General features: G+C 42.1%; 1 protein-coding gene across 8 annotated transcripts; it reads right to left on the bottom strand.

Moving 5' to 3' along the window:
- Positions 1 to 21,954: 21,954 nt before the first annotated feature.
- TRIM9 (tripartite motif containing 9) lies at positions 21,955 to 117,775 on the bottom strand. Of its 8 annotated transcripts, none has more exons than XM_084886870.1 (14): positions 116,818 to 117,775; positions 66,333 to 66,428; positions 64,272 to 64,394; positions 58,309 to 58,419; positions 57,326 to 57,479; positions 51,853 to 51,897; positions 48,684 to 48,841; positions 46,966 to 47,104; positions 34,845 to 35,033; positions 32,347 to 32,388; positions 31,909 to 31,932; positions 30,799 to 31,102; positions 28,285 to 28,447; positions 21,955 to 23,984 (listed from the first exon to the last, which is right to left on the bottom strand). In XM_084886870.1, exons 1-14 carry the CDS (start codon positions 117,637 to 117,639, stop codon positions 23,922 to 23,924), a joined length of 2,433 nt encoding a protein of 810 aa, XP_084742996.1. In that variant the 5' UTR covers positions 117,640 to 117,775; the 3' UTR covers positions 21,955 to 23,921. The 8 variants fall into 8 exon arrangements, with proteins under 8 accessions (XP_084742996.1, XP_084742998.1, XP_084742997.1 ...); XM_084886872.1 differs by having other exon boundaries at positions 30,853 to 31,102; XM_084886871.1 differs by lacking the exon at positions 51,853 to 51,897.
- Positions 117,776 to 129,167: the final 11,392 nt, after the last annotated feature.

Genomic DNA, 129,167 nt, shown 5'->3' with positions numbered 1-129,167 from the left:
CCTTGGGCAGGGTCCAGGTTGGGGTCTCAGGTTTGGGCAGGACTTGTCCCAGTCTCCTTCCTTGTCCCGACCAGCGGGAGATCAACGTGGGGGCGAGGAGGCACCTAGAAGGGAATGATAGAGGACAGGAGACGCGAAGAAATGGAGGCAAGACAAAGTTCTGATCAAGCCTCGAACTTTATTTTTTGAAATGGCTGTATATATACAGCAGAAACAAAGGGGGGCAGGGTTGCCTACGCAGAGGGGTCTTTGGCAGAGTATAATTGGTTTAGGCACTGAGTGACAAGGTGGTAAGGTATCTGGCAACACAGGATTGGCTAACTGCCAGGGCGGCGTAACATTCCAAGGTGTAACATTCCAAGGCTGGGCTAGCTATGGGGGAGGATTAGGAAGGGGAAGTTGCAAAGATGCTAAGCTGCAGGTTAATTTTAGCTTCTGGCCAAACCCTCAGGGCACCGCATAACTTCTGCTAGAAGGAACTTAATTCTATTTCCTTAAGACGGAGTTGCTTGTCTCAACTCTGATGGCTCCCAACACTTCCTTGCTGCATTTGAAGCATGGGCCTGGAGGAGGCTTAGCCCCTGACTTTCCCTTGGTTAGAGGACCAGCACTTCATTTGGGATTTGTGAGAGCGGCTGCTAGGAGCTAGAAGGCCTCCTACGGGTCCTCTTGCCTTTGTTTTTGGATTTGGGTCTCCTCATCTCTATTATTAAAGGCATTAAAGGCCAGGCTAACGAGGTCTTTTTGAGGGGTGTGTGGACCTGTGTCTATTTTTTTGAAGTGTGTGGTGTATGTTGGAAGCTGATTGGGATATAAAATGGGTGTTCAGAAGAAAGGTTCCCTTTGGGGAGGAGGGGTTCCACGGTGGTAAATTTTTGTAAGGCCTTCATGAGGCGGGAGAAGAAGAGAACTGGGTTTTCATCAGGGCTTTGAGTGACTTTATTAACTTTGTCACAATTGACTGCCTTATGGGAAGTCTTTTTTTTTTTTTTTTTTTTTAAATCTGGCAATGAGACAGCTGATCATATGGCTAGGGAGCCAACACCCTGGAGAATTAAACTGATAATCCCATCTCAGGTCTATTTGGGGGACTGAGTCAGTGCCAACCGAGTTGGCTGCTGTGTCCTGTTTATGAAGGACATCGGCATGGTCCTGAGCTGCTAGCCAGATGAGCTGGGGTGAGAGAAGAGAATAAGATGACATAGATGTCATACGAGGTCAGGACATAGGTCTCGATCAGGTACTCAAATTCCTTGGCAAAGTGGTTGGGTCGATGGAAAAAGAACCTAGTCTCTTTTCAATCTGGGAAAGGGTGGACATGGAGAATGGAATATGGATTCAGACTATGCCCTCAGTTCCTGATATCTCCCTCAGGGGTAGCATGGGCATGGGAATAGAACAGCTGCTGAGGAAAGCTGTCTTTGGGTGGCCGGAGAACAAGTGCTAGATGGGAAGTCATGTTCTTGGGATTTGGGTTCTCAGGAGTCGGGGGAGAATGTGGTCATTGGTTAGGAGGGTCTGGGTTTGGGGATCTATTGCAGGTAAGGAAAGGGGTGCATAAGGAAGTGGAGGTTGGTGTTCTGCTGGGTTCAAAAGTAGATTCAGAATTAGAAGTGTTAGGGGTATGATGTTTGTGTGAAGGAAGGATCTGATAGGTAGCGCAGGATTGACATAGAGAAGGTTGGGATCAAAGGGTGAGAAAGGCCTGGACTTATGGAATCTCTGACCATTTTCCATTGCAGGGATAGCAATTATCTAAATCACGCAATGTGTTAAAGTCAAAAGTGCCAGAGGCTCCTTATACTATCTCCAACTTTCTGGATTCTCTTCTCTTCTTGCTTCTCCCGAGGAGTGTTCTTTGCCTCTTTGTATTCTAAATCTTTGACTTGATTCTTTTTTTTTTTTTTTTAATATATTTTATTGATTTTTTTACAGAGAGGAAGGGAGAGAGATAGAGAGTTAGAAACGTCAATGAGAGAGAAACATCGACCAGCTGCCTCTTGCACACCCCCTACAGGGGATGTGCCCGAAACCCAGATACATGCCCTTGACCGGAATCGAACCCGGGACCTTTCAGTCCGCAGACCGACGCTCTATCCACTGAGCCAAACCGGTTTCGGCATTATTCTTTGCGTTCCTCTAGTTATGTTTAATAACATCCTGGGCAAGGGGGAAGTTATTGGTCTTAGCAAATGGAATGTGGTCTAAGCGAAAGGGAATGTTGGTTGCTAAATTATCTAAAGGCCAGTTTCCAAGGGGAGGCGGTAGCGATCTGATTATTGGATCAGACCTAACACTGGGGTTTGCCAAAAAGTGGAGTATAAGTGTAACTGAAGTTTGGGAAACCCAGAGCTTATGGTCTCCCGGGTCTAGTGGAAATCTGACACCAGCTTGTTCTGTACGCGTCTAGGATACCCCACAGGGCAAGTCTGGGCTGCCCACTGTTGGAAAAGAACCTTTGGAAAGTGTGTTCGTCTGGATCCTCAGAGAAGCAGAGGAGAAGACAGGATTAAACATGCCAGGATTCTATTAGAGCAAATGTCTGTGGGAGAGGAAATGGGGAAGTTAGCCTGGGAGGGTGTTGGAAGGGGATGTAAGTCTGACCCCCAGGAAAGGGGAGAGGGAGGGAGGAGTGTGAGGGAGCATCTCAGACTGCAGTGCCATCCCAGGGAGACCCAGAAAGGCCGCTGGGCAGTTATGGAACCAGTCAGTGGCAGAGGCGTCCCCAGGCTCTCTTAGTCACGGATGGGAGCAGCCCCTGGGAGGCGTGGCTTCTGCACAAACACAGTGAGGATATCTGAGGCCCCTACATGTGCTCCCTGCCTTTGAAGGTCTGTGAGCCCATTCTACTGACCGTCACAGAAAGATATTACAATAGATTGACAAACATGGGTTAGCAGCCCCTATGTTTCAGAGTAGACCTAATTGTGTTGACATACCACTTTCAGGTTCATCAAAGCTGCAACGAGCACTTTCCGAGGGCTCTGGCTTGGGTCTTAAGATGCACTCCCTCAGTTAGTCTTCTCACCTCTCTGAGGCAAGCTCTGTTTTTCTCCCCATTTTACAGATGAAGAAACCAAGGCTTAGACACATTAAGTAGCTTGCTCAAGATCACTTCAAAAGGAAATGGCTGAAGAGGTTTTTCAAATCTTTGCGTATTGTTTTCCCTCCTCTGAAACAGGATTTGGGATCTGTTAAGTAAGTAAACCTGAATTCTGCCGGCACCTCTAATGACCTACTTACCTTCTCCAGTTGGTTTTGTTTTGTACTGTTCTCTGGCCTTTTGACCTACTTTTAATTTGTCCTGAAATTCAGGGAAATTTCCGAGGTCCAAAGTGGCCCCACAAACAGGTCCTTTGCATTCCAGAGATGGACAGTGTACAAGATGAGCTGAGCTTTCCGCTCAGTGAAGGGATTTCAGAACATCCCACACAGTGTATTTAATGTATGAGTCTGTCAACCAGGGTTACTACCTAGGTGCTGCTGTTATATTTAGTGAGATGACTGAGAGCGTGCATTCATTCTACAATTGAATACCCTGAGAATCTGTGGGCAGCACAGCTAACCACATTGCCATCTCTATAATTGGCTGTGGCTGTGACCATTCACTTGTTAGCTGAATACATTTGGTTTCTCTTGAAGCAAGCAGGTGTTCCTGGCAACCTCAGGAACTGTCACATTTAATTTGCTCAATAACACAGTGGTTTGACTTGTTAGGTGTGGCCCAGGGGGAGCTCCTGAGAAGCCAGAGATGTTTAACAACCCTTGCCCCTCAAATCACTTACAATTCTAACACGCCTGTTGTGGAATACGCTGAGACCAGAGAATCACTTAGTGCCTCAATCCCGATGTCTGCAGAGTAAGGCTAATGCTCTCTGTCCTATTCTCTCCACAAGACAGCCCAGCTCATAAAATAAGGATGACTGGAGAAGTGCTGGGGAATGTCGGCAGCGTTATTTAGATGTCAAATTTTGGGTTGGGGTTATATTTAGAAACATTTTGAGGAGTCAATGTTTGACTTTTCTCTTGGTGGTTTACCTTTGCTCGATCTACCTTGAGGAGCCACTCTAGCGCTTGAGCTTTGAATCTCCGAGGAAGGACGTAAGCCTTCCGGGCTTGCCTGCTGGCCTAGGTTCACATTTGGGAGAACCCTAAGGGTGGGGGCCAAGGGTCTGAGAACATGACACAGTGGATGCAGAGGGAGTAGAGAGGTCAGTGTTCTTGGCAGGAGGAGCCTGGATCCTGCTTCCCAGAGAGACAGCAGAAACCCCTGGAAGCTGGAGCGTCTGAGAGCAGCCTGGGGCTTTGCTCTGCTTTTGGAGGCGTTCCAAGAAGCAGCAGGACCTCAAGGAAGACGCAGCTGGTTGGAGGCTCTCAGCAGTTGGGGCTTAGACATATTCAGACTTCCCACCCTAAGTGAGGGGCAGCCCTGGGCTGAAGAGTGAGTGCCCAAGGCTGACTCAGAGAATACCCCAGGGGGGAGATGTCCAGGCCTGGGCTCCCCACCCCCTCCCTCACCTCTTGTGCCTTGGTCCCCAATGGAATGGACCAATGGACTGAGATCACATTTCCCCCCTTCCTGGATAATGAACGTTCACATTAGAAATTGATTAGAAATTTATGTATGTATATAATAAAGGTGCACTTCTTGCACACCCAAGTCAATATACCATTTGTATTTGCTTCACCTTCTGGTACTCATTTTTAAAAATATGTATTTTATTGATTTTTTTTTACAGAGAGGAAGGAAGAGGGATAGAGAGTTAGAAACATCAATGAGAGAGAAACATTGATCAGCTGCGTCCTGCACACCTCCCACTGGGATGTGCCCACAACCAAGGTACATGCCTTTGACCGGAATCGAACCTAGGACCCCTCAGTCCACAGGCTGATACTCTATCCACTGAGCCAAACCGGTTAGGGCTACCCTCTGGTATTCTTACTCATGCAACAAGACTTTCAATATGGGAATGAACGAGGACATTAATTCTGAGAAACCTTTGCAGAGAGCTATGACCAAATGCTGACAGAAGAAGGGAAGTGCGAGATGTGCTAAGCATGGGGTTTCAGCAGATAATTCCCCTTCCTGGAGAATAAATGTTCAAATTAGAAATTGATTAGAAATTTATGCATGTATATAATAAAGGTGCACTTCTAGCACACCCAAGTCTATATACTGTTTGTATTTGCTTCACTCTCTGGTATTTTTACTCATGCAACAAAACTTGTGTTTCAGAAAAGACTTTAAACTTGTTATGGGAATGAATGAGGACATTGATTCTGGGAAACCTTTGCAAAGAGATATGACCAAATGCTGACAGAGGAAGGGACGTGAGAGATGTGCTAAGCATAAGGTTTCAGCAGATAATCATGATGTGTCATGCACTAGAGACAGCCTCCCTGTCACCTGTCTCTTTGTCATACTAACCCCGCATGGGGCCCGGTTTTGACTTGCCCTTATGTGAGATTGATTGATTAACTTCAGGATTTACCATAGGAAAAGTATATAGCTCCCCTACAAGTATTTTTGGTTTTTAGAATTTTGTTCCCTTAAGAGGTAAACCTAAGGAATCACAAACTCTAGCCTCCCAAATGTCAAGTACTTTAACTCCTCTTAGCTGTTTAATCACCCGTCTTTAAAACTCTAAGCAGTAAAGTGATTAGAAAATGAGAGGTAACATTTTTTTTTTCGTTTAAGATATCGAATTCAGAGAAAAATAGCTTCCTTTTCACTTAGTATTTTTCAAAAGGGAACCTGGGAAACTGGGTGATATATTGAAAACTGGAGAGCAGCTACAGCGTTTTGGACAGGTTCAAGCCTCGGACTAATGAGAGGGCACGGTACTCTCGTGGCAAAGCCATGTGCAAGTCCCAGCTTGGAGGGCAAAACCTTTCCAGCACAATTATAGCCAAAGGCTATAGTTGTAAGCTTGACCTTATGGTTTGGACCTGTGGTCCCAGGTGACTAAGTGAGGTAGGCTTCGGGAGGTGCAGCAAATGCTGCCAAAACAAAGCTTGATAGAGTTCAGGTGCATGTAATTGAGTAGATTTTAAACCAGTGTTTCCCAAACTTCTCTCATGATGAGAATCACCTGGTGGAGTTGTTAAAACACAGATTCCTGAATCCCAACTAAGAAGTGCTAAACTAGAATTTTTGGGAACATATAGGTAAAATTGCATACCTAACTTAGTGCTCTGTATATAAAATCTGTCTTAGAGCACTAGTTAAGTATACAATTTTACCTATATGTTCCCAAAAATTCTAGTTTAGCACTTCTTAGTTGGGATTCAGGAATCTGTGTTTTAACAACTCCACCAGGTGATTCTCATCATGAGAGAAGTTTGGGAAACACTGTTTTAAACCTTTGAAAACATTATAAACGTCTTGACCCCACCTTTACTTTGCCTCTTGGAATCTGGCTATAAAATAAAGACTTGGCTTGCAGGCAGTGGCACTGTCCATCTGAGAACAGTGTCCTACCTAGCCCCAGCTTTATTCTCTTGTCTGTCTTCTTTAATCCTTCAATGCTGGTTCACCCTGGCAGAGCTAAATGCAGCACAGAAAATGCAGCACAGAAAACTGATCTCACTCAGAATGAGAGTGTTTTCTCTCTTCATTTCTTGTTGTCTAGATGTATCATAGTTTATTAAACATAATTTTGCAGAACATTACCTATCTCTATTTTTCAAATTCAATGCTTTTGTTAATGAAAAAAAATATTGAAACCTGTAAAGAATTTTTTAATGAGTTTACTTGAGCCAAAACTGTCGACATATGCCGGAAAGCAGAACCTCAACGCATTGAGATAATGCTCCGAAGAATGACAGGTTACATTTCTCTATTTATACACCGAAATCAAAGGAGGGACATAGGTGGGTTACATGAAATTCATTGGTGATGGAGTAAGGAGGCGGGAGAAAGCAAAGCGGTGGGAAACTCCTGGGATTGGATAAAAAGTAAAATGATGGAGGTGTACTCAGGTGAGTGCAGCAGGAACAATTAACATGATAAAGAAGGAATTTGAGGCATCTGTCCTGATGCCCACCACATTTGGTTGTTCCCCAGGGGCTCCGGAAAAAGGGAAGTTACAAGTTACCCAGACATCTCACAGATATGTTAGAGGCAAAAAGGCAAACAGGCTCAGTAAAAAGATCAAAGTTGATCTTTGTCTGGGAGAATATCTTGATGTCCTTCCTGATCAGGAATCAAACTGATGACCTCTTGGTTCATATAAGTCTATGCTCAACCACTGAGCCATGCCAGCTAAGCTATAAGAACTTTTAAACTAGGTCAAGGCAACCTGCTCACATGAAAATACAAGGCAGAACTAGAGAAAAAACAAAACAAAACAAAAAACCAATTAGCCCAGATCTTAAGTGCTATCTAAGTTCAAGGAAGAAAGGACAATCTTGTATTTGTCTTGAAGCCAATTGACAACAGATGTTTCTCTTTTCTTCCTGGAAGTCTTATTTATTCCTCTACCCTCTTGCAGGATAGTAACTTAGTTATTGAATCATTATACATTTCCAGTTTAAGATGAAAATATGACGTTTTACTTTCTTCATCATTTTTCATGACAAATTGTCTTGAATTTCTGACAAAAAGATTCAGTTCGAGAACGGCAGAGACAGACTTACACAAGCAGGTGGAAGAATTTGCATTTGAACTTGACATCTCAGGCTACTGAGTATTTCTGAAAAGGATGTGATTGCAATTTTAATTACTGCTTTATTTCTTCCTTCGCTCCAGAGGTTTATGCACTAAAACAGTGTGAAAAAATTACCCATATTCTGAAGATAAATAAAAATTGATTATTCTCATCACTCTAGCTAGAGCATAAAGTAGATGGTACTCTCTCCCTTTCAAAATATAAATATAAATGTAAATATATTGAAATCTAAAATAATTTATTCTGATCTAGAACATTGATGCAATCCTAATATATAAAAAATCTGAGTCGTAACGACCAGACCAGTAGCGACCAGAGGCTGACCAACGGGAAGTCAGTGCTACCCACCCCTCAAGCAAGTGGTAAGGGGCTATCAGGCAGGCAGGCAGGCAAGCAGAGGGACTAGGGGTGATCAGGTAGGTAGACGGCCCTTTGCAGGGCTGGCCCTACCCCCCAGCAAAGAAAGAGGGAGGCCCAGGCCAGCTAAGCCATTGCACCCCAGCCTGTCGCCTATAGAGGGAGGCCACAGGTGGCAGGGGAGAGGGGGGCAGAGCTGCACAGGTGGCAAGCAGTGGCAGCGGCGAGGGTGGGGCCGTGTCTGCAGCCCATGGAAGGAAAGCCCCGATAGGCCCTGATCTCAGGCCAGGCCTAGGGACCCTACCCTAGGGGTCCCAGATTGTGAGAGGGTGCAGGCCATGCTGGGGGACCCTCCACTGCCCCAAATGCCCGAATTTTCATGCACCGGGCCTCTAGTCTTAAAAATAAAAAGACATGGACCTTTACGTTCTTATGCCAGATTCGGAACACACAGAAGTTGGGTCGGCTAGTGGCTTGGACTTGCCAGTGAACCATATGAGCTTACAGTAGCAGAGTACTGGACCTCTGCACTGCTCACTGGGGTCTATCCCAGGTTTTCAAGCTGACCGGGGCATGTCTGCAAAGTGGTGAGGCAGGCCTGAGTGAAGTCAGAGTGCCCTGGGCAGTTGGAGTCCCGGGGAAAGAAGTCAGGCCATGCCCATTGCTGGGGCTAAGGTACACATAGGCTTGTCTAGAACTGTGGGTGGCTAGCTAAGGCTGAGGAGCGTCTTGGGTGAGAACTCACCCTAAGAGTAGAAAGAGTCTGTTGATTAGCTTGAGCCAGGAAGCCATGACCTAGAAGTATGAGCTCCATTGGACAAAGGCCAGTCAGTGAAAAAAAAGAATTTTCTTGCTTAGCTTTATAAAAAACGCTCAGATCCCAGAAACACTGTTTTATCTTTTAACACAAACAGGAGAGTTATCCTTGCATTTCACTTCCGCACAGTTTAGGGGAGGGCCTGGGGCAGTTCAGTGGGCTGAGGTGCTGCCAGACGGATTGTGGGCCTGTGGAGACACCTTCTGGAGACTCCCAGAAGTACAGGACTTGGTGTGCAGGGGCGGGAGGGTTGGAAAGGCCCGTAGGAGCAATACCAGTGACATTTGCTGGATTCATGAGATGTCCCCTGATTTAAAAACAAACAAAAAAGTCTCCTAAGAACTAGAAAAGTAGGTATTATGTTCATACTATTAGTCAGATTCTCAGAGATATCGAAATTTACTAAAACAAGCATAACTGTTTCTCTTTTGATGTGCAGGGAGGGGCAAAAGTAGGTTTACAGATGTGAGTATGCGAAACATAGAGTTTACTCTTGTATAACGTATTAATACTGTATTATTTGCCACACGAACACATGTAAACCCACTTTTGTCCCACTCTGTATAAGCTCTTTGAAAACCCCCCGTCTTTGGGTAATATTTTTATAGCAGTAAAACATACTTACAGACAGATATATCTTAAGTCTGTATTGCAATGAATTTTTACAAATGAGGCGCTTGTGTGCAGCCCACCCAGACCGAGCCACAGACATTATGAGCAGTGGGAAGCCTCGCAGGTGCCCCTCCCAGTCACTATCCCATCCCAGAGGCAGTCACCATCCTGGTTTCCAACCCTGCCCCTCCCCTCCGGCTGCATTGACCCTTGTGCAAATGGAATCGGGTGGTGCATCTCCATTTTGCCTGACTTCTTTTACTCAACATTATGTCTGTACGCTTCCTGTCCAACATCATACATTTTCATTGTTGTATTGGATTCCATTATACGAATACAACACGATTTTATTCAGAATACATCCTGGGGCATTTTGCTTTACTCTCCAACCTCCAAATTGCTTGATCTCAAACATAGAGGCACTTTTCGCTTAACACAGGTCCTAGTTCTGTAAGGTAAGGGAGCTTCTCTAAAGACTTGGCAGTGTATGTGTGTGGTGGCAATAGAAGAGAAATAGCTCACAACACAGGAAGTATCTTGAAATCAGATACCAGGCATCACGGTGCCTGAAGACTATTTGGCAAACACTGTCAGAAGGAATTCCTTTCTGGCAGTTTCTTTCTCTGGGTCCTACTCTGATTCCGTGTTCCCGGAGACCACCCTTGTAGAGTGTTTTTACCCACCTTTTTGTTCTCTTGAGACCCTCAGCTGCAATCTCTGGGCTGCCAGGAGGAAAAGGAAGTCCCTCAACAACAATAACAACAACAACAAAACACCAGAGAAACAAACAACAAACAAACCCCTGTGCCCACACACTGTCCACACAAAGAGGCAACACTCGTGTTACTGCAACAGAATAGTCAGCTCCACATCTCTCAGTCAGCCTGCTGGGCTGGGCTTGGCCCTTCCTTTCACAGAATCAGAGGTCCCTTTAAAGGCTTTTAATAAAAGAACAGGAAAAAAAAAAAAAAAAAGGCAGTTTCCCCCAAAGCATTTGTCTATAGTGTCCTCCGTTCAGCAATGGCTGCAGTTTAAAAATCCTTACCTTCTAGCCATCCTGCTCCCAACTCCCACTCTTTTGTTCTGCTTCACGGAGAAAAATAATTCTTGTCTTCAGCAATATCAGCAAAACACCCTTAGCATGGCCGGCCTCCGAAGGTCTTCCCTCCTCAGCCCTCATGTACCAGCACCCCTCTGCCTACAGTGGTGTGTGCCCTGAGAGGCATGGTCCTGAATGGGCACAACAGGAGGGGGTAGGTGCCCTCTTGGCTGCAGCAGGGTATAGCACCCGGGTATTGTTCTGTGCAGACCCTGCATTTCTGAGCTGAGTGCTGATGGGTGGGGTGACCCCAGCTTCTTTTTCTCTCCCTTCAATCGTGCTGCTCTGCCCCAGGGCGTGGAGTCTGGTTACTTCAACAAGTTCCCATAGCCTCTTGGCCATGATTACATTGTGCAGTTCAGCTTTCTTTATGTTGGCATTGGTGGTCTAGATTCTTTTTGGCACTGTCCAATAATGGATAGGCTTTCCCATGCTGTTGAAACTTTTGTATTTTAAGAAGCTTGTATAGATGCTGGCTGGGTTGGCTCAGTGGTTGAGCATCGACCCATGAACCAGGAGGTCAGAGTTCGATTCCTGGTCAGGGCACATGCCCAGGGAGGGCTCCATCCTTACTGGGGACATTCAGGAGGCAGCCAATCGATGATTCTCTCTCATCATTGATGTTTCTATTTCTCTCTCCCCCTTCCCTTCCTCTTTGAAATTAATTAAAAAAAATTTTTTTTTAAAAGAAGCTTATAAGGATATCTTAGTGGGCAGTTGTAAGAAACTGTATTTGAGATTTTTACTCTGATATAGCAAAAAGCTCGGAAATTGAAGACTGGAAAATTTGATTAATGAGGGAAATGGTAAAGAGATTGAGCTGAGTTTGGCTCCTGAGGCATGGGGCATGTTGTAGCTACCGGAAGCTTTCAGTGCCTGGGGTACTGTATCTGGGTGAAAAGTGGTGGACACGGAAAGGAAAGTGAGAGGGCGCCAAAGAGACCCCATGTTTACTTTGGGGTTTCACCTGGGACTCTGTTCTCTGTCCTTGAGGATTCTCAATGGGCAATGAAACTTAGAGAAAAGAGCCTCTTTACCCCAGCTTGGTGATCCTCCAAGAGGGCTAAGGTCAAGGGCCAGGTCTCTATCAGAATTTCTCCAGGTCCTCGACACAATCCTTAAACATTTTATTATTATTATTATTGTGGCAAAAACACTTAACATCAGAGCTACTCTTTTGGAAAAAGTTTAAGTGTGTAATTCAGTATTGTTAACTGTAAGTGCAATGCTGATAGCAGATCTCTAGAACTTATTCATCGTGCTTAGCTGATGCTTTATGCTTATCGATTAGCAATTCCCTAATACCCTGTCCCCAGCTTCTGGCAACCATCATTCCACTCTTTGATTCTATGTGTTTTATCATCCTCATGTTCACTGCAGAATTATTCACAATGGCCAAGCTATGGACACAGCCTAAATACCCATTTGTGGATGAATGGATAAAGAAAACATGGCTATATACAGACAATGGAATATTCTTCAGCTTTCAAAAAGAAATAAATTCTATAATATGCAACAACATGGATGAATCCTGGGGACATTATATTAAATGAAGTAAACCAGTCACATAGGGCAAATATTGCATGATCTCACATGAAATATCTAAAATAGTCAAATACAAGGACACAAACCATCTAAATTTATTCTAGAAAATGGGAGAAGACTTATTTCTCTCTACTTCCAGACCACTACCTGATCCCAATTGACATCTTCTTCATGCCATGCATGCCACTCTAGTGGACAGAGGAGCTGAGAAGCTTGACCAGTACCAGGTGCCAAAGGACGGTTGTTTTGCGTCCATTTACTCAGAACAGCTTATAGGGGACAGAGGGCACGTGGGACAATATTGAAGCAGACATGTCTTCAAAAACCTCATATTCACATAAAGTACTTTTCTAACAAAATTTAAAACTTGCCAATTTTTTAAAGTCTAGTTTTGGAGAACTAACAAAACATGTCATTTTAAAATTGGACTTTTCGTTTGTTGCTCCAAATCCCAAATGGACAACTTTGAATGCAAAGTAGGAAGTGGCACAGCCCTGGGGCTGCGGTGTGGGTGTGGATTAGTGCTGCTTTGCCCTTTGGAGAATAAAGCAGAATAGTTAGGAGTGAAGGATCCAGAACCAAAATGTGGGAATTCAAATCCCAGCTCTGTCACTTACCAGCTATGTGAGCTGAGGCAAATGACATACACCTGATGTTTAAGATGAGGGATGATAGTAATGCCACCTGACAGGGCTGTTGTGTATATTAAATGAGTTAATAAGAGTGAAGTATTTAGAATAGCACAGGACACACTGGGAGCCCTAAAGTAATAGTAGCAATTATTACTTGCCCTAAGAAACACTTGTGTGCCGAAACCAGTTTGGCTCAGTGGATAGAGTGTCAGCCTGTGGACTGAAGGTCCCAGGTTCGATTCCCGTCAAGGGCATGTACCTTGGTTGTGGGCACATCCCCAGTGGAGGGTGTGCAGGAGGCAGCTGATTGATGTTTCTCTCTCATCGATGTTCTAACTCTCTATCCCTCTCTCTTCCTCTCTGTAAAAAAATCAATAGACTATATTCTTAAAAAAAAAAAAAAGAAAGAAAGAAAGAAAAAAAGAAAGAAAGAAAAGAAAGAAACACTGGTGTGAACTTTTAAAATTATTCAAAGCCAAAACCTTTTGTAAATCTCCCCCCTGCCCACATGCACTCTGCAAACATTCTAGTATTTAATTATATGCTGACCACTTTCCATTGCAAAGATCAACAAGAGCTTAATTAACAGGGATCCCAATGAGTGCTGCATCAGGCACTTCGCCTATTTTCTGTCTTACTCCTCACAGTCATCCTCTCCTGTAAGTATTAATTACTTCTGGTTTGTGACAAATTAAGACTGATTAAGATTAGATTAACTTTTCTACACTTGTATCTAATAAGTGGTTGACCTGGGCTGGGACTGACTCGGAAGTCCAGACATTCAGATCAGCAATACCCCAAGGATGATTTTTCTTTCTTCCTTATCAGCTGTGCAGATCTTTCTGCCCTGCCAAAAAATTCCCAGTTCAGTTTTGCGTAGCGTAGAGGCAGTAATCGCTTGTGTTTATTGCTTGGAAAAGATGTATTAGGTAATATTGGCTGTGGCCCCAGTTTCGACTGGGTGGTGGAAGCTCTGTTGTTTTTTGAACCAAATTCATCGTGAGCATTTGATATTCTGAGACATAAAGTCAATACTGAAGAGAATTTCCTCCGCTGTGTATTCTCTGCATAGATTAAATTTGAGCCTCCTTGCTTCCTGCCATTTCTAAAACTTTGCTTTTGTGAAACGAAGAACACACGCCAGCAATGAAAGGCACTCATTCATTCAAAGCATGACAGAGATAGGAGCTGTCACTTGGCTCATGTTGCTGCCAGCACCATGCCCTCTTGCCTGTCAGAGCAGATGCAGTGGTTGGGGTTCTAAGCCATGATGTCCTGTCCTCCCTTCACCAAAAGCAGACACAGGGCACAGGCAAAATCAGACCCCGTATTTCTGGAGTCAAATCTTGAGCAGAGACAAAAAGATGAGAAAGACGGGGAGCTTTTGTGAGGTGGATGGGGGAAGGGTGGTGGCGGATTGGGGTTTGGAGAAGGCTGTTTATCCGTTCCTGCCCCTCAATTCCCGGAGCTGCCCAGGTTCCCATCATTCTGAGCTAGCTTGTACCATCCTAGTGCCTTCCTTCCGTGCCTTTAGGCCAGCCGGAGTCAGGTTTGGGTTTTTGGTATCCAAAGCCTCCTAACGGGAGTACCTGGCCTGCAGAGCCCCGTGTTTTGGCCCTGCCCATCTGCCCACATTATCTGGCCCCCTCTCCTCTCTCGTCCCACCTGTCGGCGGCACTGATTCTCAGTAGATCCTTGGACATAACCAGCTTGTTACTGCTTCCAGGTTTTTACCCCTGGCCCTTCAGCCTGTCACCTCCTCAGAGAGGCAATTGCTGACCACCCCAAAACTTTCTATCTCATTAGCCTGTTTGATTTCCATTATTTATTACTTTTTGAAATTATCTTGAGCTTCCTTTCTTCTTCCTTCCTCTCCCTCCCTCTCTTCCTCTTTATCCTCCCTTTCTCCCTTACCTTCCCCTCTCTTCTTCTCCTCCCTTCTTCCCCTCCCTCCTTCCCCTCTTCCTCCCCTTCCTTCCTTCCTTCCTTCCTTCCTTCCTTCCTTCCTTCCTTCCTTCCTTCCTTCCTTCCTTCCTTTGCATTTCCCTATTAGAATATCAGGTCTAAGAAGGTAGAGACCTTGTCTATTTTGCTCACTGCTCCCCCCAGTAGTTATAACTGTTTAGTACTAATATTTATTGACTGAATGAGTGTGGTGTATATGGTACATCCTATGTGTAGCAATCACAATGTCCTGTAACCAAGTGGTTAAGAGCACAAATCCTAGGGTGAGGCTGAATGAGGTCAAATCCTGGCTCTAACACTTGCCTGCTGTGTGACCTTGGGCAAGTTACCTAGCTCTTCCGTGCTTCAGTTTTCTCATTTCTAGAATGAGATAGAAATGCTAATAATGCTAATAATAAAAATGCATAAGCCACATGAGGATTAAGTGAAATGATTCACTTAAAGCCCTTCATATATTGCATGGAACACAATAAGATTCACCATATGGCTACTAATGTTATCAGAGTATTTCTCAATTGTAAGATGCCTCTGTCAGAGACTATAAAATGCACAACTGGCTTAATATTGGCTCTTTTGAAGACAAGCAGACAAATACTACATTAAATGTACACAACTTTTTAAAAACCTGGTTTGTAATAAAGTACATTCATTCCCACAAATACATGGCATTTGCTTCTTCAGAATGACCAGCACAGTTGAGGTATAAAACGCCTATCAAGTGTGGCCATAGGCAGTTACATGTGATATGATGGTAACACCTGCTCACGATCTGGACCTTGTTAGCAGATTTGTGATGCTGAAGAATAATTTTAACACACATCCTAGAATACTGTGGGTTGTGTGGGGGGTTTTGTTTGTTTGTATTTCCCTTTTGGCTACTTGGTTTGTATCATTGCTTTTAATTGAGTTATAGATATAAGTAAAGGTAGCTGGAAACTTTTGACAGATTTGGACATCTGAATGGTAGTTCATGACATGTCAGTTGGTATCAGCAAATAAAAATCTGTGATCTGTTTTCAGAATTTTGGCAATTATTACTTTCTTCAGTTGTATTATCCAGTGTATGAGTATTAATTTTGCACATATCCAAATTTTAAAAACTCTATCTTGTATTATAGTGGAATCTTTTAAAAGACGTTTTAAGTGACAATCATGTGAATTTAAATTGATCAGCTACCAATGCAAATAACACAGAAGTAGCAGACTGATGAACTGCATCCTATTAATTTCTCAAATGTACAGGCAGTAACCAGCGCCTGACTACATGCCACCCACTCAGTCCTTACGTCTGCATTCTCACCCTTGGCGCAGGTTGAAATCACCGTGGGAACTTAAAGAACCCCGCATTCTCAGGCTGCATCCCAGACCAATGAAACTGGTAGCCTGGGAGCAGTATTTTTTTAAAAATATATTTTATTGATTTATATATTTAAATAAATATGTTTATTTAAATATATTTTTAAAATATATTTTATTGATTTTATTTAAAATATATTTTAAATATATATTTTTAAAAATATATATTTTATTGTACAGAGAGGAAGGGAGAGAGATAGAGTTAGAAACATCGATGAGAGAGTCACCGATCAGCTGCTTCTTGCACACCCCCTACTGGGGACATGCCCGCAACCAAGGTACATGCCCTTGACTAGAATCGAACCCGGGACCCTTCAGTCCCCAAGCCGACACTCTATCCATTGAGCCAAACTGGTTTCGGCTGGGAGCAGTGTTTTTAAAGTTCTCCAGATGATTTCCATATGCAGTGCAGGCCAAGAACCATCACTTTGCTAGTAACGGAGGCATTTCTTCCGACACACGTAAGATGTATCTTCATTGCAGAGCTGTTTAAGTGTGAAATACAAAAATCGAAATGCAAACTAGCCCGGCCGGGTGGCTCAGTTGGTTGAACATCGTCTGTACACTAAAATGATTGCAGATTTGATTCCTGGTCAGGGCATATATACCCAGGTTTCAGGTTCAATCCCAGACCAGGTGTGTATGGGAGGCAACAGATGGATGTTTCTCTTGAAACAATGCTTCTCTCTCTCTTACCCTCCCTCTCTCTCTAATCAATAGAAATACCCTCTTTTATGGTGTTTTTGAAAGTTTCTACTAGGAATGTGCCCAGGGATGAGCAGGTTTCCTTTCGTTACTGCCACACACCTGCAAGAGGACTGAGGATGAAGCCTGAGACTTCTAAAGCGAAGAAGCACCTGTGAAATGCACTGGCCGTCATCCACTGAGTCTGCCCCTGCGGGAGTCCCGTTCTCTCCTGTTTTCTCTGAGGCCCTGCTCTGACATCCCCGCTGCCCCTGGACTGGCCTCAGTGCTTCATCCGGTCCCCCGAGAGTCTCTGTCCATTCCCCAGGCATGGAGAGCAGGTGCTCAATTCTAACACCAAGGGTCCCCTCAACTTGGTGATGGACAACTGGTTTCACACAGTGTATGTATCGTAGGTGGTAACTGCACTACATCTTAATCCTTGGTCTTAGTTGGAATCGTGAAGACCTAGAATTTAATAATGGCATCAAGTTTTGGCTGATCCTTGAGGTTTCTAAGATTGATTTCTTTCTGATAGAAATTCGTAATTTTCTCTGCAGGTCTGTCAGGTCTGAGTGCGTCACTGTGCCTAGATAGTTAAGGTTCGCATATTCTGCAAAGCCTGAGTGGTATTGCCAACCATGAAGCCGGCCTCTTGAGAAGCTGCAATTAACCTTCACTTGCTTGTTATTTTAAACCTGCCCAACCTATACGACGGGAGACTTATTTCTTCATATCTGATAGCCACACAGCCTACCAGGCAATTAGGAAAATATCTGAAGTGGAGTGGTTTTCTCAGAGATCACATGTGGAAGTCATCATTACGAATAGAACCCTGGGGGTCCTCACTCACCTCAGATGACTGGTTCATTGTAAACTCATTAACTATTAGGTTGAAAATATAGCCCAGAAACAGAGGGCAGAGTAGTTCATATTTAATACCTCAGTCTTTCCTTAAAGGAAGCTTGTTAAATGGCAGCCTAACATTAAATCAATACACTCCATAAATCTTTAGTACTAGATGTGGGTTTAGACAGGAAAAAGATGGATCCAGTTAACTGAAGAAGAAAACAGATGGCTATGATGAATAGGCAAAGATAACAAAGAAAGGTTTGCAATGTAAAATGTAAGTTGGAGAGGAGTCCTAGAAAACCGGTAAGCCATTTGCATAAAGTAATTTACAGTGACCTACGCCTCCTTGAGAGAGAGCAGATGAATATTTGCATTCTCTTCTGGTTTGTTACAGTTTTAAAAATTTTATGTTTAACACTTTACCATCTGGAAAATGTTGTGATTAAGGATATAGTTTTGCTTTCCAAATAGTTAACCAATTTTCAAATAATATTTTTCAACATTTTAAAATAATTTTTGTTTCCTCCATTGTAATTCTCTATTCAACATCTACTAAAATTTCTATGTCTGAGTTATCTTGTAGCTGAGTGTAGGAATATTACACCACTTTGATTATTGGGGATTTGAAATAGATTTTAATGTGTCCTACAAGTTAAGTTACTACCTTTTCTCAGAGTTTGCTTGCCTAGATTCTTTCATTAATTTTTTGCAGGAGAATTTAACAAACATTTTGTCAAATTCCAAAAATAGGCATTGTCTCCCAAGAAGATGATGGTAAGAATTATTATTGACACTCAAATGGGATCTTAGTAATAAAAAATGGAGGGACCCTGGTCGGTGTGGTTTAGTGATTGGGGTGGCAGCTGGAGCATGGAGGTGTTTCAGGTTCGATTCCTGGTCAAGGGCACATACCTGGTTGTGGGTTCGATCCCTGGCTCCAGTCAGGGTATGTATGGGAAAAAACCAACCCATGTGACTCTGTCACATCAATGTTTCTCTCTCTCTCTTTCACTCCCTCCTTCCTATCCTTCCTCCCTAAAAAAAAAAATCAATGGAAAAAATATCCTGGAGTGAGGATTAATAAACAAAATGTGATGGTGGGAAGGGATAGAACTGTGGCACTATTAATGAATTGCACACAAATAAAATGCCATAGCACTCACTCATTATGGGCCAGGAACTGTTCAGACTGTTTTACATATATTATTTGATTTAACCCTCAGAAAAGTCTATGATTCTCTCCACTTTAAAGATCTGGAAACTGCATGAGTTTTCATTGCTTATTCCAGAGCACGCAGCTGGTACACCTTTGAGCCAGGGCCAGGGCCAGGGCCAAGGCCAGGGCCAGGAGTCAGTCAATGCTGGAAACTGCTCTCAGCCATTGCACTACTCCTTCCTCTCAGGCTTGTCTGCTATGCAGAGTGCAGAGGTTACAGCAATTAATCCTGTATTAACATGTCTTTATTGTGAAAGCACTCTTACATGCTTTATCTCATGTTATGTCCCTCTCTTGGTGCAGGACATATATAAATTCGTAGTTGAACTTATTGCACTTAGAGAATTTTAGCCATGGTAGAGAGCCCTGGTTTATAGCTTCATGAAGCTTCTCTCTTTAAGATGGTTTCTTTAGCTTTATAGTTTCCTTCATCAAACACATTAAAAATCATGGTCATACATCAAAAGATGGTTTGGTCCTGGCTGGGTGGCTCAGTTGATGGGAGCATTGTCCCATACACCAAAAGTTGGCAGGTGTAATTCCCATTCAGGGCACATGCCTAGGTTGCGGGTTCGATCCCTTGTTGGGGGCACTGCAGGAGGCAACTACCGGTGTTTCTCTCTCACATTGATGTTTTTCTCTCTCTCTTTCCCTCTCCCTTCTTCTCTTTCTAAAATCAACATTTCCTTGGGTGAGGGTTAAAAAAAAAGATGGTTTGTAAGTTGATAAGCAGGTAATTAACATTTTAACATTCAACCATGCTTATTAATGAAATTATTTCCATTGTCTTCATTAATTATTAGAGAATTTAAGAAAAATTGTTGGGAGGAAAAAGGCAAGATTATCAACCACAATATTAACCCTTTTGGGTTTCATGGTATGTTTATTTTTATCTGTGGGAGAAGAAAAAAATATGTGAACAAGATTCATAACCAGAGTATGTGAGCCAAGCATGTCAAACTCAAAGGCCATCACAAGCCAAATAAACAAGACATGGGGCCCGCAAGCCCAAAATTTGACATGCTTGATGTAAGCACTATTTTTAATTGCTTCCTTAATGGTAGCCAGGTTTTCTACTCTCTCCACAACAATGGCCCTCAGAAAAGGGGCAGGTTAAAGCCCCTGCTAGGAAGGTAGAGAGTGTGGGGAAGTGGGAAGGGAAAGAGAAGAAAGGGTCAGGGGTCAGCTGCTAGGTCCTCGACACCCCTCCCCTCTGCTTTGGGCTTTACCTTAGAGCAGTGTTTCCCAAACTTCTCTCATGATGAGAATCACCTGGTGGAGTTGTTAAAACACAGATTCCTGAATCCCAACTAAGAAGTGCTAAACTAGAATTTTGGGGAACATATAGGTAAAACTGTATACTTAACTAGTGCATACTTAACCAGGTGATTCTCATCATGAGAGAAGTTTGTGAAACACTGTCTTAGAGGACAGGCTTGGTAAGATAGGAATGGACTGTTGGCTGTGGTGTGAGGGAGGCTGCAAGGAGAGTCCTGGTCATGTCCACATGGCCCTTCACTCTTTCAAAGTGTACAGTTCAGTGATTTTTACTGTATTCACAAGGTTATGCAGCCATCCCCACTTTCTAATTCTGTGATACCTAACTCTATCCCTGCAGCTTCTCTTAGCTTAGCACAGCTGCGGCAGAGTGGAGGAGATGATAAATGCAAAGGACCAGACTGATGTTTCTATGCATTTATTTGTTTATCTTTTTGTTGTTAATCCTCACCCAAGGATAGTTTTTCCATTGATTTTTAGAGAGTGAAAGGGAAGAAGTAAAACAAAGAGGGAGAGACATCAGAATGAGAGAGACATCGATTGGTTGCCTCCTACACATGCCCTGACCAGGGCCAGGTGTGGAACCTGCAACTCAGGTAGGTGCCTTTGACTGGGAATCGAACCACGTCCCTTCAGTCCAAGGGCCGATGCTCTCACCACTGAGCAACTGGACAGGGCTGTTTCTGGGTATTTAATTAGGCGCTTCCATTGTTCAAAATACCCCACATTCTGCAGGTATCCCAAAAGTTGGCTCTTCAGATAAAGACAAGATGTAGGTAGCCTCAGTAATGTATGTGTGTATGTCAGACCTAAGATTCCATAAACACCAATCTCAGTGGAAGCAGCTGGCACATATATTTGAAGAATATATGCAGGTGTCTTTAGCATATGAATTACAAAGTAATGTGATCTGAGAAGTTCTTTAGCCAAAGTTCCCTTGATTCATAATCAGAAATCCTGATTCAAAAGCAAGCCCTCCTGTCTTATCAATAGGTTGGCTATTGATTAACACACACGTTAGAGGCAGAAAAAACAGGATCTCATTTCCAGAAAATGGGATGATTTCTTGTAAATCACTTAATCGCTCCTCTGAGAAAATAGCAGGAATCAGAAGTTCCATTAACCTTAATACCATGAGAAGAGTAAAATAACCAGCCAAAGTGTTCCATTAGGAAGTGAACAAAAGAGAGGAAAAAACAGAGGAGAGGTGGGGCCAACAGGAGAAGAAGAAAAAAGCATTGGGGGAGGGGCGGGTGATGAGAAAAGAGGGAGGGGCAGAAACCTGGCAGAGCCGCAGCTGCTGCCACCTGCCTGATGCTCCGCTCTGTGAGAGAAGCCTGGATCATATACCTTTAGGTGATGCTTTTCTTCTCACGAAGAACAACCGCAGTGTATTTTAAGAAGCTACTAACAATGCAAAGGAGATCGATAATGTTGTAATGACTTAAAAACAACCATATGGTTTAGCCATCCGAATGCACACAAAAACAACTGTATTATTTAGCCACATAAACATTCAGAAGAATGTTGAAGGAAGGAGGTTTGAAAAAGTCAGCGACACTGTGCTTTGCAGTATGCGTCTGTGGCTTCTTTAGGAGCAGCTTTGTTAAAGCCAGTCACCAGTGGTTGGAGGGAGGCCCCACCCGCATCTAAACTATTAAAGTTTCACACTAAGTTAGGACTGAGGGGCTGAGTGCTCCCGGGAGACAGTGCCAGCGCCCAGGAGAAAAAGGGGATAAATAACAGGTGCTTTGAAGAGCTCTGTGGGACTTTCCAGCTACACGTCCCCGAAGAAGCATTGCTTTGACAAAGGCGAGTTGTCATTCCCAAACAGGCAGGAAAAATAAGAGATTCCAAAGACACATATCATGTTCTCTCATAAAAATCATTTATTGGCACACCAGAAATGTCATTTTTTTCCTAGTACAGCAGCTTCTATTCTTGCAATTCTGTGTAAACTACATGTTACAAGTCACTAGAACTCTAATTAGCAGGATGGATTTCATAAAGGACAAGGGTAACTATGAGTCTACAGCGGCCCAGCCATCGAGTCTCATTGGAGAGTAAATCAAATATCAGACTAGTGTTGCCCTGCAACGGAGGTTTCTGTAGCCGAGGGAAACCAGGACGGACAGACACGGGATAGCACCCATTCAATAAATTAGGTACACGTGACTAGAAAGCTGGAACTGAGAGAACGCATCTAAACCAGGTAAGCACAGAACTAAATCAGTAGCTATTTACATATATTACTTTTTTTGCCAAAACTTTAATTTGCTAGCTTTCCCATCCTACCTCTTCGCTTTTATTTGTTATTCTTGGTGTGTGTGTTGTTGTTGCTGTTTTCATGGTGAATTCCTTGGCTCACTGGAAAATATTTAGACCACTGATCAGAACATCCTTCCAGATCCTACATTTTCTAAAATGCCATATTCAGCTAAAGAATCTGAAGGGGAACTTACATGTCAGTCTCTCTCTCTCTCTAGAAGGAACAAGCGCTATTATTTTGCTAACACTCATAGCAACTGCATACAATTTCATTTTCTTCCAAACATTATTTGAACGACTCCAGGAAGTCAGGTTGAGCGTGGCAGCAGAGAGGATGGATGTTTCTCATCTGTCACAGGCACAGAGAGTACACGGGGGTGAGCGTGTTTATCCTGAGAATGCGCTAAGATGGACTGAGACCGAAGTCCCCCACTGCTGAGGATGGGCCCACCTCCTTCTGGCCACTGTTCCTCCCCGCTGCCCCCCATACATTTTTAAGGCTTAGTATCGTTGCAGCATTAACAAATAAAGAGTGTTGACATTATTTCTACCAAAGAAGGGCTCTATGATGAATAGCAGCAGGTACCCTAATTAAAATAGCACGGTTGAAAAGGCATTGACTTGGTGGGTTTCTGGTGCTATGGCCAAAATACATGGATTTTTAGTATCATGGCAGGGGGTGTAAGAGACCTTGTCAATGAGCCTCTCTCTCCCTGTTTATTTCCTTTCTAGTTATAACAATTTGTTATCATTTTGTTTTTGGGTTGTTCTCCTAGGAGGACAGAGACCACACCTGTGTACTCACCACTGTGTCCCGTGTCCCTAGAATAGTGCTCGGTCCATAGTAGGCTCTCAATCAGAAATGTGTATTAAAGAAATGAACCAAATTGTTAAGTGCCTTGGTCTGCTCATGTCTGGAGACTTTCCAGTTTCATTCAATGACCAGGGGTCTGGCCTGTCCTAATGACCCAGCTATCCTAGCAGTCCTATCCACAGTGTAGCTGATAGTTTTGTGCTTCAATGGATAGGAAAACTTTTCAACGCTACCTTCACTCCGTCCACCTCCCAAAGATCAGCTATGCAGAGCTAACACTGCACGAGAGGTAGCAGGGCAAGAGCATTGTAGGCTCCAAGTTCAGCTCCTTCTTCCCTACCTCTCCCTACCACCTCTGACGGAAAGCTTAAGAAAACAATTTCCTCTTGGCAGGGCCAGTTCCATATGTCACTGATAACATGATCAGCAGGGGAACACGAGGCAACTCACCCACATAGAAATGAAGTTAACTAAAAGCAAAGTCTGAAAGAGGAAATGAAGTGAGACGTGGGTTGTCTGGGTCCTTCGCTGGTTGGAGTTGCTGAATATGGGAGCGAACGCAGGCATTACAGCAATGGAGAGGGTGGAAGGGAAGGGGCGGAGCTGTGGGGTGTAAAGACCATAGAGGACCAGCTTTGCTCTCCTCCTTCTTCCTCTCCTTCCAGCTCTCTGGCATCCCACCAAGCTCCGGCTGAGCTCCTTGCAGTTGCTTCTCAGGTGGAGGTAAGAGCAGGCAGCTGGCGCCTCCAGTCGTCCTTAGGCTATTGATGCTCTGCTGGAGTAGAAGTCAGGGACTGGGAGTCCGGTGTGAAGTGTGACCTGCGGGGAGAGACTGTGAGTCTTGGAGGCATAGCAGGACCCCTGCCTCCCCTTCCCCCTGCACCCTCCTTCCCAGGGCACAGTGGGTGTGCTCCTAACTCAAAAGGGATCTGGTCACTCTTCTTTAATCCAAACTCTAGAGCACGTTGAAGAGAATTGCAGTAGAATTCTTCCTGTGCTAGGAACCTGGTCATCATGGTGGGCTCCCAGATCCTGGAGACACTTGATACTATGGTTCTCATGTTAAGATTCTGGAGAGATTGTGTTCCTTATGACTAAAGACCCAGGCATTGATCTGCAAAGCCTGTTAGCCACATTGTAGTGATCATTGCCAAATTCATGGTTAGAGAACAGATAAGCAGACAACCCTTCCGTTATTACTTGTCCACTAGCTATTCCAATTGGGGATTGCATAGATGATTGTCAGATGTAAGAAAAATGGGCCCTTAATGCAATTTCGCTGACTTCTGTCCAACCTCATACAGCAACGGACAAGGCTAGAATCATTTCACACAGTACTGCCATGGTTCCAGTTCTTATCCTCCTCTTCCCCAGCCCAAGAGCCTTGATCTAAAGATACTCAGAGCAGCTAAAACTGTGGGAACTTTGGATTAGGTTTTCCAAGGCTCACTTCTAGGGTATTTTATGGTTTCCTTTTTTCCAGTGTACAGGCTGAACTTGATAGATTAGATTTCAGCCTCCCAGGAAAACGCAACTAATTGCAGGAAGAGAGAAGGGCAGAGGTCACTGGGCTGGCATCACTTCTATAATACATCCTGATAAACAATGGATTTTTAAAATAGTTCCCAACACTGTGGTTCTGAGTAGAGCAAAAATTACCTGCAATGTTTTGATTCTCAAGTCCTATCCTTTTTTTAAAAAAAAAAAAAATAATATATTTTATTAATTTTTTACAAAGAGGAAGAGAGAGTGATAGAGAATTAGAAACATGGATGAGAGAGAATCATTGATTAGCTGCCTCTTGCACACCCCTACTGGGGATGTGCCCGCAACCAAGGTACATGCCCTTGACCAGAATCAAACCTGGGACCTTTCAGTCTGCAGGCCGATGCTCTTTCCACTGAGCCAAACTGGTTTCAGCTCAAGTCCTATCTTAACCTGTTAACCGAGCGGGACGTATAAATACGTCAAATGTAAACAATATTGGGTACGGGTAGGACATATGAATACGTCCTTGAAATATATGTTGCGCCCTGAAACAGGCGGGACATATATTTCCGAACAACAAAGGTATTAGTCATCCATACATGTCTCGACATGAATTTAAGACACGGAGGGAATCAGTATAATTTCGATATTGAGAGTGGTGGACGTGTTCTGGGTGAGCAGTGACGGGTACGTACTTACACTTACCTACCTATTTTCGTATTATATGTTATTTACTTATATTTTTTATATCCCCAACCTTTATATAATAGAAAAACATATAAAATTGATCCAATCATCAATAATTTGTCAGAAAAGTTTAAAAGTTTTTATGTATGTGAATGAGAAATATGCGTAGATGAATCTCTTTTAATTATGGAAAGGGAATTTATCTTGGAAACAATATATATCTACAAAAACAGCTAGATTTGGAATGAAGTTGTTTATTTTGAGTGAAAGCCAATCTGGATACGTACAAAATATAATTTTATATACAGGCAAGGACACAAATTATGGTTCGAACTACCCACAAGAAAAACAATCAACAAGAATTGTTTTGGAGTTAACACATGACTTACTGAATAAAGGGCATAGAATTTACTTAGATAATTTCTATACGTCAATTCATTTGGCTAAACTCTTGTGTCAAAACAATACAGACATTGTTGGAACAATGAGGATAAACAGAGTCGGAATCCTCAGTGAAATAAAAACAAAAAAATTACAGAAAAATGAACATAGAGTAAGAATCAAAGACAAACTTATGGTTTTAAAATGGAAGGATAAAAAAGATGTATTGATGCTCAGTTCTATTCATAATGACGAAAAGACAATGACTGAAAAGAGAGGAAGAAGGCAAGAAAAACCGAATGCTGTCCTGGATTATATAACAAGAATATGGGCGGCGTAGATTTGGGAGATGGGGTTATGGTGGCCTACATGGCTGCCCGTAATAGGGTAAAAAAATTTTATAAAAATTTTTTTCTATGATTAATTGATATATGCTGCTTCAGTGCATATATTATATACAAAAAAGATAAAGGTCATTTGGATCGATTACACTTTTTGATAGAGTGTGTAGAGAAATTGGTAGATAACAACATAGTGAAAACCCACCCAAAGACATCAACAAGCAGCTCTACATCTAAACCATCACGCTTAGTTGAAAGACATTTTCCAGAACAAATGAAAAGCGATATAGGAAAAACTAAATCCAGGAAATGCCGAGTTTGCTACAAAAAAGGTGTTAGGAAAGAATCTACATACTGGTGTCCGGATTGTAAGGTAGCACTATGTATCAACAATTGTTTTAAAATATATCACATGGAAGTTGAGTTTTGAATTTTTACATCTATATTTCAATTTTTTAAACTCAATATTTCTATTTTATTTGTGTGCTTTTGTTTATTGTTCTGTAATTATTAACATTTTTATATTTTTTATTGTGTATAGAAATAAAAAATATATATTTTTTGTAATCTTTATGATTGTTTGTAAAATTTATAATTTTTTAATTCAATGTTTCCATTTTTTGTTGGTATTCTTTTCTATTTGTTTGTAATTTTGTATTTTCCTTTGTGCTTTATATATAAATAAACAAAAAATATATATTTCATTTATTTTAATTAAGTATAAATAAAAATAATAATAATATAAAATTACGTCCACTGGGCGTGATGTACTGACACGTCCTAGTGAAAGAGTATGTGCCCGTTGTACGTTGTGTAATTAAAAAGGGAACTCCCCGGTTAGCAGGTTAAGGCAGCCATTTGCTGAGTGAGATTCGAGCTGACAATGGGAGTTCCAGCTCAAGAGGGAAATGAAAGCCCAAGTCCTATCTGTGGCTGGCAGGGCCCACCCCTTCCTGATCATTTCTCCCACTGCCCCGAAGCCCAGTGGCCTTTTCTTGCCTGGTGAGGCCCCTCAGGCCTTAGAAACTTTGCTCTGGCTGTTCCCTCTGCCTGGAAAGCACCACATAGCTCCCTCCCTCACCCCCTTCAAGACTCAGCTCACCTGTGAGTGCATCAAGGCCTACCCACACTGACCACCCTGTTTAAGACGGCAACACCCTCCAACCCCAGCACTCTTGATCCCCTTCCCCTACCTCAGTCTTTGTTCCCTCTCACTGACTGCCTTCACACACATTCTATATTGAACATGGTAATTGTGCTAACTTGTTGTCTGTCTCCTTCAACTGAAATGTGAGCTTTTGGAGGGCAAGATTTTTATCTGTTCTTGTTTTTGCTGATGATTAATACTTATAATAGTGCCTCACACAGTAAAGGCACTCAACATATATTTGTTGAATGAATGAATGAGAAGGATATGTTATTTTCCTATCTACACTAATGAAAGAGTAAGATGCAAACTGACCGTACCTTTGTGACACCCACCAGCCAATCAGGAGTAAGTATGCAAATTAACCCAACAAAAATGGCGGGTTAATTTGCATGTGAAGGCGCTGAGCAGCTGGGGTTGGGGCAGGACACAGGCATTCCACCCCGCCCCAGCTGCTCAGGGCCTCTGAGCAGCGTGGGAAGGGGGAAGACAACTCCAGGCCAGAGCAAAGGTGGTGCCAGCAGCCAGGGGAAGAAAGACCCATTCTTACATGAATCTTTGTGCACCAGGCCGCTAGTTCACAATAAATCAGAAATAACTACTTTTTTGTGTGTGTGCAGGGACTGTTTTCCATCCTCATACATCAAGTAAGAGTGCAGAGAAGATGCTCAAAATTTCTGGTAACAGTGCTAATAGCTTGGTCTTACACCCTCTCTTCTCAGGCACTCATGGGACTGCATGAGGCACTTGTTTCCATGCCAGATGGTTCAGGAGTTTCATTTCTACTAAAGATGAAACGAGGGCTCAGAGGGACAATTATTAGTAAACCACGAATAGAATTCCAGCTTCCCACTTGCTGTTAACTAGACTGTGTCCAAGTAGAACGAAGGGGCTTAGGCTGGTTTGGGAGCATGTCAGTTGTAATGTTGACCCCTTTCCCTCCTCCTTTCCTGCCTGTCTGCATCTGGACCTGACACGGTCAGCTTCCCTCTCTCAGGGGTGGACTTGCCAGCCCACGGGCAGCTGGAAGCAGAGCGAGCAGAAGCTGCTTCTGCACCCACAGCGCGAGGCTGACCTGCACGTTCCTGTTCAGGCTGACGGCCGGGAAGAAGAGGCCCTCCATGTTCTCGAAGGCGATGGGCCCTTGCTGCTCGTCGTTGACAAAAAACGTCAAGGTTTTCCTGTTTAGGTCGAGGAGGACTCCGATGGTGGCCCCTTTTCCGATCCCTCCCTCAGTTCTGTGAAAACAACAACAAAAAGCAATTGGATTTCCCTTTCCTGTCACGGTGCTGGGGGCTCCCCGTTTGTATGGGTAAGTGTTCCTTGGCTTGTTTACAGGTATCGCCTCCTCCCTCCCAGGAGCCTTTTCAGACAGCCCCCTCCTCCCTAATCGCTTCTCTATACACGAAATGTTAATATCACAGATACATTGTGCATCTATGTATGTGTGAATGCATATCTGTGCTTTATATATTAAAAGGTAGGGTTTTTTGCTTAACCCCCTCCCCCCAAACCAATTTTCATGCACTTGGGGAAAATATGGCCCCTCCTGAGAACGAATGGGTTCAACAGCGCTGCTCTGCTGTTGCTGAGGGTGACCTCATTCACACAGAGTCACCAGCACCGAGACTCGGCTCCGCAAACAAAGAACTGAAGACCAAGAAAGAGAGTAGCCGTTGGGCCGGCTGAGTTCTGCCCACAGCTGTGTCCTACACGCTGCACAGAGGGTGTGGATTCAATATGATTTAATCAAGAGGGACTTAATTTAAAAATCAAAATAGAGAAGAATTTAAGCCGAACTTAAACATATGCATGAAAAATTGGATTTGGGGGCTTTAGGCTACCCTTGAAATAGAAAAATTCATTCCAGGAAGATGGTAGCTTTGCCTGCTGCATGGGCATTGAGAAGTTGGAGGCTCTCTATGAAGTGACAACATCGAGGAAGGAGGCTCTCCCCTGCAGGAGACGGAGCGATTTTAAAGAATCTGAACTCCAATGTCACTTCACAGTGAATTGTGTCTTATGCTTCAGTGGATGGTTTCACAAACACCGTTCAGCACGGATGAGCAGCTCTGCCACTTCCCCTGGTTGAGGGCTGGCAGTGTTTAATTCCCTCCTCCTCTCCGCAGAGCACAGACATTTAAGAGTGCTGGTCTTTCCCTCTGACACCCAGAAAACGGACTACACACAGCTGTTAGAAGACAGGTTTACAAACTGTGACTTGTATTCACACCTTCAACAATGACAGCACAAGTGCCACGAATGTGCATGCAACCAGGCGTGTTCAGCTTTAAGAATGTGTTTCTCTGCATAGTGTGACAGTGGCCATTATTCACCCTTTCACTTCAAAACGAAGAAGCTAAGAGGGAAAGGTAAGCATGGTACAGGGGTGGTGGATTCCGGGATCCAGTTACCGAGGGTTCCCCCCAAATGTAGGTCACTGAAGAAAACAACTGAGCTCCACCTAATAGGGTTTGACAGCAGGCTGAAATGGGATGCGTGCTCACTTAGGGAGAGATTAATACATACCAGCCAGGGAACAGGAATTGGAGGTCCTTGGAGACCCTGGCTAGAGGCGGGGCAGCAATGAGCATGTAGCAAAGGCTGGAACGGTGTAGGCCACTATCCTACCACTGCCTCGCTCACTTTCCTTTTGATTGGACTGATTTTATTATTATTATTATTATTATTATTATTATTATTATTATTTTAAGAAACACCAATGAGAACGTATCCTGGGGAAATCATTGAGAATAAAGAGGACAGGGTCCAATGAAAGATAATTATCTAAGAAATTCATAAAAAATACATTTGAGGAAGAAGACACAAACCAAATAGAAAGAAGTCTAGGAAAACTGTCACAGTGTAGGTGACAGCTGTCACCGCGTGGGCTACGTTTTGGTGATAGAGGAAAACCTAAGGAGATTGCTATGTTCTCCTTCCCCACCATCCTGGGTGCCCTGAATCTGTACAACTAGAAGAGACTTCTTCACGTACAAAGCTATCCAAATTGGCATCCACAAGATTTAGTTTATTAACTGGCCTCTCTGCTGAGCAGTGGTATTGGGAATAATCATAAGAAGAGAAACAAGAGCTTCGATTTTCAGATGCCTCTGATGTAGGCATGTGTGCACATTCCATTTAATCTTGGGAACATTCCTGCATGGAAAAATATTAATATCCTCATTTGGTGGATTTAAAAATTGAGGTATGGAAAAACAAAATAACTTTTCCAACACGGCTTTTCTGCTAAGTGGAACTAGAGTTTTAGACTCCTGGAATGTTGTCCTGTAATGGGTGTGCCTGGGGATTCTTAGTTTCCAGCCAGGGGTGGGATATTACAATGAAGGGCCTAGGAAAGAGCTCACGTCTCTGCCGTTACGTGATCAAACAAGCAAACACAATACCCACCAGGATGTCCTCTGTTAAGACTAGCAGGACTCCTCCTGTGCTACTTAACAAAGACCGCCTGCCCGACCTCGACCTCCACCTCCTTAACGTTGTCTATGTAACAGGTCTTTGAACTTGGGCTCTCGTTCTCGACCAGAAGCCAACGTGAAGAAGGCTCGGTGTGGGGGCTGCAGGGTACCTGTTGGTGTGCGAGTTGTTGTGCATGAACCAGCTCCGGTTATTGTCCACATACATTGCCCAGGCTTTGTCGTCCTTTCCTAACATCACATCCTTCATCACGTCCATGCGGGCCACGCCGAAGGCAGGGTCGGGGTGGTTGTCGTAGCGATCCACGGTGATCTCCCAGTAGTGGACTCCCTTGGAGAAGCCGGTCTTCCCCAGCACCACCCGGTCATCGTAGCTGCTGCAGGTCACAGTCAGGTTGTCGTTGGAGAAGATGATGTCCGAGTGTGCAGAGCCAGGGTCAAAAGCAAACCAGGCCACTGGGGACAACAGAAAGGAGTGGGGTTAGCGAGACGGACCCAGCAAACCCAATACTATACCAGCCTCCTGGGCGGCTGAGGGGCGCTGTGTCCCATTGTCATGCTGCCATGCAGGAGGGAGGCGCCCAGGGCCAGGAGGGGCTGTGAGTGGGCAGACAGGGGCCACCTCCTGGGAGCTGGTACTCTCTGTGCCCAGAAGCAGACGGAGGACACCCGACCGATTTAGCAGGGGTTACCTGGCTCAGACCGCACTCCCAACCAGGTGATCCGGGAGTGGAATGGAATCGATTTTGGAAGGTGCAAAGTGCCTTCCCCCGGTGACTGGCAGACAGTACACCAGAGACATAAAGTGAGAGGGATGCACTAAGATGCCTGTGTGACCCTGAGACAGGGAGGCTGGGATCTAAGAGTCCTAGATGGAGGAGGGACAAAACACACGGAGACCAGGAACTATTCCTTCGGCAGAACTGCTCAAATGTAGTCATTTTGAAAATGTCCTTGGGGCTAGTAAAAACTCAGAAAAGCTGCGATGCTGTCAGCGACATGAACGGGTTTTCATGAGTGTTTGTGATGTGGGCCTGGGACAGGCTGCATCCTTTATAACTAAACATACATGTGGCAGGTATTTGGGACATGAGGTGCAGACAGAACGATGTCTTTGTCCACCCTGCTACGCCCCGAGTTCTAAATGCCACCGGCCGATCACACACTCTAGAGAGAGGTCACTGCTGACTTACGGAACCTGTGAGCCCCCTCACAGGCACTGTGGTCTTTGCTATTTGTAACAGAGTAAGTTTATTTCATACCTGCCAGCAGCTTTTTAATGTCAACTGTGGTCATTCCAAGTGAAAGGCATGGGAGAGAGAAATAGGAAGCAAAATGGACATAATAAGAAAACAGAGCTCTTTTGATAGGCTAATACTCAAAAAATGGGCTCAATTTTAAACTCTAGGAACACAAGTCAGTCTGACTACCTCTACCGACACTTAGCGCTCTTAAATAGTGCTTGGCATTGATGTATATGTAAGAAAACTGGCCAGAAAAAGTAATCTTTGAGGTGCAAAATTATAATACAGGTATCTTTCCCATTTTTCTAAGTATTTGAGAAGCTATTATAATGGTAGTTGAATGACAATTAGACAATTTTATTGACATAAAAGAAGCTATTGCCATTTATTTTGTGAAGGAAATTGAGCATACCAATCACACAAGAAAAAGATAACAATTACAATAGGTATACTTGCCTAATTGAGAGTAAGGTGCAGATTGTGGCTCAAAATTGCATCCTAAAAAGAGATACTACACATCAAAGCTATGAAGCAACAACCACGTTGATAAAAATTATTTGTTTACACTTAAAAAGCACCTGCTGAATACAGTCACCAGAGGCTTGATTCATGAAAAACCAAAGCCCTTTCATGTTAGTTTATTTGATGAGTCAAAATGGCTTCTCTGCTTTTTTGAAATTAAAAGTACCTCTTTTCCCCCCCATTTCATAAATCCTCCTCTAATTGATTCTAAATTGGACAGCTTAACTTTTCTCTTCTTCAAATCCAATCTTCTCCACTAAAGTTTCCACATTAAGAAGGATTACTGCTCAGAAATGAAAAAAATTCATCCCATTGAAATGGGAGAAAACACTGGATCTTGACAAAACTCCATTCTCCATCACTATTCCATGCACTTCTAACTCGGGTTAGGCCTTTGTTGTAACTGGGCCCAAGTGAAATGATACGCATGTAACCAAACGGGAAGTGTAATCTATGCTAATAAATACATCTGATAATTATTAATAACGACACAAGTGAAATGTAATAAAAATGGCCTCATCTTCTCCTCAGATTGTTTCATCTAAGGAAGAGGAGGGGGATTTGGTGGACGGTGGGGATGTGAGTGATCTCAGAATAGTTTAGAATCACCTGTGGAACTTTTCCAACTACCCCTTTTCCTTAGGATTCAGTACCCTTCCCTGCCCCATGACGAGTTGCATTGGGTGAGGAAGCAGTCTTGTATTAATGTGTTCAAAGATGTGAGAACTATGATTTCAAGTGGTGCCAGAGACTGCTTAGAAAACATGCTTGTGATGAGCACTAGGGTATCTTCTAGAGAGAATAATTTATTTTTTTTCAACTCATAAGACCTTTAAAATATTAATTTGTAAAACAATTGAAGGATGATTTTCAAAAGAATTAGAAGGGAACTTAGAAAGGACTAATAATTGAGTTAAAAGCAACATTTAAAGATTTTGAATTTACTTGTTTTTTGGTTACTCTGGAATGAAATTGCATACAAAAGAATAATTTTCTCCTGAGAACACATGGAGTTTTAAAACCGAATTTCATATCCAGCTTTGAAGATAAACTTGTAGAATCTCAACAGGGCTTTTTACATGTTTAAATGAATCAGGCCTTTGTGCAAGTCTTTTTCAAAACAAGTTTTGTGAAATATTTTTACACTACTTTAAACACACTGTCAAACATTCAAGATTCAACGATACAACCAGAACAATGCAAACAGCCATCAATTACCCTGAGACCCACATTTCATTTTATTCTTGAGACAATATACATTACAGAGACTATTACAATATTCCCGTACATTAGACACAAGGGAAAAAAAATTCCATAACAAAGCATGTCTGAAAGCCAGTAGTGCACAGAAAAACAATAAGAAACGTAAAAGCACAAAGAAAAATGTCATTTTAAAAGAGAGCTTGAAGTCTCTGCATCCTTTTTGCACTGTCATGCTGTGGTCTTCATTCCAGGATGTGGGATGAGCAAAAAAGAATAAAATAATAAACAAAAGAAACCTTTGGAAATGTGAAATGTGCATCATGGGTATCCATGATTACAATATAGTCCTGAAGAGATCAAATAGGTCTGCATCGTAGATGTTTAAAGTGTCTACTTGCTAGACAGTTCCCTGCATGGTTCCACAGGTCTAGCTCCCCTGCAGTCGGCCTAGAGCCCTGTCAACCTGCTTGGCTGTGGGAAACCTCTGGGGAGGCCAGACTTTTCAATGACTCAGATCTTTGGGTCTTCAATTAGTTAAGGGCTTCTAATTCAGCTAGTGGTGGTCCCTCCCCTTTGCTTGTTAAACAAACAAACAAACAAACAAAAAACCCAAACCCAGCCTTGAGCCCAACTGTCCCACCAGCGAGCACAAGCTTTTGCAGAAAATGTTTTTACTTTCTGCCCTCTGGCTTGCTTGTTTGTATAAAATGCATTCTGCTGTTGGTGTGCTTTGTCTTATTTTTTTTTTTCAATAAAGATCTCTTGAGTCTATGTTTAATCAGACCACCCCAGTGGGATGCACTGATCCAGTGCCCCAGACATAGCTGGTTTCCTGGATACAGCAGGGTTGCAAACCTCTGAGGCCTCCCCTCAGCCAGCTCCTGTGCCGTGCTATGCCACTGCATACGATGACAGAGCAGGATGCCCATGCTGGTCCAGCTTGTGCAAAAAGAACAACTTCACTCATCGCTTTTCAATGCCATTGTACATTGACCACAACTTGATGTTGGGGAGGAGGGGGAGGAGAGAGGGGGACCCTCACACCACACAAACAAGACCACCACAAAGCTCCAAGGTCCAAATGCCCCTCATATCAAAGCAGGCCACAAACATAGAAACTCGCTCATGGCCGGCTCCACGCACATGAATGGCAAATAACAAAACAGCTATTTCAGAAATGCCTTCAAGGCACAGAGATCAAGAGGAAAGGTTAGAGGAGCTCAGCTCACCCGGTGCATTGAGAGACTGTAAGGAGGAATGCAAGCTCAGCTGGTGGGGTGAGGACCGGAAATCAAAGTAGGATCTCCCGGGAAAGCTGGGCTGTAGATTTAGGGTGGAGGAGAAAGGACTCATTCTACGGAGCGGCAATCTTTCCGAAGGCACTGGAAAAGGGGGTGTCTGTTCTTCTGAATCTGTGTCTAAACGTAAGATCAATGCAAACTACAGATCAGAAATCTGCCACCTGCCCACGCACAGTTAGTTCCCCAAGACCTGCCCTGCCAATGCATCTGTACAAAGCCTCATCCCGCCTCTGTTGCCACAGGCTTTGGGAGGGAATTCTAGGCAGGTCAGAACCCAAGACCAGGCAGAGGACATCACATACAGTTGTTTTCATTTCCCCCAAATTTTTCACGGTAGAGAAAGTTTCCTTTTAATTAAATATGTTTAGAGTTGAAATTAAAAACTTTAGAGGTAAACTTTACCCAGTAGTGACCAAGGATTAATACTTCACCCTCTTCAGCTAGTTCCAAAGTTACTACCTCTTACAGGGTTTCTACTTAGGAGGTGATGATTTTTACCAACTTCCTGCTATTCCACATTTTCCCTCTTCTCTCCCATATATAGTTTTTTTTTCCATCTCAAAATGGATGACTTTTCTATACCAGCACACTCGAGATGGGCTTTTTGGATAGGCGAGGAAAATGGGGCTGACCATTGCGAAAGGAGTCTTACCTTTGTTTCTGAGTTATGATCAGACCCTATGGATGCCCCTTGACCATCTCTGTTTCTCTAATGATAAACAAACTGTGGGCAATGGTGAGGTGAATTGGTGGCACAAAAAGGTTTTTATTTTCAGATAGTCAGGTCTGGTGTGAAGACCACTATTATGCCAGAGAAAGGACTTATCAATTACTTGATCTGGCTTTAGAAGGGCTTGTGAGGTAGTTTCTCTAAATTACTAAATTCACTCCTTTCTCTTTTGTCAATCAATAACTGGTTCTTTGCTGTCAGGTGGTCTGGGCAGAGACTGATGTTTTACCAAATGGGGCCTTCTTAGAACATAGTTTGATAGTCATAACTTAGCAACTACACATGACATGATGGTAAGAATCAGAGTCCAGAGTGCTAACCATTACACTATGGAACCCCCCCATGATGGTAAGAATCAATGTCTAAAACCAACCAGGAACTTTCTTCCCATTGAAAAAGTAATTTTACTTCAATGGCCAGAGGGTGTTCGTGAGGATATTTTTCTGGTTTGAGCCTGCTTTGAACACATCCTTTATCCTGTGAAAATGCTATTATGTTCAAGCAAAAATAATGGGAGTGCATGTTTGTGGAATATGATCTTCCTTGAAAGGCTTAGAAGAGGAGCCTTGGTGGGTTTTCATTTTAATATTGTCAAGAGTTGCCTCATTTTCATTTCTGATCCTAGAATATGAAAGTTAGCTTTTTAGGCTTTAGACTTATTATTGAGGGGATTTTGTTTTAAAGAAAAGTATAAACTAGATTTTAGAGAGAAGGAATTGCTGTTTATAGACCTGAGGCATCATGGTCCCAATGAGAATATATTTAAACTTTCCTCTACCTAAACTTTATATGGTTTGGATGATTTGACATATAGGATAATTTCTTTGTTTAGAAATAGTAAATCAGAATTAATTCCTGTTATAATTGTCTCAGGGAGAAATTAGTCTTTTAGTTTAATGGGAAAATTAGGAAAACAACAATACAAACTGATGTGGACTTCTTTTAGGGAGAAAAGGCATTTACAGTGATATTCTTGTCAGTAAAAGATCTTTTATTGAAAAAAAAAGTCTGTGGTAACAATCGATTTATTATATTGAAAATAGTTGTTGCTTTAAAAATTAAGAGAAAGGGCATATATAGTAAAATTAATTCCAGAGTATATCAAAACCCCAAGTAATCATCTGAAAATCAGTGAAAAGATATGTACTGAATCCTGACCTTGGGAACATATATGAGCCCATCATGGATTGTACTTACCTTTTTTATTCTTAGCACCAGGAAGAAAAACTTAGAGTAGGTGAGGATACTGAGGGTATATATCATTATTTATGGGATTAATAACTCAACAATAAAATAGTACTGTCTTTCTATCCTTTTATGTGGATCTATTGTTTATTGATGACCCAGTTCTCCTTGACTCCTCTCATTCTTGAAGTATGCCCTCTATTCAGGCAAGATTATTTAATAACCACATTATCCAACTGTCCATTTCTGTCTTTGAGCTTTTCCCATCTGAGGCCACTCACACCCTACCAGCTGGACTCTTACCCCCTGTTCTCTAAGGAGCATCTCAAATGAATTACAAGAGAGAGAACACATTCCACAGGAGTGTCTTTATGCCCATCCCCATGAGCACACAGTGCAAATGTTTAATCTGCTGCCTATGAACCATCCATGCCACTTGGTATTATCTTAAGTTGCAGGAGTGTTAGAAGGAAGACACATTGTGGTAACATGTAACATGTGAGGAGCAATCAGACTCCCCCTTGAAATCCCCTCCATTGAGAAACTCATCACCTCAGGGCAGCCCATTGGTGTGTAGTTATTGCTTATATTGGTTTGGAAATGCCCCTTTGGGAGCTCCAGTCATCATTTTTAGCATTACTACCTGAGACCACACAGAACAGATCACTAGTATTTGAAGGCAGTCACCAATCCCCTTTAATTCTTTCCTTTTTTTTCTGGGATAAGTCAGAATCTATTTCTGATCTTTCTATGGTAAGGTTTTCAAAGCTTTTATCTTGTCATGCCCTTCTGGACATGTGTAAAGACATGAACCAAAGACAATAAGACAATTTGGGGAACTGTATGCCACTCCCTTGTTTGGTCAAATCACATAACTCACATTGTGCATATACAGGGCTAGTCATGTGTGTGTTTTGTGTTGTAGCATGGGATACAAGAAGTATGTACATCTCCTTTACCCCCCTCCCTTCAAAGTACAAATACTGAGACCTGAAGAAGGCTTCTCTCTCTTGTAATTCATTAGTATTCTATTAATCAAGACAAACAGGAATGAGATTATCTTTCCCTCCCTCCAGAATACATGATGCAAAGCCATGTTTTAGTTCATAGCTAATATCCAGGATGCTTATCATTGGTTTTTAGCATGTAGACCATTAGAGAAAGGCAAGTAGATCCTTAAAAGGCTTTATGTCCCTGTCATGTTTCATCCCATGCAGTGATCCTGTCTGCTAAGTAAAATCAGGAAAGAGCAACGGAAAACATTATGGCAGCTGAATACTGGTGTGGCCACTCTAGGCATATCCATGACACTGGGACTAGGTCAGGCCACTTCCCATCAGCTCTGACAGGGACCATCATTTTCCTCTTGCCCTTGTCTGGACTGCTTTCCCTTCTCACCCAGGGTTTCAGGATCAAACATTCTCAAAGCAAAGTTCAGCTGGTGGACTTCATTTATTGCCTATTAACTTTTGGGTTTGAGGTGAAAAAAGACTATCTAGGTGGTACTTCTGTTTGGCTAACTGTATATTTCTTTGATTCCTTAGCTAACATTTATTGAATACCTACCATGTGCCAAATATTGTATTAGAACTTAGCAGCTAGGGCACATGAACTGGCAGGAAAGCTGAGCATAGAAAAAGAATAATTTTTTTTAATGAAAAATGAAAGTCTGTGTTGTATAGTATTGATTCATTTTTCACTCTTCTGGGAGTAGAACTTCTTGACTGATTCTAACATATACAAGGTACTAAAGATTTCTATGGACATCGTAGAATATTGTGGAAGTGTACAGTACAGTATTGGAGGTGTGCTTTTTGAAATTCAAAGAGGAAAGGCAAACGGACAGGGGATCCTTCTGAGAGCGTGTGCTACTCCAGCTGCGTCTGTGCCCTGGTGGGTTCCTGGCTGTCTCCCTGTCTGCTAGTGAACAGCTTGGTGACTTCAGCAGCCCTTGGGCACCGGCCCAGCGAGATGGCTGCGTTTCAGAGCGCAGTAAAGCAAGGAAGGTCACTAAGGACGGCACGGGCAGCATTAAAGGTGAGTTTCAGTTCAATTATAAGCCAGCTGGAAAAAAATTTGCATTTGTTGGGAAGACTTTAAAGAGAGAAAGAAATGAATGAAGGAGGTCGAGTTTCCTTCAATGGCCTAATGTGCATCTAGTCACAGTGATGCCCACTGGTTTATAATTTACAGTGGAAGGTGGTATTTTAAACTTTCGTAAGTGTGGCATTAATTGCAGTTGAGAAATGAGAAACAAATCTGTTTTTGAAACCTTTTATAGGAACAAATGGAACAACCTCTTACTGCCACTAGGACGGCTGCATACTCCAATTTACAATACCATGGCACTATCTATAAGGAACTGGCATCAGAAGAACCCCAAATTCCTACATTTAAACAGATAAAAAAAGGTTCTAAAGAACTGACCTGCTCCCCGGAGTGTCAACTGCAAAGCACATTCCTCAGAACAAAAAATAGGGCCTGGATCCAATTCAGCCCAATGGGAAACTTCAGGAAGTTCCCTGGGACACCATGCATGTTATCAGAATTAAAAGAACCAAGTGTCTCTCCTTCCTGGGCTCTGAGAAAATATCATGCCTTTCACCTTGGACGCTATAAAATCTACCCAAATTTGTTCAGATAGGAGGCAGTTTCATGAGGATTTTGTCCTGAAAATGCATGCTCTCCTAACTAAATTATGTTGGGAGAGGCTTTAGGAAAAGCAAAACAGAGGCATAGGAAAAGTATCTACAGTGAACCTGACTTTTCCTGATGTGATCCCTTACCAGCTGCCTCCTATGAGTGTTGAAATTTCAGTATCACAGGCAGACCTCTAAGACCCAGGAAGACCCTCTGAGGGGGCGGGAGCTGTCTACACCTGCTCATCGCATTTTCAGAAGTAGTTAACAGCTCTCAGGAGTAATTTTGAAGAGAAAAGCCACAGGAAAAAAACCACAGAGGGTACTTATTATAGGTCATCTGCTCTCAGTCTGTAGACAAAAACAACAAACAAACAAACAAACAAAACTCTCAAACACCCCAAGACAACAACAAACTGAAATCCCGAGAGATTAAAGGACACATCCACACCTTTAACTGTGACAGGGCAGGAGAGGCACCCAGGCAGATCAATTCCTGGTGGATAAAATTTTGGGCGTGACAATGCCATTGTTGCTTTTGGAAATAAATAAAAGGTAAATTTATGCTACATGGGCACACACCAGTGGTCTCACTGGTGACTGAGGTTTGTGAATGTACTCAGTAAGTACATTCTCCAAACTCTGTACTTACTGAGGGTTAATCTTCCTCCTCTAAACAGAGTAATTCTCTGAACGGTTTGGAAGACAAACACATCACTCCTTTCTTTGGAATTTTGGCCATAGCGGGTGGGAGGGCCGGGGCATTCTCTGTGTTTGTTTCTGGGATCAGATGAGGTTCCCACCCCCCACCTAGATTACAGTTTCTCTGGCGGAGGGATCTCAGGACATCAGGTTTTGAGAGGGCAGTACTTATGCTGGCCCCAAATCACCACAAAAAACCTGTACAGAGATTTAGGACGGATGCACTGGAGGCCATCCTGGGGCTACTCTCTGGGCTAGTTCCTGTGAGGTGTGGGAGGAGCTATCATCCTAGAAGGGGTGGTGTGATGCTGAGTCTAACGGGCCAAAGGCATTCCGATCTTTATGAATAATGCCTTCTCAGCCCTCTTTTAGAAAGCAGTCTCTATGATATAAGTTGAAGACGCCAACCCTTTTATTTTCATTAGATAAAACAATCCTGGAAGGTGCTGGGGAGATGGTCCCTACGGACATTCAGCTAAGAAAATGCTTAAGAACACCTTCTCAGGGCTCGGAGCAGCTCTTTGCTGAAGTGCTGGGATTTACAGCCTTATCGGTAGTCTCCAAAGTGTGGCCCCAACATTCCTTTTCCTCCCCAGGCAGCCACTGTCTCTGCGACCAAGAGCAGCAGCCGTTGGTACCAATGGTTGAAGGACCTGTCTCCAGGAACGCTCACTGGGGATGGGGTTGGGGACTAGCACAGAGATGTGATTAAGGACAGGCCCTGAGGGAGAGCTCAGATATTATATTATCCTGGAAATGACCACCTCACACCTTCTTTTAAAAGCAGGAATGTTGTTCTTTAAAACAAAACAAAACAAAAAAAACCTCTCCGCATGACTCTTTGGAAGGGTTCAAGTCCTCTTTCTGCCTGGGGTTTCTGGATAAACACGTGAAGCAGCTACATAAAGCTGCTTTGTTTTGACAAGACGTTTCAGACACCTAGCAGACACACGTAGGAGTGCTTTTCTCTCTTGCCTTTCCTTTAGCTGAGAGCAAGTAGCGCTGTGCTAGTGTCAGACTTGGGATCGCTTTCTCCTCTTTAGTTCCCTGCAGCGGGAACAAATAGCACTGTTCTGAGGCCAGACTGCACTGGGCTGCACATCGGAGGCCGCAAGGCCCGGGTCTGGCAAGGTACGTAACCTTCCAGAGGCTGCACCTTCCCATAGGTAAGAGTGGTGCATTAATGATAGTGATAGAGTGTGTGGTATGTAGAATAATGGCTGGCCCAAAGTGTCCACATCCCAATCCTGGGAACCTGTGTCTGTGTCACCTCACTTGGCAAACAGACATCGCAGGAAGATGTGATTAAGTGAAGGATCTTGATCTGGTGAGGTTATCTGGAACTATCCAGGTGGGCCCAAGGTAAGCGCAAGAGTCCTTACAGAAGGGAAGCACAGTGTCAGAAACCAGAGAGTGGAAGATGCTATGCTGCTGGCTTTGCAGATGGAGGAAGGAAAAGGAAAGACATTGGATTCTCCCCTGGGACCCCCTGAAGGAACGCAGCCCTGCTGATACCTCCCTCAAAGCCCAGTGAAGCCCATTTAAGATTCTGACCTCAGGAACTGCACGATGTTAAATGTGTTTTAAATTGTCAAGCTAGTGGTAACCTATTAAAACAGCAATGGGAAAACAATACATAGGGTAAGTCTGGAATGTTGCAGCAACAGAGCCTGGGTGGGGGTGGGACGGGGCGGGGGGAGAGATTAGACATTAGCAATGGGTACAGAGGTATAGTCTAAAGTCTATGTAGCTGTCATTTTTCATGGGATATTTTAATGAACAATAAAGAGGGTTCTTAAGAACACAAAATGAATCAGAGGTTTTTTTTTTTGGGGGGGGGGTGTGGAGGGCTTATTTATATTATAATTCCATACCAGAGCCTTCTGAGGTATATCTAATACTTCATTACCAAAGATTCCAGATAATACATTAACTTTTAAATGTGTTAGTGGAAATATTTCTAAAATGCATTATGTAACTCCTCACCCAGAACATATGTCATAGAATGTTCTTTTAATTTTTTTTTTTTTTTTTTGGTCTATTCAGTTTTTCTAGTTATCTTTCCTGCTCAATGCTACCAATAGCCTCAACTCACTTCTCTTCCAAGTCCTTCTTCTCTCCTCTAATGTGATGCTTCTAGTGCTCTTCATAACTGGGTCAGGGCAGTCGGTGAACTGTGCGTAGACTAAGAGGAAGTGAGAACCGAGTGGGACCCAGGGCTCTGCTGTGAGGATAGCACAGGCGCTTCTATGCCTGAACCTTTTTTCCTCCCAATCCGAGATCATAGTGGCTTATTTCTTGGTTGTAAGATGACCATCCTGACTGCAGGGTAGACAGCTTAGCTTTAGAGAAGTCAGGTGGCGCCATGGTTTTTAGATGTTCTGAGTCAGGTGCCATGCGGTTCAGGAAGAAGGAGGAGTAAAACCCATACGTACTAGAGCGGGAGCATGCCTTATGCATCTCTGTGGTCCTGGGTCCAAGCCCAGTGTCAGACAGCATCGAGGTGCTCAGTTACTGCTTTTGAATGAATGACGTTCTTTTCACAGTCGCCTTAATGCAGATTTTGAAGTTTTAGGCTTACACACAGTTATTCCCTTCGGATTTCTCCCTCCCTCTCTCTTCTCTGGGAAGTCTTCTCTTCCCTCTAGATCATGTGCATTTCCCTGCAATATGTTGTAATGTATTTCATGTGGTTCTAAGATGTAAAACAGCCAGAATATTATTCCCATGAGAATATACATTTGGAAAACTCTCTTTTAGTGCTAGCTGAAATAAGTCAGAGGAAGACCAAATATCATATGATTACACTTATCTGTTAAATTTAAAAAACAAAATAAACAAAGAAAGAAACAGACTCATAGATACAGAGAACAGACTGATGATTACTAGAAAGGAGGAGGGAACTAGGTGAAAAATGTGAAGGAATTAAGAAGTACAAATTGGTAGTTACAAAAGTACAGCATAGGGAATACAGCCAATAATATTGTAATAACTCTGTATGGTGCCAGGTGGGTACTAGAAATATTGGAGTGCTCACTTTGCCAAGGGTATGATTGTCTAACCCTATGCTGTACACCTGAATCTAATACAAAATAATATTGAATGTAAACTGTATTTGAAACATTCAAATAAGAGCTAATGAGATACAAAAATAATAAAAAATATAACCCATTTGTAAAACTGTCCAAAAAAAACCCCCTCTTTTAGAAACATTTTTACTTTTAGGATAGGCTTCTTGTAGGTCAAAAGGAAACTCTAAGTAGTAGAATTAGTGTAAAATTAAATAGTCATACATGTCTAGTATAAAATCTATTTGAAAGGCAATTTGGAAACACAGATCAAGGGCCTTAAAAGTCATTGGTTATAATGCCACTTCTAGGAAGTTGTCCAAAGAAAATAACCTTTTCACACAAAGATTTGTGTTAAGAGTATTTATTACACAGCGTGCAACCCTTCCTGTCCTAATCCTGCAGGCGTGGTGAGCACAGGCCACCTCTGTGGAAAGGCTGCAGGGAGCAGCTCCCTGGCGCTGAGATCTGAGGCTGGCAGAGGGAACTTCTCCTTTCAGCCAATTAACAAACAGCCTGCATAAAGGATGTGACCCAGGAATACTGCCTTTGGTCTATTTCATTTTCTCTCCAGATTAAAAACATAGAAAAAAGTATAGACTACTTCGATAGGCAGAGGAGAAATAGAAAAAAGTAAACACAAAATTTCCCTTTCTTCTTCTTCTTCATGTTTATTTTAGCAGTAGTCTCCCAGACTGAGTCCAGAACTCTATGTATTAAGAAGACATTGTTACACAATGTCATATATGTATACATATCACCAGGGTTGTAGGCTGTATTTTAAAATATTGTTGACATTCTTAGTTGCTTGCAGTTCAATTTCTTCTTAAGTCAGGGTAATTTGGTTTGGAATACAACGGACCTTATTTGTATGGCTGTTTTAGGTACATCCCCAAGAACTTTGTTTGTAGGGAACTACCCAAACATATATTTGCCTTTTCTCTGCTCTTTTAATAACACATTCTTTATCATTTCTATCAAGTTAAATTATTTTTCATTGCTTTTCTGACCTTCCCTCTACAAGTTATGTCTTCCCTTTCTCCTCTTTCACACTGTTTATCATAACTTGCAAACATGCAACTATTTGTGTATCTATTTCTTTAAGGCCCGTCTCTCTTCCTAGGCAGCAGGGAGAGGTCTGCTTGACACTCTATATCCACAGCCTACTACACAGTGGGTAGTTATCAAACACTGCCCAACAAATAGATAAATAAATAAACACATCTGATTTTGAAAAAAATTATGAGAATTCATAACAGTGTGGGCATCTGATCTTCCCTAATGTTACCTTTAGATCAGCAGAAATTTCTGTGATCATTCAAAGGGTGTAAGTGAAGTGACTTTAACCTCAGACGAATGCATGTACATACAAGTTTGACTTGCAAGCACCTAGGAATTCTATTCTGTGACACAGACTTTTTTGCTTTGAACTTTGGAAAGGGGTTAACTCTTGCTAAGAAGAATTCAAAATATTTTTATTATACTAGAAAGCCAAAACCAACCACCCCTTCACCCCCAATAGCAGCAAAGAAAAAAAAAATCTCTAAAGCAAACTTTTCCAGGAATTATAAGAAATAATATTAGTAAAGCACAAGCCCAGTTAATATATCAACACTCCATTAATGGCATCTTTCTCACTGATTTCTAAAGAAACAAAGAAGATATAATTTTTAATTCTATAGGCTTTCTGTATTGTTACAGATTAATTAAATTAAAAAACCTATTCATTATACTTTTTCTTGCTTTCTAAATCTTGTCTCGTTGTTTGAATGGAGAGAGAAACAAATAGAACAAACCAAAGTTATGGAGAAGGCATACGTGTGTGAACTTTATTTCATCATGAGAAAATCACTTCTGTGCGGTAACAGAGGATACTGGTTATCTACGCGACGCTAAGGTTGTCTTTGTAGTTAGATACATACCTTATATTTGTATACAATATATAAAATTCATGGAGGAAATTATGTCTACAGCACAGTCTCTTTGTTGGAAGAGGACTTGTTCCATTAGTTTCTTTTAGAAAATGACCCCCAGTTCTGTGACTGTGGTACCAAGGATCGCAGTTTCAACTGTGTAATTTATTAGACACCACAATCTTACGGACATTAAGTGAAAGCTATAAACTACCTCCTCCTGCAGGATGAAAAGAGAGACGTGAGTGCTCAAGCTGCTAAGCTAATAATAACTGATTTTAGCAGAAGAGTATGATTTCCACGATGTATTAGGAGTAGAAGCAGTGTCCCAGTAAGTCTGATGACATGGGTTAGTAACATGAGTAGCAAATGGTCTCCCTGCTCCCAAGGCATGCACCTTGCTCTTCAGTCACACATCCTGTACACATGGAAACCAGGCTGCCACCCTGAAGGGCCCGCTGTATTGCGTCTAAGAGGAACTCTCGGAGGGCATTGGCAGTGACCATGGGACTGTGGGAAAAGAGGCAACTGCTCTCAAGCTGATATGTCATGCTAAAATGATCATCTCAGGGAGACTCTAGCTGCCACATCCCTGTCATCCAAACGGAAATAGACCATGTGGGCATCTTTTCTTGAAGAAATCCTTCTCTCTGAATAGCATCCCTCACAGACTTATGACTGCACCCCACCCATGGTTTTCATGGCCAGGGGCCTATCAACCATGCTGTGGAATTTGAAGTTGTGCTTGTTCTTAACCATGTGGACCATTTTAGGGGTGACTGGCACGGGCTGAGGTTTGTGGAAAGTGTGTGTGTGTGTGTGTGGGGGGGGGGGGGCCTGGAAAAAACACTACCATAGTTCGTTTAGCTAACATCTTGAATTTGACCCAAATCAACATGGCTAGTTCTGCAGAGGGAAGTTAGGCAGAATGCCAGTGGTGTGGGGGTCTTCTATGATTAAAACCACACCCACAGGTATGATTAAAATAACAAACACCTCTTCATAGGCTGGAGTTCATGTGTTGTAATTGCTTTTTAAAATGAAAATGTTAAAAGCCTCAGAGATGATGCCTGGCCATCTGAGCTGCATGGCTTCCCTTTGATGACCCAACTATTTACAGACCAAAATACCTAGAAACTGACTTTCTACGGCGGCCTGACCACACCTAGAAGGACTGGCAAAGACAAAATGGCAAGGTAACGCGGAGTTGCTGGTCCCGTCCTGTCTGGCGCCCATGGGCAGCCTCAGTCCTGGTGCCGCCCGCCTGGTCTCGGGTGCGAAATGGAAGCAGTCCATGCTGGGTGAGGCAGAGTGGCCGGCCGCCCTCTCTGAACCACGCCAGCACCCCACCCCTGGGAACCACGGTGGGTCAGACACCTCCGCAGCTGGGAAGAGCCTCCGCCCACCCTCGGGAACCAGCAAGCACTAACAGGCCATTCAGAAGCATCTGGGCGACAGCGGCCCAGGATGTGGATGGCGGAGCATGGGAGCCTGCCCTAGAGCCTAGATAGCATCCCTCACAGACTTAGGGCCTCACATGCCGGGGGGGGGGGGGGGGGGGGGGGGGGGGGGGGGAACGGACAGTCAGGCCTTGGAGTTCCAGCTTCTTCAGCGGCAGCTTACTTAGAGCGTTATCAAAGGGAGCCGCCGGCCCAAGCCATCTGAGCTGCTGCTGTGGCCTCTTTGGTTTGACACATCCACACACCATGGGCCTGGGCCAGGGTGCAGAGCGAGTCACGGCCACCCCGCGGGGCTCTGTGGCTTAGATGCCTCGTAGCTCTCGCTCGGACGGACACTGCTGAAGGGCCTTACCCTCGGACGTCTGCAGGACCAGGGTCTTGCTGTACTGGCTGACGCCCGTCTTGTTGAAGGCCTTGACACGCGCGTTGTACGTGCTGTTGAAGTGGAGGCCGTCCACGGTGCACATGGTCTCCTTCCCGACGTACACCTCCTGAGGGCCGACAGATAACGGACCGCCTTTTAACTAACGGGAACCCTCGGGAGGCGCGTCAGAAGGTGGTGTTCCCAGTGGTTAGGGGGGAAAATGCTTTGGCCTCAGACCTGGATTTGACTCCTGGGAGCTCTCGGGCCATCTAATGGACCTCTTTGAGCCTCAGTTTCCTCATCTGGAAAATGGTTATAGGAATACTCAGCTTGTGAGGGTTCGTGTGAGGATGGCATGAGGTCACATAGGCCAACCGACGAGCATGGTGCCTTGTAGTTAGCACGGCAGCTTAATGAATGGGACTCATTAGCAGCGAGGGCTTAAAAAAAATTAAAATTGTGTGTCATAGATAGCATTATGCTTGTGATGATTAGCACAGCATTTACACAGTGTATTATACCTATGAGCTCTTTATCTACCATCAGTGTGATTTGTAAAACACAGATCTGAAGACGTGAGGGTGGTCTCCACATTGTGCTTATAACTCCAATAATGACTTCAGGACTGTGGCAAGGACTACCCACTGAAAGCCATAGGCATACAGGTTTTCACTGTACAGAATGAAGGGGGAGGAAACAGGGAAGGGAGAGAGAATGACATTTCAAAGGCTTAAAATAAACCCTAGCATTATGCATGGTTAGCATAGGTTAGGCATCTACCTCCCTCTTTAGCTGCACACATTGCAACATTATGCTGATGTAATGAGTAAAAATAATTCACGTTCAAAGCACAGCCTTAAAACGTCAACTCTCTGGTGGGACTCTGAGAAGATTGGAGCCTGGGATGGCAGCGTGCTAAGGACTTTATATGGATGATCTACATGACTCTTAAGAAGGCAGGGGGTACATGTTATTATTATCGTCCCCATTTTACAACTGAGGACATGAAGGCTCATCGAGGCGAGGAATGGGCAGCCACCAGCTAGGGTGGAGTTCGGACTTGAATGCAGGCATTCAGCCTCCAGAGCTCACAGCACTGCATGAACTTCCTCTTAAGAAGAGCAGGACCATGTCCAGCTGATGTGGCTCAGCGGTTGAGCATTGACTGATGAATCAGGAGGTCATGGTTTGATTCCCGGTCAGGGCACATTCCTGGGGTGCAGGCTCGATCCCCAGTCAGGGGCGTGCAGGAGGCAGCCAATCAATGATTCTCTCTCATCACTGATGTCTCTCTCTTTTTTCACCCTCCCTTTGTCCCTCCCTCTTCCTTCCTCTCTGAAATTAATAAAAGAAGAAGAAGAAGAAGAAAGAGAAGAAGGAGGGGGAGGAGGAGGAGGAGGAGGAGGAGGAGGAGGAGGAGGAGGAGGAGGGAGGAGGGAGGAGGAGGAGGAGGAGGAGGAGGAAGGAGGAGGAGGAGGAGGAGGAAGAGGGAGGAGGAGGAGGAGGAGGAGGGCAGGACCACTTCTATTCGGATACTCCTTTCTTCATCTCTTATATGGTACTAGGAGAAAGCAGGCCTCAGTTGAGGGCAGACAGACCCTGCCATATAGCATGTCCCCAGGAGAGGAGAGTGGGCCTGAGCCTGCATGGCGGTGCACTGAGGAAGTCACTTGTTTTGGTTAACCAGGAACAGGTTCTCTGCTTACCCGGAATTGACCACCACTGCCGTCATCCAGCTCCAGAATGTATCCCTCGGCGGGCACTGTGGACAGAGGCGGCTGCTTCCAGGACAGCGTAGCGCTGTTGTTGTGGGTGCAGCACTCCTCCAGCTGTAGGATGGGGGTTGCTGGGACCGGAGAGGAAGCTAAACAGAAATTAGTGTAACCCTGGCTTCTGTTGCACCGCAAACGTTTCAGTGCCTTGGAATGATAAACATTCCTCTGATAAAACAAGCGACAAGACAGAGTATGTGGCCTCCGGAGGGGACGTGGGGGGAGGAGGGGACCTGCCCAGGATTTCCTCCCTGCCTCCAGGAGTGGGGCTGCTTCCTGAGCCACTGTGCTGCCTCTGCCAAGTCCAGGGGGTACTTCCTCCCTTAACTCAAGGGGAGACGAGTACTCTGGTCTCATTCCCTGAGCATCAAAGACACCACCTCTAAGGGAAATGGTTTGCATGGGGGATACATTTCCAGTCCAGCCCATAAAAGCCTTTTTAATCTATACCATGGTGGATAAATCTATCATAACATTTATTCTGAGACCTACACCCCAAGTTTATAAACTTGGAATTGCCTTATGCTGAGAAATATCTCTGAAATTACTATATTTCTAAGGTCCTATTCTTTTAAACCAGTGATTCTATTCAAGGCCTTGTGCATATACGGAGCTAAAACAGTGTATTTTTGAAAACTTGGTATCAGTTGACACAAACAGTGATTTCTCAGTTTTGAAACTTCTGAGGAACTTGACATTCTTTCAAGGTAGCTCTACCTTGAAGACAGCACTAGCTCAAGTCCATTCTTTCTGCAGGTATAGAACTGTCAACTGGGAGCCTAGAGAGCAGTATGGGAGCGACAGGGCCTGTCAGGGAGGGTCAGGGTGTCCTTGTGACCTTGGGGGAATCTGTCCCAGTGTTACTAGTCACAACATAGACCTGGCTCCATTTTGTGCTGAGTCTTCTGTGTTACTTAAAACTGATTTCAGACATTCAGACATAGAAATGTTAGGTAACGAATCATGAATCATTCAACTTCCTATATAAACTCGAGATATATATATGTATCTGGGGACAATGTTTTTACCAACTGCTTAACAATTACTTTTCAGCACCAAAGTATGAATTTATTTTTGTAGCACTTTAAAATAGGAGATGAGCCCTGACTGTTTTGGCTCAGTGGATAGAGCATCAGTTGGTGGACTAAAGGGTCCCAAGTTTGATTCAGGTCAAGGGTATGTACCTTGGTTGAGGGCACAACCCCAGTAGGGGATGTGCAAGAGGCACCTGATTAATGTTTCTCTCTCATTGATGTTTCTAACTCTCTAGCCCTCTCCCTTCCTCTCTGTAATAAAATAAAATAAAATAAAATAAAATAAAATAAAATAAAATAAAATAAAAAATCAATAACATATATTTTAGTAAGTAAATAAAATAAAATAGGAGACAACAGTTTGGCTCACATCCAGGGACATTTAGATGAAAAAAAAGCTAATTGTGGAAGAGGTATACTGGACCCAAACTGGACTCTGAATGGCATGCATTGAATTAAGTCTGCTCCCTTTGCCAGTCACACCAACCCAGAGGACAGTTAATTTAACAGCAATATAGGAAATGGGTTCTATGTATCCTACGAAACAAAAGCAAAAGACTGTGATACATTATGAGAAAACCATGCCTGAGTTACTATAGCAAATGTAATTAAATTAAAATTATGGTTAATTGGAGGTGATCAGTTTAGGAAGGGACATCATGTTTCAAGTGCCAATGGCATAGAGTGCAGGTGGAACTTATCAGAGAACAATGGCATCCGGAGCCCCAGAAATCCCAGAACATCTGGACATGAAGAAAGGAAATACATTCATCACCTTGTTCAATAGAAAGACTACGGGACTGGATGGAGGAAGGAAGAGAGAGAAGACATAACGCCCTCTAACGATTCTAATGACCATCTACACACAAACAGGTATCACCTAGGAGTTGTGATTAGAGGGTTAACTTTAGGTTATTATACACGTTAGGAACTTACTTTGTCATTTAAATATTTTCCATGTAAAAGCAATTTACTTTAGTATATTAACTGAGGAGTAAGATATAATACGTTCAAGCTAACCATTCTTCAAAGGGCTTCTAAAGACAAGAAATGATTCTCCTTGGGGTTATTTGATCTTAACTGGCCATATTGGTTAGAACATCCATAAATCAACAATTCCTAGGACTCTCTTTATTTCATTAGCACCCTATAGCAGTCTCATTTTACCTTTCTTCATGTTTCAAGAAAGTCTACATGTCATTGATTTTAAAATCAAAGAATAAGATCACAGTAAGAAACCAATAAGATGGTTTCAACCTGAATATACAAATGCTTGTGATGACTGATAAGAAACTCAAATTTCCTATATGCACATAGGTATAGTTAAAATGCTAATTGAAATACACAGTGTCATGTATAATTAAAGCATGTGAACATCATTTATAAGTCCTCAGTGGGTACACTTTAAAAGACCAAAAGGGTAGAAAAAAATCTAACAGCTCACTAGTTTTCAGATCTTAACATTGTCCCAGGTTTAAGCAAATAAGCAAACAAGAGAGAGAGAGAGAGATAGAAAGAGAGAGAGAGAGAGAGAGAGAGAGAGAGAGAGAGAGAGAGAGAGACTAACTAGAGAGAGACTAAATGAAGAGTCCAAGAAACATTTGTATATCTAAATCTATTTCTCAATGTGCTCAGAATTATTTTTGCTTTTCTTTCTTTTTTTAAAAAAATATATTTTATTGAATTTTCACAGAGAGGAAGAGAGAGGGATAGAGAGTTAGAAACATCAATGAGAAAGAATCATTAATCAGCTGCCTCTTGCACACCCCCTACTGGGGATGTGCCTGCAACCAAGGTACATGCCCTTGACGGGAATCGAACCTGGGACCCTTCAGCCCGCAGGCCGACGCTCTATCCACTGAGCCAAACCAGTTTCGGCAGAATTATTTTTTCTTTTTCATTATTTACCCCAAAGTGAAGTTGCATATAAAAGGCAAATGTGACAACATTAAGGCTGACATTTTTAGAAAAGCATTTGACAGTGGGTGCTATGTTACCCCATTTTACTTTAGTATTGGGTATAAAATAAATAGTCTACAAGAATCCAAAGTGTTTCCAAATTAATTTACCTTTTGTGGTTTGAAAATGGATAGCATCACACTTCCTGTGCTGAACTACAAGAAAAAAGGTTTTATTTTATTGAAACTCCTGTCACTGAAGCTACCATAGCTATCTTAATCTTGACACTTTTGTGATCATTCCCAGACAACTTTTTTTTTTTTCCTAAAGAACTAATTTCTCCTCTCTGATCAGAATTCTAGAACTTAGCATTCTTTGAGCCCATAAAATCCAGCTTCAGGCTAATAGCCTCCCCTTAGAGAGAAAGGGGCAGCTGTTCTTACTAACGTCCCTGGAGGGGCCTGGTAGAGCTATAGCTAAAATTAAATTTTGCAATGGTGTCTTCTTATACCAAAATTTTCAAGTGTTTTAACTTTTTAAGTCCATTTCATTCAAATTCTTCTCTCACATTTTTCATATTCATGTAATATTTCCCCCCTAATCCTTCAGAGAGTGAACAGTCACAACCACTCAGAATTCCTCTGTGAAGGCAGCAGGAGTATGAGGACATGTGCAGAACGGAACAGGGCCTCCCAGGATCGACATGAAAAGTAAGAATAGGTGGTGGCCTTGAGCACATACTGAATGCAGGATGGTGTGGTGACGTTTTACGTGTATTCACTCATTGAGTTTTCACAACAACCCCACAGTAACTGGTATTGTTATTATCTCAGCTTTGTAGAGGAGGAAACTGAAACAGAAAGGCTTCATGGCTGTAAGTGGCAGGGCTGGGATTTAGAGCCAAGCTTACGTTGCATTCTACTATTTCTCTAGTCGGCTGGTTAGTAACAGTGCACCAGAGGGAAGCCCCCACACCCAATTCCAAGAGGAAGTTTCTTTTTGGTTTCTATATGGGGACGATAAAGCCTCCCAAGACCCGATGGCATGGATTAATGCAATGTTTCACCGCGCAACCCATGGTGGTTGGAAATGCAATTTTGCTGAGTCACCTTGTCTGAAGGTTCCTTTGTGAACCCGTTTCTTTTTATGGGGGCTGAACAATACAAATGGCATCTGAGGGCAAGTTTAGATTATAGAGGAATAATAAGCTTTTTCTGGCAAGCCATCACTACTACACTGTTAAGGCTACACATGAACACAGGTCTTGAGGACATGCCTTTTAGGCCCCCAGGCCAGGAACAGATTACATGCATGAACAGATTACATGCAAGTAATTGTGTGTGCTCATCTCCACTGCCAAACCTCTGGGCGCACTTTCTCCATGATTTATAGGAGGGTCTGTTAAGGTCACACTGTCTTTGCCCATGACCTTGGTGCCTACTCAGAGCTTTTACCTTCAATATGAGTTTATAAAGTCAAATGTGTCTTAGGTGAGTAGAGGCAGTTAGGGGATTAGCAGCTGTTGGTATATGTGCTAAAAAGGCGAGAGGGACTGTTAAGTTACTTTCATCTGGTTCAGAATGAACACATTTCACCACCCAGACTAGTGAATCTTGAGATACTCTGTAAGCTTAGATAATTCTAGGGTAATATTTTTCTGGGAGGGCGTAGTATCTGAAATCTATTCTGAGCCAAGCAGCAAAGCCCTTAATAGATTAGGAAAATAATCTTAAAATTTCCTTTCTGTGACCTGGGAAAAGTTGACAATACCAACTTAGAATTAAGGAAAAACTAAACAACCAAACAACTCTCTTAAATACCCCCAAAAAACTAACCACACACACAAAAACGAATAAAAACAGAAAACAAAGCTTAATCTATTATCTTTTATAAAAGAAAAGTCTGAGATCAAACACCACTCCCAATAGTATAGAAAGAGGCTAAGATAATTTTTTAATCAAAATGCTACCAGAGAACATGTCATTAAAATCTAGGGATGTTTGAACAAACAGATACCAGCAATCTCCACTTAGATCTCAATTGCTTGGGGGTGATATGAAATCAGAAAGAGAAGATTAGTTAAATCCTTAGTTAATAGAATAATTTTAGGCAGTACATTCTTGCTGAATAGTAGCTGGGCTAAATGGAAACATGTAAAAACCAACAACAGAACTATCTTCTTTCATATCAAGAACAAAAAAAGGCATCTGAGATGAAATGCCAAAACTAGAGAAATGCTAAAATTTTGACTCAAGAAGAAAAAAGAAAAGAAAAAGTAAACAGAAATTTTAGCGCACAGTTTGAGTCATAACTTTAAATGTATATTTTAAGTAATTTGGAAAATATTTTAATTTTCTACTATAATCCACAGTTAGAAGACAATTGGAACCATTAAAAAACACTCTCTTGCACATATTGTTAGTTTAAAAATGGTCAGATTCCTTAAAATGCTATTTAAATTTTGGTAATTTATACATGGATTTTGAGGTGCAGTTTCTTGAGATTTTTTTTTTTTTTTTTACTGATAAGCTATGAAAATGCAGTTTATTAAATGACTGCAAATACACTAAAAATAAAATCTAAAGCTACACTGATACAGACGTGTAGATGTTAACAAATATCAAAGAGGCCAGTCTTTACAACAGCCAGTCAAGTTCCAGGGCATCATGAGCTTTGGCTTTTTCCTTCCGTCGCAAGCATCTGACGGATACAAATTATTCAGGTTCTAAAGAGGAATGGCTCTCACTGAACTAAACTTCAGGAGCACAAAACAAAGCATATAATGAGCTCTGCAGAGGGACACCAATCAGAAGTAAATTAAGTTAAGATGAAGTGTCAAAAAGAAAAGGAAAAGGGGATAATCCAGCCTCCTACCCAATGACCTATTGTATCACCTTCATACATGACTGTTCTGCATAATTTTGTGTCCCGGGTGAACTTCTGCGGTGTGTGTGCATTTTGGCCTTTAGAGTGCTTGGCACTCTGCTGTGTGCACAGAATAATGGGCTGTACTCACAGCTGGGTCCATGCTTCTCTCTGGGGCAGCCGGAACAGCCGAGGGACGATGCTTTAGTAACGTGATCTGTGAGGCCTAGCCCATAAACCTGAAGTTCCCAGACCAGATGAAGGGCCTGTTCACTCCAACACAATGGTTACCATCCTACCAAGTGGCCTGGACTCCATGGTGGGCAGAAGGACATGACTCAGAGTGACAGCGAACGGGGGAGGAGTGGCTCTGCCAGCAGATAGAAGCTCTTCAGAGTCCGGAGGCTCTTACCCTCCACCTGTCCCTCCTCTCCTGCCCATCACCAAGGCGAACTGGGTTGGCTCACTTTTTTCTCTCCCACCAGAAGCCCTTACATTGTCCTTTTGTGACCTATTTTCTCTTTTGAGCTGTGACATAAACTTTGAACGATTTTACCTCCTTGAAAGAATTGGGTACAGAAATGCTGATGGAGGGGGATTACCTGGGACTCTAACCACTACTCAGATGGCTGTATTTCACAGGTCACTGCATAGATCTTAAAGAAAAAAAAAATATTTTTATCTATTTATTTAAATTTTTTAAATTGATTTCAGAGAGGAAGGGAGAGGAAGAGAGAGATAGAAACGTCAATGATGAGAGAGAGGATTATTGACAGGCTGCCTCCTGCATGCCCCCCCGCCCCCACCCTACTGGGGATGGAGCCTGCAACCTGGGCATGTGCCCTTGACTAGAATCGAACCCAGGACTCTTCAGTCCACAGGCTGATACTCTATCCATTGAGCCAAACTGGCTAGGGCATACTTATTTATTTTTAAATACGTTTTTATTTATATTTAGAGAGATAGGAAGAGAGAGGGAGAGAGGGAAATATCTGCCTCCTACACACCCCCATTGGAGATCTAGCTGGCAACCCAGACATGTGTCCTGACCAGGATTCAAACTGGTGACCTCTCAGTGCATGGGACAATGCACTGAGAGGTCATCCAACTAAGCCACATCAGCCAGGGAAAAGAAGAATATTTAAACAGCAAGAAAGAGTTGCTGCAACAAAAACGAAATTTCTGAAGTTTCAGAGAGGAAGTTAGTTATTCCTCGAAGAAGCTGCTTAGTAAGGCACTAGCTTTGCAGTACGGACTGGAAGTTGAAGGTGTGGATTCCGGAGCCAGGCTCCCTGGCTTGAATGCTGGGCCTGGCACTCACTAGCTGTGTGAATCTCCACAAGTAACTCCGTTTCCTCAGCTGCCTAGTAGCACCGTGAGAATAAAAGGAGTTAATCCATGGAAAGCACTTAGAAGAGTGATTTGGGAAGCAGTCTATAAATGCTAAACATTCTTGTCACTGCAGCAAAGCATTTTTGTTTGCAATCTGTACTCTACTTCAATATGAATGAGGGCATTGTCCCGTAGCAATACATATTGGGCAACAAAATGAGAAAACTGAAAACTAAAAGAGGGTAAAGACCCATTAAGAAGCTAAGTTTCACTGCATGATACGAGTCAGCAGTACATGGCCCTACACCTTGCAGAGTTATATGGTTCTGTCTGTCTGATAAAGGAAGCATGTAGATTTTTCGTAGAAAACAAAAATTTTAAAGTCCGTGTCTTTTAAATCATTTATTATGTGGATGCTTAAATTGAGAGAAGCAAAGAGCAAATCAATTTCTTACGGAAACATCAGAAAGTGATGAATCATGGAGAACAGATCCATGGCTGCCAGGGGTTGGGGATGTGGAGGGAGGGGGGTGACTGACTATAAGGGATAGCCCGAGGGAGATCTCTGTGGTGATGCAATACCTCCATTGCAGTGATGGCTACACACCTGACAAAATGGCATAGGACCGGACACACACAGCGTGCCAATGTCCATTTCCTGATTTTAATGTTATTTGATAGTTAATATTTTTCAAATGGATATTACTTACTCTGCCATTAAAATATCATTGCATGATTGGTTTGAGTTTTTATTTTTATTTGAAAGAGTTAATTTTCTTATGATAATTTTAAGTATTTTTCCTTTCCCTTGGGCACACCTAAATCTCAGAGATCTGGCCATAGCCTTTAATCACTTAAATAAAAACATTAACATTTATTTCAAATTTTCATTTTCTTTCTCTATCCAGACTCAATTTTTCTGACCAGTACTGGCAGGGCCCTGATCCTCTCAACTTTCCACTAATCCATGTCCAATCATTTGCTCACTATTTAACCATGTGGAAGCAGTCATTGCAATTCTGAACTCTCTTGAGTTTTGTCAATATCTCTGGGTTACTTTTTGCAATAGGATAACATTTATGTACTGGGATGCGTTCGCTCTCTCCTCCCACCCTCCTTCCCCCACCCCATTTTTTGTTTTTGTTTTTGTTTTTGTTTGCCAGCTATTCTGATGCTGAGCCTCTGAAATCCCTAAAATTCTCAAACTGGCAAGCATTGAGTTAGTTTTGAGAGGTAGGTTATACAGCTTACAAACTACATGCCCATTACACCATAGGAAAGGAGCCATTCAAGGTTTTGTAACATTAACCATAGGCATGTGTGTTTACCTTCCCGCCTCTCAGGTGATTTATAAACCTGGCAGCTGCCTTTCGTTTGCCTTGACCCTGCTTCAAGCACCAGTCTCCACTCGGCTGGTGCTACGACCGGGAGGACGCAGGGACCCACCTTTCATCTGCACGAAGTCCAGCTGGTGAATGGACTGCAGCAGAGGGCTGTTGTCCAGACTCAGGTCGAAGTCTGTGGTCATCCTGGGAGTGAGCGTGCCTTTCCCCCACTGGTCCTCAGTCAGGTGCACTCTCCTTATGAGGGCGTCAGAAATCTAGTCACATCAAAGACCACAGCCTAAGAAGTACACCGCCACAGTGGCCAGAGAACACTGTCCGCAACTCTCCCCGCGTGTCACCAGCCACTTCCTTGCGACTCACACCTTCCTGACTCTGTGCAGGCAGCGAGGAGCAGGTTAGGCTGAGGGTGACCTGTGAGTTATCATGCAAATCTCGACGCTTTTGTGAGTCACGGGGGTGATATAAAAATCAGCAGCTGTTAATGGGTCTAACAGACAAATCTGGATGGATGATCATGCTATTTGTGACCGATCAGCTTAAAGCCAGCAACACTAAATAAAGATATGCTGGTGACTGATGAATCCTACTAGACCCAACAACCCTGATTCTCACCTAAGGTGTGGGTATCCTGTCAAGACTTGGAAATGAGCTTTACAAGTAGTTAAGAGAGGCTGCCTACGATAATCTGTAAACTCTTTGGCAAAGAGCTCTTTTATTTCTTATATTTAATCTCTGTCATTCTCGGCCAGTTTGGCAGAAAGTGACTTGCAAGTGATCTAAGTATTCCTTAATGAAAGGCCCCTTACTCATTGGGATTTGAAAGTTAAATAAAATTCAACTGACATTCATAGCGTCTCCCTAAAACAACTAATTCTGAAGAAATCATGAGACATCCAAGAAATTGAAAAACTTCACTTTTTTTTTTTTTTGGTGGGAGGCGGGGAAATCACCGACATATTGACAAGTAGGAGGTGTCAAGAAGATAGACAGCTTTCGTACTTAGGACCGGTGGGAATCTGGCCTTGGTAGAGTCAGTCTCATGGAACACTGAGACTCTGAGGCAGAAACGAACTGATAACTTACCTGCAAAAAGCCACTGGGGTCATTCTCCTTTATCACCTCCAGGCAGTACTCCATGAGGCCTGTGGTCTGGCGCAGTTTCACCGTGCAGTGAGAGATCTGATCTCTTACCACCTAGGATTGACGACAGAACAGAGTGGTCCAAAAAATGGCAGAGAGTAGAAAGGAATCAAACTGGGAAGGTGGAAAGCTGCCTCAAACCAGAATCCAAGAGCATCCTGGAGCAAAACTAAACGGATGAGACTATGTTGTGTCAGTGCCTGCTGTGGACAACGACCCCAGGGGACAGCGTGGGTAATGGCTCTTACAGGAACTTGTGACAACAGGACCCACCAGACGGGCCTGCAGACTGAAATCATGAGGATCTGGCTAGCTTGGTCCCTCAGAGGACATCGTCCACCGGTCCCCCTTCCTCTCCTCTTCTGGGAAGCAGATGACCCTGAGCGGCTGGAAGTGGAGGGTCAGGGAGAGTTTGTGAAGGAGCTGAGCCACCTGAGGTTCAGCTGCGGCTCCCGCTCTGGATCACAGTCCCCCCACCTTCTCCCACCACGGCTGGTCCTTCTAAACAGCAGACATCACCATCTGAACCCAGTTCCTTTCTCAGCCTGACTCTTCAGGTGGGGGTGGAGGTGGGACTTGCCGAAAGACCATGAACGGATGACCAGGAAGCCGGAGAGAGATGGCTGCGGAATTGAGTTTTAAGAATAACCCATTTAGAATCTGCTCCTTTTGGAAAGCAGTTTTAAAGGCTGTTGTCCTATTTGCCAAGCTGTGCGTCAGCTTTAACCTAGAAAGGCAGCTACTGCCTCTGGGAAGTTGTCTCTGCCCGGTGTCAAACGGAGGACAGCCCCAGAAAAGTTTCTTTCTTCAGAGATGGTCATCCTGTGTGTCCTCTGCTCAGTGGCCCACATCCTGAGGTCGTTTCTGCAGCTCGGAGTTGAACAAGGCTTTTCTAGGAATCGCACTCACTCACATGCGGATATTCATGCTACCTTGCAAAAGCCTCAAAAACAGCCAGCAGTCCAGGTTTTATAGATAATAACTAAAAGGAGTTTAAATAACAATTATTTAATGTCTTTCCATTTGTCATTATAAATTTATTTTACTTTAAAGATTATTACGTAGACTTTCTAAAACAATTGAAAAGGAGATGGGGGGAAAATCAAATCATCTCACCTCTCTTTATTTTTTTCTGTTTAATACATACTTTTTCTCACAGTGTGCTCATCATAGTATCTGCAGGAATACCACTAATGAATTTTTAGTCTAAGTAAATATTAACATCCTATTTCTTCTAGTTCAAGAAATTCTTTTAAAATATAATGTATACTATCCCATCACAGTTTAAAACAAATTTCCGTAATTATGAGGTAATCTTTTTTTATTTTTCTATTTGAGGTACAAATACTTTAAAGATGCATGCTTAAATTTATTCTTCACAGGTCATTTTGGTCAGTGGGGGAGTTTCTATGTGTTGCATCATGTCTTAAAGTAAGATAACTTATTAATGCTTGGAACTGACTCATGTGTGAGTTACAGGTGAAGCACCTTGGCCATTAGATTCATCGTATACAATAAAGAATCCTCCTCTTATTTTCCTAGAGTTGAATGTTTATCTCCCATATTATCATTACATTCACTGAAACTTTTTTTTTTTGAGAAAGAAAATGATTTTTTTTTTTTTTTTTTTTGTCACATACCACCGTACAGATCTTTTGTGACTTTTGCTCCTACATGGTGGGTGGCAGAGGACCACAGAATTTGCCAAATGAAACCGAAAGGAATTGCCCATAAATAACAAGCTTACAATCAATAATAATTGTGGCTTAATTATTAGACTTGGGCCCCTAACGAATTCTGATGAGAGCTGCTGAAGGTTAGAAGTTGTTACAGTGTGCCTAATTTTTCCAAATGTCTTCATTGTAATAGATTAATTTCTAGCCAGTAGTAGTTTTATTGGGATCGAGCTAATTATTGGCTTAAATTTGTTGCGTTTTCTTTCTAGCAATGGCTGTAGCCAATCAAATGCTATATAATTATTTTAAAATTCTTTGTGAACTTAAGCAGATATTCCTTCTTCCCTCTTTCTTCCTCTCTTTCTTCTTTCTTCCCTCCTTCCTTCCCCAATCTCTCTCTCTCTCTCTTGCCTATTATGAATCAATAGTAAAATAGCTTAGGTAAGCAGTTTGACAAGCCAATAATATAATTAGTGTAAATTTGTACTCAGTGATATGGCCATATAATCAGTTTTTAACAAACATAATGGGATCATACATAGTAAATAATAACAAAGTACATAGTAAATAATAACAAAGATAATGATGTAATAACAATAATGATTCTAACAAAATCCAACAGTACAGTAGGATTCAAAATCAAGCATTCTATAGATAATTACAATTGGGATATGGAGACCCTTTATAAATATGAAAAGCTCCATAAAACTTTATCAATATCCCTCGGCATTCTCACTGAGTCAAACTGTTGGTATGTTAGTTTATGGAAATTAAAGATTATACTTTTCCAGAATATTTTTTTATAACTATAGCTTTCTTTTCCCAGAGAATCTTGGGGTTGAAAGATGACTAAGACACTTATCACACACTATTCAACATAAGAATTCATTAAAAAAATTGGAGATAGAATACACTTAAGATAATTATTTCAAATTCTGAATATTACATAAATAACAATAATAATCAGATGTTTCCTTGGGTTTAGCAAATGAAAAATAGCATTTGTAAAGTTCCTGAGAAAAGCATTGGTCTCATTAATGAGACGTTTTAATTTAAGTTGTCACAAATTCCCTGGGAGGACCGCACAGAGAGGACAATACTCAGGGCCTTGCTCAGTGAGGGCAGACCTGGGAAGGATGTTAACAAACATGCAGACAGGACAGGGAACCTGGGGTCCAGTCTATCTGTTCGCCATGAGGACATTGCCCAGGAGTCCCAAATATGACCTGGTAATATTTCTTGAAAGCTCAAAAGCTTTTCTTCTCTCAAGTAGCTTCCTGACATTTGCTTTAGTTGACCACATCCTGAAAATAGATATTTGGCTCCCAGTGCTTTTTTTCACACCACAGAATAGTATCAACTCTAATTTACATTTCAAACAGTTTTCCTAAAATATGGCCACATCTGCATAAGTCTCAAAGCCTCTTAAAAAAAAAAAAGCTTTTAAAAATAGCTCACCCAACTTCGTGAACTATTTTGTAGGATGATCAAGTATAAACTCAGGCCACTAAAGAATGTCTGAGGTTCAGAGACAGTGATACCCATGTGCAGGCTAATTCTACACTATAAAATACGAGAGGCCCAGTGCACGAACTTGTGCAGGGGTGGGTTCCTCAGCCTGGCCAACAATGGGGGGGCTAATTGGGGCCAGCCACAGAAGGTTGTCTGTGGGAGTGCACTGACCACCAGGGGGGAGCTCCTGCATTGAGTGTCTGCCCCCTGGTGGTCAGTGCACATTATAGTGACCAGTCAACCAGTCATTCAGTCAACTGGTCATAACAGTCCCTTAGGCATATATATATATATATATATATATATATATATATATATATATATAGTTTATGAAGAATAAGCCTATAGGAGCCTTTCAGTGTGCTGAGTAAAACCAGATTTCTAGTCAGTCTCTCTCCGTAATAACATCAATAATAATAGCGAATATTTATTGGGTACTTTGGTCCATGTTTTCCAATGTCAGATGAAGTGATGACTACTTATCTCACGCACAGGAAGGAGAAACGGAGGCTTAACACTTGCCCACAGTTAGAGACCCAGTAAGTGATAAAGGGTGTCCTCAAACCCCATTCTCTCTGACACGGAGACTGGGCTCTTCACCACTCAGCTCCATCTTGCCTGTGAACAGAACTGCTCAATGAGCTCCAGCCGTCAGTGCTCTCAGAGAGGGCCTGAGCAGACTGTAAAGGCTGTCTTTGTACACGCTCACTTCCCAGCACCCCGAGCCTTTCGGATTGCTCAGGAAGAGAAAGTTGCCAGAACACACACACACACACACACACACACACACACACACACACACAACTCTCCTCTTTGTCAGCAAAAAGCTTCCCCAGAGAACTCGACCAAAGGAAGCGGAAGACCAAAAGATGATCCCTGCCAGACTGTGAGGGATGGGCTAGCCAACAAAGATAGAAAGAACTGTGCTTGGCAAGGGATGTCCCTAAAAGGCCAGTCTTTTCTCCCAAATGCCAGTAGCAACAGAAGCGTCAAGAAAGGGAAAAGGCAGGAGGACAAAAACGGAGAGAGAGACAGGGAGGCTGGCATCGGTAGTCACGGCGTTGGCATTGCTGGCTGTTTTTAGAAGCAGTGACAGATACAATCAGCTGAAACAGCAGAGAAACAAATCGCTCGAGACAGAAGACAGAACAGCTTTGCTGCCGAGGGGGACACCCAGCCACCTGTCTCTGGTTTCCGTAGCCCTTTGGGATTTGGGGCAGGGAACTCCACCCTGGGCAGAGTGAACTGAGGGCAGGGCCCTCTGCTCAGCAGCCCCCAAGAGCTTTAGTGCACCCTGCGGGGCAGAGCCCCAGTGATGCGTTAAAACCGCTCCTGTGTGGTCTCCATCTGCACCCACAGCACAGCTTATAATGCGTTTCCATCCAGTACCATCTGCAGAGGCAGCACTAAGGGGGGAGGGGGGGAAGACTGGGGAGCTTCATGACACCCTTTGATATAAATAAATGATGCTTTCTTAACCTCTGATTTCCTCTTCCACCCAGATTCCTGCCCTTACATCGTCCCCAATAGGAAACTTGAAGTTGCCACGATAATCACCATCCATATAATTGATTACAAACTGTTCGTTGTGTTCTGTTTTATAATGCCAGGAAAGTGTCTACAATATTTCAGAAAAGGCATTTCCACTGAGAAAACATTACAATGTTATGGCTAGATACTAAAACCATTGGCCCATTATTTAGGGAAAACCCCAGCTGTACAGCTCATTTCCTGAAGCTAACTGTGTTTTTATTTTAGATCCCTTTGTGGGATTGATTCAAAAGGTATACTGAGTTCTGCTAGAGCAACAAGAGATCTGGATTTCTGAAGCATGCTAAAATGAAGGGCTAGATTGGCAATCTGTTAATAATGTCAGAGCAATGACAGAAACCGAACAGGTGCATTCGTCCCCATGACTACCTGGATGGAGCAAGGCCAGGGTGCAGTGTGCTGACCACTGTCTTCCTCTCTCCAAGCTCAGCCAAATCCCACAGAGGAGAATGTAAGCTGCCACACCTCCCAAAGTTTGGGCAGCTCCAGGGCCAGCTCTCCCATGATCCCATCTGTGACCCTTTCAGCTGCAAGTAATTTTACCCTTCTCCATGGCGCTGGCCCCCACTCCTCGGAAAGCTCACTCTCTACCTGTGTTGAAGTCTTGTGTGGGTGTGATTTATCTCATCCTCTGAAATGTAGGCTCTGGAATGGCGCGTCTTATCCTGAGCCACCTTCTCCCCCCACCTCCTGCCGCCAGAACTCAGCTCCTAGCAGGTGTGCAGAAGGTGCTGGGGGACTGATGAGAGGGTGGGGGTGGGGACAAACCTTCTCTGTGCATTGTACTTCTACCAGCCAGAGGCAGGGCAGATTCTGGGCTCCGAAGCCAGGTTACCAGCACTGGAATCCTGGGTCCTTGGACCAGTTTCTAATATTGTGGAGCCATGGCTTCTCACCTCTAGAATGGGGGCAGGGATCTTTATTTATTTTATTAGGCCTGTACCCAAAGCAACTTCTGACCCAGAGGAGTCACTCAACAAATCCTGCTGAGTAAAATGAAGAAGTGAGTGGTGAATAAAGGGCTATGCCCACTCCTTGCCAGCCAGGCCACTCCCTGCCCTCCCAAGGCTTTGAGCATCCTACTTCCCCCTCCCACCTAGCCTGTCTGTCACAGCCCGAGGAGCCCAGCTCCCTGGCTTTCTGGTCCCCCCAGGGCCCAGCACTCACCTTCAGCTTGTGTTCGTGCTCCTTGTTGACGCGTGCAAGCAGCTGGGCTTTCCTCCTGTTGAGGGCATCAATAAGGGCATCACACTGGGCCACCAGGCAGGCCTCGAACTCCACACTGTTCTCCTGTGTGAGAGAGCACACCTCTCAGCCATACGCTGCCAGGGAAGACCTGCCGGAAAGAGCTGCCAAGAAGCTGGCACTAGCTGCCCTGTTCACCAGCTCCCAGCTTCCCCAAGCTTGCCCATCCACTGTGGAGTAGAGATCCCACTGAAGGGAAGGAATGTACATTTGCCTGTCCACAATGTATATTTGCCATCTCAAACAAACAAACAAAATCCATAAAAAAACAAACAAGTGGTGTTCTGCTCTAAATTTAGATAAAAAGGATGAATATCACTTAATCAACTTATTTTTAGCAAAAGGGAGTCATCTCCAAAGTCTGGATTATATTAAATAAAATCAAGCTTTGTTTGTAGAGTTGCACATGAATCCTTTTGACGGCTGGCATATGTTCAGCTGTGTTTGGTGGAAGGTGACATTCAGATAGGCTGGTTGCCTGAGGGAGTGGGGATTGTTAAGGCAGGAGAGATGAGTCAGTGAATTTGGGGAAGGAAAAGAAATAAGAAAGAGAATGGCAACGGTCTTCAATAGTAAACAATAATCAGACGACACCGGAAGTTTGTAAGAATGATCATGGGCAAAAGGGCTCCTTTCATTAAGGAAGGCAAAGTGAATATAAATGGGTAGGCAGCTAACGTCAGACAGGAACCAACAGCTTGTGGGGGAAGGTAACCACATTCTAAATGAATGGTAGCTTCCCCACGATGCTTATGTTGAATCTTGGATCTACATTTTTTTTAATTCATTACACATTCATTTTAAGCGATGCTTTCACTAAATTATAAGCAATGTTAAGTTTTGGTTTTCGTGGCACTTGCCTTGAGTTCTCAGAGGAGTCCCCTGGAAAGCATCATTGAAGAGCGTTCTCTGACTCATGCAGGGCAATATTGGGAGGGAGTGGGGAGCTTTCTATGATGCGCTCTGATTGGACCAGAAGGAAAGCTTTGTCTGATGAAGAGGTGAGGGTCGGAGGCAAGCCTGGGGCTGCATCATTTATGGCAGCAAAAGCAAAGAAGAGGCTTATCACTTGGGGAATAGAAGGACGTGTACAGCTGTTAGGTTGTTAAGGAATCAGAAGTTTTAACATGGGCATCTATGCCAAAAATAGGCAAAGAAATCAGTGTGATATGATTCAGAAAGAAAGCTGACTTACATTTAAAAAGCCATTTCTGGCTTGACATGGGTTAATTATTAGTTCAGAAAGACAATTTAATGGAGGGCAGAGCTCAGGTTACTTCTCTGAGGTAAATTTCAAGACACAAGAATGGTAAACAGTGAAGAAACTCATTATTTTAGCATGGCATGCAATTTATGGCGTCTCCCCTTTAGCTCTAGGGAAGAATTCACCAACTTCCAGATGCTGGCTGATCTGTGGATCATTGTGTCCAGATAAAGCAATCTGAAATTATAGTCACCAGGAGACTGTGGTTGAAAAACATTTACGTATCTAAGTAGAGGAGAAGCATCCCTATGGGGCAGAAAAGAAGGCAAGAGGAAGAAAAGGAAGGGGAAAAGGAAGGAAGAAAAAAGAAAAAAGAGCAAGGGCGATTTGGTTGTTACCATTAGAGAAGATGTAATCATTGCAAGGTGCTTAGGGAACCTATAGAGTTTAACAAACGCAACAACAATGACTTTAAATTCATAAAGAAGTAGACCTCTTTCTAAATCCACAGCCACGGAGAATTAGGACCTCTGTGTGGAGGGAGGATAGGAACTACTTGGAAAACCCGGTTCTTTCTGGCTACTGGCAAATGTAACGCCTCAAGAAGGAATATGTCAGAAGCTGGTCTGTATGTGTATTTGTATGTAATGGAAGAGAAGAAATAGGATTTCACCCACAACACATAGAAATAAAAGAGAAGAAACAATCTCCCCCATCACATAGTTTCATCTTATCCTCCTGGGTCTGCTGCCTGTCTCGGGTGCTGCCGCCTCAGGTACCTGGATCTGCTGGACCATGTTGCGGAGCTGCACCAGGAACTCCTTGGCTTCCTTGGCCCGGTCCGACAGCCCGTTCAGCGCCTGGGACAGCTGGCTCTGAAAGGCAAAGAAGGAAGACATGGAGCTAAAATCACATGAAGTAACAACAAGGTCAAACAGAGCTGTGCTGACCCAAGACCCAAGAGTCCTCGGCCCCCTCAGATTGCTCTTGTCTGAGTCAGGCCACTTAGCCAACAGTGGTCCATGTGGCTTCTGATATCAAGGGTCTCCAGATGCCTTCCATAGGCTCTGAGGAGCTTCTCTTCTAGTCAAGTGAGACCTTCTGGCCGTGCAGTCCAAAGCCTTGGCCCGCTGATATTTGCCTGAAATGTTCTCATCTCATTAAGTATTAATTCAGAAATAAATTATTCAATGCCTATTATTTGCAAGAATTGAAAAAAAAAAGCAAAAAAAAAAAGCAGAGTCAGATGATCTAATATTGATCAACATTATTTAGCCCAAAGGCCTATGGGTGTGGGGTTGGGGCAGAAGGAGTGAAGAGAGTCAAGAACAGGACGAGGGAAGGAAAGAAGAATCTCAGTGTAATGCGCTGAGGCCATTTATTTTATTTAATTATTTTAAAAATATATATATTTTATTGATTTTTTTACAGAGAGGAAGGGAGAGGGATAGAGATAGAGAGAGAGCTAGAAACATCGATGAGAGAGAAACACCGATCAGCTGCCTCCAGCTGCCTCCTGCACTGTGCCTGCAACCAAGATACATGCCCTTGACAGAATCAACCTGGGACCTTTCAGTCTGCAGGCAGACACTCTATCCACTAAGTCAAATGGGTTTCGGCACCTGAGGCCATTTAGATGGAAAGATAACCTCAAAGGGCACAAGGACATTTTCCTCATTAACATCCTCCTTCTCCAAGTACAGCCCCGCTGCCAACTCTTCTCCACCCTGGCCTCCTAAACCACAGCGTGCTGTCTGTGTCCTCCCACCCCACCCCGTCCATGTGGGGAAGCAGTTCTGCTGGGGGCGCATGTCCGGGGAAGCACTGGCTCTCCCAGCCTCCCTGTCTGCTGGGGTGGCCACGGGACACACTGCTGATGGGTGAGACCTAAGAGGAAGCTATGGGGGCAGGTAGAGTCTGAGGTAGCCTCTGCGTTTCTGCAAACAGGAGCCAGTATCACAGGTGCATTCTTCTTCCCTTTTGTTCCTGACTTTATGACAGATTTCTTGTGATTCTCAAGAGGAGAGGGCCAGCCTGATAAGGGAGCAGGGGCAGAAAGAGAAAGAGCCCAAGCTCCAATGGCATCTGTGAACAGCTGAGCCAATGCTCGAGGTCTCCTACCAGGAGGCTTCTTGTTAAAACTCACTCCAGGTTAAGTCCGTGCGCTGGAGTTTCCCATCCCTTGCAACCATCACCATTGCACCTGCTACAAAATTCCATCACCGGGCAGCCCGGGCAGGTCCTTCCATCCCTCCTGTAAACCACAGAGACAAACGCCCTTTCCCATATGTCCTCTCTGAAAAGGAAAGCCTGCTCTCCTCCTGGCCAACACAACGCCCCATCCACCTTTTCCTCAGTGAAGAGACAGACTCTTAAAATTCTATCTCTAGGTCCCGTGTCTGTTTTTCACTTGTATTTGCCTTAATAAATACAAATGGGGCGCTAAATCTCTTTGAGAACATGCATGCCAAGTGCTTGGTGGAAGCAATGTGGTGGAAGCAACGTGTGGAAAGAACAAAGAAAGGCTTTGGAAGGGTTTACATTCTGGCCCTGTCCCTTCCTAAGAGTGACCCTGAGAAAGTTAACTTGTGGCTGAATTATTCCAATGGGCAAAGCGGGAGTAATAATAATAATGATGACACTCTGCAGTTGGATTATTGTGAGGGTTTAGTGCAGGGGTCTTCAAACTTTTTAAAGTGGGGGCCAGATCACGGTCCCTCAGAGAGCTGGAGGGCCGGACTATATGAACTACTAATTCCTACTGTAACACCTCGGCTGCGCTCACTGCCCAAAAAACCTGGCGGGCCAGATCAGACTCCTCTGCGGGCCGCATGTGGCCCGCGGGCCGTAGTTTGAAGACCCCTGGTAGTGTATTCACTAAGGTGAACATTCCTGCTAGTTAAGGGTAGTGGTTAAGGGAACTGTTCTGCATTCATAAATGCTGCCAGGTACTGGCTGTTCACATGTTTACCCATCGTTTTACCTCATCCATAAAATGAGGAGAATACTGTTACTTTTGGATGTTGTGGGCATTGCATGATCTACAGTCCCTACAGCCACGCGGGTGCACGGTGCATGCTTAATAAACATGGACTGTTATCAGCTCTTATTTACCTTCTTCCTTCCTGCTCACAGGTGCCTGCTGACTGCCTGGGGACATTTGAAGGGGAGATTCCTGTAGAAAAATGTACTTTCTCACGTGTGCTTTGATTTATGTACCCAGACTCTGGGAGGCGAGACCAACAAACATACCAGAATAAGAAAAAGCATAAAATGAAACTACCCTTGCGGAAAGGGCTACTCAGTTCTTTATTGCTAGGCCCCAACTGCACTATCATTTGGGGTAAAGCTTTCTCCTCAAGAAGTTTTTCCAAGAGCCCAAGGTACGAAGGGAGAAAAGAGGATCTCACTGGGAAGACCAAGCAACAAAATGAGACACATATTCCAAAGGAGACATTTTTCACTGTTTTTTGGAACTAACTCATAGCCCTTCTTTTTCTGAATGAGCAGAAGCTGGCTGGGCCACCCCAGTTTCCTCCCCCTTTTGACTGTAACCTTCACCTTAGTTACATTTGGAGGTTGGAGTACAGAAGCCAAATTCATTCAGTTACGCAGAACTGGAGCTGCCTGGTTCCTTGTATTCCAGCTTTGCAATTAATGGTCTGTATAAGGTAGGTCAGACCTCCCCCTCCCCCTAAAGAATTGTTGACCAAGTGCTGCTGCAAAATTATTCTGTAGTTGACAAAGAATGCTGCCCTCATCCATTCTCAGGATTTTATCTGGCAAAGCAATAAATGAACTGCAAAATCTATTTGCAGATTTCCTTTCTTTGTGTCTGTGTTAAGTGCCTAAGGATGCCTTCTACCTGGCAAATGAGTGTTCTGGAATTTGAGAAACAACTGCATTATAAGACAAAGATGTAGAAACCTCTCTCTGAAGCTTTGCTAACTTGCAGAAATTGAGCAGGAGACAATGAAAAACATTGGAAACTGTATATCACTAGAAAACGCTCTTATTGTAAGGATTTATGTGTTTGTTGTTTTTACAGGATAGTCTTTTGATCATATTTATAAATTCCATCTGATAAAAAAGAACTTTATGATTGATGGATTTTGTTTCCCAGAAGCAATTAGATTCCTGCTCTGTATTCAGGACCACAGAGCAGCCCTGTAAATGTAAATGTATACCCGCACACTCAAGATGCAAATATTTAGTGTATGTTTTCATTACGGGAACACACCATTAGAAGCTGTTTATAATGCCTTGGCAATGACATTCTGATTTCTTGGATATTTGTTTTCAAATTTACTGAGAAAGTGGCATGATCAGAAAGTGAATGAGAGTGGGAAAATGATGTAGCCAAAGAGGCACTGACAAATTTCCGGTCAAGCGCTCAGAGCATGCTCTGAATAACCAAGATCTCCCCAAAGGATGCCAGTTGTCTGGAGCTTGAGGAGAGAAACAAAGAACTCTGCCTCCCCGCTTCCCTCCTCTCCTGACTTCCTCTCCAGTCTCTGCCAGGACTGGCTCCCCTGGCCTCCCAAAGGACAGAACATTGCAGGAGTGTGGGGGCTCAACCTGGGAGGGCACAGGGAGGTATCTCAAAGCCTGTTATTTAGGCTCAGCTGGCGGGTAAGGAAATTCCATGCATCCTGACCAACTCCTTTCTTGCCTGAACATCCACCCAGCCCAGCCCAGCTGCTAAGCAAGCACACACAGAAGACTGGCCGGGTCTTCCTTTCCCTGCCATGAACATTACTCATGTGTCATCTCACCCCCGCCTTCCTGCCCCAATTTACTGGGACTACTGGATGGAGACAAACTGTGGCCAATGAAAGGAAGCTTCCTGGCTGCCTGGGATCTGAAGTTACAGCTCCCCTTGCTGCCTCCCCAGGGAAGCTTTGTCACATGCACGCTGCTCAGGACTGCAGACCCATCCACCTCCTTCTCAGGGACGGAGGCCAACACAAAACCCAGGGGCGAAGCCACAATGCAGGCAATGTGATCCGAAGGAAGTCCTCCCCCTCACACACACCCCATCTAGGGGAATAACAATTTTTTTTTTTAAGAAATACTGACTTTTGAGTCTCACTATATACTGACATTAGATAATTAAAAAGTAAAAGCAAGAAATTCTAGTAGTTATTATATATTGGCCATTTACTTTAAACCAGGAATTCTGGTGGGCACCTTTAATACGTGCCCAACGTAATCCCAGTCACCACCCTGCCATTTGGCAGAGGCTCAGGGGATACAGAGGCAGAAGCTCTGTTATTCCCCATGTCCCATTTTGGGGTTTGGTCAGTTATAATGATTCAGAGAGCGGGGGTAGATTGTAGTATTGTTCACAACCTTTTGTCCCCTCTCCCCCATTTTTGCCACATGACTTGCAGGGGCTCCTGTAAATGGTGTCCCTGCCCCATTGTCATCCGTGGTCATGTGATTTGCTTTGGTCTGAAGAGGCACTGTGATTTTCTGCCAGCTCCTTTGTCACAGGAAGCTGGTAGTGTGTTGATAAACTGGTTCTCAGAAAACAAAAACAAATTCTGATGTAAAGTATTTGCCAATTTCCACGGTGTAAAGGAAAAGTTGTTTTAGGCTACCCAAATGATGTCACTGAACACGGAGCTGGGAAGAGATGCGCACCATCAACTCGAGCTGCGAGCTGGTAGGAGCCAGGCCCACACAGCACTGGGCATGCCCACACAGTGTCTGTGGGCCTCAGAAAGAAGGCAAGCAGAACCGAACCTCCACTACCGCCTAGGAAACTCCTATGAATGAGAAACAAACCTTTGTCTTATAAGCCACTGAGATGTTGGCAGTTGGTAAGCCATAAAACTGACTAATACAGATAACAAGGTAATTTTTCCCTTCACAATTTACTAATTTAATCCCTCTTCATAGGGTTTCACCTTGGGCCAGGCCTCATGCTAGGAAAATAATAAAGAAAGTAAACACAATCCCGTCCCTCGAGGAGCCATCTGCCCTGAAATGACCACTATTTGAGCTTAGCAATGCCCATGTAAGAGCCCTCTCCCACAGGCTCTCTAATGAAGTGGGACACTAGACTATTCTAACCACCAACAGAAATGTAGCTTCTCTACCCTCAGAGGAAAGTGCCACACACCTGCTTTCCTAGCAGGACACGGCCAGTGCGGGTCACAGTCTGAATTCCAGAGATACTTGGAACAGCTTTAAATCCATCAAACGGAAGATGTTTCTCTGCCTGAGACAGGAAACTCTCAACCTGGGAACGCGGGTCACCACGCAGGTTTTTTCAGCAATGAGACCGGGAGCCACTTTTGCCTCACAGCACAGCCAATACCTAGACACGGCAAATCTATTTTCTTCTAAGAAACTGTGAGCCTCACCCAATGCTCACAGTTTCTTAGGAGAAAATGGATTTGCCGTGTCTCCATGGCTTTTGCTTAGCGTGCTCGTGCTGGCAGCTGTAAACGAATTCATGCAGCAACTGTGATGGAAGGCATGAAACTTTAATAGAGCGGGAGGCCTACAGGCTGCAAGGTCAACGCCACTCTGCCCGAGGCTCCGTCAGAGAGCATGGCTTTCCACGGGTATTCTAACCCGCGGTCACTGTGTTGTTAGGCAGTTACCAAGTATTTATAGCCAAGGATCAAAAATGTGCCTTCCTTGGGCTAAGGCTTTGTGTAAATATTGGATTTCACATCCCGGAGATGGGCTACAGACAGATCTCCTTTGTGCAAACGCTGCCTTTCCTCTGGAGATGGGTAGGGCCCCCACCAGCAGGCTCTGCGTCCCTTTCTGGAAAGCTGTTTGCTCCACGACCCCCTCCGGCTGCCTTCACGTCCACTCCTCTGGGCCCACCACGTTCTCCCAGGAGCCCTGGCCTTCTGCTTGGTCTGCTACCACCAGGCAGCAGTGGGAAGAAGGAAACCGATGTGAGATCTGTAAACGTCCACTTCTCTATAGTTTGTATTTAGATGCCCCAGGTATTAATAGAAACTCAGTCCTACAAGGGCTTTTTGTGAGCAGCACAGCAAATAAAACTGTGGCCTCGCCCAATGCTCACAGTTTCTTAGGAGAAAATGGATTTGCCGTGTCTCTATGGCTTTTGCTTAGCATGCTGGCAGCTGTAAAAGAATTCATGCAGCAACTGTGATGGAAGGAATGAAACTTTAATAAAGCGGGAGGCTTAGAGGCTGCAAGGTCAATGCCACTCTGCCCAAGGTTCCATCCATCAGAGAGAGTTGGCTTTCCACAGGTGTTCTAACCCACCGTATGTGTTAGTTTGGGGTCCCCAGGCTTTCTTGGTAAACAAACACATGATGAGGCCAAAAACATGCTCTTATAAATACAGTTGATAACGTGAAAAATAACTGAGCTATTTTTCATATAGAAATGTGTTTCCTGTGCTCAAGTGTTAAATGTTAAAGCAAAAATGACTTCTTATTCATTCTCCTCAAATTTCCAGTGAGGAGAACAAAACAGCTGGTGGGAGCAAGACTTTTTAATTGTTTTAAGAAATAATTTTTTTTTTACCCCTTATTTCAAAAGCAGACCATGCTTTTTTCAGAAAAGTCAGAAGATAAAAAGACTTAGAAGAAAAAATAAAATAAAACTATCAATATCTCTAGAGACACACAGCTTCAATGATGAACTCTATGTTTATCCTTTGAAATCTTGTATACATTTACAAGCAGATTAGAGGCCTGGTGCACGAAATTTGTGCATGTGGGCAGGGAGGTGTCCCTCAGCCCAGATTGCACCCTCTCCAATCTGGGACCCCTCTCACAATCCAGGACTGCTGGCTCCCAACTGTTTACCAACCTGCCTTCCTGATTGCCCCTAACCACTTCTGCCTGCCAGCCTGATCACCCTAACCACTCCCATGCCAGCCTGATTGATGTCTAACTGCTCCCCTGCCAGGATGTTTGGCCTCAACTTCCCTCCTCTGCAGGCCTGGTTATCCTAACTGCCCTCCCCTGCAGGGTTGATCACCTCCAACTGCCCTCCCTTGCAGGCCTGGTCCCTCCCAACTGCCCTCCCCTGCTGGCCATCTTGTGGTGGCCATCTTGTGTCCACATGGGGGTAGGGTCTTTGATCTTGTGTGTTGGAGTTATGGTCAATCTGCATATTACTCTTTTATTAGATAGGATAGAGGCTTGGTGCCCAGGTGGGGGCCAGCTGGTTTGCCCTGAAGGGTGTCCCAGATCAGGGTGGGGTTCCCTTGGGGCATGGGGCGGCCTGGGTGAGGGGCCTGTGGTGGTTTGCAGGCCAGCCACGCCCCCTGGCGACCCAAGTGGAGGCCCTGGTATCTGGAATTTATTTACCTTCTACAATTAAAACTTTGTATCCTTAAGTGGAGGCCTGGGTTCCCAGAGTGTGAGGAAAGCTTGGCTTCCTCTATTGCCGGAGAAACCCAAGTCTCCCTTCTGGTAGCCATCTTGGTCGGGTTTATTTGAATACTCGCTCTGATTGGCTGGTGGGTGTGGCTGGTAGGTGTAGTGGAGTGATGGTTAATTTACATATTACTCTTTTATTAGATAGAATATGTATGTCTCTATATAAGGTAAATCAACAAAACTGAGATCATGTCATATGCCCATTGCTTGCTTAAAATCCCCTCTTTTCCCTCAATACACTATAAGTATTTTCTCATTTGACTAAATATATGACTATAACCTTTTTAATAGCTGTATGACACTGATAAAATTTGCTAAGTGGCAAGCACTGCTTGCAATGTTTTACACATATATTAACTCATCTTTAAAACAAGTCAGCAAAGGGAGTATTATTATTACTTAATTTGTTTATAGTGACATACTTAAGGCAAGGAAGGTTATGTAGTCCAAAGTCATAAGCAGTTAAAAAGCAGAGCAGGAATTCAAATCCAGAAAGTGTGTGACCAGAATCTATTCTCTTAATTGCTAGGGTAATGACTGTGTGGATGCCTCACAAAAATTAATCAAATTTATCAACCTCCTATTTTAGGACATTTAGTTTGTTTCCATCTTGTTGCAAAGAGCTGAAGTGAAATTCACGTAGTAAATATTTAAACACATTTTTAAAATTATTTTCATTTCCAGAAATGAAATTGCTTGATCAACAAACTTTCAAAATTTAGAGGTTTTTAAAATTCATGTTATCAAAATGTCCCTCTGAGTGGGAGTTCAATTTACACTCCTGCTGTGGTGAGTGATGAGAGTAATACTTGCCTGTATATCTTACTCCAAATATAATTATACTAGTGGCCTGGTGCATGAAATTCATACACATTAAAAGGGAATTAATTAGAGGAAATATTTTAATATTCTATTTGCCCTTTCTCTGTAATAGAAGTGTCAGAGATGAAAGAAAATTAGTAAAATGTATATGAAAACCTCCCTCCTCTCAGTCTGGGGTGCACCATGGGACCCAGGGTCAAGTCCCCACCCACCAGTGTGTGCATTGAAATCACAGGAGACCCAAACTCGGCTGCCCCGTCCCCATCAAGCCTCACAGGGTGGGGGGGGGTGCAGCCTCAGGTCCCCCATCAAGCACTGCCAGGTGGGGGGCATGGCCTCAGGTATGCCATCAAGCCCCACTGGGCAGGGGGCATGGCTCCTAGTCCCCTGTCAAACCCCGTTGGGTAGGGGGGGGGGTGGCCTCAGGTCACTGGCCCTGATGCAAGGGTGCAAGGGCATGATGACCGTTTGCATATTAGCTTTTTATTATATAGGATTTTTTTTGTTTTGTTTTGTTACCTGATAGGTAAAGAATGGAATCTCACTTATTAAATTTGCATTCAAAAATTACCAGGGTGGTGTGTGTTTTTAAGCTTCTTACTGATCTTTTCTTTGTAGATAAGGTGTAAGGTCTCATTGTTATTATTTGTAAAGCAATTGGAAGAGGTACTAGCCCTCAGTGTTTGTTAAATTAGTGTCTTTGCACTGCTGACAGCTATCAGGGAACAAGGCTGGCCTCATCACGTGTTTGTTTACCAAGAAAGCCTTGGGGACCCCAAAGTAAAAAATGATCTGAAAATTTTAGGTAGTTTCTTAAAGAGGAAGTGAAAAGTCATGGATTATTCTTTAGAATTTATACTAGCATAATCATTATTTTGTGGACAGATGCACGTATATGGTAGCTTCTGGTAAATATTCAATGGGTGTAAGAGAAGAATATATTTTCTCCTTATATGAGAGGAGGATAGATGTAAAGATAATATTCATGATATAAACCTTTGTTATACATTGGTAAACATAACTGAACTTGTTAATTGGGTTAATCAGAATTCTTGTATTCTTGTTCATTTTTGTCTCCTTGACTTATAGTATTTTAAAATAGATAGGTGATAGCATTTCTCAAAGGATTGTGCTTTGATCATGTTTTCCTTTGTATCTAGTTTTTGCTTGATGTAATCTATGGCTTTGTTTGTTACATCTTCTTTGTGCATTCATTATACCTTTAACATCAGATCGGATCTTTCTGTTTTACTTAGTTCTTTTGGTCTTAAACTCCATTTCACTTGATGCTATTATATATATCCCCCTTGCTCTTTCTACCTCTCTAGTATAATAACTTTGCTTATCTTTTATTTTAAAACTACATTTGTTTTAAATTCAATTTGACATTTATTTTCTTTATCATAGGGATATTTGGGCTATTTATATTTATTGTATTAATTGACATAGTTGGTTTTTCCATCAATATTGTTTATAACTATTAGTTATAACCCCTTTTTCCTTTTTAAAATTTCAGTGGCTTTATTACATTTCTTTTAATATCTTAATCCAACTCAACAATTAATTTGGATGTTTTGCTATGCTTTTTCATATTGCAGGCTGTCACCTTCTCATCTTTCATCACATGTAAACCTATACTTGTCCATCACTAAGTCAAAATTAACTAATAACTTTGATCCTCCTGCTCTACCACATTGCCCAAAATGCTTCACTTAATGCTTAGTATCTCTTGTAAATTAAGAATTAACATTCTCAGTAACCCCTGGGTCAACTAGATATTAAAACTGAATCTTGCCGAAACCGGTTTGGCTCAATGGATAGAGCATCGGCTTGGGGACTGAAGGGACCCAGATTCGATTCCGGTCAAGGGCATGTACCTTGGTTGCGGGCATATCCCCAGTAGGGGGTGTGCAAGAGGCAGCTGATCGATGACTTTCTCTCATCGATGTTTCTAACTCTCTATCTCTCTCCCTTCCTCTCTGTACAAAATCAATAAAATATATTTAAAAACAAAAACAAAAACAAAAAAAACTGAATCTATGAATTATCTAGATATTGAGAAGGAATAGTTTACAAAAACATATTGCTTTTTAAAACATGACATTTAGACTAGCTAGGAAACCCAAATGCTCTTTACAACATTGTTCCCACTAGGAATACTGTTCTTGGATGAAACTAAAAAACCAGGAACAGTTTTTTCCCCTTTCCCCTATTCTGCACCTCCTACACCCAGAATAGAATCCTTCCCACCTGTCCTATACTTTCGAAGCTATGAAATGGTGAGCAGATCATAAAAGAAAGAGGTGGCTTTTCTGCCCTTACGTGCTTACATCTAGGATGGCTCTTGCAGACTGTTCTTATGTTCTGAACACTCAGTAATTTCAGAGTACATTTTCTTCCAGCATTAACTTATGAGTTTCATTGCAAGATACAATGGCTTCCCTCACTCTTCCTTTAAGAAATTATTGACACTGTTCCAGATGTCTCCTCCACCACTTGTGGCTTCTCTCTCTTTATGAAATATTTTTTCATAACATCAAAGAATAGATAATAGCTAAGCAATGCTGTATCTGGACTTGACATCACAAGGTGCCATTAAACTTTACTGGGAGACAATTACAATTGGTGGCATTACCATCCATCCCTCAGCCTTTGAGATTCCTTGGGAGGGATAAAAGCCACATTTGCGGCCCAACATCATTAAGGTGCATTATTTCTTATTTACTTCAAAGGAGCACCGGCGCCTCAGCAGCATCGCTGGAACAGAGTCCAGCCACAGAATTGGAGTGTCTGGGTATTGATTCTGTTTCTTTGTAGAGTAGGCAAAATAATGGGCCCCAACGATGTCCACACCTTAATCCTTGCACATGTGAATATGTTGTCTTACACAGACAAAGGAACTTTGCAAGTATGATTAAGGTTATGGATGTTGGGGGGCAAAAAAAAAAATCAATAAAATATATTAAAAAAAAATAAAAATAAAATCAGCATAATCTTAATTGAGCATATTCTGGTGTCTATGAATCAGACTAGAGACTTCAAACTGTAATTCATTTACCCCTAAATTTTTTTGGTAAAACTATGGATAAATTCACAAATTTAATTAACCATTTTAAAGGTTTTATTATAAATGTAAATATTGTAAGTGAAAAAAAAACACACACACACACACACACACAAATTTCCAGCATATTGTAAATTATCACAACTAAACTAAAACTTTTACTTCATTTTTTTAAATGTATCTTATGGAATGTAAATGGTACAACTAGATATGTACCATTATCTATTTTTAAAATATAAATATGAAATATATATATTAAAAAAAAAAAGGTTATGGATGTTGAGATGGGAAGATTCTTCTGGATTGTCTGGATGAGACCATTCTACTCACACTAGTTCTTAGAAAGGATTCCCACCCGCGCCCCCCCCCCCCCCCCCCCCCCCCCCCCGCAATACACACACACCCCAGAACATCCAGGAAGGACTCAGCTCTGTGTGTTGAAGTCACCACCCACAGAGCTATAAGATTAAAAAAAATTTGCAATGTTTTAAGTCACAAAATCTATTGGGAGCCCTCCACTCAAAGGCTGTTTCTCTGGTAAGAGAAACCTAATGCACCCGAGAAGGCAGTCAGTTGAGCTGGACGCTTACTCCCTTTGGCAATGGCCAAGTTGTTTCACGTCACATTTTATAAGGTTGTTTAGAATATGCATCTTTTGCTTTCCCTGTGGAGTCCAGAAGCTTTAGATGGAAAGCAATATGACCACAAAGAATAAAAACAATCTGACCCATCACAGCCTGTGGACACATTTCAATGTGAAGTGAGGGACCAAGAATTGGGTCTTCAGCTCTTTTCACACACTTGTGAAGTGTTTGAGGCACCTGAGCTCCTGATAAACTGGAATTCTGTGGGGATGAGCTGGCTAAGCAGTCCTGTAGCTAATCATCAAAAGTGAAGCTTCCCCATCAGGCTGGAGCCAACTATTGAATTTCACTGACTTCTTAAAAGTAGGAACAGAAATAGATTTTTGGTCTCTTCAGAGCAAGTGGCTATTGTTCATTTAAGAAGCCTGAACTAATATGTGTTTTGAATACCAAAGTATTCCTTTTTAACTTAAAGCTGTTCTGGTCATCAGCTTATGGTTACCCCTAAATTTCAGCTTACTTGAACTTGTATTTATCTTTAAAAAGCTGCATTTTTTCCAAGGGCATGGGGTCATTATGCGGCTGACAAATGTTAATCATAATATATGAATTTTAATTCTGACTTCTAGACCCCATCTACATTGATGCAGTTATCAGCATAGCTTCTTTAAAAACAAAGGACACAACCTGCGGACTGAAGGGTCCCAGGTATGATTCTGGCCAAGGGCACATGCCTAGGTTATGGGCTCTATCCCTAGTAGGGGTCGTGCAGAAGGCAGCCGATCGATGGTTCTCTATCATCATTGATGTTTCTCTCTCTTTCTCTCTCCCTTCCTCACTTAAATCAATAAAGAAATATATTTTAAAAACAAAGGACACACAAGGAGAGACTGCTACATACCCACTAGACTGACAACACTGAGTGCTGGTGAGAATGGGGAGAATCACACATTGCTACTGGGAGTTAAAATGATACAACGATTTCCCACTTGGGAAAACCGGAGCTTTCTAATAAAGTTAAATATACTCCTACCCTACATGACAGCATATGTCCACAAAAACCTTGATAAAATGTTCATAGCAGCTTTATTTATAATAGTCTCGAGTTGGAAACAGCCCAACATCTATCAATAATAACAGGGGTGAATAAATAATTTATATTCATACAATGGAATACTGCTTAATAGTAAGAAAGTACAAGCTAATGATATATGGAAAACAAGTGATTTCAAACATATTATGCTAAGCAAAAGAAGCCACAAACAAAAAAAGTACTTATTGTATTTATGTAAAGTTCAAGAACAGGCAGAAGTAATCCATGATGATAGAAGTCAGAAAAATGGTGACTTTAGGAGGTGGATAGATTGGAAAGTCTTGTGAGGAAATTCTCTAAGGTAGAGAGGTTCTTTATCTTGTTCTGGGTGGAAATTGCATATCTATATGTACATACACAGGCAAATATATGTAAAAGTTTATGGAGCTATAAACGTAAGGTTTGTATATTTTGCTATAGATAATTTATGCTTTTAAAAAATGGACTTTTCCCCCTAAGCATAAATACTCCTTATATAACTTAATTTTTATTTACTGAGAATTCCATGCTGTGTAGGAAAAAAGTTCTATTTTCAGATGGTTTTCTTTTATCCAATTGAATTTAAATAAATAGCCACAAAACCCTCAAGCCTCATATGCTCAATTTTAGGAGCCCTCCACTCAGAGGCTGTTTCTCTCATGCCCTTCCCCTGGTCCTGCTGTCATTTCTGTTCTGTTGCAGATACCCAGCAGCACCTGAAATCTAGTCAGACACCAACTGCCATCTCGGTTCTGTGCCCTCTCACAATAACGAAATTTTAAATATAAAGATGTGTCTGGCTGACGGTCCTTCAAGAGGAAATGTATACCTAATTTGAAAAGTGATAATTCTTCAAAGGGAGCAGCAATGATTGGATCCAAAGGGTAAGAAGTTAGATGACACACACCCACCTCACCAGTACCTCTGCCCACACTCAAAATTGCCTCACTCTTTAAGAAGGCACAAATACCATAAGGCTTGTAATATGTATGTGCTCTTCCTGGTCAACTCATGATGCTGTAAGTTTGTAGGAAGAACTTGTGGGCAGGGTTCCTTTACTTTGACTATGAGTGTGAGAAGCATGTGCTCCTTTCATATCTTATATAGTAGTCCTATCTAATAAAAGAGAAACATGCAAATTGACCATACCTCCACTATGCTCACAAACCACGCCCACAAGCTAATCAGGAGTGGGTATGCAAATTAGCCCACAAAGATGGCAGTTAATTTGAATATCTAGGCACAGAGCAAAAGAACTCTCCAAAAGTTCATTTGGAACAATAAAAGACCCCGAATAGCCACAGCAATCCTGAGAAAGAAGAGTAAAGTAGGAGGTATCTCAATACCAGACTTCAAACTGTATTACAAAGCCACTGTTCTCAAAACAGCCTGGTACTGGCACAAAAACAGACATATAGATCAATGGAATCAAATTGAGAACCCAGATATCAACCCAAATCACTATGCTCAATTAATATTTGACAAAGGAGGCACTAATATACAATGGAGTCAAGACAGTCTCTTCAATAAATGGTGTTGGGAAAATTGGACAGATACATGCAAAAGAATGAAACTAGATCACCAACTTACACCATACACAAAAATAAACTCAAAATGGATACAGGACTTAAACATCAGACGGGAAACCATAAAAATACTTGAAGCATCCACAGGCAACAAAATCTCAGACGTATGCCAAAAAAACTTCTTCACTGATACTACCCCTAGTGCAATGGAAGCTAAAGAGAAAATAAACAAATGGGACTACATCAAAATAAAAAGCTTTTTTACAGCAAAAGAAACCATCAACAAAACAACAAGAAAGCCCACTGTGTGGGAGAACATATTTGCAAATGTTACCACTGATAAAGGTTTAATCTCCAACATCTACAAACAGCTTATACAACTAAATAAAAGGAAGATGAATGATCCAATTAAAAAATGGGCAATGGACCTAAATAGAATATTTTCAAAAGAAGACAGAAGGAAGGCCAAAAAGCACATGAAAACATGCTCAAAGTCACTAATTATCCGAGAGATGCAAATCAAAACAACAATGCGGTACCATCTCACACCTGTCAGAATGGCCAACATCAACAAATCAACAAACGACAAGTGTTGGCGAGGTTGCGGAGAAAAAGGAACCCTCGCGCACTGCTGGTGGGAATGTAGACTGGTGCAACCACTGTGGAGAACAGTGTGGAGTTTCCTCAAAAAACTGAAAATGGAACTCCCATTTGACCCAGTAATCCCACTTCTAGGAATATATCCCAAGAAACTTGAAACACCAATCAGAAAGGATATATGCACCCCTATGTTCATAGCAGCACAATCTACAATAGCCAGAATTTGGAAACAGCCTAAGTGTCCGTCAGCAGATGATTGGATCCAAAAACTATGGTACATCTACACAATGGAATACTATGCTGCCATAAAAAAGAAGGATTTCTCATCATTTGCAGCATCCTGGATGGAATTGGAGAACATCATGCTGAGTGAAATAAGCCAATCAATGAAAGAGAAACACCACATGACCTCACTCATTTGTGGATAATAAAGAACATTATAAACTGGTGAACCATAAGATAGATATAGAGACAGTATATCAACAAGTAGACTGTCAAGTTACAGTGGGGACGGGAGGAAGATCTGGGGGAGATAATAGATCAACCGAAGGACTTGTATACATGCATATAAGTGCAACCAATGGACACAAAACTCTGGGGAGGGAGGGGATGTGTGGGAGGGAGGGAGGGGGTAAAAAAAAAAATCAATAAAATATATTAAAAAAAATAAATAAATAAAATAAAATAAAAAAAAAAAAAAAAAAAAAAAAAAAAAAAGACTGAAGACAGCTTCGAAGGAAGCCAAGCACTGAAGAAGGGAACGAAGCTTCAGAGAAGCAAGCAAGTGGGGAGGGACGCAGGTTGGGCAGGGGAGAAGGGAGGGAAGCAGGTGAGGCAGCGGAGAATCTTCCTACAATGGGCCCCTAGTCCTATATAATAATCTTATATTATAAAAGGCTAATATGCAAGTTGACTGAATGGCAGAATGACTAGCTGCTATGACATGCACTGACCATCAGGGGGTCAGACACCCAATGCAGGAGCTGCCCGTTGGTGGTCAGTGCACTCCCACAGGGGGAGCATCACTCAGCCAGAAGCCAGGCTCATGGCTGGCGAGCACAGTGGCAATGACAGGAGCCTCTCCCACCTCCATGGCAGTGCTAAGGATATCTGACTGCCGGCTTAGGCCCACTCCCTAAGCCATCAGTCAGACATCCCCCAAGGGCTCCCAGACTGCGAGAGGACACAGGCCGGGCTGAGGAAACTCCCTCCTCTCCCTCCCCCCCACCCCAGTGCACGAATTTTGTGAACTGGGCTTCTAGTTGATAATAAACCCACATATTCTGCCTCTGACAGTCCTAACATTTAATTTATAAAGGCTGAATACAGTGCAATTAAATTATCCTTACCATAACTCTCCCTCTCACTATCATGGCTTTAATTACTCTGAGAACAAACCGAACACAATCTTATTATTCTAATAAATGTCCCTCTTTATTGGCAAAACAGAAACCCTTTGGGATATCTTCAATGGCTTCTGAAACACATTTAGCAATCCCCACTCCATTCCCAGTGTGGAAAGGTTTTATTAGGGTCCAGTACTTATAGGCCAATTTCTATCCCAAGTAAAATTAACAGTGATCATCAATATTGCTCAGAGAAATGGATTTCAGCCATGTCTGATTTCCTTTTACCCGTCCCCTCTGCGTCAAGCCCCATCTCCATGCAAGTGAATTGCCAAGCCAGCCCAGCAAAATGGGAACGGTTGCCATGACAACAGGTCTTTGCTCTGCTAGTTAGAATGTAAGATTTGACTCCTGCAGAAATAAATCTCACCATGGGAGTGGGTTGCTTTTGTAAACAACTTAATAACTGTGCAATCATTTCCAAAGAAAAGCCCGTTACAAGCTTGCAGGAGCAAAGGTAGGTTATGCGAGGTGACTGGTGAATCTGCCGCTAACATCACCTAGACAGCAACGTGCAGGAGATGCCTGTTTTGAGCTGCTGCGCTTGCTCTGTTCTACACCCGCCAAGTGTGGGCTGCACAGCCTGGACCTCCTGTGAATGTCAATGATATTTTAACCTGAGGTGGAGGGAATAGGTTTTAGCGCATCTCATAGCAAATGACAAGTGTTCAACTCCAAATCCTTTCTTCTTATTTCCAGAAGCGATTAGTTCTTGAGATGAGATTTCCAAAACTGTTGTATGGTTTGGATTTAATTGCTCATTACATATTTCTCTGTTAAAACTGGGTTGCTGCTGTTGTACCTCTTTGCCACCATTTCCCCTTCTTAGTCATCTACCTTATTTTATTAATTAAAAATTGTATGGAAGCGTTTTCAGGTTTTTAATTTTCAGTTAAAAGCCTAACATGATGTTGTTTCAAATAATGCTTTACAAACGTATTTTTGCCCACAACATTTATCATAAAGATCATAACAGTCCTCAAACTTTTTAAAGTGGGGGCCAGATCACGGTCCCTCAGAGAGCTGGAGGGCCGGACTATATAAACTACTAATTCCTACTGTAACACCTCGGCTGCGCTCACTGCCCAAAAAACCTGGCGGGCCGGATCAGACTCCCCTGGGGGCTGCATGTGGCCCACGGGCCGTAGTTTGAAGACCCCTGTTCTAAGAAAAGGAGTGCTATCGATGTCGTGGTAGATACTCAGAGCGAATTCCATGAACTCCAGTCCCGAATCCAGTAAGCCACGTTTCCTTCGGAGAAGTGGGACTCTCTGCTGGAGAGGAAATGCTGCTGGAGTGAGGTTGTGTCCTCAGCAGAGATCCGAGGCAGGAATGAGTGTGCAGCTCTGAGTAAGGATGCACATGCTCCAGATGTGATGAGGAGCCTCTGCAAAATGCGATAGCTAAATCAATTCCCTCCCGCCCCGCCTTGTGACGCATTATGCTAAGGAAGCTGGTTTTCAAAAGCCACTGCAAGTATTCAACAGCAATCTCTCAGTACACTGCCTGTTATCGTCCCCACCCAGCAGAAGACAATTATGGCCAAATATGGCAAAGTGTTCATCTGTGTTGTTCACCGTCTTGTCCCCTCAGCCTGCCCCCTCTCTCCCGGGCCAACTCTCCTTTCTTCTCTCAAAGCGTAGGAATGATCTGATACCAGTGACTAAAGAATGATCTGCCCAATACCCCATCCATTATCCTGTCATTGAAATTCATCTAAACCAAAGATTTAAATTTTTATCTAAACCAAAGATTTCCCTTTTAAATCTTTTATTTCTGGTTGTGGAATGAAAAACTTTGTCTTTAGCTAAGGACATTTTTGGTAATGTTGAGGAAAGTAAAATTAGGAACTCGGAATAAAATCAGTGAACTCTATCAGCGTCATGTAATATTGTGATATTGTACTATAGTTTGTACAAAATGTGATATTGTACTATAGTTTGTGCAAACTGGGAAGAGGGTAGAAGACTTTATCTATGTTATTTCTTACAACTTCATGTGAATCTACAATTAAAAAAGGAGGAAGGGCTGAAACCGGTTTGGCTCAGTGGATAGAGTGTCGGCCTGCGGACTGAAAGGTCCCAGGTTCGATTCCAGTCAAGGGCATGTACCTTGGTTGCGAGCATATATATCCACAGTAGGGGATGTGCAAGAGGCAGCTGATCAATGATTCTCTCTCATCAATGTTTCTAACTCTCTATCCCTCTCTCTTCCGCTCTGTAAAAAAAATCAATAAAATATATATTAAAAAAAAAAAGGAGGAAGGGAAACCTCTTCAAATGTGAAATGCCTAGAAAATATTCTTAGTCTTCTCTCCTATGATAGAAATGTAGGGTTTTTTTTGCTTTGTTTTTTTTTTTTTTTGTGTGTGTGTGTGTGTTGTGTTTTGTTTTTCACTGTCACAGAAAAAAAACGAAGTGATTCTCATTCAAAATTACTTTGAAAGCCAAGGAAAAAATTCAGACTTTGGAAACAGACTGCCTGGGATTGAGTCCTGACTCTCCTACTTATCTGTGAAACCTTGGAATAATTGAAAACTCGAGCCTTAGTTTCTTTCTTAATAAAATGAGGTAACAATTGTACCCACATCATTGAGTTGTGAGGTCGAACTAGCTCAATATAAGCATAATGTTTATAACAGTGGCACAACTTAAGTGCCCAGGAAATTGTTGGTTCTTATTATATAAAGATGATGATAGCACTGACATAAAGTTTGAAAATAGGTGATACTATAATAGAATAGGTATGTATATTGTGGAATAAGACTAAAAAGAAATTTATGAACCTGGCAAATACAAATTCAGGTCAGAATTACCTTTGATAATGAGAAAGGGACTGGGGAGAGACACAGAGAGAGTCCCATTTGTCTGCATAGTGTGTTATTTCTCAAATCCTCTGCTTCAGAAATCACCTCTTCCGAGATGCTTCCTTGACTGTCTCACCCTAGTAGGGCCCTCAGTCGGCATCCAGATAACACCTTTATTTACTTTTGTAGCACCCATTCTTCCTACTGGGGCTCTTTGATGGCAAGGCCAATGCATTGAGCAATGGCTGACTATTGAGGATTGAAGATAATGCTCAGAAAACCATTCTGTAGGATGATGGATTGTGAGACAGACTTGTTACCAAAGGTGGTGCCAAGTTAGGAAGCAAGAGAGGACAATAAACCATCTACATCAAGTTATTTGGTTGGTAATTCATTGAAATGTTTATGATGCACCTAACATGTGCAGAGCTCTGGTCTAGGCCCTGCTGTACAAAAACCAACAGGAGCGGGGACATATGGCCTAATATAGGAAAGTCTCACACTTATGATCTGTTTCTGATAAGAAAAATAGCTAAAGTAGGATACCAACCAAATGTTATGGGTGAATATGAGAGATTATTTTTTTCCCCAAGTCAGAATAATGCAACACATCTTGGAGAACAGTAACAAAACTTTCCATTGAAATATATAGCTTTTAAATAATATTTTATATAAAAATATTTTCATTGGAAAAAGAGCTCTTAACAAAATTTTTTATGTAATTCTAACTTTAAAAGACCTAAAGGAACAATCTACCTTAAGTATATATATTCTTATATAATTTATTCTTTAGAAATCCCCTTAGCAAATCTTATAAGTACACAGTACATGCCCTCACTCAAGCACTAAAGAGTAACATTTTTCTTCCTGATAACAGCTTGCTCTCAGATGCCTTTTCCTAAAGTTTACTCAGTTGACTCTGTTGTTAATGTTAGAATGATAACTATACAACTAAACCAGATTAAATTGCCCCACTGTTTTTGCAGTGCAGAGGTTTTCAGGGTTTAAATGGTTGTGTAGCAGCTTAGGGAAAAATCATTGCATGGGCAATCTCTGCCTTGTACATGCTGGGCTGGCCAGACCCCATGTCATGCAGCTCTGTCCCAGAGGGTGGTTCTGAGAATTCTCATTTCACAGAACCTGCGGACAGGAGCCATATTCAATGTGACAGTCTAGGAAGAGAGCCACCAACCCTTTCCCCAGTGAGTATCATATCAGGATGCTGATGACTCAAGATCTTCCTTTAGACTTTTAAGAGCCCTTTTTAGTTGAGCACTGTTATGAAAGTTCATGCATGTGTCTGTCTGCTTGCCCATCCGTCACATCTTCCTGTTGGGTGTGTCCCATGTAAAAACTATTGGTTTGTTAATAGGGCTACATGCTGGGCTACAAAGACCAACACCAGACTCTGCTCTCAAAAAGCTGGTGATTCAGCCGAAACCGGTTTGGCTCAATGGATAGAGCGTTGGCTTGGGGACTGACGAGTCCCGGATTCGATTCCGGTCAAGGGCATGTACCTTGGTTGCGGGCATATCCCCGGTGGGGGGTGTGCAGGAGGCAGCTGATCGGTGACTCTCTCTCATCGATGTTTCTGACTCTCTATCTCTCTCCCTTCCTCTCTGTACAAAATCAATAAAATATATTAAAAATAAGTAAATAAATTAATTAAAAAAAAAAAGCTGGTGATTCAGAAGACACATAGGCAAACTGCCCAATGGACACACAAAGAGGTGTGTGCACAGGGTATCATGGAGTTAACAGAAGAAGCACCAAAGTTCTGCTTTGGGGTGAGAGGCCTCTGAGAGGAGGTGAAGCTCAAGAGCTGCAGGGAAGAGTTGGTCCCATAAGAAGGAGCATAGCTAGCGTAGGCCTGGAGGTGTAAGACGACCTGGCCTGGCTGGAACAGTGAGCTGCTCAGTGTGTATGCAGAAGGGCAGTGGGAAAACATGACCCAGAGATTTTCTTCATGCTCTCTCTGTTTCCAGTAGTAAACACAGCCATTACTAACCAAGCTGTTCCTAACTTTCTTAACTTACCAGCCACAGGCATTATGCTTGGCTTTATTCTGCTGGCTTTCAGGAAGGTCTGAACTATCATCTCATTAGCGGTATAATTTACCTTGTACCTAGTGTTATGCCTTTAAAATCCATTATAGCATCTATCTATCTTGAAATTTTTTATCTGATATATCATCATTAAAATAGTGCCAGGCTGTTTCAAAAACCTCAAAGATGATTGATTTTGGCAAGAGTGATCAGCAAATTCAAAAGCAAATGGCTGGGTTAGATTTTGAATGCACAAATGAGAAGTCATTACACCTCAGTCTTATCATTTGCATGAACATAGTTCAGTGTAGGCACCATTATGGGCTTTTATTTTTTCTTCAGGACTGAAGAGATTACACTGGGTCTCATTGTGAATACAGTCATGTGAATGCTTCTTAGCACCAAGGATCTGTACATGCTGTGGACTTTTGCCCATTAGAATGTGTTCTTCCCAGACACATTCATTACAGTGTTGCCATCACTGGTCAGAGCAACTTGTAAATGACCTTCACAAAGAGTTACCATTCATTTGTGTGCTGTTGTTTTTTATTCTCTTATCCAACACACACACGCACGCACACACACATTCACACACTGAATACCCACTTTGGGGTAGACACTGTTCCTGCCCTCATAGAGCTCACAATTCTGATGGGAGGCAAAAGAAGAAAGATAGATATAGACATATAGATATATAATGTAAGGCTACATATATAATGTTAGATAGTGAGAGTTACCCTTGGACAAAAATAGAATGGGGTAAAGGGAGAGGTAGAGAGAGAGAGAAAGTGAGTGTGTCCATGAGAACCCTAGCGTGGGGTCTCAGGGAAGGTCTTTCTCAGTGGGTACCTTTTGAGCAGGGGCCCAAATTAAGTAAGGAAGAAAAACTATGTGGATATCTGGGAGAAAACCCATCCAGGCAGATGGAATGAGATAGGTATGTGTGAGAAGGGGCAAAAAAAATCAGCGTGCCTGAAGAGGGATGGGGTGGGTCAAGAGTGGTAAGAATGAGGTTCAGAGTGAAGGACCAAGTCAGGTAGGCTTTGTGGGTAATGGACTTTGGATTTGATGGGAAGGTATTGGACAGGTAGATATGATCTGATTGAGCAGTTTCATAAAAGTTATTATAACCATGTAACTACAGAAGATTATATTCTTCCAAAATGACCATATCTATATTTGTCTTCCTACATGTATTTCTAACAATGTGATCCATCAAGAGAAGGGTTCTATGTTCCCTCTCCTTGAATCTGGGTAGAAGTTTGGGGTTGTCCCAACCAGTGGAGTATATTAGAAGTGACTGTATGTGTCCTCCAAGGCTAGGTAGTAAAAACAATAAAGTTTCTGTTTGGCTTCAAATCTCTATCTCTGTCTTCTTCTCTCCCTCCCCCCTTTTTTGCTGCCATCCCTTCCTCTTTCCCTCTTATTTTCCCATGGATGCTCACAATTGGAAGGCAGCTGCCAGGCTGTGAGGAAGCCCAGACCTCTTGGGAAAATTGACGTACAGAGGAACTGAGGCTTCCCGCAGATGGCCAGCACCAACCTGCCAGCTGAGCGAGGCTCCTTGAAAATGGATTCTACAACCAAGCTTTCCTCCCTGAGCTTTCAGATGACTTTGACACCAGCTAACACATGACTGAAACCTCATGAACCACCAAGCCAAGCCACTCCTGATTTCTGACCCACAGACACTGTGCATCAATGAATTGTTTTTTTTTGTTTGTTTATTTTGTGTGTTTTTTTGTTTTGTTTTTTTATCTCTAAGTGGTGTCTAAGAGCTAGAACATGTAAAGTTTTGTAGGTCATAGTAAGGATCTTGGATTTAATTCTAAGTGTGGTGGCAAGTCATTGGAGAGTTTAACAAGAAATTGATATGCTGTGATTTACCAGTTACAAAAAATATTATCATAACCAGATAATTTTGTCCCTAAATTAAAAAAAAAAAAAAATATATATATATATATATATATAATTGATTTTTTTTTTTTTTTTACAGAGAGGAAGGGAGAGGGACAGAGAGTTAGAAACATCAATGAGAAAGAAACATTGATCAGCTGCCTCCTGCACACTTTCTACTGGGGATGTGCCCATAACCAAGGCACATGCCCTTCACTGGAATCAAACCTGGGGCCCTTCAGTCCACAGGCTGATGCTCTATCCACTGAGCCAAATCAGTCAATGCCCTAAAATTTTTATCTATCTTTTTTCCTCCTATCTTCCATCCTTGCTCTCTTTTTAATATCTCTCTCTAGCTCTTTTCCTCCCCTGCCTTCACCCTGGTCCTCTTGCTTCCTTCCTTCCTCTGTTATTCTCATTTCTTCCCTGATTGGCCTGTCCAAGGCCATTCATAACAGCTGTGATTCTGTTAGCCAACCTATCACTGTGAAGGAAGGGTTGAAGAGAAATTTGGAGTGGGTGGGAGGAAGGCATTCAGGTCTTACCGGGAAAGCCTGTGCTGCATTGAGGTTGAGAGATGGGAAATTTTTTATACAAAATACCTAGAGAGAGATGCATTCATGTAACCTGCTAGTGTGGGTGTAATTATCAGAGGAGTATAACACAAATAGCTAAATGATCCTAAACTTAAATTGTTAGTGAGGTATAAATGTGGTCCCCCAAAGAAAAAGACACACAGTCTAGCAAACCATACTTAAAGTCCTTTATATGACAGGCATAATGATCTAGCTACTAAGTAGTTTTATTAATGTCTTTATCTGGCTTGTCATTAAATAAATTCTCTCAAAACACATTTTTCAATGGTGGAAAAAGTCCTCTGAGTGTTGTAAGCAAACTACCAACTCCCTACCACTTAATGAACTCCTTAACAAAAGAAACAGGTTCGCCAACGAGATTAGCAATTATTTATTGGTTAATAATGACTCTTCAACATCTTTTTACCCCCATTGTGTCTGCTGGAACCCCTCTTCTCTTGGGAATTAAATTTGACCATTAACAGCCTTATTCCTTAGCACTATTTATTTCTGGCTATCTACCGTTGTTATTAAGAACACTTCATTTGTATTTAACCCCTATGGATTTAATTTAAAATGGAAAGAAGACAACAATTTTGATTGCTTAAAGCAGCACAGTCGATCTGACATACCATCCATCACTCTTCAATGGTATGAACCCTCGATTTCAAAGTAGGAGGTTTAATGTAGGCACAGAGGTTGCCAAGATTCTATAACATTCAGATTAGCTGCTGCCACTAGGTACTCAGACTTTATTACTGAAGCAGATTCTCCTTCAGCCATTTTTTTAGACTCCAGGAGCAGACATCATTGCCTATAAATCTCTAGTTGTTGAGAGTGAGGGTACAGCAGGTCACATCACTTTATTGGAGCCCTATTTGTATAAGCCCCATACCTCACTCCTGACATTGATGGAGATAAGTTGTCATTTTACTGTCTCTAGTGTCAAAACAAAACAAAACTCAGAATAAAAAAGAATCTCAAAAAATGATTTGTGCAAAACATTTATATTTCATATTTATGAAATGTTTTATTAATGATAATAAGATGAGCTTTATGTTTAGGTACTCCCATAACATTTATCAGAGAGCCTCAACAGGAGTCAAGTTCCAATTGTCCACTTCCTTCCATGGTCCTCAGGAAAATCCTGTGCTTCTTCTAGCACATTCTTTTAAAGTGCTGAGTCTTGCCGGGACCGGTTTGGTTCAGTGGATAGAGCGTCGGCCTGCGGACTGAAAGGTCCCGGGTTCGATTCTGGTCAAGGGCATGTACCTTGATTGCGGGCACATCCCCAGTTGGGGGTGTGCAAGAGGCAGCTGATCGATGTTTCTCTCTCATCGATGTTTCTAACTCTCTGTCCCTCTCAATTCCTCTCTGTGTAAAATCAATAAAATATATTAAAAAAATAAATAAAGTGCTGAGTCTTTATGGGGGGTGTCTCTGGTTGATGGGGAAAGGATGCACAGCACAGACTGACAGTAGGGGTGCCTCAATTCAAAGGTCATTCCACACTCAGTGTGAAGTGTATGGTTCACACACTTTGGGAGTCTCAGAGACCCAGGCTCAACTGTAAAATTGATCAAAACAGGCATTGTTATGGATGGGAAGGGTTACAAAGTGTCACCCCAAGATAAAGACTACAAAGGAAAATATTTATGGGCAAGGATGAATCTACAAGGGTCTGCTGTCTTAAAATCTTGAATAAAGACAGTTGTCAGTTTAATCAGCTACCATCTCCAAACATAGATGGTCAACCTGAATTTTAAAAATTCATTACCTTAAAATTTAATTATTAAGTCCACAGACTATCACAGAATTAACTAATCTTTCTCTAGAAACCATTTTGACATCAGTTTGAAAGTATGATGTATGACTCATGTAGAAGAAAAAGGATTGGATCTTATACTCATTTGGCTTATTACTTTGAAGTTATGATGTTATTTCATCAAGTCTCAGTGCTATCAATTGTAAGATGCACCATTACTTTATGTTCCAATAAGGAAGAAAAGCATTGCCAATTAATATCACATTGATTGTAAGACATGTTCATATCACATGGATTGTAAGACATGTCCTGATGGCAAAGATGATAAAATGTGAAAAAAATATGTGTGGTAGGCAGAATAACGGTCCCCAAACATTACCACATGCTGATCCCTGGAACCTATAAATCTGTTAGGTTATATGGCAAAAGAGAATTAAGACGGGGGGATTATCCTGGGTTATAATCACAACGTCTTTAAAGTGGAAGATAGAGGCAGAAGTCAGAGGGGGATATGGTTACAGAAGGATGGTCAGAGAAAAACAAGGTGGCTGGCTTTGAAGATGGAGGAAGGGGCTATAAGTAAAGAAATGCGAGCAGCCTCCAGAAAAGATAAGGACATGAATTCTCATCTAGAGCCTCCAGAAAGGAATGCTGCCCTGCTGACACCTTATTTTAGCCTAGAGAGACTTGATCAAGGCGTCTAATCTACAGAATTGTAAAGATAATAATAAATTTGTGTTGGTTCAAGCCACTAAGTTTGCAGAACTTGTTATGGCAGGGATAGGAAGCTCATGTTCGATACATCTTAGAAGCCACAAATGCAATATAACTTGCACAGATTTGAAATGATAATGTGTATATTTTACTAGGTATAAAAATTCATGAGAATTAGTCAACAATAATTCATAAATAAACAATTTTAAACAATCGTGAAATGATCAGTTATACACTCTTCTACCATAGGAAACAACCTTTATTAGGACATATAAATTCAGAAAAGTATGTCCAAAAACTAACCTCACTACTCAACATTCCACTCATGTCTCTGATGTTTCATCCACTTTTATTATAGATGTGGAAAAACCAACCTTTACAATGGGACAAAAATTATGCCTATGCATTCATCATCATTGATCCAGCTAAAAAAAAACTGGAGTATTTCAGAAGTATTATACTAGACCAGAAATTAGTTTACAGTCAGTGACCCTTTATCATGCAATGAAATGCAAAACATCAATTAATATTTACTTTCTTTAAAAAGTTTTAAAAATTCTTCTTTGTGTTAGCCCTAAATCCAGCACATAAATACACAAATTCTACACAAATATAGAGTTTGCATCTGTATTATCTAAATGCAAAGCTGAATTTCTAACAACAAAACAAAATGAATGAACTCATCATGAAATAATCCCTAATGCCAGATATGCTACACTCTAGATCCCAGATCTCTTAATCTCACATATAAAACCTCGACATGAAACAAATGAGTCCAGCATTTTTTTCAGGCAGTTTGAAAATGTCATCTCACATGTGCACAACAAACTATTCATCAAGAGGGCACAGCACTCTGAATATAAAATAAGTGACCCAGGCAGTTGGTTTGGACAAGAGCTCAGCAGACCATCAAAGAGAATTATTATTTTGTTATTCTTAGGCCATTGTCTTTCCTTCCAGTGTCACAATTCCAGGATCTCAATTTTAGCTGGTCCAAGTTCTTGATTTTTTTGGCAAGCAGTTTTTGTTTCTTTGTTCCACTATCATTGCTGTCTTGTCATACAGAATGCAATTTGCCCAAGCCTTTCTCCTATCTCATTCATATCAAAGGTCAGTGTTTTCAGCTTTTAGGATCAAGAAGAAAATATTTACTAAGGTGAAACAGGCACTTAAGGCAATATTTTGTACCTGTTAATTAATATTCATCTGGGTTGGCTTAGCTTCTGCCCATCAGATAAACAAACCCATCTCCTATTCATTAACAGAATCATTCTGGAGCCTTTTATTTTTTGAAGTATTTATTGAGAAGTCTCTTCACGTAGCCAGCATAAAACCTTAAACATATCTTCTTGCTCTTGATTTTTATTTTATCACCCTAAAACCCGATTGTCCTTTGACAGGAATTGCTGCTCACACTTCAAAGGGAAGCAAATTACTTGGGCAGCCTTGACAGCAAATGACTGAGCTAATGAATTATTCTATCACTGCTGTTAGTCTGATTATTAGTAGGAGTGCTGCTCTTTTGTCTTCTAAATTTACAGATATTCCTGTAGTTGTATTCAAGAAAGTTATAATGGAAGTCTTATTATTATTATTTTCTACTATAGATCTATAGATCAAGAGATTTGTTTTCTGAAAAATCATCATAATTAATATTATTAAAATTTAAGTTCCCTATATTTTATAGTCATATTCTACCTGCTAAAGTAAAATACATTAAATTTTATATTAAAGCAATTTAATATATTCCTTTATCATATTTGAAATTTTTTCTTAAATTTTTCATCTTTAAAATATGCTTGTCAACTGTTCATAAAAATATGACATACATGGGCAGAATAGCATTGTATATTAGCAATTTTCAGAAGGTATAAAAAATCATGTTTTTATTTTTATTATAAAATTAAAATTGTGGTCTTTTAATCTGAATTTACTTTTATTTTAGTAGAATAGTCTATTGATAAAAAAAAAAAGTCAAGCTTTTAAATCCACAAATAAAAAAGATTCTTTTGAGTTTAAAACATCTGTATATGCCGGGACTGGTTTGGCTCAGTGGAGAGAGCGTCGGCCTGCGGACTAAAAGATCCGGGGTTCGATTCCGGGCAAGGGCATGTACCTTGGTTGCGGGCACATCCCCAGTAGGGGTTGTGCAGGAGACAGCTGATTGATGACTCTCTCTCATCGATGTTTCTAACTCTCTATCCCTCTCTCTTCCTCTCTGTGAAAAATCAATAAAATATATTTAAACAAACAAACAAACAAAAAAAAACATCTGTATAATACCAAACTATCTCTCTCGAATTCAAGTACGAAAGAAGTTGATACGCCAATTTAAAGATGAATTAAATATAATTTACTCAAAGAAGAGAACTTTAGGGCCTGATTTCAAGCCAATTTATTATAATTTTAAACTAAATTCTAACAACCTTGATTACTTATTTAGTTTCCAAGTCTACAACTCATGGGAAGTAACACTCATATCAACAGATTGTAGCTGGAGGTGAGAGCTGATAGCCTATCAGTGAAGAGACTGAAAAACAACAGAAAATGAAAAAAAGTCCTGTGGTAATCTAGGGGCCCAAACTAACACATTTCAACCCCCCACAGTAGGGTGGAGGGGGTCCTTGCATTAGAGCACTGCACAATCATGCACTGGAACCCAGAGCTGAAATTAGAATCTGGTCCAGACGTAACCACTTTTTGTCTGAGGGCCCTTGAGCTACTCAGCAGCTATGTGCGTCTCATCCACGAACAGGGAGAGTTATTCCTGCTTTGCCTACTCTATCGACATTAGTGGTTGGGAAGACCAAAGGAGATCATGTATGTATGTTAGGCTGTTGATTCAGCTGCAAGTGAATTTGAATTCTCTCCACTAGAATAAAGACTACATTTCTTAGCTTCTCTTGCAGCTGGGTGTGGACCTAGAACTAATTTCTGGCCATTGGGAGAAGTCATATGTATATCCCACAGGACATGCCCTCCCTTTGCCTTTCCCCATTGTGGTGGTACAAATGCAGGTGTGGTGGGAAGCCACCCTGGGCCAGGAGGAGGATGGCAACAAGATCGAAGTGCTTAGACTCTGGGGACTGCTTCAGCAGAACAAATATGCTCAGCTCAGACTTTTATGTGAAATAAATTTCTATTTTGTTTCAGCCACTTCAATTCAGCTGCACACAGCGTGTTTCTATCATAAGTTCAGAATGAAAAATGCCATGGAAATTCTGAATAGGATTTGTTATGAGATGTTTGAAAAAGAAGAAAAATATAGCTGATTCTTAAGCTTAAGAATTATATCTTTAGCTCTTCACACAGAAGTAAGAATTCTCATGTGATGGTTTGCATTTTTCTTCAGCGACTATAGTAGGAAACAAGATTTTAGAACCCTTGGGCTGAGTACCCAGTTCTCCCAGGGCAGGACAGAATCTATGTTTATAAAGAAAGAGCTGATAAAATGGAGGCTTAGTCAGCCAGGCCTAAGACCAACCCAATATCAGCACTCCTCCTTCCCCCTGCACATTCCCCCGCCCCTCACCTCCAGCCCCAATCTTCCTCATAATAGTTCTTGGGAAATCAACTCTTTCCTCAGAAAATCACAGAGCAGAGGAAGGGCAGAGATTTTTCATTTCCACTAAACACCACTTCCACAACTTTGCATCAGGTTACCATGGTTACCACAAGACTTATAAATTAATTTTTGCAGAAACAGCAATCTTGGAAGCCCAGCATAGCATTCAATCAGATAACTTCATTAATAATAGAAAATCCTACATGTAATCTACTAAAAATACAATGATGGGTAGTCTTTTCTTTCAACATTTACTTTTAATTGTTCATCAATATTCAAATTGGAGGAACAGAATTGGGGGCATAATGAAGAGAACATGAAAAAAAAAAAAAATACAGCCCTACTAGATAATGTAATATTCCTCTACTATGGCTTTGGACATCTAGTTTTCAGTGTAGCTTCTTTAGAATATCAGTTCCTGCTATATTGACTGCTTCTGGTCTTGACCATGGGTCATATTTTCTGGATTCTTCAAATGTTTCACAATTTTTGAATTTATATCAGATATCACATTGAAAAAAATAATTAAAGTGCCAGTTTTGCAAATGGTGGAGTGGATTTTATTGAAAGAACCCTCATACTAGTATCAATTAGAAACCGTGGGCAAGATATATATTTAATAAGTAAAGGAATTAAGGAACAACAAAAAAAGGGAGACATAAATTGGAAGAAATTACATGTAGACCTAGGTTATAGTGATTTTTCTTTGGGGGAAGGGCATCTAGAATGAGCTGACATCTTACTGGCCTGTGGTTAGGGAAGACACATTCATCTGTGGCAGAGTGGCTGGAGATTGAAAGGGTGATATTATAAAGGAGAGTGCTACCAATAGCACACCTCTAAAATCTGCATTTAGATCACTCCCCCTCCTGAAATGCTCGGCTAACTGTAGATATTTGGAAGAAACTCTGGGGAGTCTAGGAAAACCTAGTAATGGCTATAAGAGTGAAATAAATGAGCAGAGATATTTGAGTGATGAAGAGGATCTAAGAGGAATCTGTCTGAGTCCTGTACTGTGGAGTAGTTGGTAAACACATTAAGCTTCTATAACATCAGAGTGATCACTGAGTAATTTATATGTGTACCAGGAAAAACACTCTTTAGAGAAATAACAGAAAGCATAATTTAAATATATATATATATATATATATATATATATATATATAAATATATATTATGTACAATATCCACTATATAATAAAACATTATGAGACATGTGGAGAAATAAGAAATGAGATCCGTTGTTGAAAAGAAAAAAAAGGAATAAAAATCTGTCAGTAGAAACAAAACCTGAGACAAACCAGATGTTGGAATTAGCAGAGAAAGACTTCAAAAACAACTATTATAAATAAGTTCAGTGCCTTAAATGAAAATATAGTCATTATATAAATAGATGGCAAATCTAAACAAAGAAGTAAAAGCTATAAAAAAAATGAACCAAAAGGAGATATTGGAACAAAAAAGTGCAATATCTGTAATAAATATAATTTACAGGCTTAATATTCTACTGAAGTATGCAGAATAACAGGTTCTGAAAAGAGATTAATAGCAATTGTTCAATCTGAAGGAAAAAGAGAAAAGGATAATAAATAAATATTAGGAATAGCTTTATAACAATGAATTCATCATGTGTTAAAGAAGCTTCATTTAGGCATGAGTTACAGTGCTGTTGGTTGTAAGTTTGATGACAATGAAATGACAACATATATAAAATAAGGTACCTATAAACAGAAACCCACATAAGACAAGGTTATATATTGATCAGTTGATAAAATGTTGTGATCAGAGGACTGCAGGAACCTAACTCTATATTTCCCCCTAAGATCAATGGTTCAGTATTTGTTAATCCAGTGTTTGTTGTTTATAGAACATAACTATCTTGAATAGTGAGAATCAGCTATATGCCTTTTTCAAAATTGGACAAATCAAAGATAGACCAAGGGTCGCATTTTATATGAAAAATGAACAGTGTATTTCTGTCTAAAGGTGAAAACTATTGCTATTATTCTTATTCTATAGACTAAATATTAAATGTGCAAACCTTGCTACATTCTTTGTAGCATCTGGTCCCTGAAGGCATTTTTTGAACAATCATATTTGTATATTTATGTGTGTGTGTGTGTGTGTGTGTGTATGTGTGTGTGTCTGGAACTGGAAAGTGGCCAGAATCGTGACAGAAAACAATGAGTCAGAGATTCAGACAATGGGGACTGCCATAGAATATAATGTTCATAATCTTGGGGAAAGTAATACTTGACACTTTGGGGTTAATGGGAAAATATAGACTAAGAACCACATCACTTAAGAAAATGATGGTAAGTAAACACTATCTTAAATGCCAAATCTGAAGTTGGTGTTGGTTTCTCAAGGTGGCATGTTCAGAATTCTGAGCTGCATTTGGGTTATATCTGGGCTCACGGGGGAAAAAGTGCCATGACTGGTGGTGATGGCTGCCATGCTGTCTATCTGCCAATCCCGGCCTCAGTAACGTGAGAGAATACCCAACAGAGAGACAAGGGGAGCAGAATGCATGGAAGGGGAACTTTCCCTTCTTCCCAGTTTTGCTCTGGGCTGCCCATGCTCTGGGCAGTGAACAGGCACATACGGCTGGACAGGGCCAGCCTGAGCTTTGGGGAAAATACACCCGGCCCTTCAGAAGGTTCTGGGAATGCCCCAATTCTGTCTGGAATATTTCAGGAAATTTCTTTCTTCTTGGGGAGACTTAACTCTTGTTCCTGAAATAGCAGTCTTCATAGGTTATCTTATTTTATTACAGGAGAAAAAATACTGAAGAAGAGGAAAGCCATTAGGCGTCTATGAAAGACCTGTTTGTATATTTGACCCACCATTAACCTCTGAAATAATAAATCATTCTTTAAGTTGTTGTTGTAGTTTCTTGCCTTAGAATCAGTATGGATTAACAGATTGCACACTCCTGTCTAAATGAGGATTTAAAAATTTAAACACCTCACACAATACATAGGAGAAATTCAATTTTTAGTGGGCAAGGTTTAAATAAAAGACTGGTAGATAAGGAAGGAGGTCTTTCTACTGAAATAATGGGAAGGAAAAAGAAGGCTTACCTATGGAAACTTTTTGAAATTCATATTTCATGTGAAAGAAGGCTTACCTTTTGAGGTTATTGAGGTTTCAAGTTATTTTTTTTCTTGCAGACTACTCTTTCTTACTTTCATTTAAAAAGAATTGAATAGCTCTTGCTTACTTTCATTTTAAAAAGAGTTGTTCTCTTTTGAAAATGTATTTGCCTTTGCACAATTTGCTCTTATAAAACCACTCTCTCTAAATTGCTTTATATTTCAAAGTGAAGGTATGAAATATTCACAAAATATGATCAACACTTGATGGAGAGCAATGCAAGGCATAGCAAAAGATCTGCATTGAGAAAATATTACAAGAGAAAGCGGGAGGTGGGAGAAGAAGGGGGAGAAAATAAATCTGTTCTAATTAGAACCTCTGGCCCACAAGGAAAAAGCAGCTTATTTCGGAATTAATTTTGTTTGTTCGTTTTTAGTATTTGTGGATAAAAAAGAAATTTAAAAGACAAGTGAGTAAGAAAAAAAACCTAATAACCCAATGGAAAAGTGGGCAAATGACTTATCAGACCATACAAAATGACCAGCTTATTAAAACACTAGAGGCTCAATGCATGAAATTTATGCACTTGTGGAGGGGGGGGGGCGGTCCTTCATCCAGGATTGCGAGAGGGTGCAGGCCAGACTGAGGGACCCCAATGGTGCACAATCAGGGCTAGGGAGGGATGAGGAAGGTTGGCCAACTGGGGAAGAGTTGTGGAAGGGCTCCAGGGCATGTCTGGCCCATCTTGCTCAGTTCCAATCGCCTGGACCCCAGCAGCAAGCTAACCTACTGGTTGGAGCGTTTGCCCCCTGGTGGTCAATGCACGTCATAGTGAGCAGTGAGTGGCCTTAGCATATCATTAGTATATTACACTTGATTGAGTGGCTGACCAGACAACTGGACATTTAGCATATTAGGCTTCTATTATATAGGATGCTTACTCCATGCCTGTGGTTATCACAGCACTATGATACCACTAGAGTAGCTGGTATTCTACACACTAGAACAGCTGAAATGAAAACCGAAAATATATTCTAGAAAGTGTTGGTGAGAATGAGGAGTACTGCTGGTGGGAATGTACTATGGTACCATGACTTAGTGACACTGTTTGGCAGCATGTACTAATGCTGAGTTTATGCATATCTGGCCACCCAGGAATTCCCCTCCTTGGGGATACACCCAACGGAACTTGCTCCAAAGGACAAGTACTATGTTTATAGTTGCGTTGATCACAATAGCCAAAATCTGGAAACTTTCCAAATTCCTTCCATGGCAAAATGGATCAATGGTGGAATATTCCTAAAACGGAATACTATCAAATAATGAGAATGATCTAAACTATACGCAGCAACATGAATGAGTCCAACAAACATAAAAGTGAGTAAAAGAAGCCATGCATAAGAGTGCACACTGTATGACTGCCTTCATGTGAAGTGCAAAACCAGGCAAGATTCACTTGCTGTTAGAAGGCAGGATGCTGCTGGTAACTCTTGGCTGGGGGTGGAGACTCTTGATTGGAAGGGAGCATGAGGAGGGCTTCCAGGGGCTGATAAGATTGTGAAAATTCATTGCGCTGTACATTCACAGTGTCTACACTAAAAATTTCTGTTTTTTTGTTTTTGTTTTTGTTTTTGCAGCTGCAGCCTTAAAGAATTTTAGAAATTATTTTAGAAGACTTACAGTATGGCAGTCCCTCCTATCTGACATAAAACAACAGGGAGAAACAAGCTATGGGGTGCTGGAGCTGGCTTGTCTTCACTCTCTTCCCAACCCCAAGGCCAGTGCCCTCACATCAGGTCGCTTGAAGTCAGCCATGGCAAAATGCTAAAAATCAGAGCTTTCCATATTTCCCAGCACACCACTGAATAACAGCAGTAACAACAACAAAACCCCACCCATCCATTTCTTCGGTATAAATAATAATCACTCAAAATGGAAGGAATTTGGCTTCAACATTAACATACATTATTCCTCTTAGAAGTTCAGCACCGAACTGGGCTCTTGCCCTGAACTAGGGAACTCCAAGCCAGGTTCACAGCTCAACTCAAGCTTCAGAATCCCCAGGAGGGAGTAAGAAGGCATGAGCATACTTACCCCCTCAGTTTTCACCTTTTATCTCTCTCAATCAAATGTCATTTTTCTCTTAGAAAGTAAATGTCAAAAACGGCTTTTTCATGCCTTCTTGATCCCCCTCTACCCCACCCTTTTCTTTCTCTGCAAGTAAAAGACAAGGAGTGTCATCTGTGGACAAGGTCATTACAGACCCGCCAGTGGGTTGTTCCACTGGGAGTTTGGAAGCAGAGCTCAAAGCTGGGCAGCCTGTGCTCTTCTCTCCCCTCTTAGCTGCCTCCTGAGCTGTCAGCCTCCCTCCCACATGGCTCTGGAGCCTCTGGGGCACTTCCAAGGTCGGGGTCAAATAAGGGGAATGAAAGATGCTGCAGCTACCTAGCCTATCTTCCTTTCATCACAAATTGTGAAAGCTCCAACCGAGAAACTTGAACCAGGAGGAAAATTAAAGTGTTTCTTACCAAGGCACAAGCAGCAGGTAGCAGACAGTTTTATCCAAGAAATTCTTGTCAGGAACTGGTCCAGAGAAACATCAATAAATCTAGGTCCCAATTAAACCTGCCACCGACAGGGACCTTAGTTCTCATCTAATTCTACATCCTTATTCTACACACGAGGAGGCGGAGGACCTGAGGAGTCCAGTAGGTTGCCCAAGAGGCAGATAATCACCACAGGGGCCTCTAACTCTACATCTCCTTCTTTTTCTATTATGCTTGGCCACCAGTATTCTAAATTTCTTAATGGATGCTCCCTATTCCCCCATGTTAATGTTTCTGAAATTGGGAAGGACCTTACAATACTTTTAAAAACTTATTTTCCGTGTGTGTGTGTGTGTGTGTGTGTGTGTGTGTGTGTGTGTTTCTAGGGAAAAAAATTAGAAACATGTTATTAACTTGTTGGCATCCTGGAATCTGGGCAATGTGGATTTACAAGATTTTTACGTTTGGAAACGCATACCAGTTTTTTCATATATTGAAAATATCTCCAGTACATGTAAAATACAATTGGTTTATGCAATGTTTTCAGGAACACATGCCCACATGAGGCTGCATTTTGGAAACATTTCTTAGCAGCTTGTTGCCTGTCAATCCCCCCTCCCCCTTTTTTGCTGCCCTCCTTTAAGTCATGGCCTGAATTCCTTGCAAAAACCCAGAGGCGAGTGAGAGTCAGAAAGCCTTGGATCAGGCTCTGATGAGAAACAAATGGCACCACAGATGGCTGAGCTGTCCTAGCTCTCAAGACTATGGCGGGGGGAGGCGGGGAGGGGTCTGATCTAGCTGAATTTCTCATTTCTCTTGGGCAACTTCTAACTTACCCAATGTGGTAGTTAATTTTATGTGTCAACCTGACTGAGTGCCCAGATATTTAACTAAATATTACTTCTGGATGTGTCTGAGAGGCTGTTTCTAGATGAGATTGGTATTTGAATTGGTAGACTGAGCAAAGCAGATTGCACTCTCCAGAGTGGGCAGGCGTCATCCTAAACAGAAGGCCTGAACAGGACACAAAGGTGGAGGAAGGTGGAATTTGTTCTCTGTGCCTGCCTGTGTGAGCTGGGACACTGGTCTTCTCCTGCCCTCAGACTTGGGAATTACACCATAGGCTCTCCAGGTCCTGCTTGGATCTCCAGCTTGTAGATGGCAGATCATGGGACTTCTCAGACCCCAACTGCATGAGCCAATTCCTTTTAATAAATCCAGTCCTCATCACCACCCCAGGTCTAGGCAGAAATTACCAGTCCCATTTAACAGATAACACTAGCACACATGAATCAGACACTTATTCTGGCCAGGGTCTGTTCCAAGGGCTTTGTGTTCCATTCCTTTCATCCTCACAACAACCCTTGGGGGTTGGTCTGATTATTATGTCCATTTTACAGATGAGAAAACCAAGGCACAGAGAGGTCAAGGGATTCACCCAAGTTCAACAGCTAAGTGATGGAAATGTCAGGGATCAAACCCAGGCATCTGCCTCAAGGCTCATGTCCTGAACCTTTCCACTGTGATGCCTGAATTATAGTAGACCCAGAAAGAGAACCCAGATTTTCTGATCCTATAGCAGTAAGCTACACAATACCATGCCAGCAATCCCACCAAAGCTTTAAGAAAAGGCCTCTTCCGCTGGGCTCCAGTCCTTTGGCTCTCACTCTCATTTTAGTGCTTGCTATAAAACGGCTTTACCAGAGACTAGATTTTGAATTTCTGCCATGTTCATTCTATTTCCTGTTTCTCCTATTTTATTGTCTGTTCCTTGAATCCCTGCTATGCATCTCAGGTTCTCCTAGCTTATATATGTGTCAAAATGCTGTTATCATTTGCTCTCAGCCAACAAAGCATTGATGTGGCAACTTCACAATGGCATACATGATCAGCTGCTTTTAGGAGCAGGGATGAAGGAGTCGTGTCATGGTTACCTTGTTAGGTATTTTAAAGTTTGAGGTTAGGTGATCATGAGCTATCAGATTTAAGTCTTGGGCCTCAGTCTTAGCTTCAACATGGACACTGTGCTCCCAACTTACTTCTAATGATCCCCACTGTTAAGTCATAGAAAGAGTTCATGGTGGACAAGACACCAATAGGAAGTCACATCTCATAGCACAGTTTACACAGAAAATCTCATTCCAGCAACAGTTATTCCATGACCTTGATTTTAATATGTTACAAGAACTAGTTCTTCTCAGCGGCTCTTGGGAATTAATGTAGTCACACACCATTATCTGTATAACCATTATTTAGTCTTCTTTTTGGGCGTATAAAAGTGCTTTGTTTATGTGATCAAACTGGAAGTCTCCCTTACTGTTGATTTCCCCAGTTGAGCAGCTGGATAAAACCAAAGATTAGTACCAGCTGAACAGCCAGTGGCCTAATGCTACACCATCTGTATCCTGAGTCTGAATCAACAGTAAGGGCCTCATCCAGCCCACACTGGGCCTTGAGGTAGTTACAATGAGTTGGAGGTTTGAATACAGATCATATAAATGCCTGGGAAGATTAAAGAACACTATGAGAGGAAGGAATGCAATGGGTTTAATATACTAATGATAAATATGATTTAATCCCTGAAGAAAATTAGGTGATGTAAACAACTACTAAATGAAATTAATTTTCAAGTCTAATATTTATGCAAATTTTATACCAATCCCTTCATACATACTAGTTTTAAAATGTCTCTAAAAAATACTGGGCTATTTTTTTTATGGCTATATCTCACAATAATAACCTATTGTACATAAAAATTTTAGAAAACTTAATATTGACCATAACCCAAAAGCTGTAACAACATTCAAGTTAATAATATAAATGGTGAATTGATGATTTTGTCCTCATAAAAGTAAATAGAAGCTTGCGGGTCTAAAACTATAATATAATTGAACTATTTGGCTCCACTCAGAAGAGAGTAATTGACCAGTCTTTGGCTAGCCTCCAAATCGGGTAATAATCTTCTGCCTACTAAATCATTCCTTCCCTATTTTGTAGATTAAATTTAAAAATTATCCTGTACTTCCTGCTCTCAACATAGGCAGAGCTTCCAAGTTCGACTATAAATCCATCATCTTTCATTTCAGTGGTGACTTTTTGTCAATGGATTCTGTGTTTGTATTTAGTTAAATCATTTTATGGCATGTTTCAAAAGAGTTACCTGAGTGCCTTTTTATACAACTCAGATATGTGTATCATCTTATTTTAACATCACAGGTGACCAGCCAAGCACATTACACTAATCTACTGTTGGGATCAGTGCCCACCCTGAGGTTGCTTCCCACAAGGTATGATTGGAGGAGTTGTCAGCACTGGGACCTTCCCTGGGAGGGAAGTCAGGGCTGAGAAAGCCAGTGTTAGGCTGGAGGCAGATGGTGCACAAGCCAGGTGGACTGGGCAGTGACACTCCACAGAAGTTGCAGGTCAAGGTTCCAGAGCTGGATGAGAAGACCAGACACACACTGGTCAGAGCAAGGCATGGAGATATTGGGAAAGAAGGCTCATACATTGGAACCAAATCTGGGCTCAAAGATAAGATTCACAGGAGACCACAGGCCAGAAGAGAAGAAGGGAGTGCCAGTGGTCAGTAAGAGCCAACAAAGCTGGCAAGTAGTTCCCCAGGAGGGCAGAGGAGCAGTAGGAGGCTCTCTTTTTCTTCATCCATAAACTTCCTTTGTACGTTTGGCTTGAGCAGGAGCCAGTCAGTCAGCCAATGCAAGGGGACAGCTGTGCTGCATTGCAGCAGTTCCCTCGTGTAAGGGACAAAGCAAAACCTCATCTCTACAGATTTCTCCTTTTCCATCCTCGTGCTGTAACTCCTACCATTACAGGGATCCTTTGAGTGAAGGCACTATCTATTAAAAGCCAATGTTAAAAAAGTAAGACCTTACTTATAACGAGGAACATTATGAACTCAATAGTATAGGACCCAGTGGTCGGCAAACTCATCAGTCAACAGAGCCAAATATCAACAGTACAACGATTGTGATTTCTTTTGAGAGCTAGATTTTTTAAACTTAAACTTCTTCTAACTAATGCCACTTCTTCAAAATAGACTTGCCCAGGCCATGGTATTTTGTGGAAGAGCCACACTCAAGGGGCCAAAGAGCCGCAGTTTGCCAACCATGGGTATAGGTATATATATATTATGCCCTTAAAGAGAGAATAACAAGGGAAAGGTAAACTTTGACAGTTGTGGTCAGGACTACAGAAGAAAACCTGTGATTATCATTGTCTGCGGGCACAGGAGAGCCTCCGAAAGAGAGAATAGTGTTTCAATTGACACACACATGCACACGAGCGCGCACACACACACACACACACACACACACAACTGAAAATAGGTACTTGGATCTTCTTAATTCCTAATACAAGTTCTAAGAAATTGAAGTGGGTTTTGTTTGTTTGTTTGTTTGTTTGTTTATAATATGTACTGGGTGTCTTTGATAATTTACTGAAGTGTTCTGGGATTTATATTTCTGACTTTGGAGGGGGTTGGGAAAATTATCTCAAAGATCCAATGTCCTTTCTATCCAATAATAACTCTTAAATGTAGAGAAGGGCCACCATCTTGACAAACTACAGCGACTTATTTGGATACCATATTGGTAGTAACAGAAATCATAGCCCCGCAGGGACTTGATAATATTGTACTTCATTATCAAAGTCAGGAGAAGTGGAACTAGGGATAAGGAGGAAGCTTCCCACCATATCCACGACCTTAATAACTAAATTATCCCCCCCCCCTCCTGCTTTTGGACTTTTCCTGTTTCCTATCTGTCAGGAGCCAATCCTGGTAGGGCTTATGCAAGTTCTGCCCCAGAACTGGCTGACAAAGGTTTGTGGGCAAGGAATTAGCTGTAGGTGCTGGTGGGCCAGTCTTGACAAGTTTTCCCTCATGCCCAGCTCTATGTCTTTTTTATTTCCTGTAAGTATCTCCAAGGGATAAGAGGCTCACATCTCTGTCCCTTAAATTTTATAAATGAATAAGTACCCAGAATATAAAAATAATTCTTACAACTCAACAATAAAAGAGAAGTAACCCAATTTAAAATGTGCAAAGGATTTAAACAGATATTTCTCTAATATATAAATATATACAATAAATATAAATATAAATATAAATATAAATATAAATATAAATATAAATATAAATATAAATATAAATATAAATATAAAAATAAATATAAATATATATATATATATATATATATATAAATATATATATATATATATATATATCAAGCACATGAAAAGATGCTCCATATTAGTAGTTACTGGAATCAAAGCCACAATGAGATACCACTTCACATCCATTAGGGTGACTCTAGTCAAAAAGACCAACAATAACAAGTATTGGGGAAGGATATGGAGAAATTGGAACCCTCATACACTGCTGGCACAAACATAAGATTGTACAGCCTTTTGGAAAACAAGAATCAAAGATTTCTCAATGTTAGAAGCATTAAAATTATCTTTGCTTTATGGTTTCAAAAATTAATGTAAAATATTTATGTGCTGATATGCCAATTAATACCAAAAGTCTTAGTAATATGTTTTCCCACAAAATTCTTATATGCGGTGACCAGAGGAATCAGAAATCCATGTCTCAGTCCAGAAGTAAAGGTGCCACTTTTGAAATGTAAGGAAATGGTAGTTACATTCTATATCCTTATTGTGCTGGTTGAAGCCAGCTTGGAAATCAGTGCTAATATAAGTCTCCATATACTACATTTCTTGATCCTCAAAAAGGAAAGTAGAGAAAAATGTATTTAATACTAAATAATGTTTTAAATCCCACCAATGTCAGATTCGCTTCCATAAGGGAATAGATAGCCATATAGCACAAGTTGAATGTAAACATCTAGCTTCTTCACACTGCACTGATTGTGTGCTGAAGGTGTTTATCATATTTCTTTTCTAAGTCTTGGCCAGATGATTGATGGTCAATAAAATCAATACAACTGCTTGTAAAAAGCACCACATATTTCTCTGTGCCATGTAAGATTTATTAGATTGGATGGAAGTCCAATTTTACACTTGATTTTATGTTACTAATGCTCTTTGGATAACATGCGAGGGGATGGGTGGGTTTGGCATATGTTACACTATTTCATCGATTTCATACATTGGTGTATCTGGGTGATGGCATGAATATCTCTATGCAAAAATTACTACACAGTGGACTACATACACCTACAGTAAAATCACTTGTTGGTTATTTGTACCCGGTGGAAAGAAACTAAAGTACTGATGACAAAAAAAATGGTAGAATATGTTATAGAGTCATTTCCCTTTGGCCTTTGATGAGTTGTAATTACAACTGAACCTGTGTTTATTTATTTTTATTGTTTTAAATATATATTTTATTGATTATTTACAGAGAGGAAGGGAGAAGGATAGAGAGCTAGAAACAACAATGAGAGAGAAACATTGACCAGCTGCCTCCTGCACACCCCCTACTGGGGATGTGCCTGCAACCAATGTACATGCCCTTGACCAGAATCGAGCCTGGAACCTTTCAGTCCGCAGACCGACACTATCCACTGAGCTAAACCGGTTTCGGCTGAACCTGTATTTATTTAACTTATCAAACATTTGCTCCCTACAAAATAAAAAAGCTGCCCTAATCAGTTTGGCTCAGTGGATAGAGCGTTGGTTTGCGGACTGAGGGGTCCCGGGTTCAATTCTGGTCAGGGGCATGTGCCTTGGTTGCGGGCACGTCCCCACTGGGGGTGGTGGGGTGTAGGACGCAGCTGATTGATGTTTCTCTCTCATCAATGTTTCTGGCTCTCTATCCCTCTCCCTTCCTCTCTGTAAAAAATGAATAAAATATATTTTAAAATAAATAAGCCTTATTGGGTAGAAACTGTTTAACTTCTGATAATTACATTTGTTTCTTTCGGCAACCTGCCTTGTTCATAGACTAAGTAATGGTTTAGACTGATGACACCACAGGTTCTGAGGAGTATGGCCCTCCCACAGGCTGGTACTGGAACAGGGAGAGAGTGGTAAGTATTTGGTGTCCAACAGTTGCTTCTAAAAATGCAAGCTGCAAGCAAAGGGTAAAAAGAGGATAAACAAAAATCTCAAAAAAAGTTGAAGTGATGCTCTCTGGCTGGAAAATCAGCTTCACATGCACAAATCAGCAGTAGAACGAGAATTAACTGGCTAATGACAGGGGTGGCTATTCCCACGCCACACAACAGTGTTGAGCATTCTACTTCCCATGCTAATTTTTAAAGAAATAGTTCCTTCTTTGATCAGAACTATGCAGGCTTTTGAGGATCAATGTTATCTGGCAGTGCTTAAGTTCATTTTTAAACAATAGGCTTTTCCAGTTCATAGATTCCTTTAAATATTATGGTAAAAGGCGGGTCAGGAATATTGGGTCGGCAACTAAGTAATTGCGGGTTTCACACATATATGGCTTCAGTTGAATTTTTAGGTTTGCAGAAGTAGTACAAATGTAAAACACATTTTGTATTTGATAGTTGGCTATTCAGCTGTTAATCAGTAAAAAAAGTTTTTTGATCTGTTTTGTAGTTTTTGTTTGGCGTTCGTTGAAAAATGGAAAATCAAAAGGAACATTTTCGTCATATTTTGCTTTTTTATTTCCGCAAGGGAAAAACACATCACAAGCTCATAAAAAGTTATGTGCTGTTTATGGTGACGAAGCCTTAAAAGAACGGCAGTGTCAAAATTGGTTTGCCAAATTTCGTTCTGGTGATTTTTCACTCAAAGATGAAAGACGCTCTGGTCGTCCAGTTGAAGTTGATGACGCCCTAATCAAAGCAATAATCAATTCGGACTGTCACAGTACAACACGTGAGATTGCAGAGAAGCTTCATGTATCACATACATGCATTGAAAATCACTTAAAACAACTTGGCTATGTTCAAAAACTCGATACATGGGTTCCTCACGAACTGAAAGAATCACAGTTAACGCAACGCATTAGCAGCTGCGATTTGCTAAAGAAACGTAATGAAAATGATCCATTTTTAAAACGACTGATAACTGGCGATGAAAAATGAGTTGTTTACAACAATATCAAGTGGAAAAGATCGTGGAGCAGGCCAGGTGAACCAACTCAAACAACATCAAAAGCTGATATTCATCAAAAGAAGGTTTTGTTATCAGTTTGGTGGGATTACAAAGGAATTGTCTACTTTGAACTCTTACCACCCAACCGAACGATCAATTCTGATGTCTACATTGAACAACTAATGAAATTAAACAATGCAGTTGAAGAAAAGTGGCCCGAATTGACAAATCGAAAAGGTGTTGTATTCCATCATGACAATGCAAGGCCACACACATCTTTGGTCACTCGGCAAAAATTAATGGAGCTTGGTTGGGATGTTTTGCCACATCCACCATATAGTCCTGACCTTGCACCATCTGATTACTTTTTGTTTCGATCTTTACAAAACTCCTTGAATGGTAAAAATTTCAATAATGATGATGATGTCAAATCGTACCTGATTCAGTTTTTTGCTAATAAAAAACAGAAGTTTTTTGAACGTGGGATTATGATGCTGCCTGAAAGATGGCAAAAGGTCATTGATCAAAATGGGCAATACATTAAAGAATAAAGTTATTTAGTTCCATGAAAAAATTGTCTTTGATTTTCTTTAAAAAATCCGCAATTACTTAGCTGCCGACCCAATATATTCTTGTATTTTCTTTCAACCACCTTAGCAAAAGGTACAAGAGAAAAACTGAAAGTGAGTATACAGCAGACACCTGCTGACAGGTTTAAACATCTTTTTATGTTTTTGCAGATAAACTTACCAAATGATTTTGGTCCGCAGAGATAAAGATACTTAAAATGCCAAAAAATACATACAACACATACAAAAAAGAACAATTCTCTACTTATTCTTTTGTCATTTCTGTCTAAGAAAAGAAAACAACCCAAACCTATAGTTTTTGGTGCCCTCTTAAGTCTTATACATGTCTTCTGCACCCACCTAACCAAAGGGGCGGAGCCAGGACCCAGACGTCATCAGTAAACACCTGACTCAAGTTGAGCCAATTGGATTTTTTCTCTAAACTTGAAAATGTGAACTAAGAGACACTAGTCAGTGCCTACTTGAACTGAAATGTAATGCTGAATTGGAGCTAGAGGAGTCATGTAGGACCTCATGCAAGTTAAGAAGGGAGAGAGAGAGAGAGAGAGAGAGAGAGAGAGAGAGAGAGAGAGAGAGAGAGAGAGAGAGAGAGAGAGAAAGAAGAAGAAGAAGGAGGAGGAGGAGGAGGAGAAAGAGGAGGAGGAGGGGGGGGGAAGAGCAGGAGGAAGGAGGGGGGAGGAGGAGGAGGAAGAGGAGGGGGAGGGAAGAGAGAATATTATTTATTCGAAGTATTCTCTGCCCACCTCTACAGAACTCTTCTCTTGAGCCTCTCTCAGTTAGAAGAGTGTGTTTCCTGCACCACAAACATCAGGTTGGGCCACAGGACCTGTTTGAGCCAATGGACTGTAAGGAAAGTGCCATGTCACATCTGAGTAGGAGAGTAGGATCTTTAAGTGCCATTGAGTGGTTCTGCTTTGTTCTCTTTTCTCTGCCATAAGTTTGGCGTATCTCAAATACACTCTTTCAGCCTAAGGAGGAGGGGGAGGAGGCCACAGCTGAGTCTCAGCGGGCATTGACATGAGTAAGAAATGACATGCTGTTGTAATTCACTGAGATTTGGAAATTGTTTGTGACTGCAGCGTAACTTAGTCCAAACTGATGAATATGGAAAGTGAACTTAGTTTCCAGCTTTCTAGTTCCATTCTCTCTGTGAGTTGATTTTGTTTCATTTCCCATGAATTCCTCTGAGATCACCTAAGTGGGTTTATAACCAACAATCCCTCATGAAACTGACAAAAATGATATTATTTAGGACTATTGCATTCTTAAACATCTGTCTTGCAATGAATCTTATCCTGTGTGCCAAGGTTCAGTTATATGCATACACACACTCTGAGAAGTGTTTAGGGGAGAGAAGTGCAATTTATTATACTCATGGTAAAGGTAAATTTTGTCTGTGCATTATCTTATTACTTAACTAGAGGCCCGATGCATGAAAATTCTTGCAAGAGTAGGCCTTGTTCCCCCCTACCCCCTTGCTCTGGCACCCGGGACCTAGGCTGGCTTCTCTCCAGCCCCAGCTTCTTCAGGAAGGATGTTCAAAATGACGTCCAGTCTAATTAGCATATTACCATTTTATTATTATAAATAACAGATGGCTGTTATCATTTTCTCTTATTTTATGCAAACCGTGATTTGACCCTGAATTCCAAGTAATAGCATCTTTTTGTGGCATATATAGGAAGAACAATTTATAATATTTCAATATAATAATAATACCTTCACTGGAGAACCTGGGGGAAAAAAACCAAACCTGAATCATATCAGTTATCATTTTTAGCTTCATTATTGAAAAACAAGAAACCTTCGTTTAATATACAAATAAACCTTTATGTAGCATTCTTATTCCCTGAGCTTAACTCAACTGACTTTTCTCTCTGGACCTATAATGATGTGGTTCACTCTTTTAGGCCACCATTCAGACTTTGTACCACACTCTGTGTTCTGGAAGGAGCAAGCAAAGTACTCCAAGCTGGGGAGTGAGATTTTTATGTAGTAGTTGTTGACTAGTGAGACAATAACTTCTGTTTTATTAAAAAACCTTCTCTTGTGTCAAACCGAAATTAGTAAGTTATAAACATTTACTTTCCCCGCCCCCCCGCCCCCCCCCAAAAAAAATCCCTCCACAATATAATTTTAGTTCCTTTGCATCCTTGTGGGTAGGAAGCCAAGAGAGGTTATGAGACTTGCTTTACGTTACCGGCAAGGAAGTGGTAACATCAGATCTGGAACCCAGATCTCCTGTCATCTAGTTCTTTCCATTACGTCTCAGTACAAGGAGGAACATTTTGTTTGTCTGTAACAGTCTCCTTAATGCCTAAGAATGTTTATATTGCACACAGAATGTTCTGACTGGACTGGAAGTAAACTTTTTAAAAATTAAAAAAACATGAACATATGCTACCTGTTACATTTACCACGGTAATGTCTTAGATAATATTGTGTTTACTGCTGATATATAGTTAACTGAATATCATTTTAGTTACATTAAGCAACACATTTTCCTACAGAAATACTTGATGAGGTGTCACCATACTGCAAAGCAGATATTTCCCCCCAAAATACTTTGAAAAGCAAAGCATAACAACTGACAGTTTATTTTAAAATGTTGTAAATTGCAAATCATCATCAACAACAACAAAAAAGAAGATAGGAATAACATTTGAGTCAAGATTCAGAATAAATGAGTAGTCAGTGTTTAGATGCAATGAAAAAGTAAATCCTTGCTCTATAGCATAAACACAAAACTGGTCACAAATATATCACTGATTCAATAATTGATAAAACACATCAGGAATTCAAGAATAATGTTAGATTTAGGAATGTGAATTGCTAAAAATTACAATGTAATAATAATGATCATAATGATCTATTTAAAAGTATCTACAAAATTATTTGTTTTGTGTGTGTAGCAATACTTTATAGCAACCTAAGTTGGATAAAGGAACATAACAAGTGCTGATACTAATAGCAGATATTTATCTTATAATGTCTCCTCTTGCATTGCAGTTTTTCATGGATTTTGAAGATCATATATATCTGAAAAGTATTTTAATTTGGTCAATTGACAACTAATATATTTTAACTAGTTTTTAAAACTACTTAAAAATAACTTTAGTCATTTTTTCTTGAGTAAGATAATGACCTAGTGCCCAAGGAAAATATTTACTCACTAGAGGCCTGATGCACAAAATTCGTACAAGGGGCTTGGCCCTCTCAGCCCTGGCTTCACCTGGAAGGTCGTCCAAAGGACATCTGGAAGGTCATTTGTCCAATCTAATAAGCATATTATGCTTTTATTATTATAGATAAGATTTCTTTTGTCATTAGAAATGGCTAATTAACATGGTGGACTGTTAATGAAAACTTTTGGGTCTAGTATTCACCTGTGTAGAGAATTAATTGTCCAAATTTGGGAGAATTAGCTAGTGTAAATCTTGCTCTTTTATGTCTTAAAGAGCATAAAAATTCCAGCCCGTGAGCTTTTTGTGAGGATCGAGGTATTATTATATGAGAAAGATGGAGCATTAACACATTAACTGCCCTATTACACAGATAACATGGGGGAGTGATGTTTGTTGTTCATCAGCAGATGGTAAGTGAATGTTAAAATCTGTCATCCTTCTTTCTTATTTTTTCTTGGCAGTTTAATAATCCTGATATTGACTGACCAAATTTATACCTATTTACTATTTTAGAAAAAATCTGCATAAGAATAGATAAGAAATTATCTTTAAACGCAAACAAACCAACATTCCCTTTTTAGCCTATATAAATCTCAAGAGCTTTAACATTATTCTTTTTTAGCAGGCATCTAAATTTCAATCCAGTCCATATCACAGTCTACTCACAGCTTCCCATTAGTGATAAAACAAATGGCTTACCATTTCAAATTTGCACAGAACTAGACAGATTTAAAGGTTTTGTGGTGTGTTTTTTTTAAGTCTTAATGAATAAAGTTCTTTAGGCTCTTGTTCACAGAAAAATAATGCTATTGTTTGACCATCCTAATTAGTGTGTGGCTCGAAGTACTTTTTTTCCAGATAGGGTTAATTTCTTAGTTCCAAGGATAGAAAGGCAATTCAACATAGCTGTTGAAGAGTGAATGCACAAAATTAAATAAAAACTGATTGTGAACTAAGTTTTTAAAAACACTAAAAATTGTCATTTAAAAACATTTAAATTGGAGCATTTTCAAAATAGTGACATGTGCCTAGTGGAGTTCAAATTTGTGCTAAATTAGATCTCCAGCAAGACTAATATGGTTTAATAGGTTATACGTGAGAACACAAATGACTGTAAATGTAGATTGCATGCAATTGAGTTGAGAAACCCTCTCTGATTGCTGAAAGTGGTGTGTGTGTGTGTGTGTGTGTGTGTGTGTGTGTGTGTTTTCATTCTGTAAATAAAATATCAATGGCCTCTCTCAAAGGCCAGTCCTCAGGAATGCTAGGAAATCCTGAGTGGGGGCATAGCTGAGGGGAACTGACCACCATGTTTAGGCCCTGCCTTATTCCTGGGCTTGTAATTAAATGATGTGAAGAAACCCTCCTACAACAATCTGGACCCCTGCCCTGCCCGTCACACCCTGACTGAATGGATTACTTAAAAAGTAGAAGTCAAATTTATGTACATCACAAGAATGGTTCCCTCTCTTCCAAGCTTTGTGGATATAACATTATAAAGATCTCTTTCATCTTTAAAATTTTTTTTATTGATTTCAGAGAGGAAGGGAGAGGGAGAGAGATAGAAACATTAACGAGAGAGAATCATTGATCTCCTGCACACCCCTCACTGGGATTGAGTCCACAACCTAGGCATGTGCCCTTGACTGGAAAGCAAACTGGGACCCTTCAGTCTGCAGGCCAAACCGGCTAGGGCAGATCTCTTTCTCTTGAAGCTTATTCTCTAGTGTATGGGGATGGAGGGAGATGAGGGAAGCAATAGACGTACAGAAAGAACATAATTAAAACATATAGCATGCCTGATAGTGATAATTTCTACTGAGAAAAATAAAGTAGGAAGGAAACTAAAGGATGTCTGAGATGGATGCCAGCAATTATGGTCAGGAAGATCTCCCAGCAAAGGTGACATCTGAGCAAAGACCTGAAGGAGGCAAGAGAGTGAGCCACTCAGATATGGGTATAGCATTTTGGGGAAGGGCACCCTAGGCTGAGGTAGCATCAAATGCAAAGGCTCTGGGGCCAGAAGGTGCCTGGTGTTGGTTGAGGGACAGCATGAGGGACATGGTGGCTGGAGCAGAGGGAATGAGACTGATGAGGCAGGTCAAAGGAGAACAAGCCATGTAGGTCTTGGTGGAAGCACCATCAAAAGAGACCAGAAAGGTAAATCCGGTAACAGGTGTCTCAAAGTTTACACAGAGGAAAGGGATAGAACCTTGGACAAATGGGTGTGTGGGAGGTTGGCAGGACCGGCTTACCCTGGGAGACACGCTCGCCCAGCCTTCAGGCCTTGACTGCACCTAACCTCAGGTCTGGCTACTCCAGCCACAGGTCCCCTGGGGAGGGTGGGAATCTAAGCCTGAAGGCCCAGGTACCAGGGCGACCATATGATTTCCCCATCCCACTCCTCACTCCTCTGCCTCCCTACCGACCGCAAAGCACGCCCCCCAAGGCAGCCCTTCCAGCAGGTTCGTGGCGTCTGAGCAAGCGTGGACTCATCAGTATTCCACCCGTGGCTCGTGGTGCCTGCCAATCTAACAGCTCCAGCCCACCGAGGTCCTCACCACGCAACCACCCCCTCCTTCTCCCGAAGGACCATGGCTGGAGCCCAGCAGCCTGCTTTGCCCTGGAGCGGCTCTGGGCACTGGAGCGCTTTCCTGCATGCAGGCCTCAACCGCAAGCGGCGGGTCTGCAGCCGGGAGGGGGCACCCTGCGCCTGGGTCACCCCCAATGTCCCCGGGAGACCCGCTCTAAGGCATCCCTGCAACAACTCTCTGGGGATCTTCAACTCCAGTGTGCTGGGTTTGAAGATCCGCCTGCGCTTCCTGCAATGCACCAGACGGGGGAGGCAAATGCTGTAGGCACCTGCATTGCGCCCCAGCCGGGATGCACTGAGCGCAAAAGGAGAGGACTGTCTGCGAAAAACGGAAGGATCGGAGGCGAGGCGCGGGGAGTTCGGGGTGGGCTTCTTAGGACTCACCTTGTGCAGCTTCCACATGGCCCCCAGCGCCTTGACCTCGTGGCTGGAGTGCTTGCCCTCCTCCAGGCACTGGTAGCACACGGGCATCTTGCACTGCACGCAGTACATGCTGTGGTTCTCCAGCTCGTGGTCGGTGCAGGTGGAGACCTTGCGCGGGCTCAGCCGCCGGCTCACGCGGCCCTGGGCCGGCGGCACCAGGCGGTGCTTGGCCAGGGGGCCCCGGGGCGGGTGGCAGCGGAGGCGGCACGGGTCGCAGTAGAAGACGTCGCACTGTTCGCACATGACCGTGGCCTCCTTGGGCGCCTTCTCGCAGAGCTGGCACTTGAGGGCCGCGGCTTTGCTCTGCTGGTAGCGGTCGATGACCCCTTCCAGGACGCGGTTCTTGGGGAAGCCGCGGAGACCCCGGTCATCCAGGATGAGGCTGCGGTGGCACTGGGGGCAGGTGATGCAGGAGTTGCGGGGCACCGGGGCCAGGGCCGGGGACAGGTGGGCGGCCGGGGGCGGCATCGCCGGGGGGAACACGCGGACTCCGTTGGGGGACTTCTGGCACGGCGTCGTGGGGGCGCTGGCGAAACCCCCGTAGGAGCCGTAGCCGCTGTCCGCCTCGCTGTACAGGCTCATCTTGTCCAGGTCCAGGTAGTCATAGTCGGAGACCCCGGAGCCAGAGGCCCGGCGGCTCTGGGGGGACTCGGACTCCGGGGTTTGCACCAGGATGTTGCGGGCGCACGCCTGGCACAGATTGTGGGAGCAGGGCAGGATGATGGGCTCCCGGTAGAAGGACCCGCACACGGGGCATTTTAACTCTTCTTCCATCTCTTCCATGGGGACCCGGCTGGGGAGCGAGGCGGCAGCCGCGGCTGCAACCGGCGAGGGAACGGGCGAGGGGGCCTTCGGGGCGGCGGCGTTCAGCACCGTGGCCAGCGGCGGCGGCGGCGCGTCCCGCGGCGCTGAGACGCGGACTAACCTGGCAGCCGCTCTCCCCGGGAGCAGCCTCTGCACCGCGGCGCCCCGCCAGCCGGGTCCGCCCACTTCTGCCCTCCTGGTCCCGCCCCCGCCTGTAAACAGCGGCCTATTGGGCGGCAGGCAGGAGAGCGAGGCTGCGATTGGCCAGACGCGCCGTCCCTCCCCTCTCCTCCGCAGGCCCCGGCGGATTCGGCGGAGGAGCTGAGGACGGGGGAAGTCTACGCTCCCCGCTGCAGGATCTCGGGAGGGGGCCGGCGTGGGTGGGCGAGGGGACTCGGAAGGAGGAATGATTAGGCGCTATGACTCATCCCTCTTCGCCCCGCTTTCTTCCGACCTCCGGTGCCGTCAGTTACCCAGGAGCCGGGGGCGTGAGAAAGCCCTCCCCGCAGCGAGGAGGAGGCTGGCGGAGGGAGAGTGGGAGGGGGCTGGCGCTTGTCGCCCACAGTCTGTGTTTGGCTTCGAGCAGACGCCCCCTTCTTCTTCCGCCGCTGGCAGCTTCGGCAGGCCCTCGCTGAGGGCCGGGTGTCTGTACGGCAGCCGGGCTTTTGTCCCCCCGGTGAACCCGCCGGAGCCTGCCCCGCGCGCTCCCGCGTCCCGGGCGTCTGAGGGCGCCCGCCGGGAGCCGGGGCTAGAGTCTCTGCCAGTCTCACCCCCAGTCCCTGGCGTCTAATAATAATCGGCTTCCTAGAGAGTTGAACGAGATGACCGATGTCAGGGCTCGTTGTATTCATTCAAATCGATGCCCCTTCACTTTCCGCTTTACATTCGGGCTGGGCACAGAGGCTTCTTAAGGTGTGAAACGTGCCTCTGTCCACCCCCCCCAAACCCCCTCCCCCCCGTTCCCGCTCCCTGCCTCCCCATAGCTGTGTTCTCCCCCGCTCTCTGCCCTGAGCCAGAAGGACCTCTGGTTCCCTCGAGGCAGGAGTGGGTTGCCTGTTCCTGAGCTCCCATACATAGTTCAGCAGCTCCGGATAAATCCCTGTGTCGCTGTGGAGTCTCAGTATTGGGCCCCAATCAACATTACTCAATGTCACGTGGCCTGAGCATTTACCACAGCTCAGCTTCAGAATGGTGAGTTCTTTCTGTTTCCTTAAGTGATGGTGACGCGGGAGAAGAAGATGAAGAGGGTTCTAGTATTGGTCCTCATATAATAAGCACCCTTCTTCCTCTCCCCACACATTGCTGGAGATATCTGGCCCTGCCCTTTGCCTGCAGAACTGTTGAGTTGATGATAGAGAACAAAGAAAGGGGGGAAGAAAAATAAAAAGCTCTAGCTGGTTTGGCTCAGTGGATAGGCTTCCGCCTGCAGGCTGAAGGATCCCGGGTTCAATTCTGGTCAAAGGCACATGCCCAGGTTGCGGGCTCCATTTCCAGTAGGGGGCATACAGGAGGCAGCTGATCAGTGATTCTCATCATTGATGTTTCTATCTCTCTCTCCCAATCCCTTCTTTTCTGAAATTGATAAAAATGTATTTTTAAGAAAAGGAAAACAAATCTTTGAGTAAAATGACATAGTGACATGGCTGCCTTTTGCAAATGATTCATGAAATAAAAACTCTAAGTTCTAGGAAATGTTCCAATTTTCTATCTTCCAAAACAGAGATAATTTGATTACATACAGCCACATTTAAAACCATTTTACTGCCCAGAAGAAGAAAAAAGGAATTTTTATAACCCCGCCATTGGAGAAATAGTCCAATAAACTAGGTTATCTTACCACACCTTTTCCAATGAAAACAGCAGTTGATCACTGTTTGGGGAAAATGTTCTTATTGTTATTTAAAGTTACACTGCCCTGGCTAGTGTGCTCAGTGGTTAGAATCTCAGTCTGCACACCAAAGGGTCGAGGGTTTGATTCCTGCTCAAAGGCACATACCTACGTTGTGGATTCCCTCCTGACTCCTATGGGCACCCGTGGGAGGCAACCCGTCTTTGTATCTCTTTCACATTGAAATTTTCTCTTTCTCTCTCCCCTCCCTTCCTTTCATTCTCTCTGAGAAAGCATGGGAAAATATACGCAGGTGAGGATTAACAAAAACAAAACAAATAAACAACAAAAAGTTATACTGACCACAAATACTATATGATTTATTTTTAATCTGACTTTCAGAACATTCAAAAGCTTATATATTCTGTTTTCATAGAATTTCTTCATGTGGATTTGGAACATCAGTATCTATAGGATACATCTATTTTAGGGGTCCCAAGATAATTGCTAAAAACAAGAAGGTGATTATTAAGAAATTGTTAGAAGTGTTAGTGCCACTCATATCTTAACAATCCTTTCCATGACTTTTGTATGCATTTGGCCAAAAGTCATAATAGCCTCGAGCCAGGGCTTTGGACATTTCAAAGTGAGCAGCTGTTACTCCTTTTATGAGTTTGAACTTACCACAGGATACCATCTGCTATAGATTGAATGTCTATGTCTCCCCCAAATTCATATCTTGAAATCCTAACTCCCAAGATGATGGTATTAGGAGGTGGGGCCTTTGGGAGGAGGGCAGAGCCTTCATGAATGGGATTAGTGTTCTGATAAAAGTGACATAAGAAAGCTCCCTTTCTTCCACCATATGAGGAAGGGGGCCCTCACCAGATACCAAAACTGCCAGTACCTCGATTTTGTATTTCCCAGCTTCCAGAACTGGGAGAAATAAAATTATGTTGCTTATAAGCTCCTCAGTCTATAGTATTTTGTTATCTCAGCCCAAACGAAGGAACCATCTAAGAGGTCTGCTTATTAGCAGAAAATGTATGCTTAGATATAAACGATACCAGTAGTTGTAGGGAATGTCAGTAGTATAATATGCTATTGGGCCCTAACTAGTTTGGCTCAGTGGATAGAGCATCAGCCTGTGGACTGAAGAGTCCCAGGTTCTATTCTGGTCAAGGGCATGCATCTTGGTTGCAGGAACATCCCCAGTTGGGGGTGTGCAGGAGGCAGCTGAATGATGTTTCTCTCTCATCGATGTTTCTAACTCTCTATTCCTCTTCCTTCCTCTCTGTAAAAAATAAGCAAAATATAAAACAACAAAAAACGCTGAAGCTATAAAAAATATGCCATTGATTTCACAAGACTCAATATAATACAGATTTATAATAAAGGCAATGTAAATATATTAGATCTATTATGAAATATATTGAGATGATTTAATTGTGAGATCTATTTGGTCAAGAATTAGCTAAATCAATTCCAGGAGAGCTCTTAAAATGACTGTTATTTGTTGATTGTTCGCTCTGCACTAGGTACTGGATTTATTCACTTACACTTTATCTACTTCAATCCTGTAATAACAAGAAGAGGTGGGCACACTTATCCCCTTTTTTAAAGTGAGTAAACTGAGGATAAGCAAAGGACTCAATGTCAATATTGGTGAGACTGGGATTTGGACATGTGTGTTCATTCATCCATTTGTTTATTCATCCATTCATTCAACAAATTCTGAGTTCTACTCTATGCCATGTTCTGGGTGAGATAAAATACCCAAAATGATCTTTGTTCACTTCCATGCTATTCTGCTTACCTTTCCTGGGAATTTATTATTTTTCTTGAATTAATTTCTTTAAAATATTTTTGTAAATCTTTGAAGAGTTTATCTTCCTGTTGCGTTATTTGGCCATAATGGACTTTAAAGTCTCCCAATGAGTCTAAAGGGAAATAAACATCTGAATATAATTGGTGATATTATAGAAATGCTATAGGGAATATCTTCTCTCTTCCAGCTGGTCATCAGCCATGCTCTGAAGCACAGGGATTGTTATTTCATCACTCCTGGGGTGAGTGTAGATGTACCTATTTGTGTAAAGTGCCTGATTATTTCTTATTCACCCACATGAGGTTCTTTTGCAATGAGATGAACAAATTTAAAACGTTCTTACAAATTTTCTAATTTTTAAAAAAACAAAAGTTTACCAATGAAAACTTTAGGGGGTTTCCTATTTGCTTTTGACTACAATGCTTAATTATTAACACAACAGTCTTTTTAATTCTAAAGAATGACACTCAGAGAAGAAAGCATCTCCCCTCATTCTCTTCTGGAGTTAGTTGTAGAGGGAGAAAAATCAATGAAAGGAGCTGATTCTAGACTCTGGCACTTTAAGATTCTCTGACATAAAGATAAAAAATGCTGTATTTACTTTGTGATTAATGATATTGCTGAGTGTGTTTGGTACAATTTTGCATTATTTGGAAAGTAATGGGGATGATGTTCTATTCCAAAAGAGATTCAGAAGAAACTTCTTTTTATGGGGTTATTTAGCCCATCAATATTTAATTTATACTTGTTATATTTGTGCCATTCTTTAATAATTTCCATATTTATTTATTGTTGATATTTCTTTGTCTTTTAAATTATGCAATTATCATAGTAAATTAAGAGTGTTTTGCTTGTTGACTACTACTGGATGGGCCTTATTCAAATTTTATAATATTTCCAACTATGAGTAACATTATTAATATTTTTTAGAAAAGGTAGACAGGAGAATCTGAGAAGATGGAGGTTTAATGAGTCTTGTATTAGGGTAAGAGAGTTGGAGGATAAATCCAGGAGCCCCAACTAGTGAATAATAGGAACCCCAGAAGGAGAAAAAGGCACAGATGGAAGAAAAATCACAATTGAAACAATCATTTTTCTGAATCCAAGAAAGAGATGAGATTACAGACTGAAAGGATTTTAGAATTACAGATGACCTTGATGAAAAAGACCTAGGCATCTACAGATATAATTCTTGAATTCTGAGGGAAAAAAAGAACATTTTTCAAGATGGGGAAGAAGAATTATTGGCATTGCAATTCCAGTAATTGCTCTTTCCTCAGAAGTTATTGTCCAACCTGTAAGAGGTTCATCCCACACATGCACACATTGTGTTCAGTTAAAGACCCAAGCAAATCCCAGGACATCTGAAATGTTGTCTAGTTCTTTCCTCTCTGCAAATTCTAGCTTCGTTGGCCTTCCCTAAATCCAACATCTGTCTCGTCAAGTCAGGCAGATTTGTGGGCATGGCTTGGTTCCTCTTTCCCACGTCACAGTCTGAAAAATTGCAGAGAAATTGAAGGCAGGTTTAAAAATGGTGAGATATGCCATGTTCATAGATTGGCAAACTCAATGGTTAAGATGGAAATTTCCCCAATATTGATTTATAGATTCAAAGCAAGTCCAGTCAAAATTTTCAGAAGGTTTTTTTTTTGGTGGGTGGGAGGGGCAGTGTAGAAATTGACAAGCAGATTCTAAAAATCTACTTGAAAATGCAAAGAAGCTATAACAGCCAAAAGTATTTTGAAAAAGATTCTACTTGAAAAATTTATACTGCTTTTAATACTTAGTATAAAGCTATAGGAATTAATGTGTTTTGTTAGTGGCTTAAGGATAAACATAGCTATCATAGACATATATATCTATTTCTAGAATAGAATCTAGAAATAGACTTACATATCTATGTTCAATTAATTGTAAGTAAAGATTCTAAGTAAGCTGTATGGAAATGTCTATTAAAGTTAACAATAAATATTTAATAAAACTAAAAACTTCAGCTTACCAATTCCATTACTAATGCTAAAAAGCATTCATATGTAAAAATACTTACAGAAGAAGGTTCATGTTGTCTCCAAAGGAGAAAAAAAACAAACCAAAAATGTTTATTGACAGTGTGTGGTTGAATAAATTATATTGCATGTGTACCATAGGATATGATTAAGCCATTACAAAAGAATGAGTTGGTTAGCATTTGAGTTAGAGGTATTTCCATCAGGTATTAGTGATTTAGGAAAGGAAGATACACAGGATTGTATACAAGATTATTATTATTATTTTTTTTGGTAGGTTAAAAATGAGCCTGCTCAAAGCACCTCTACATAAATATGCATATGATTATACGAACACATAGAAACTTATTTAGCATACACACCAACTTGTAAACCATGGTTACCTAGGAATTATAGGTGGAGATGAAGGGGGAGTGTGGAAGTCATTAAAAATGCCACTGTGGCGCATGGTTGAGTATCAACCTATGAACCAGGAGGTCATGGTTGGATTCCCCATCAGGCCACATGTCCTGGTTGCCAGCTTGATCCCCAGTTTGGGGAATGCAGGAGGCAGCCAATCAATGATTCTCTCTCATCATTGATGTTTCTATCTCTTTCTCTCTCTTCTTATCTGAAATCAATAAAAACATATATATTTTAAAAGCACCAATTCTAGCTGAAACCGGTTTGGCTCAATGGATAGAGCGTCGGCTTGGGGACTGAAGGGACCCGGGTTCGATTCCGGTCAAGGGGATGTACCTTGGTTGCGGGCATATCCCCAGTAGGGGATGTGCAAGAGGCAGCTGATCGATGACTCTCTCTCATCGATGTTTCTAACTCTCTATCTCTCTCCCTTCCTCTCTGTACAAAATCAATAAAATATATTAAAAAAAATAGCACCAATTCTACTTTTCCAGCATATGGGATATCCCATTTATGTAAACTAAATTTATGTGTTTTACACACACACACACACACACACACACACACACACACACACGTATATTAAAAAAAATTCCTAGATGCACAAATACTGATGAGTATGATTAGCCTAATATCCTGCCAAATGAAAAAAAGAAAGTTGCAGGCTAATGTGTATATTATGATTCTCTTTTGTTCAATAGCAACCAAACAAGCCACACACTCCTTGGTATAAATATATTCACCTGAATTTATATGTATGAACTAGAGGGCCCAGTGCATAAAATTCGTGCATGGGGGTGTGTGTCCCTCAGCCTAGTCTGCACCCTCTCCAATCTGGGACCCCTCGAGGGATATCCGACTGCTCATTTAGGATCGGGCCTAAACGGGCAGTCAAACATCCCTCTCACAATCCAGAACTGCTGGCTTCCAACTGCTCGCCTGCCTGCCTTCCTGATTGCCCTTAACCACTTCTGCCTGCCAACCTGATCACCTCCTAACCACTCCCTTGCCAACCTGATTGATGTTTAACTGCTCCCCTGCCAACCTGTTTGCCCCTAACTGCCCTCCCCTGCAGGCCTGGTCACCCTAATTGCCCTCCCCTGCAGACCTTGTCCCTCCCAACTGCCCTCTCCTGCAGGCCTGGTTACCCCTAACTGCCCTCCCCTACAGGCCTGTTCCCCCCTCAATTTCCTACCCCTGCAGATCTGGTACCCCCAAGTGCCCTCCCCTGCAGGTCTGGTTACCCCTAATTGCCCTACCCTGCTTGCCTGGTCACCCACAACTACCATCCCTTGCAGGCCTGGTACCCCCAACTGTCCTCCCCTTCAGGCGTAGTCATCCTTAACTGCTCTCCCCTGCTGGCCATCTAGTGTCCACATGGGGGTGGCCATCTTTAACCACATGGGGGCAGCTATCTTGTGTGTTGGAGTGATGGTTATTATATAGGATAACATCTGGGAATTTATTCAGTTTTTAGGAACCCAGTATTACAAAATTTCCTGTATTTACATAATTAATAATGCACATATACCTATTAAGAAATCTAGTGAAAATTGTTTAATCATTTTAGAGCAGTCAAAATACAACATTAAGGTGTTTTAGTATCTAAAAGCAATCATTGAAGAGTTGCATCAATGGTACCAGCCATGGCTTCTCTCCTTTCCACTCTTGCTCTCTCTTCCTTGCTAACTTATGGTCTTTGAAAAACCAGAGTTTACTGTTCTCTTGAGCTTCCAATGACTGCTGATGTTCTTTCTGTAATTCTCCAAGGCACATGTTTTGAATCTTATTTGGGAAAGATTCTAAAGTGAAGCCAGAGTGCCTCTGATTTTTTTGAAATACTTTCGGTTCCTTTGTATTCTATTCCAGATGTTTCTGTATTACTTCCTGTGTTCCAGCTTTTCTTCCTTTTCTATTGCTGCTTTTCTAAATTGGTTGATGAACTCATCGGAAATCCTCAGATGAGCTCTTCAACCAATTTAGAAAAGCAGCAATGATGTGCTCACTTCTAAAATCCCAGAACCCAGAGGTTCAAAGTAGCTTTGCTCTTGCTTCCTGTTGGGATGCAAGGCAATATAACATATTTATATGGACTATGTAGATGCCTGTGGGTAAATAGGTTTGTGATGTTTCATACCCATGTGAGTTAGGAGAAATGGTATCAGTTGGAATTTTGTTTGCTAGAGAAACCAATTATATTAAAAATAATTTAAATGTCAAAATTCAGAGTGTTATAATTATTAGATATCTGTTCCCAAGTGAAGACATTTACTTGAGAACCGACATTTAAGAGGCACTCAGAAAATTAATTAGAAACAAGCTGCTTCCTTATTAGTATTAATGGTTGAATAAACTATTTATTTAACCATAATCAATCATAGTTCTATAAGTTTAAAATTTATTTCATTTGTTGGTGCTGACTATTCTCTGCCTCTTTTATTGCAACATGGACTTTGCTTATATTTTTCTACAATTCTTGTCTGCATTTTGGAGACCATGATCACACCTGTAGCTTCTGATGAAAATGTATGATAATTGAGAGTATCATGTCATCTCTGTTTACTGTTGAGAAAAAAAAAAAAAAAGAAAGAAAGAATAAAAGCTCAGAGAGTTAAAGTCCAGAGACTTCTACTGAATGGAAGAGTTGAGATTTTAACATAAATTTGATTCCAAAGCTACTTGTATTAATCTGCTTGGGTTGCTATAACAAAATAACACAGACTGGGTGGCTTAAGAGCAATTTATTTCCTCATAGTTCTGGAGGCAAGTGGTCTAAGGTCAATGCCAGTAGAGTTGGTTCCTTCCAAGGCCTCTCTGCTTGGTTTGTAGATAACCATCTTCTGCTGTTGCCTATACCTGGTGCTTCCTCTGTGCCTATCTCGGTTCCAATCACCTCTTACAAGGATATTAATAATATTGACTAAGCCCTACCTCAATTACCTCATTTAACTTTATGTTTTTGTTCAGAAAGTTTCCTTGTATCCATTCAATCTGGCAGACTCCAGAGCTCTTGGGTAAGCCCCTTAACTAATCCTGCTAGCATTTCTAAAACAGTCCCTTCCTCTTACCAAATAGTAATAATATGCTGGTTTCTCTGTCATGTTATTAAAATTTTAGACCCATTATGATATTGAATGGAATCCAGAAATTGTTAGGAGGTGTTTGGAATGTTTAATAATAATTCAAATGAATCATGAGGGATGATTTTTTTCCTGGTGAACTCCCAATTTCCATCAGAGCTGTTTCATCTAAAGGGAGTAAATCACCTGCCTTCTAATAGTCTTGATTTTTATAATCTCTCAGGAGCCAAATCTAAGGGGAGGATGTAGGGCCTTCCTCTCTACTCTCATCTATCCAGAGCATTTTCTCCCAACACCTCCTCTTCTCTCATGCTAGTAAGTTTGTCCATGGATATCTACTGCTGAATTTTCCACTTGTCCAGAGGCAAAATTAACTACCAATTTACTCTTGGACACCAAGCTCAATGTTAATAATCCTTCTTGACAGCCTATTGAGAGCTTCCTGAATTAGCAAGAGCTAATAGATTTTCGTTTGCTTGATTCGGAATGATTTATTGGTAGTGACTGTCTAGGAGGTGAAGGTCGTATTGTGAAGGTTGTAAGGTCATTCTTTTTAAAAGAAAGAATGGTATTATCAATTAGTGAGGTCAACCATGGGAGAGGGACTAGTGACACATGTGCACATTTTCTTGCACCATTAATAAATGCAGAAGTACAATTTATTGAGATCATACCTTGTGCCAGGCACTGGGCTCAGCCTGGTGCTTTCATTATGTCAGTGAATCTTCACAACTCTGCAGGCGAGGTGCTACATATCCCCATTGTAAGACTAAAGAAACAGGCATAGTGGAGTTAAATAACCAGCCCAAAATCACCCAGCTAGGAAGAGTCAGAGCAGCATTTTGAACCCTGGCAGTCATGATGTAGACTCCTTGCAACAATATACCAAGTGTGTGGATTAAGATTTGAGCTGAGCCGAAACCGGTTTGGCTCAATGGATAGAGCGTCGGCTTGGGGACTGAAAGGTCCCGGGTTCGATTCCGGTCAAGGGCATGTACCTTGGTTGCGGGCATATCCCCAGTAGGGGGTGTGCAAGAGGCGGCTGATCGATGACTCTCTCTCATCGATGTTTCTAACTCTCTATCTCTCTCCTTTCCTCTCTGTACAAAATCAATAAAATATATTAAAAAAAAAAAAAAAAAGATTTGAGCTGAGACTGCCAGAGGCAGAGCTGAGATACTCCCCTCAGCATGAAGCTGCAGGGTACCACTTTTCTGGCTTGGAGATGGGGTGTAGGAGAGGTAGAAGCACCTGCTCTGTGCCAAGCATTTGAGGATGAAGCAGAGTTCTCAGCCCTCAAGGAGCTCAAGTTAAAGGAGACAGACAATAAACACATAAGATAATTTCAGGCCCAGATAAATGCCGTGGTGATGCTTAAAGAGGGTTACTGAGCGGGACTGAGTGGGGTGGGGCTAACAACAAGGTATACAAAAAGGCACTGAAAGATGGAAAAGAAGCAGCTATGGGGAAATCTGGGGACAGAGAGAGCAGCAAATGCAAGGACCCTGCCCTATAGGCAACTTGTCACGTTGGACGGGAAAAGGCTCATTCACCATTCATTACCTTGTTCCAGAGTGAAGACATGGCCACGGTGTAGGGATTGTCTGGGGTTCTCCAGCACAAAACCACTTGGTGGGGAGATGGAGGCAAGTGATTTGTCCCCTTTCTTCTCTTTCCTCCCTTCTACTTTCTAAATGTGCTATGTCGATAAATCAGCAAGGGGGCCACACACGTCAAAATCTCCAGCTTTGGAAGGATTGCATTAATTTGCTTGGAGAAGAGTATGAATTACAGCATGTCTTTTATTTGTTTATTTTATTTTTAAAAAATCTTAACTGTTGAAAGTATTACATATGTCCCCATACCTCCCCATCAACCTCTTCTAGCCCGCCCCTGCCACCCACCCCAGGCCTTCAAACAGCATGCCTTTGGGAAAGTGTGCATTGATAACATCATGGTCACACACTGATCAAACTGGTAGTAGAGAGAATACCATTTTTTTTTAACACTATTTAGAGAGTTTGTCTTTGTAAAGTAGAGAATACAGTTAGAAAGTTCAAGCGAAGGGGGAGTTATTTTCACTAGTCTTGATAAGTTAATCACATATTTCCCCTTTGTTTTAGATCTTTTGGAAAAGCTGTGAAGTTTTTAGACTTTTCCGGCATTGATTTGAGGTTGGTTTACTTAGTTTATGTATTGCTTTACAGTAAAAGATGTATTTGTATTTAATGATCATTTTATATAGGACTATTGACTAAAGCCTGAATTAACCTTCGTAAAATGGCTTAACCAAGCTTCCTCCCCAGATAGAACCTCTGGTATTGCTGTCCCACATGCCTATGTTCATTTAAAAAACACTGATC

Source organism: Pipistrellus hanaki (genome assembly GCF_964339955.1).
Source record: "Pipistrellus hanaki genome assembly, chromosome: 1".
Classification (NCBI taxonomy): Eukaryota; Metazoa; Chordata; class Mammalia; order Chiroptera; family Vespertilionidae; genus Pipistrellus; species Pipistrellus hanaki.
This window is presented reverse-complemented; position numbering and strand designations above follow the sequence as displayed.

Excerpts from the sequence above, each read along its gene's own strand:
- TRIM9 (XM_084886870.1), bottom strand. The coding sequence starts at position 117,639 with ATGGAAGAGATGGAAGAAGAGTTAAAATGCCCCGTGTGCGGGTCCTTC. Across the intron at positions 58,420-64,271 it reads AGCACGAACACAAGCTGAAG|GTGGTAAGAGATCAGATCTC; the intron begins GTGAGTGCTGGG and ends CGTCAATCCTAG. Across the intron at positions 23,985-28,284 it reads GCCTGAACAGGAACGTGCAG|GTCACACTTCACACCGGACT; the intron begins GTCAGCCTCGCG and ends CTCTCCCCGCAG.